The following is a 121210-nucleotide window of genomic DNA, read 5'->3' as shown; positions in this document are numbered from 1 at the left end:
AGTTTTGTTGCTCCATCAGCTCGGCTCCAGGGATCAGTTTAGACTGGGGGGAGGCTGCAGTGCCTGGGGGATGAGGACCCAGAAGGGATGTTGTGTTTGCACAGACACTTGTCCTCTGCACTGCACACAAAGCTCTCCTGAGTTGGCCGGAGCGGGCTGTGTTGGTGACACCAGCCAAAGCTTTGCCTCAACAGCGGTAGCAATCAGCCAAGCCTTCCGCCTTCAAAGCTGTCAGCAGTGTTCAGAGCCACTGAATGGTGTATGTGGAACCAGCAACTAAGCAAGGAGAGCACCACATTTCCCATTTCATAGGTAACTCCTGTATTACATCTCACATCTGGGTCTCCAGAACTGGCATTCAAAACCCTAGAGCTTTTCTGATGAATGCATGGTCTGCAGTAGCTATGAAGCAATGCCCTTTGCTGCTGCATTAGAGACCTGATTGAAACAGCACTGTTGCAATCTTCGCATACAGACCCTTTATTTGGGAGAGCTCTTACAAACGGAGCAGGACTGAAGTGGCAGTATGAAGTCAGGTTTTACATTCCCAGCTTCCCAAAAGAATTAGGGTCATAGCTCTCCAGCAACCACCGTATTAGACCACATGGGTGGAGAATACAAATGAGTAAATGACAGTTTTGGAAGCCTTTACAGTCTCTGCCCTGGTTAATAAACACAGAGCAGATTTTGGGCTTAAACATATTTCTCTGCTATTGCTTTTGGTACTTAAGGTCTTTAGGATTCCTACAACCTGCCCTCACCTCTTCTTGCATTTCAGTTTTTTGTATGCTTGGTCTCTCATATTAAGGTTGTGTTCTGTCTTATCCTCCATTTTCTCTTCCACAAGAACCCGAAGAATGGTCCTTTAGGGTACGCACAATTAGCCTGATTTCTGCCAACCAGGCTACAAGCTCGACCAGCCTGCTGAAGTTATTGGGATTTCATTATACACACCAGATTTAGTTCTTCACAAGCCTCCCACAGTTTCTTAATTACATCTTGTTCTCCACATATTATTATTCCTTAACTGGCCCCAAATTAAACTCAGTTTAAAAAAAAAAAAAATTAATCACATTCCTTTCTTACTTGTGGTTGTCTAGCATCCATATAAAACAAAAGACACCTTATAATAGCCTTGTATATTTGAAGCTTGGAACTGAACATTATCCACAAAGATAATAACAGTCAACCCTGCTGTGTTCCTGGTCTTAATTTAATAGAATAATGGCAATGCAAGCCTGGTAAGGACCTCCTGGGATCACACAGTCCTTTTTTGTCTCTGAAGGATAGGGCTATTATACCTAGACCGTGTCTAATAATTTGTCTACCTTGATCTTAAAACCCTTCCATAAACAGTCCTCCTCTGTGTAGCACATTTAGGCACTGTGCCACAGATAATTCCTAATAGCAAACCCCAGAATATCTCCAATGCAAATTCATTGAGTTCATCAGTCTCTTTTGCAAGGGTCTTTGAGAACAAATTACCACCTTTCTCTTTAACAGGCTTTTGAATACTGGATTATTATTACATCTTACTTCTAGTTTTCTCTTTCCTATACCAAACAAAGCTTCAATCTTTTCTCAAAAGTCACGGCTTTGGCTCTTGTTTTCTGGACATGTTTTCTTTACCTCCTATCTTTTTGATTTCCATCCTCTGGAATTCTCCCAGTTTGGCAACACTTCAGAAAGTGTGGTGCCCAAAACAGTTCAGTGCCAATGTTGGCATCCCAGGGCCAAGCAGGAAAGGATAATTACCTTGCATATGTTACCTACACTTCTGTCAGCACTGCACAGCATGAGATTTGCTTAGTTGTGTAACAGTATCATGACAATTTCATTTGTCATGACTCCATTAGAGCAATCACATCTCCTCGTTCCCTATTTTATAATTTATTTTTTAATTTCCCTTTCTGAAGGATAAGTGTTTGTACCTGAGGACTGAATTTTCCCTTGTTGGTTTTGGGACTTTTGTGATGTTTCTCAATATGGTTCTGAATTTTGATCCTGTATCTCAAAGAGCTTGTAATTCCTCCTAGCCTCATGTTTTTGAAAGCCTACATGTTTCATGATTTGAGTTGTTAATGAAAATCCTGAGTACAAATATAACTTCTGCAGAGCCCTGTTTTTAATGCCTTCCCAGTTTAACATCAAAGCATGTGAGTGTGTGCTCACTGTATAATGACTCTGGGTAGATACACGTTTGTCTTGTTTCTTTAAGAGAATGTTAGGCAGGACCATGTCAAAAGCCTTAGCAGAGTCAAGATGTATCTACCGTTTCTCCTTTATCCATGAGAACAATTATCCTGTCAAAGAAGGAAACAAGGTTAGTTTCACATGAATTATTCTTGACAAATCTACTCCTGCTGTTTTTATTAGCTTATTATTCTCTAGGTACTTTATACATTGATTCTTTAATAATTCAGTCTTGTGTATCTTTCAGGATAACACAGATAGACTTGTTATCTCCCTGAACCTTCCTTTTCCTCTTCTGAAGGATGTGTTCTGTGGGTTTTCTTCTAGTTCCTAGAGAACCTTCTCCTCTTTTGTTACCAGTGAGTGTTAATGGTTCAGATACTGCTTCGGTTTCTTAGATATTCCAGGGTAAATTCCACCAGGCTACTCTAACTTTAAGACACATAACACATGAAATATTTCCTAATCTCTTCTTTCCCTACTCAGACTTGTGCATCTGTGCTCTTGTAAACAACCTAATTGCTTTAGGCATTTGCTCACAATTTATGTCATTCCTGAAGCAAAGATGTCAATGAATATCTTGGCTTGCTCATATTGGTCTATTATTTACAATCCTCCCCTATTAAGGAATGGGACTGAATTTTACTTTGCCTTTTTCTGCTCTTTTAATGTTCATACAATCTTTTCACATAAATTTTTATCAGCCTCAGTAGTAGTAAGTCATTGTGTACTATATCTTTCTAGGCTCAACCACACACTTTTGGTCTACTTTTGTTCTACGCAGCTTTAGCCAGATGTCCTTGTTCCTAATTTGTAAATAAATCATTTTTTAACATTCAAGACTTCAAAGAGCTTCTGCTGCAGCTATTCCCTCTTATGCTGATGTCTTTCTTCTTCATAGCACAATAATTTGCTGTTGTGTCTTAAATACAATTTCTTTCAGTAATTGCTCTCTCTCCTGCACTTCTTTATCCTTAAATTATCTGCCCAAGAGAATCTACTTGCAAACTCCCTGAGTTTATCAACGTCTGCTTTACTGAAGCCCATTATCTCTATTTTGCTTCTCTCATGCTGTCCTTTTCTTAAAACAGTGAACAATGATCAATAGCTTTGCAGCCATTTCATCCCCCGTAGTCCCTGGAATCTATCATTTTTACAGAAATTGGGCCAGTGTGTTAAGAAACCCCTGTGTCTGAAAGCTGCTGTAGTTTCTGGCCAAACAAAAAGAGATGAAAAAGCCTGCAAAGCATGTTATGCTTGAGCCTGGATACAACAGTAGTTGTACTACTTGATAAGGGTCACCATTACTCCAGAAATTTGCAGAGGTGATCCGCTTAATTCTGACATGTTGTGGCAGCCAAGTTGCAACACACACATGGAGAAGTAATGTTAATCCATTTTGTTACTTAGGGAAGTCTAAACCAGTCAATGCAGTTACTCCAGCAGAGTTTAGCTTTTCTAAGGTGTTAGCAGTCACCACTCACATTATTCAAGCATACAAACTTCTGTACTGTATGACTTCTTCTTAGCTTCTTCATAACTGCAGAGAGATATTCATATTGGTATCTTTCAGCCTTATGGTGAACTGCATCCAGTCCAACAGTTATGGAGGGACTATACAATAATTAAGTCATTCCTCTATTTGGTGACCCAAAATGCTCCTCAAAGCTAGAATATCTGAGGAAAAAAGGGGAGCACTCCCTGCATAAATTCCTTACCTGTTCAGGTTAGAAAAAAATCTAAATATGTCACTATTAGTAGTCTCTTTTATGTCAGACTGACAGATTTTAAATGGCTTCCAGAAGGGCACCACTTTAATATTTCATCTATCTTCTCATTATTGTTAAACATGGAAGCTCAGTGCTGGATGACAGAAATATTTGTACAGTTAAACACCAAGAGAGAGCTACAGAAATAAAAACACATGTCAGGAAACTGTCTGAATGGGGAATTCACTTCAGATAGAAATCTCCCTTCAAGCCATAAAATGGAAAGCTGCCTAGATCCATTCTTTTCTAACTTTACTCTCTCTTATCTGTCAGCCCAGTGATTTGGCTTGTCATTCCCCTGGCAGAATTTTAAGCAGGTTTAGACGTCTGCTCTCCATCCCTACATAAACACCACATGTGCAGAACTGTTAATGACAATTAGACTTTAAAAGCCTGCTGTAGGAAATCTCACCCAGAAGCTCAGTGAATGTGACAACCATCTCACTTGCCAATATATCTCCCTTAACAGGAAGTTTATGAAGATGAAAAAAATCTATGCTCTCTTAATCATTGGCTACTAGAAGCCATCAATGAATAAGGAGAAGCTCTTTCACGTCCCCTGAGACCACTGTACTTCCCAGAGGCATAGACCTACGAGTATCTTTGTTTACTGGCTCCCAACTACATCATAGCGCTTTTTTTTTTTTTTTTTTTTTTTTTTAAGATGTTTATTGAGGTCTTTCTGAAAAGCCTCACTGAAAGGCTGCTTCAAAACCCTCCTCCTCTGATAGTTAAACATTTTGTTCAGTTGCAAGTATGGTCTTTAATCATTCTGTCTCCTCCCTAGTATAGACACAGATCTATACTTAGATCTCTCTCATACTTGTGAACAGCAGCTATACACCATTTCAGCCTTCATTCTGCTAAAAAAGCCAGAGTGATCTAGGCTTTCCTCATAAAATAGACTCTCCGTTCCCATTCTATGCCTCTGCTCCAATTTTAACAGGCCTTTTTTGAGCATGACTGACCAGTTCTACTGCAGACAGACTTATGACCTTGGACTGTGGTCAATACACCCTTAGCCCTATTGAAACTACCAACCCCACATTCACGGCTGCCCACTTCTATCACTTAAGTCTTCTACTACAACATTCTAATTATTCTCTGCATTTTTTTTTCTTATTTTCTGTACAGACATTGTTAATACAAATGTTTATTAGGCTCAGTCCCAAATCCACTCCTTTATTTACCTTACCATCAACTCTATTACCTTTCCTCTAGCCCCATGCATCCCCTTTGACAACAGCACATTGTTGCCTCCACTTTTGCTAGATCCTTGCTTACTGTATAATAATTGTATTAACCTACTCTTGGGCTACATGGGAAATTACCCGTTATGCTACTGCAGCTGTACAAATGAGTGACAGCTCCTTTACATCCTCTAGCTACAGACGTGCTTTTCTCATCAAAGAACAATAGTGAGTTTCTCCATGGTGAGCAATGTGTTACAAACCCATGTTGTATTTTTTCCCATTTCCATTTATCTTCAACTCCCCTATTAATCTTTTCTTCAATATTTGTTTTAAATCTTTGCATCCTACTGAAGGTCATACTAATGGTCAGTAATGGAGTGCTTCATTATTTCTCTATTTGTTAAACAGGTCCTATATGTGCTGTTCTCCAACCACGCAGTATTGCCTAATTTGATAACTGCACAGATAAGTATCACTAACAGAACTGCAGTTTCATTTGCCAACTTTTATGATCCCACTTAAACTGGGTATTAAATAATTAAAGTTTTGCTCCAACCCAAACCCAGAATGTGGTAATTTGTTCTTCACTTGTTTCCATTACCCTGTTTCAGCACCACATTCTGTAACTACTACGTCACTTAAATCTGAGCCAAAATATTAATTTTTATTTTCACTAGACCTAGATTATGCTTAATCTCCTGAATACTTTTTGATCTTCTCTTTACCTGATTAAAAAAAACAAAACAACAAAAACCAAAAAGCAACCAAATATTTTTTCTTTGCTCTTTGTTACTTATGTAGCTAAAGGGATTTTACCTTTGTTACAATAGTAGTTGATTTCTTCTGCAAGATCCTAGTCACCTTAATTTTAGGAACTCTGACTTTATTCCTCATGCTTTCTGACAAAACAGGGCTTTTTATAGACAGGCAAGTTACAAGAAGAATTGGAAAGCTAAGGTCCTTCAGGCACATTGGCAGAACGGATTTTTGGTTAGCATGGATCTGACACATTTCAGTTACTCATAGAAAAAATGAAGCTGTCTCTTTTTCTGTCTCTCTCTTCCCATCCTCAAGATGCAGATACCCTGGGAAGAGAGAGGCTAATGGTGCAAATTGTACACCCCGCAGGGGCAGATGAAGCCCTGCACTGACTGGGAAGAGCTGGAAGGGTTGAGCTGCACAACCCTGTACTGGTGACTCCATCTTGCAACATGTGAGCAAGATTGCACTAGGCAATGGTAATCAGGGGACTGTGACTCCCTTAGCCATCACTGCTCTTCTGTAAAAACACACCAGCTCCCCATGCTGTTCCCCACAAGATAAGAGAGGGATGTGTTACACCTAAATCGAGAGACTGCTATCCACATGGAGGGTCTTCCTGTATGAGGGCTGTGTTAGGAACTATTCCATGAGTGTGGCTCTCCTTTGGCCTGTCAGGTAAAGAGGGAAAAATGCTTATCCTTCTGTTGACCCCTATCTATCTCCTTACACTGCGATTTCAGTTTAGGCTTGGACCTAAAGCACCAGATCAGACAGTTTCTGCTTCTATGACCAAGGTTGGGGCATGAACCCCACAGCGAGGGATGAAAAGGGCACTGCCTGGTGCTCTCCACAGCATCAGGCAATGTGCAGAATGTTTCTGCCAGCAGAAGTCCATCTAGAAATTTAGTGTTTCTCGTAAAATACGTGAGCAGTATACAAAAGAAGAACAGAATCCTGCTGAGTACTGAATGCTCCAATAACATCTTAGTAAATTGGTTTCTGATCCAGGCTTCTGAAAATTATACGCTCATCAGAAAAGGTTGCCACAGCCTGCAGGAACACATGCATAACATACAGCAGAAAATGAGACTTTCTATGCTTCTACAAATGCTGCAGTCCCAAGGGCTCTCAGAGCCATTAGTGGTAACCAACTGAGATACACAAGCAGGTGTGCCTCTTCTTTCACCTTAGATGCTTTTCTGATACAGGTTTCCAGTTAAATGCATGACCCATCAGCCTTTTTACTGCTGGTGGCCCTTCTGGGAGATAGATGCACATAACAAAGGGAGTTGTAGCATGGTCATCTGGACAAGCCAATAGCTATTAAATGCGTAGCAACCAAGGGATACAAAATCCCATGCTACAAAGGTGGGGGGCATGGGGGAAAGAGCAGGGTGTTGTTCAGACATTGGGCCCATTTCACTCCTTGCACCGTGACCCACAAACCCACACTGTATTGAGGTAGTTGTACCTGTGCTAGTTCTGATTTATTAGCAAGGCTGCAGAGGCATGAAGCACAGTGTAAACCCTTCTCCACATGGTCTGAAACTGCAGCAAAGGGCTTCCAGGTTGGACACAGGGAATAATTTGCTCATGGGAACAACAGCAGAGACGGCTGCCTGCAGAGGCGACTCTTCTTGGTGGTGGTTTTTAAAATGTGGTCAGGAACAGCCCTGACCTCTTGCAGCCAGAAGGTGGGTGACAAGTTTGTTTGTCCTCCCTCTTGGCGCTGTGTTGCTGTTTCTGAAGACTGGTGACTACCCACAGCAACAGGTGGTGGATGGTGCAGCTTGTGTTAGAGACTGTCTTGCCATTTCACTACTATCATTATCCAGGTTGTACTATCTTGAGCAATATTTTTCTGTATTTCACTTTCAGTGTTAGGGTAGAGATAAGTTAGCTGCCTCATTTAAAGTCAGTGAAATCCTTCTCTATTTCCTTTAGTAGGAGCAGCGCCATACTTCACTAGTCCTTGATGATTTTATCTTTGTCTTCCTCACATTCCCTTGTGTCCCCTTGTTTCTCTTCTCCCTTCTTGTGCTGTTGTAGTTCGTTCTTATACTGCAGAAGTTATAAAGCTACTTTGCTTGAAGGTGCTTGTGTTTTGCTTGTTTAGTCCCCCCCCAAAACCATTATGCCACTCTGTCCTGATGCTGGAAAAACCACTGAAGATAGAACCCAAACCTGTGGACTTGTGAGCACATTTTGAAGAACACAAACCTCTCTAATCAAACCCTCAACAACCAGGACTGAGATCATTCAGTGCACTGCAGCACCATGCCCATTACTTCTGGTGAATCCTGGGCCTGGATCTTTCACCTATCCTTAGCTCAAGGTAGTGACTAGGGCTGCTTTTAAGCCACAATGGATTTGTGTTATTCAACAGATATCAGAAGAAATAAGAAAATAAGATGTGGCAGGGTTAAAGTCAAATTTGAACATCCAGCCTGCAACAGCTTACAGGCATCTTTGCATGATTTCATTATTAGTTGTATTCCTCAGGATGTCCAAATCAAAAACCACTGGGATTAAGTGGATAAGGAATAGAAATGTTTGATTATAACAAAATCCGTTCTGTAAAAACAGGCTGAAGTGCAACAACTGCTGCTCAGACTTATCATCTATTAGCATGCACTCATCAAAACAGAAGTGCAACAGACTCGATGACACTGCTTTTTCTGCTACAAGACCAAAGATAAAACAGAAAATAAAAAGAGAACTATATTAGATTAAGTTATTTTTAAAACATTTATTTGGTGGTTGAGTAGCAAAAGTGTCTTCTCAGATTCAGAGAAATCTCTGAGATCTTAAACAGCAAGATTATTTTATAATAGAGATGTTATTTACGGCAGCCAGAGAAATTTGTTGCTACTGAAAAGCAATATGATAGTAACATATCACACAATCCATTTGTTGTTATATTGCGTTATACTCCACCTGAAGCTGAACTGAAACACAGGACTGAATTTGGTCTAAAGCCTCTGAGTCTTTTGCAATTAAAATGCAAAACCTGATCCTGCAGATTTTATGTCATAATATCATGTTTATTACAAGAAGCAGCCCCCCACAGTTTATTAGACCTAAACAGTTTTAAATCATTTAGCTGCAGAATATAATATTAGACAGTGGTGGAGAAAAAAAAGAAATTAGGAAGTACAGCTAAGGGGAGGGGATAGTAATGGCGAAGAGGTAATTAGGAAGTCCTTATAGGCTATTACAGGCCTATGGGAGTGCTAGAGGAGAAAAAGGCTTGCTGCAGAGCACAAAGGATGCAGCATAGACAAATGCAGCCTGAAGAGGAGAGGACCAGAGAGAGAAAAAGCAAAATTCAGTATGAAAGACTTAATTTATGTTGAAGAAAGATATGATCCTTGATTTGCAGCAGGTATAAACTGCCCCATCTCCACTGACCTGCTACCCTAACAAACACTAGCTGAGAAATTGCTATACTTTGTTTTTCCACAGGTAAATACTGAAGAAAGCAGTGTACAGCCTTGTTCTCCATTATGTATCACATTACCAGGGGCCATTCCTGAAGCTCTCATTTCTCTCAATTAATTTCAGCTGAATCTCATAGATCTATATTTAGAAATAAAAATGAGATTAATGCCAGCTGCTACACTGGTTTCCCAGAATTTACAAGGCACTTTACTACGGGTGCTAAAGTCACATACTCATCATCCTGTCTCCACGGAACAAAGCATGGACGGGGCTGTTGCTTGCGCGTATCTGGAGCCATTGCACATGAAAACAAATGAGTTCTATTATACTGTAATAAGAATGAACACAGCTGCTGAAGGAACCATTAAATATGTCACAGCTAGAGCTTCAGAGATTCCTGATGGTTGCTCACACTCATTCTGAAGCCGCATTACATTGCAATATGATGTAGCTCTCATGGGGTATATATAGTGTGAAGGGCAGCTGTGTACTAGCCCTGGGAGGGTCGGCTCTGTGATACACAATGCTCTTTCCCTCCTCGTTAGTTACGATAATTTACTATGCATACTGGGAATCAAACAGCAAAATACATAGGAAAGCACAGTATCATTAATGGTTTATGCATGGATTGTGATTCTTTAGTCCTGGCCCAAAAACTAACAGATACTTTATTTTACTATTTAAAAAACTGGCACTAGTCCCATCAGGAGCACAGTACCAGATGTTGCAGGATGTAAAGAGGATTAGAGGGAAGGAAAGGCCAGAGAAGTAAAAGAGCGGGGTTTATGAATTCCTCCTGCATAAAGATTGATTAGCCCAATGATACGTTAAGCAAAAATGTTCACAATTTACACAAAGAAACTGATATCTAAGTAGGAATCAGGCCGTGGTGAAACATTCATTGCAGTTTCACCTACATCAGAGAAAGGAAAAGGACAGCTTTCAGTTAGATCAGCTTGCTGCAGGGCTGCACGTCTGCCAACGCTGCAGAAGGCAGGTTACAGGAGTGCATAGCTGGAGTGGGAAGAAAGGACGAGGGCTCACTGCTTTCAGTAGCATTTAGATGTATTCTGGATGAAAGCGCCCATGAAATCATGATTTCAGTAGGTGAGGCCTCCTGCTCTGTACTGCTAATGATGAGCGATGTGAATTGATTCTTGCTTAAAACTTACGTTAAGGTTGTCACCTCACTCAGCCCAGCCTTTTTCCTCCTCCTTTACCCACGATTCCCATTCAGGCTGCGGGAGCTCTGTGTGTATCAAAGGTAAAGGAGCAAAAGGAAAGCCTGAAAATCTTTTGAAATACATCCTACCTGCTAAGAACAAGAGACTAATGTCTGTATGTTAAAGACTGTATGCTTGAGACTAAAACATACCACTTTGCAACAAATGTGAGGAACAGTGAGCATGGAGAGAAACGCCTCAGAAATCTCAGGTCCACAGGTCCAACAGTGTTAAACACAGCAGTGTGCAGATAACCGAACAGCACAACGAGGCGATGGGCAAGAGATGCAAACCCACCACTCCCCAACCCACCACTCCAGAGGAAGAGAAGAACCTGTTCTTGCAAGGTGCCAGGGACCACCTTCACTCCTCACCTGTAGGCCTTGAGCATGTACCAGTTGGTATGATCTTGCTTTTAGATTCGCACCATTTTGACTGCAGAGAGTCGAAGGTGTAAGAAAACAGAAGCCACACGCATTTGTATTAAAGGCTTAATTCTGATCTTCATTATGGGCATGTAGTTACTTGCACTGCTGCAGCTGGTCTTCACCGAGGGAAGGAAACCATCTGAGATGAAAATACGTTCTTCACATAGCAGAATGTCTACACAGAGACAGGAGATTTTTTTAAAAAGGTTCTGTGTTTGTCCTTTTCAGGCACCACAACACAGCACAAAAGTCTTCCCCATTAAAGAGGAAATAATGTATGAAGTGATTTTTTAAAAATTATTACAGAACAGGGTATTTTATCGATGATTGTGTTATTTTTGAGCGGATGGTTATTTTCTCTGCCAGAGCAAATACAAGGTACCTCTTGTCAGACAAGCTGTTTGGAATTTTTGCTTTGTCATCAGTTCAATTGCTAAAAATAAATAAAATTAAGAAAGTATTGCCTAAAATTTATATTCTGCCATAAGCTAATGGACACATCCCACTTATTCACATGAGTATTGCTACAAACAACCATAAACTGAAGCCAACGCTGGGAGAGGCATCCCCTATATTTAATCTTACATACTTAATATGTATTTTGATAGCAATAATATTACTCAGTACATAAAACTAAAGATCAATAAGTCTGCACCATGTCCAGATCTTGAATTAATAGTTTATGGTCTGGCTGACTTACAATTACTAGCAAAAAGTGATGGCATAGTTGGGAGTAAATATTTAATGGGATAGCGAGGTCTCCCGTGTCCGTATTTTTACACAATACCGTGTGCTGTGTTTGGCTGGATCGCAGGCTGTTTGCAGCCTGTTTCTGCACAGGGCTGTTTCAGTATGCAGTATGAATTCCTGAAGGCTATGACAATACCGACAGCATCTACCATTTCTTTGTGAACAGAAAAGATTTGTCCTTGATTATTGTACAGTGCCCCTCCACCTGGAGCTCTTCTCCTAGCTTTGTGGATGGAGGCATCCATAACACGGCGGGCTAAATTTATGTTGACACGGTGCCCTGGCATTCAGCACCCCCCACACCCACCCCGGACCTGTTCCCACACACGAACGCTTGATCCACACGCGATCGAGCCACGGCTCCCCCCCTCACACCCAGCCGCCGGCCACCGCTGGGGGCCTGCCCCGCCCGGCCCCACGCGTGGAGCGGGGACTCAGGCTGGGGACGACGACCTGCCGCCGGCAGCCCCCGCTAGTGCTCAAGGGGTTTTGGGTTTTGGTGGTTTTTTTGGTTTGGTTGGGTTTTTTTTGCTTTTCTTAACATGCTTTGCCTTTGGGGAGGCGGTTCCCCGTAGGCAGAGCGGTGGCTGGGCCACAATAAGCCGCCCGGCCAACACCGAGGGCGGGACGAGGGAGGGAGGGAGGCAGGCAGGCCCCCCCTCCCCTTCTCCCCGGGGAGCTGCCTCCCCTCGCCGGCTGAGGCGGCCGCCGCCCGCCTCCACCCTTCCCGCCGGGCGGCAGCCGCGGGCTGCCTCCTTCCCCTCAGGGCGGGCGGTGGGGCCGCGGCCGCCGCCTCCCTCCTGCCGGGGCTGGCCGAGGGTCGGCGCGCAGGACCCGGGGGCTGCCGGCGGATGAGCGCGGCCCGGCGGAGGCTGCGGATGACCCGGGCGAAGGCGGTGGTGGCATACTGCCTGCTCCTGGGGCTGTCCTTCCCCCTCCTGCTGCTGCTGCCGCTCCTCTGAGATGCGCCGGGCGACGGCTCGTCCCCGCCGCGGGGGGACGGGCGGGAGGAGCCGGCGGGAGCTCCGCTTCGCCACCCGGCGTGCGGCCGGCGGCAGCGGCAGCAGCAGCAGCAGCAGCCCGCGGGACTGACGCCCCGGCGGGGGACGATGAAGCGCTCGGGCGGGCTTTGCAGCGGTGCCACCCAGCCTGCGCGGGCGGGCGGGCTGCCTCTCCCCGCGGGGGGGCCCGGCCGCGGCCCCGGCCGCGTTCTGCCCCTGCGGGTGTGATGCCGCCGCCGCCGCCGCCGCCGCGCTCGCCGCTCCCCCTTCCCGGCTGACGGGGACGCCAGGCAGAGCCCCTTTCGCCTTCCCAAGTCGGGCTTCGGCGGCTCGGGGCCGGGGCCGGCGGCGCCTCTCTCCTGAGGCGGCCCAGATGGGCCAGCGGCCGCGGGCACTGCCACCGCAGCCCCCTCAGCGCGGGGCCGGCGGGCCGCGCCTCGCCGCCCTCCTTGCCCCGGCCCCGGCCCCTGCCCCAGCGCCGCGGGGCCGCCGCGGGCCCCTCGCCTCCGCGCCCGCCGGGCGGCAGCCGTAGCCGGAGGCAGGCGCCGGCCGCGGCGCTCGCGTTGCTGCAAATCCGCCGCTCCGCGGGGCGGAGTGTGTCCCCGCCGGCTTGCCGTGCGGGGAGGCGGGCCGGGGGCCGGCTGAGATGGGAGAGAGCATGTCCAAGAGGCTGAAGCTGCAGCTGGGCGGCGAGGCGGAGATGGAGGAGCGGGCTTTCGCCAACCCCTACCCCGACTACCAGCCCCAGGCGGCCGGAGCCGCGGCCGCCCCCAGCGCGGCGGACGCCCAGCGGGACAGGGCGCCGCTCCCGCCGGAGGAGGAGTCCCTCCCCTTCGGCGCCGATGGGAAGGTGAGTCCCGGGCGGCGGGCGGGCGGGCGCCGCGTCCTGGCCCGCCGGGCCCTGCCTCGCTCGCGGGGCGCTCCTCCCCGCAGGGGCTGCCCCGGGGCGGCCTCCGGCGGGGGGCCCTGGGCCCGGCCGCGGCCTCCGGCGGCCCGGGGCGGGGGCCCGGGCAGGCGGCCCGCGGCCTGTCCGCGCCGCTGCGGAGCGCTGTGCCGCCCCCTGCCCGCCGGCTGTGCCGCGGGCGGCGTGGGCAGAGGCGGCGGCCTCCAGGGCTCCGGAGAGGAGAGGCGGGCGGGGTGAGCCGAGGGAAGGAGCGGGAGCTCAGCCCGGCCGCACGGCTTGGAGCCGGTGGAAGTGACTGCCGTCAGCTGTTTGTTTGGCCGCTGAGGGCGAGTGAACGCGGTGCCGGGCCAGGAGGTAGTGCTGCCCGTGCTGCAGTTACCCCGGCGGTTCTGCCACGCCGCTGACAAGTCGCCTGAGTTTCACCAAGGAAAGCACACAGGGAAGGGAAGAGGAGAGATGAGTGCGCGTCTTATAAAGATGCGTTTCTCCTCAGGCGATGGCAACACTAGGGCTTTAGGTGATGCTGGACTGTTCTCTCCAAGGCATGTGTTTACACATCTATAGATTCGGGTGCACCATGATAGGCACCTGGCAGTCGGTTCGGGTCTGTCTGGCGGTGCTGGTCGCACGAGGTTCACAGTCTTCCTGCTCTGCTTATCTCCTTGACACCACACGCTGCTGGCCGGGGAGCTATGTGCGTTTTAGGCATTAAGCACAGAAGCTGCTCTGGCTTGTTACCACACAGTCTGGCTTAAGCTGCAGAAGGAATACCAGAATATGGACCTTCTGTCACTTTAGTCCCTGAGCAGCCTCATCTTTCAGTACTGTGCTGCTTCGTCATCTTTTGGGTGAAAACCACTGCGTGGTGACATTGCTAGAAGCACAGATGCACTGGGTGGGAAGTTTAACTTTCCAAACTCACTCGACTGTATGCTGGGATGAATAAAGGAGAGCCTTTAACCTCAGCTCTATACTTCTCTGTTTGTGGCAATAAAGAATAACCTTGACTTGCTGACAGGGTGGGGCGAGGATGGTGATGCCCGGCGGTGAGAGCAGCATTCTTCCTGAGCATCGTTAAGAATGAGCAGGACAGCATCAGCTCACCGTCAGTCCGAGGTGATGAAAGGTTTCACTAGGTTGTTGCAACTGAGGTTTGTGAAGTTGTGTGTGGCTGAGCAGAACACACGAAAGAGAATAGTTGGGAGACTGGTGTCTTACTGCTACAGCTAAGTGCAGCTGTCAGAAGCAGAACTTGGCACTTGAAAAGGGTTAAAAGGCAAGGGTAAGTTTGGAAGTGAAATCTGCTTTTTAAAAAAATTCCTGGTAGTATACTCCATGCTGGTAAAACTAAAGAGAACTGTGATTTCTTTGTTCTTTTGTATCTGGCTCAGTATATAAAAAACATCCAAGTATGATGAGTTAAGTATGAAGGCAGAGAGGAGATGGCAGAACAGCTATAGCTATATGTTGTTGTTAAATTGGTAAAAAATGTACCAAGAACTTTCTTCTAAGGCCTTCTGTAGGCCAGTCGTCCTTCTTATGTACCTGCTTTAGATCCCACGCTTCGTGTTCATTTTTTTAAAGAGAAAATAAGCCTTCTTTTACTGCTGTCCTAGGTTGACTACAGCTTTGCGAAGTGAAAACTGATACTGGAGGAAGGTGAACTTCCTTAAAAATCTTGTTTTTTAGAGAATATTAGCTGTATTGCAGAATAGTTCAACTCCAGTTTACATCAGATTTAATTCTTGAATGAATACAAATTCAGAGACATTGTTCTGTGGCGGACCTGAAATGAGTTAGTCAAGAATTTCTAGCCCTATATTCACAGTGGGAATGTTTGTTCTGCTGTGTTGTAGATGAGTATGCTATTTTACAGTGGGTAGAAATGATTTTTCCCAGGATCAATGGTGGATGACATTCCTTGTTACCCTGTGGCAGTTGGCAGCTATTTGTGCAGCTTTGTTCAGAAAATATCTTTGAGCACCTAAGTAGCTGTGTATCTGATAAAAGGTGGTGTCTGGGCTTTGTTACCTACAAAAGTATGAAGCTCCTCTGGAAAAAAATAATCTTCTGTACCGCATTAAAGTGATGTAACTACAGCAACTTTCAGTGGTCTTTGAATTGTTTCAACTCTGTGCTTTTCATAGGAGAAGGCAGATGTGAGTGTACATTTTCTTTTGTTTCTGCATCTGCAAAATATGAGGAATTGCCCTGTATATTTCTGGGCTAGAACATAGCTAAGAGTATATTCATGTGTATTTATATTCTTTGCAGCATTTGCGTATTGTCAATCCTAGTACTATCCTGACTTTTAGGAGACTTCGTAGTGAGTATTTTGGGGTGCTTTTGTTGTTGTTTGTGGTTTGGGTTTTGGGTTTTTTTGCATTTAACAGACTCTAGTCCTGTCAGAGAAATGTCTTTGCCTACCTAAAGCCCCAGTGAAGACAAAAGGACTTTACATAGGTTAGGAAGTCTGTTCTGTAAACCACTGTACGCTATAGCACAAGTTTCCTAAAAATGAGAGCAGCTTTCAGAAGCCCTCAGTGCACTACATAATTTCTTCCTCCCATCTGCTGTTGTGTGGAGCGGTGAGCACTGAGTGACTCATGTCATGACAGCTAGAGGTGTGGAGGGCTCTGCCGTTGTCATGGAAGGTAATGCATTATTAATCCCTCCATTTGATTTCATAAGCTGCCATGATTGCCATCTAATATTCATCTGGCTGATAAAAGGACAAGAAACTCTTCAAGTCATTGCCTGAAATGTGAAACAATTGGGACAAAGTGCTGCATATGGAAGCGTGTGTTTATATGCATAAGGTACAGTTCAGGAAGCTAGAAGGTATGGGAACAGGAGAAGAGAAAACAAGATTTTTGGACTGCTGATTGCCTTCTTAAAAACAGTCACAGTAAATACTACAGTTATCTAGGTGGGCTCTGCTCATGTAGTTGAAATTCACTTTTTCTTAACTAGATTTCTTCACCTTCAAAATATCTTGGACTTGAATTGCTTCTGTAACTTGTTTGAGAAAGCTGAATGTAATAATCCATTGGACAGTATTAATTCTAGGTCAATAAGAAAAAAAATTTTAAATTTAAGTCTTTGTTTAAAAAATTGCAAATCTTTCAATTAAATATGTATCACTATGGACCCCATAGCAATACCTTAGCCTGAAAAAGTACCTACAGATGTTATCTCAGAGTGGTCCAAAATTTTTCAAAATGGAAATGTAGATGGTCAAAGGGACAGAGAAATTAATAGACAGCTATAGACTCAGAACAAAGCATATTCCCTAGTTCATGGGAAAACCAGATTGTCTGTTAAGTTTCATTTAATTTTTAATTCACTGTAGTTGTTTATTGGGGAAAGTATTAATATTTGAAAAGCAGATGTTCTTTCGATAGTTTCCCCTGCATTGTAGGCAACTCTAGTTATAAACTCATCTATTCTTAAATGTGGCAATATCAGGCTATGGGCCCGTGCAGGCTGGGAACCAAAGACTAACTTGTCTGAGCAGTATTGTGCTTTGCTTTCCCACTTGAACTGTAGCTGAGGCAACCTATAGCTGCAGTTAATGTCAAGACTCATTGACATTGTGTTGCCCATTATCTGTAGGTGGGGGACTGAGAATGGGGAGGTCTGCACAGGCTTGCATAAAGTGGGGGCAGCCAGTTGACCTGGCTCAGAAACTGTTCATCAAAACCTTCGTGTGGTAGAGAGCTACGAAGCTGTAATGGATTTTCTGGGAAGGGGAAGGGTGAGGTGAGCTTGCTGGTAAAGGGTGGTGATGGCTTGTTCAAGGACCTGCCTCCGTGGGTGACCCACCAATATCAACCTCAGATTGCTCACCATCCTTGGAGCCACCACAGCTCTGTGGCTACATCCATAGCATAGTCAGGTGTGATTTGGGAGCCACTTTCACACTTGTCTGTGGGACAGTGACTTGGGAACCAAAGGCAGGCTGACATTACCTGCTTATCCAGGGAAAGGTGGAAGCAAGCCTGTTCCTAGACAACCTGCTGTGGATTTTGTGTGTGTGCAAGAAAAGCATCCTTGGCTTTCAGACATTAGCACATCCAAGCCCTCAGTTTAAGATTGTCTGGATTTGTTGTGGAATCACAGGGTAGTCTTTGACAGCACCAAAACTGGATTCAGACTTTATGGATAGGTCACTAGGATACCCAAACAGTAACTTATTTTTAGGCCAGTTCTTTCTTGATTAAGTTTTTTCTGACTTGCCATAATGTTTTAAAAATATTAGTAAAAGGTGGTATATTCTGACAAGTGTACACCATGTACTTAATTAGGCTGTGCAGGGGGCTCCTTAGAGGGAACCTGTTTTAAAGCTAATGATGCTTATTTGCAGAGATATCACTTAATGGGGATACAGAATATTTACTTAGATTGTCTTTTGGGTGGTTTAGTGGTGTTTAGTTTCCTGGTGCTTTCTCAATCTCCTGTTAGTTCTGATAATTCCTTTATGTGGCTTTTCAGTCTTTGTCTTCCTTTAAAATATATCTAAAAAATTATAGCTGAAGTTGTTTGTTATTGCCTCACTCTTCATTCCCTTCCCTGTGGTAATTTTTATATTTGTTGGGTTGTCTCACTGGGCATTTTACTTGTCTTGCCGAGAGCAGCAAGTACTTTCTGTTCTGAGACTGATTCTGCAACCACTTACACTAGTGTGAATCATACCACTCATTGCACTGGAGACAAAATTGAACCTCCAGAGCCAGTAAATATTTTTTCCCACTTTTTTTTGCCAGAGATGTGGGATGGGGTAGCTGCATTTCTTGAGATTACCGCTTTTTTGACCATTTCCTGGCACCCCATCTCAGGTGTGTGCTATTTTAGTAGAGCATTCTGAGTACTGCAAATCATGTTTCTGTTGAAGGGAAGTTTATTTTGGGTTTTGTGAGTTTTGGTCAAAATCGAGTGTGAGAATCAGTTTATTGTACTTCATTGTTCATTAGTAACTCATGGCAGTTAGTGTACACAGCCTGAGATAAAGAACTGCTACTTCTTTCCTGCAGCGCACATCAGCATCAAATGCTGCTTAGCACTTTTCTGATGCTTTTATATTGAAAGCCTTTCCTGTTATTTAGGACAACACTTTAACCACATGGTTAAGCCTATTTGGTTTTAGTCAACCATTTCTGAGTGAAGATACTTTTTATAAATCAAAACCCAAGTTCTGATCAAATTCTCTCACATCCATCCACTCTTTGCTCGTTTCTAATGATATCTTGCAGACCTGTGAGTTAATGAGTTGTTACTCTGGCTAGTTGAATGGGCAAGTGCAATAACAGGTACTCATTTTCTGGTGAAAATAAATTACATTTGGGTTCTAACTGCACAACACTGATATGCTGTCAAGTTCAATATGTGGAATATACCTGCTGTCTGTGCATCAAAATAATCTAGACAGTATTAGCAGAGGCTTTAGGTTTTTTACAACTGGTAGACCACCTTGAAATGTCTCAGCTATGGTGGAGACCTCTGTGTAGCAAGTGACTTTAAATCGTAGTCACAACAGACTTGTGTTTTCTTTGTTTTCAAGAAGTAGCATGCTGGTATTAGGCTACCTGGAGGACCAGTGATTTTCAGTACTGCTCTTTTGTTTTATCAGCCTCCATTTCTGAAAACATAGGATGATGTTCCTCGGTGTCTGTTAATCATGTTTAATTTTGTAACCAATAATCTGAAGCTTTTTGATGACTCTTTATGATGATCTAAATCTTTAGGCCTTGTTTTTTTGCAACCTAATCACCAATGAGACAAGTAGCTCGTTTTACACACAAATGCATTAGAGGCACAGTCTCATTATTTCTTACATGCTTTACACAATTCTTTCTGTAACTTGAATGGATTGCCTTTTAATGCTGTTTTTCATGCCCTTATCTCCTCTGAAGTAGGGTGATGCCTGCATTTAAAGCCTATTCCTAAGTTGGCATTTGTAGCAGTAGCAGTGTAATAGTTTGCCTACAGCTATAGATTTTTCTCTCTCTCTTTCCTTTCCTTCCCTTCCCCCTTTTTTCTTTTCTTAATTTTTTTTTATTTTTTCCCCCCACTATCACATGTATGGCACTAGGTGCCAGATCACTGAAAAACAGAGCAATGTGTTCTACAGACAGCAGTGTTTCAGATAATTTATTAAGCATGTGGTTTTGCAGAACTGGCATTCGTTTCTGGAAGGACCTAACTGAGTATTAGCAGAGAGCCATGTTTAACTGTTTGGCAGGCTGGGTGATGAGGTGGTTTCTTAGTATCTGGTATTTTCAGAGAAGAAAAAAAAGCTGCTCTTGGAGCTGTAACAGTCTTTTGATTTAGGTAAAAACAAAGTAGAACTTGTTTTTCTGTACAAAAAGGGAGGTCACTTCCCAGCTGACCTTGCTAGATTCTGCGTCTGGGATCCTACTGCCATTCCTTCTGTCTGCTCTTGCAGGAGCTCTGGGGAGGTGAGCGTGAGACCTCATCCTGCTTCAATAAACCCGTGCTCCAGTGCATGGGTGTGAAACCTGGCTCCCTTACAGTCGGTGGCAGAGTTCCCAATGATTTCAGTATGGCCAGGATTTCTCGTTTCAGTAGAGCTGTGAGTCATCCCCCACCCCATTCTCCCTTACCAGTGTCTGTCATGTCCCTCCTGCAGTCTTCTATGCAAGTTTGGTTTTTGAATGAGTCCTTGTTGCAGTGCCAGCTTGAGCTGTATTTTCTTCTCTGTGAGATGCACTTTGGCTGAAAGGAAACCCAGCACCATGTTACGTCTCCTGTTCTGCACATCACCAACAATAAAGTCACTTTTCTTTGATGTATCTGTCTCTTCTTAACCTGATTTGAACTGAGATGAGATGAAATAAGTATATTTTGCTTGTTCATTAGGTAGCACTGTGTGTATAGGCCATCTCCTTGCTGCTTCTGCAGAATCAATCACTTCCTTCTTCAGTCTAATTTTGTGCATAGCATCAGTCCCCTAAGAGCTGATGAAGTAAAATAGGGTTATTAGCAAATTAGGTTTAATGGCAAGATGGTTGTTTTGGGAGCTGGTGGTGGCAAGAAAGACTGGTATGTTGGCAACTTGTGAAGAAGTTGAGCTCAGGTCTCCATTGTCCGGCCATGAGTCCGCACAAGTTACTTGGCGTAGATGTGTTGTGATACAAATAAAAACTGAGAGGTGTTTTTGAAAAACACATTGGTATCTAAATGTCTTTGGCAAAAGGCAAATGAGATAACTCACCTTGTGTCTGTCAAACCAGAGTATTGCTTCTAACCAGAAAAGGAGTGCCATGAGGTCTCATGGTTGCATTGTCAGACTTATGTAAGCACTGTGATATCTGGTCCAAATGTGCATGCAAGACTTAAGTTACAGGCTTCTCTTACCTACCAGAAATGATGATATAAAACACATAAATAGCAGCTGCTTATTGCCTTACCTGCTCTTGGTGCTGGTTTGTTTTAGAGCCACGGCTGTAAAGCTGGATATGGCTGTAATGGAGAGGTAGGTCAATAAGAATTGGTATGTTATTGTAATATCAACTGCAAGTGAAATGTGCATTTCTTTTAGGAGATTTTTATTTGCATCATGGTGTATTTTTTGTAACATGGGTCTAGTTTTAGTGCTGGGTTTACAAAAGAAGATGATTTAAGTTCTTTTTAGGAACCCCACAAACGAAAGAAAGCAGATAGGGGAAACAGGTATTGCTGACAAGGCCAGCGTAACTTGGATACCATGTCATTAGTGCCAAAGGTGAGTGATGTTACATGTACGCTCACATTCCTTACATTTTCATTGGCTTTAAAAGGCTTTGGATTGGGATGTAGCTTTGCATACCACCTCACTGCAATGGAAAAAGTGATATGGTTCAAATAAATCACAAAACAATTAATTTGCAAAACAAACATATTTGTATTTTTCTGCACTACTTTTGTTTCATGCTGATAATGAGCCTTTCTTGTTATCATAATCAATATGATGCAGGGTTCTGTTGGGTATAATGGGGAATGAGCTCTCATTTTTTGTCTTTTGCCAATGTAAAACTTGAGCAGTGGTTGGGATGATAGTGGTGGTTCTTCCTGCAGCAGCAGAGGAGTAATGCAGCAGTTGAATTCCTGGAGAGAGCCTTTTCTAGTTAAAAATATCTTCAGCTCCTGTTACTACCCAGCCCATTGTGAACCAGGAGCAAGCGTGACACTGGGTATCAGAGGTCAGGCTTCCTGTTTTTTGTTTGTCCCTACAGGAATAACAAGAGTCACCTGCAGAAAAAGCTGAATGCCAGCTGGAATCATCCTCATGAAATGAATATGCTTCTCATGAAAATCAATCCATGCTCAACATGAATTAGTGTGCTTTATGCTTAGCTGTAATGCCACCATAAGATTCCTTGAAGAACATTTATAAATCTTCTAAAGCCACCTTTCAACATTCATTTCTCTATGTGATTAATTTATTCTAGTGCATGTAAGCATCTGTTATAAGCTTATAGTGGAATTCTATCAAAGGAACAGTGACAGTGCTAGGTTGTTAAAGCTTCAGAGTAACCAAAAAAAAAAAAAAAAACCAACACAAAGAGGCAGTGGTGGAGGAGTAGGTAGCTGGGGAAAACTTTCTTGCCACAGAACCTGTTCACACTGACATAAGCTTGGGATTAGCTTTGTTTGGGCTGATTAATAATAATGATGATGATGTAATAAAATAATTTCATGTGTGCTTTTCCAAGCACTGAATCAAGATAGGTAAGTTACAGTTGCCATTGTAGTGAGGGATATGCCAACCTGAGCTAAATTGTATGGGACTGAGGTTTAAAGCAGAACCCAAGTGTCCTGATGTCCTACTACTCTCCTGCCTCTAAGTAATTTGATCTGATGTTTGATAAAAAATACCCTGATTTGGTAACAGCAGGTGTATTGTCAGAACAAAAAGATAACCAGTCTGCTTGTGGTGTGCAGTAGGTAAATAAACCGGGAGTCTGAAACCTTAGTTCACTCTTGTCAGATAAGCTCAGCACTATGCCTGGATGCATCCATGTGGATATCTTCACGCTGTTTCGCCATATGCCTTAGCATTGGCATAGCTGTCTTTTGAAGGAGAGAAGCCTTGCCCTTGGGAAGGGTTTTGCTTTGTGTTGAGACTTCACTGAACTAGGCAAAAGGGTGAGGGGGATATTGTGTGTGTGTGGTACAGTTTCCTAAAAAACCCATGCCATATTAAGGCCAAAGAGTAATAGACATCAGATGCTTACTGTGTTGGTTGGTATTTCTAGTTACTGGAGAGGTTAAGGGGGCTCTAGCTCTTTCCTAGAGTGGTATGTATGCAACATGAGATATAATGGCAAAATTTCCTTTTTCCTTCCTCCTACCATCATAAGATGGACTTGAACTGTTGATTCTGGAGACTTTTGGTGTGTCAGAGGACTTGTGTAATTCCTATTATCTTTCTGATTTTTGAATCTGTTGAATAGATGTTCAAGTTCACTGATTTTTATTTGAAGTTCTGCTCTGAATAATAGTCCAAAATGTGTATTTTGAGTAATCAGTTGCATGGTGGCAACCAGGACCTGTCATTTATCTGAACCCTTCTCTTCTGAGATGTGTTGTAATCAAACAGGATCTTACCTTCCTAATGAGCTAATTTCTCCTTCTCCAATTAAAAAAAAAAAAATCATAAATGTAGACGTATTTAACATCAAACTAAACCTTCTCTGGTCTGATTTATACCAGCTGCTATCTGGGAGCAGGCTGGGGAAGCAAGAGGTGGAAGGAGGTCGAGCACTGTTCAGAAAACAGTAGCTTATTCTCAGTGTAAGCTGACAAGTAGCCAAATTGTGTAATGCCATTTTTCTGATGACCACTGCATTGTGGCTCTTGGCTTGGGATGGGGAAGCTCTGCTGGCTTCCATGTTCCTAGAGAGTTTCTCTTCTGGCTGTTCCTGGGTAACTAAGATCTGGGTGGCAAGTGATGTATGTCTGGGGCTTTTTGTAGGTGATGGGAAACACATTCAGGAAATATTTTGGGGTGGCATAGGCTTTGTGTACATCACTGTTTTGTCAGAATGATGCAATTATAATGATAAAGCCTTTCCTGTGTTAATAGAAAAAGCTGATCAGTAAGTGATGCTGTTTAATAAAAAAAAATAATCATTTTTGATTCTTGTTCCTCATAGTCTCACTCAAATGTAGAATCATCCTGTGAAGGGACTTCATGAATACTCTTCCCATGGGAGTTAATAGGGCAATAAATTCCAGTTAATTGACTGTTTCCACGTTCCATAGGCTTAAAGGAGTAATCAGTAGCGTATCTTCCCATACAGTATACTGAATGAGAGAGAAATGTTGGCAAGCATCCTCTGCTATATTTCATATATAGCATCTATGTAAACTTCTCTTGGTCAAAAGTAAAAGCAAGCAATATGTAAAATTAAAGATTTGTTTCTTCACCTTCATGCATGAGCTGAAGCTGTTGAGCTACTTTTACTTGCCCTCTTTGTGTCTAGCTCTTTCTTTCAGGTAGTTGTTCTTTAATACATCACTGCGTTTAACAACATCCTTTCTTGATAAAGCATGTAAATCCTAATATTGTTTTGGGGAGAGGAGAGAGCAAGAAGCAGGAGGAAGGGCATTTAGGCAACTTGCCTTCCATGCGGTGATCACAAACTGGGACATCGAAAGAAGTCTTGGGTTTAAGAAGAAAATGTGAATACATCATGGATGATGTGATTGAGCACATCATTAAAGATGATGTCTTGGCTTTGACTTGATTGTCTCAAATATGAGCGTTTATTTTCCTTTAGCTATTTCTGCCTCCATAGTGCCACAAAGGATGTGCAGGGACCTTGTGATGAGAGCAAGCACCTGTAACATGGGGCTTGCGGGTTCACTGTGCTGTCTTCGTCTATAACGTCATCTTGGTACCAGGACCCTGAATGGAGTGCTAGCCCATGGAGTGGCAGCAGGTGGTTGTCTTCTCTTTGCTTCTGTTCACCTTTTACTCAGCTCAGAGAAGCTTTGCTTACTGTATTAAGAGCCTGCTATAAGAGGCAGCATATGATTACGTAGTGTCAGTGTCCATAGCTGTTCTTCATGTGACTTTAAAGCATCGCCAGATAATTTTTGCCTTAATGTAGATACTAGTAACTTACTCTAATATGTTATCAGGTTGCATTACATGGGACACACTTAGGATGAACCACCTTGGCACTGTGGGTTGCTGTATGTAGTATTTATTCCCTAGTTATTTTTTGGTTGGTTGGTTTTTGGCTTTGTTTTCCTTTTTTTTCCAAACAAGAAAGTGGAGCAGACAGTTTGCATTCTTTGATTCTTTCCTTTTCTGATTCACTCCCTTTCTCCTGCCTCCTGTTTTCAGGTCAGTGCTCAGTTCTCAAAAAGGATCCAGGCGAAAATCAAGGACCTTCTGCAGCAAATGGAGGAAGGGCTGAAGACAGCAGATCCACATGACTGCTCTGCCTATACTGGCTGGACTGGTGAGAAAGCTAGAATTTGAATGAAGTGTGTTTGTAAAATAATGTAATTGGGTTTATTCACAGGAGGAGGTTCTGATGTTCTCACATGAGCGGCAGAAATATTCTGATACAGGCATTTGTGTGAGTTGGTTTCTTTTAACTTTGGACCCTTGGTCACTACTGTCTGGAATGACTTCCATTGACTTCAGCAGACAAAGTTACAGAGAGATAATTGGCTTTTGTATATGGTGAGATTTGTCTTGCAAAAGGAGTGGATTTTCTAAGGCTGTTCTTTCTTTCAGATTACCTCTTGTTTCTTTAAGATTTTCTTAAAATGAGTTATTTTCACCTTTTTCTGTTCAACTGACTATTAGTTAGCAGTTGTCTAATGGTATAACAACATCTTCTAATCATTGTGGGTGGGAGGTGTTCTGTGCCCAGGAGCTTGGAGCCTTAAAATCTGGAGTATGGATAGCTTGGCTGTGCTTGTTCTGTCTGTACAAAAATGGTAAAATGCACTTGTAAGGAGGGAGAGTACGGAGATGGGGTTGCAAGATTGTGAAGTCCATGAAGATAAACAGTCATGTGCAAGTGCTGGTTATTGCTATGCACCATCGTTCATTTGACATTGCATCACTGATGCTATCCAAATGTGAATGAGCCCTTCTGATCCTTTAGGCAGAGCCTGCAGTTGTCAAGCCTGATGCAGCCACTGCTTTTCAAGCTGCCAAAACGCTTTCCATCTAGGCCTCTTAAGTGCCACTTTGCTATTACAATGGCATATTCTATTCCTGCTCTGTTTAGCTCACCCTTCAGGCATACTTATGCTTTTAGCACAGCATGTTTGAAATGTGCCCTGAGGTGATCTGTTCTTTTATCTTTGTGTTGTGAGGGGGAGCAGCTTGGAAAATCTCTCCAGGCTTTGCCTGCGCTCAGGCTTAATTCTGGCAATGAAAGGGTAAAATTTCTTCTTGATGTTTTGGTACAGATGGTGCTGTGGGTGGACGGGTGGGGAAGTTTTAGACAACTCAGACTTAAATGGTAGATGTGTTTCAAGGTCTGAAAGTGAGTGGCTGCTAAGTGAGTGCAGAAGATCTCCAGTGGTGGGCTTTCTCACATTGACATTACAAAATGGTTCCCGGGGAGCCGTGTTCTGACACCATGACTGACAACTGAAGTTATGGTTGATAAACCAGAGCATGCTGAAAATGAGTCATAAGCTAAAAGTAACACAGCCATCATCAGCTGAAAGAAGACAGATGAACAAGTAATGCAGTCTAATGAGAGTGGGGTTTTTCCATCCTGTAGAAGGATCGCCAACTACGTCTATTCCAAGTTGTAAACTTCTTTCAAGGCTCCTGTGGAAATGATTCTGAATAAAAATACTTAAATGATCTGGCTTTTAAAATTCTTAGTGCAAATACTTTCTCCCCAAACTTGCGCTTTGCAGCATTTTGCTAGTGTGCAAATCAGAAGGTAAAAGCAATACTGAAAACAACTGCCCTGCTTGTCATGTACCAAGGCTAGACAAATTTTATTGGCAGTGCAGTCCTGAGCATTGGCTTGTACTTTGTGAAGTATCTTTAAAATCTTGGAGCATATACTGTTGGCATGTAACAATCATAGGACTCATGTTAGAGTCCTTCTTGTAATACAGGTACTCTTTGTATGTGCCAGACCTCTTGGAGGAGCCATTTTAAGGGTGTTGGACAAGGGAGGATTGGATGAACTGGGCATCATGGCTACTTTTCTGATCATCCTTTGACCAAGCCCAGGTATCTACACGTTTGTTGCAACATAAGAGGGTTACAGAAATCCCAGTAAATAGCCCACAATTTCCTGTGCCACTGAATTGGGCTAACGAAGCTCTGCAGCTGTCCTCTTGGACTCCTCTAGAAAGGCCTGTTCAAAGCCAGTCCAGAGAACATCTGAGGATGTATCAGTACTCTTGTGGTGCTATTCTTGTACTCCTCGGGTGGTCTCTCTGTGGATCTAAGTGGGCCTTGTGTGTACTCAGCTTTGGTTGTAGCTCAGGAGAGCGTTCTCCCTGTTCAGAAATGAGTTTGAGATGCAGTAAGATCTGGAGGTAAATATTTTGCTTCTGCACATGTATGCTTGCAGTTGGCCAATAAACATCCACTTAGATGGATTTGTTTCACTTTCTTCAGTCTACATCGTTGGAATTTTTAAGGTTTGGTTTGGTTTTAATGGAAGACTATGAGTTTAATGGAGTTAAGCTTGATACACCTTCCAGCATTCTCTGAGGACTTGTTTGCTTTCTGGCTTTTCCAAACCAGCTTAACTCGTAGAAGCTCACAGTCTTGTTGTGAAGTACATTTAAGGGTTATAAAGAACTTGGCAAGTTGAATCCAAAACCTCATCAAAAGATCCTTTTACAAATCAAATGGAAAATACATCACTTCTTGGACGTAATAGATTAGTATTGTACAGTCAATGTACTTGGTCATACACATGCTTGTTAACCCAATTTTTTGAGTCTTCAGTAATTTCTTCACCCAGCATTGGTGCCTGTGTCATGAATTTTCTTTATTCTCTGCAAATTGTGAGTCTACTGTAGGGCTTCAGTCCGATTATTTTTTTTTAACTTTTTGTCACAATCCAAATTGAAACATAATCCAAATAGATGGCCTGATGCCTTCCCATTGCATAAGCTAGGACACTTGACTGACATGTTTTTATTGCCCAAATACCTGTTTGTATTTGAGTTACTGGTTCAGATGCACTAAAGAGGGGAATATGATGTACTTAGAAGGAAGAGTAAATGAAACTATCTCTTTTTCATGTGGTTGTTCCAGGTATTGCCCTCTTATATCTGCAACTGTACCGTGTCACAAAAAACCAGAGCCATTTGCAGCGATCTCTTGATTATGTGAAGAGAATCCTTCGCAATCTGAATGGCAGAAGAGTTACTTTCCTCTGTGGTGATGCTGGGCCACTGGCAGTGGGTGCAGTGGTTTATCACAAGCTGAAAAACGACAGTGAATCTAAAGAATGTGTGGCCAAGTAAGTGATTGATGGTGCAAAAAGCCATGCCCTTAATTTGTAGAGAGCATTGGTTCAGTAACACTAGCAAGTGGAGTTTTGGAGGACAGGATTAAAAAATTGAGACACTTTCTCCCCTGATACATTTTCAGTAGAAGAATACAAAATAGGCTTTATCTTTATTAAAGCTGGATTACACTTGATTCATGTTTAGCGTGTTGTCTTGAGTCCTCTATCGCTGTAAGGACAGGATGTCCTGGGCATATCTGTAGTGCATGCATGTTTTGATTTTGTCACATTGAGGTGACATCTAACAAAAGCCACACACTTGTCATCAGCGATATGTAGTGCTTGTGCAGTATGTGATACTTCCTGTAAAGAGTGGGTCTTAATTGTAGATTTGTTACAAAACATGTACACTGCAGGGATCTGGAAACATCCAGACAGAAACATGGTACATCGGATTGGTATGAAACAAAGATTTAACAAAACAAAGAGGACATATTTGCTGAACTGTCAAAGGCAAGGGCTTTAATTAGGTCAGAGCATATGAAGGTAGCCTGAAAAAAAATCCAGCCCCTTTTTCAAAGTAATCTAAATGTAATAAATGTCTTGAGAAATCCCATTCAGATGTAGAGCTTCCTTGGAGAACTGACTGCCCCTTTTCTGGTACGGAGCTAATTGCTGTCCTGGTGTGGGCTGGAAGCAGTGGAGCCTTGTGGCGTTTGCATTCAGCACCAGCAATCCACCTGCTCGTGGTCCAGCAACATACCTTAAGCTGCCAGAATTTGGAGACTAGCCTTGTGTCCTCATCTCCATTCTGGTTTATATTTGGAAATAAAATTGGTCTCTTACTAATCCAGAATTCTAGAGTGATTAATCGCTGCTGCTGCTGTTCCTGAGTGAATATTTCAGTTTTAAAATGGGTGGAAGGTTTGGGGTTTTTTTTGCTTTTAGAACTGACAGTAAACTTGGGCATGGCATTCTGGATGCAGCTAGGAAGGCAGTGTTGCTATAAGGCATGAAGCATGAGTATAGCAAAATGAGATTAGCAATAAATCTTTTAGTCTCACCTCTCCTTGGAAAGTCATTTCTAGGAGGAGGACTGAAAAGGAGGTTAGTTTGAGTATTTGTTTCTTTTCTTCCTTTTTTTTTTTTTTTTACAAATATATTCATGACACCAGCTGAGTGTACATTATAGATGTCAAAATGTAATCTATGATTGCACTTTTAACTTTTTACCTTGTAGCTGTCCAATTTTATGATTTGAATAATAAAACTTAACAGTAGACAGTTTAAAAGAAAATAATTTAATTCTAAGTCCAGAGCATAGTTCCAAGAAGGGAATGATAATATAAAACTTTTTTTTGTGAGTGACTTTTGCCTGGTATTAAGCAGTGACAGCATAAACAAGCCATTGGGGTCAGTGTTTTTGCTCCAGCATGACGTTAATGCTAACATTTCTGCCAAGTAGTAGCGGCTGGGGGGATCTGGGAATTGAATTTGGTCTTAATCCAGATTGTCTTGCTCCCTCCCCCAATTTAAAATGTGATCATCTCCATGGTTTCATCTAATTGCCAATTTAATCACAAAAGATAGGAAGAGACAGGGGGGAGTGGGCAGGAAAACAGACCTCTGCTCCATCTCAATTCTAATGCAGACTGGTAGAGTAATAGCAGGGAGTTTCTTTGGAGGAAATGAGAGTTGCAGTGGCCAGCCCAAACTGTTTTTTCCAGTGCTAAAGGCAAGCAAAACACTTGTGTGTAATAGCAGTGCTCTTTTAAAAATTGAGCTGCTAAACATTTGAGACAACATGTTGTCTAAGGAGGGGGAGTGCTGAATGGTGGTATTGGGTGTTTTGGGGTTTGTTTTTTTCTTCTTAAACATCTACAATTAAGGGTCCTCAAATAGCTGAAATTCCCAGAGGCTCCAGGAGGTTTCCCTGTTTGTTGGAATAGCTCTCCAGCCTCCTCCAACCCCCACCCTGCACCCATACATTTGTTTCTGTCTGCACAAAAACCTGATAGTTGGACTAATACTCACCTGGCTCTGAGTTGCCTGTCAGTTAGGGATGGCAGGCACGCAGAGATCCTGTGCGTAAACTTGGCAGCCAGCTGAACTGGGGATAACTGAAGGAAAGTAGCGGGGCTTTGGCACTCATTCTGCTTCTGGTTTGATTGATGGCTTGTACAATACATAGTCTAGTATGTTCTCTAGAGAAGATGCTTTCTCTCCCTACCTTCTTTGTCTGATGCAGGTTGTTGCAGCTCCAAAGGACAGTCGTAAGCACAGATGCTGAACTTCCAGATGAGCTGCTTTATGGCAGAGCAGGTTACCTATATGCCTTGCTGTACCTGAATACTGAAATTGGTCCAGACACTGTCTCACAGTCAGTTATCAAAGAGGTAAGTAAGATACTCTTCTCCCTCCAGTGCCACAGCATCAGTGAGGTTGAACTGGAATCACTTGTTCACAAAATTCAAGGGAGAGGGTTGCTGGAGAGGAGAGGGACCTAGAACTGGGAACTCAGTCTCATCTGTCCCTCCAATCTCTTCTCCCTTTTCCTGCTGCCCAGCTGGGACTGACACAGGCCAGTGTGGGTGGGTCCATGGCCAGCCGTGGAAATGCATCTAGAAAGTAACTAGTTTTGGAGGATTTGAGGATGAGAAATTGTTACACAAAACCTTAAGACAGAAGTGTGGGACTATGTAAGTGGAAAGGGGAATTCAGTGTAGAGAAGATGCACAACTGTTCTACAGATACTGGAACCAGAGAAGGTGTCGTGGTTTAACCCCAGCCAGCAACTAAGCACCACGCAGCCGCTCACTCACTCCCCCCCATCCAGTGGGATGGGGGAGAAAATCGGGAAAAGAAGTAAAACTTCTGGGTTGAGATAAGAACGGTTTAATAGAACAGAAAAGAAGAAACTAATAATGATAATGATAACACTAATAAAATGACAACAGCAATAATGAAAGGATTGGAATGTACAAATGATGCGCAGGGCAATAGCTCACCACCTGCCGACCGACACCCTGCCAGTCCCCGTGTGGCGATTTCCCCCCCCCCCCCCCCCCCCTTCCTGGTTCCTATACTAGATGGGACGTCCCATGGTATGGAATACACCGTTGGCCAGTTTGGGTCAGGTGCCCTGGTTGTGTCCTGTGCCAACTTCTTGTGCCTCTCCAGCTTTCTCGCTGGCTGGGCATGAAAAGCTGAAAAAATCCTTGACTATAGTCTAAACACTACTGAGCAACAACTGAAAACATCAGTGTGTTATCAACATTCTTCTCATACTGAACTCAAAACATAGCACTGTACCAGCTACTAGGAAGACAGTTAACTCTATCCCAGCTGAAACCAGGACAGAAGGCAAGCCTGGAAAAAAAGTGATTAGAAATATTTCCACTCTTAGAAATATAAGTGATTCCATCATTTAGGAAAAATTCCGTTTGTACCTCAACAGCCAAGTCCAAATGAATTGAATATTGTTGTTCTATCACTGTTTATTGTGGCTTATTCTTTACTGCGGTTTTAGTCATGACAAAGCAAAACCCTCTGAATCAAAGCAAGCGAGACAGATGGAAGAGGCATGTTCTCTTTCTTAGGTAATAGATGCTATTATTGAATCGGGGAAAAACTTCTCAAAGGAGGAGCGGAAAACAGACCGTTGTCCTCTGTTGTACCAGTGGCACAGGAAGCAATACGTTGGAGCAGCCCATGGAGTGGCTGGGATCTATTACATGCTCATGCAGGTAAGAGTTTCTTCTGTGGGCTGGGGTGAAACACCAGTGATTTCTTGTTTTGCATCAGAGGATCTTATCTTCAGCTTTCATGCACGTGCAGTGTTGTGCTGAGTCAGGGTCTCAGAATTTGGAGTTAGACTCTGCAGCACAGAACTGTGCAGAGGAGCTAGCTCAGGCCCTGGTAGCAGAAGAAAAGTGTGACTTGGGCATCCTCGCATGAGAGTGAATTAACCCTTGAGTTGTGGTTCAGAACACCAGCGTTCCAGGAGCTCAGGTTTCCTATCCTCAACAGAGATAGTGAGGTGCCTTCCCTCATCTTCATACTTCTGGTGCCTGCAGTTAGACTAACTAAATACTCACTTACCATCCATCACTCCTCAGTATTTTTGTGACAAGTGCACCACTGGTGCCTCCTGTCCTCCATTCCCTTCCTCTCTTCTCTGGTGACTCCCCCCTACCCCCCCCCCCCCCCGCCCCTGCCCACTGCCTTGAAGCTTTTGGAAGACTACCCTTAATCACACATTAGTCTTCAGTATGCTTTTATTCTTTATATGTTCTCCCTCTTCCTTATCCCTCCCCCCAAAATCTGATGTTTCTTAGTGCATTTATGACCCCTGCTCTCCTCTTTCTGTTGTCCTAAGATTCCTCTCTTCTGTATACCTCCTGTTTCCCACACTTAAATCCATTCCCCCTGTCCTGACATTCTCCAATAGGATTACGATGTTTTTCAAAACACACCTGTATATCTTATTTCTGTTGTACAATCTGGAAAAAGAGCCTTAAGATGCATTATAGAAGATGGCCATAGAGCTGCACGATTTGTATTGTACCTGTTTCTGGTTTTTAAAGGTGCTGCCAGTCTGTGCATCTTTGTAAATGTTAATTTTCTTACCAGTTCATGCAGAATGACTTTCCTTAAAGCAACTGGAAGGATTGTACGTCCTCACAGCCCAAAGCTGCACACAAATATTCACTGCAGAAGTGACTGAGCTGGTATTTGGTGTTGCCACTGCTCAGCTGTTCCTCATTTGCAAAAGGTGCTGTGACTTCTCCCCATCTGTTTCGGATTAGCTCGCACCACTCACTTCCACCAGTAGCTCAGGCTAAAGTGGCTGACTTTGTTGTGGAAGTGGCTACTGCTCTGCTTCCTGGGGGCAAGTCTTAACCTCACTACAGCCATTTTCTGCAGCGACCATCCCACTGGGGCCTCAGGCTGGTCTGATTTACTGTGCCCTTATCTTCACTTCCTGCATTCTTCAACAAGGTGGTCTGCCCCCTTTTGGCTCCCTCATTTTCCTGGCTTCCATTTTTCCTTCTCTGGCTCTGTTAGATTTTCTGAGAAGCCTCTTTAAAGGCTCCATCCTTCATTTACTATTCAAGGCTGATAGCAGAAATAATTGCACAGTGCTTTTTGGTTTAAGCAGAAGCTACTCTGTCTACATGTTAAAATCGTAACTCTTTTCCTTTACATATAATTGCTGCTTTTAAGAATTACCACAAAGCCATTGTTTATGCAGCATTAGATTACTGTCTTTTCACTGTACATTAAATATTATGAGTCATGCAGAGTTGAGTCATTCACTGCAGAAGAAGATGGCATATCGGAGTCTGTCCTTTCCCCACCCCTCCCAACCCAAATGAGGAGAATTTTTCTGTATTTTCAGCAAAGAATTCAGGAGATGGTTTGTTGAGTCATTGTTTGATAACAGAAAAAGGATATCCAATGTAGCACCTGAGATGTGAAGGTCACCGATCATAATTTCTGTACAACACCTTTATGAGGAAACGTGTATTGCTGGATTTATATACAGAAGACTAGTAGAAGAATAAGAGCTCAGCAGTGTTAAATAACTCATCCAGGAGGTAGAGGGGAAATTCTGAAGTGCTGGCTAGGGAATTTCTAATCCTAGCCCCTTTCATTAACCTTGAAGCAAAAATGTCTGTTTGTGTATCATTGCTCTTGGCCGGAGAGTCAGGACACATACCTGTAGGTTACCTTTTTGCTGTTGGAAGTAGGTGCTGGGAACCTTGGCAGGTTGGGCAAAGAACTCGTACTCAGATCTTCTCAGCAGCACAAGGTGAGAATGAGGTTTGTAAAGAGCTCTGCTCTTCTTGGATTTACCTCCCAAGGACAGATGTGTTGGGCTGGGTTGGGTTTGCCTTGCACAGCTCAAAACTGAAAGCATTTATTGCTGGTGCCCACCTGCTTTGCCTTCTGCTGCAGGGGTGCAGCGTGAAATCAGAGCCGCGAAACAAAGCTTCCCCCAGAGCCTCCCTACCCCACAGGTCAGCATCTGAGTGAGGGCTGATCAGCTCTGGGGTGTTCTTCATAATAAGCTGATCTGTATTCAGGTGTACTTCTGATTACCAGCAGGAAGGTTTCTCTTCCACTCAGAAAAGTGCACAAGTGGAGTTTGCTTGAGGGACCTTGTAGGTAGAAGTCTGGCAAAGCTTTCCTGGCTGAGGTGAAATACAGGCTTCTGGTTTTTTCAGCTTACTGAAAATACAGCTGATGAAAGTCTTCATATGGCTGTAAGACTCAGTTGTAGCAGTGTGCTCGCCTGTTGAATGTGAATGTGCTGGAGCTGGTGGGAAACAGTGAAATTGTATGACATTGAGTCAGCAATAAAGACAAGTTACTTAAAAAAATAAGCTCAGTTATTAGGCTTCTGTAGGCTCTAATTTCTGCAGTTGTTCCCACAGCTTGCAGGAATTCCAGAAATCATGTAGGCTGTATAAAAATAGAGAGCTCTGTTATGAAAATACTGTAAAATGGGCTGGTAGAGGAGGGAATGCCAACAAAGAACAACTATAGACCCAACAGATACTTGGCTTCTAAACCTTTACTTATAAGGAGCAGGCAGGTTGATGGATATATTCTCCTTTTGGCACGTATGTAAACTAAAATAGAAGAAATGAAAAAGAAAATTCAGAAGAGCAATCTAAGAATGAGTTCGTAGTACAAAGATGTTTAGCTACCTGGGGAAGTAGCTGTTGCTTCTGAAATTGGAAACACAGACTTACAGCCCATAGCTTCAGGGAGTTTTGTTTATGATGGAAAACTTTAACCTTCATAAACCTTTGCCAGGTATGCCACTACATACACTTTTCTTCATTTATTGGGAAATAGGACGGGTTTATCTGCATTACTTATTTTTAAAAGAAAATGTGTAACCCATTGTGTTTTAAGTGTGTATTATGAGCAATGAAGCTAGAAAAAACATCTTTCTCCTGTAAGTGTTCTCTCTGTTTTGTGTCTGGGATTCAATTCAATTCAAGAGGTCTGGGAGTCTTGAAATCCATATTCTGTTCTCAGTTCTTCCATAGTCTTTCTGTGTCACCTCCAGTAAGACAGATAACAACTTGGTGCCCCGCTTTCTTTGTCTCTACAGTAGCTGTAAAAATGCTCTTCCCAAGGGCGTTGTAAGCAGACATTAATTAAATCTGTATGAAGTGATTCAAGGTATTTGGATCAAGGGCACCTATGTGAGATAATTGAAAATAGATCATAGAATTAAGTGTTGATACACAATTTGTTACTACTTCTGTTTATGGTTTTGGTGGTGGTTTTTTAATGTTTTCTTTAGCCAATTGCAAATGTGGACCAGGAGACCCTAGCAGAGCTGGTGAAGCCAAGCATTGACTATGTGCGTCATAAAAAGTTCAGATCTGGGAATTACCCGTCGTCACTGAGCAATGAGACTGACAGACTGGTTCACTGGTGCCATGGTGCTCCCGGAGTCATCCACATGCTCATGCAAGCTTATAAGGTGAATCATTCTGTGTTTGTACTAGACCTCTATTTTTAGAGAGACCTGTATGCAGCCCTGTTAGATTGTAAGGTTTGCATTTTACATCTTTCTAGATCTAGACTTTCAAACCAGAACCCTAGGCTAGGCACCTAAGAATCTCACAATACTTACATAGGTATGTTTGTAAAGAGGAAATAAGTGGGTAAAATTGCTTCTCTGGGTGCTAGTAGTTACTAGACTTCAGGCTTTCTTGGAAAAGGGCCACGTATTTAAACAATTCGATATTGGAGTTCTGGGTGTGAGAACACTGACCTAAATTCTTTGAATCTTCATCCCGAGAGTTTTAAGAATTATGTTGGTTTTCAAAAGCGTAGGTTCATGTGTCTTGCCAAAGAATGTCTTACATAAATTACTTCATTATTAAGATACAGCTCTTGAGAACTTAACATCAGAGCAAAGATCCCAGGCCCCTTCTAGGGCATAAATATAACCGCTCAGCTACCACAAGCCTACTGTTTGCTCTTTTCCATCCTTAACGAGGTTTGCTATCTCTGGTGTTGTGCACTTCTGATTTGCATGACATTTGAAAGTATGCCATTTAATTACATTTATGCAAATTGATTCTTGCTTTTGACAGCCCTTCTTGGCAGATTCCCTGGTCAGCCTCTGGGTGGGCTGATGAAAAGCAGGCTTGGTTTATGGAATAATTACTCATGCTGCTACCTGAAATGTGAACTGTAAATCTCTTACAGCATTGCTGAATGTAGCAGCAGTCACACTTGCTTTTTCTTTGGACTGTGGTAGGAGGTTGACTTAACACTGCAGACTTCTTTCCCCCCATCCCCACCCCTTCTTTGTCAATGCAATGCTTTACCCAGCACAAAATGTTTTGCAGGAGATGAGAGAGTAGGACCAAATTCTGTTTAGCAGTCTCCTTTCTGGCCTCTTTTACGTTTAAGGTGATGGGGCACATGAGGCTTTTTTTTTAGTCTTTATATTCTGCTTTTTGAAGAAGTGGTAAGAAAAATTGGAGTATATTTTTCTGGCTATGCTTTCATACCAAGCACAGGGACTTGCAATAATAGACAGCAGCATTTGTCCTGAAAATCAAATGCTGTTGCCAGGCCTTAATTCAAAATGTTACAGCTAAGTAGCTGACAAACCCTGTTCAGAGGGAAGGACTTTCTTTATAAAGCTTGTGGATTTAAGAATCTTGCATATTAATTGATTCTATTACCTTATTAAATAGGCTGGCGGGGATTTAATCTCTAAAGGACTAAGTCTACAGTAGTGCATCAGTTACTTTTTTTTTCTTCTTTGTCTTGTTGATCTGTAGAGTGACTTAGGCAAAGGGGAGCAAGAAGGTAGCCTTACAAAGGTGGAAGTCTGGTGGTGTTCAGCTAAATTACTTGGGTTTGTTTTCTGCTCTCTTGATGGGCTCTCTATATCCAAAATGCACTTCAGTTGCAATAACATTGCAAAATTGGTCCTTTGCCAAAACTGGCTAGTGCTTCTGAGTATTTCCAATACAAATACTAATCAAGATAATGGAGCGTTCCTACTTGTACTTGTGACAGAGAAAAGAGCCCTGTGCTATGCAAAGAGATATTCTTGTGCATTTTTGACATGGAATTGAAGGCAGACACTGAGTAACCAAGAAGAATTACTCAGGGAGACCAGGAGTTAGCACTTTAGGACCAAATTTGATGGCCAGTATTCCGTGTTACGTTTCTTGGACACAAGAATTACATTTCCATATTTCAAATCAAATGACGTTGTGGTTTGGGAATGGAGGGGAGAAACAAAAAAGGACCATGTACCCTTTAAATAGATTATAGGTTGTAGAACCCAGGGCCTTGAACTTGAGTTTTTCCTTTGGGGTCCTGATTTCAGAAACAAAAACTTAAGTTCTTTCTTTTTCGATGCAGGGAAAGGAGAAACAACTTAGTAAGAAAAGAAAAGCAAGTTTATGATTAATAGATTATTAAAATTCAAAATAAGTTGTATATGGAAAAAACCCACACCAAGCGAAACATCTCTCAGGTCCAGCTTCCTTTTGTTTTCATTAGGACTTCAATTTATGTGTGTTTATTCTCTGTTTTTATTCCACAGACTTTTAAAGAGGATAAATACTTGAAAGATGCTATGGATTGTAGCGATGTCATCTGGCAGAGAGGTTTATTGAGAAAAGGATATGGGATCTGTCATGGTACTGCTGGCAATGGCTACTCCTTCTTGTCTCTCTATAACCTAACTCAGGACAAAAAGTACCTCTACCGAGCTTGCAAGGTGAGCTTTACAGCATTCCAGCAAAATTGCTGTTCCTTTTCATGTCATAACACCCATGCAAGAGTAAACTGTGATCGAAGTAGGCTGTTGTGTGCTAGAGCTGGAGCTGGCTGGCTGTGCGTCCGGGTGGGACAAAAGGGTCCTGTCACTTGCTCCCCTTTACTGACGCTTTGACTGGACAGCTTCAGCCATGTACATGGGGCACGTACCATCTTAATACGCAGAGTGAGACGCACAACTGTTCTGTAAGGGTGGAGGAACTAAACACGTGTTCAGAAGAAAATAGAGTCTGAAATCAGCCTGCCTGAACAATAACAGACTAATGTTATATGGTGCTAATTATTCCATTGAGACATCCACTGTCATCCTCAGCTCCTCAAGCGATACTGTTTGTAGTCTTTTGTAATTATTTGTTTTCTGACTAGTGTCTGTTTGGGGCTTTTAGAGCTCTGAATTGCAGTTATTAAATTACTCGCGTAGATTTTTTTCATTAATACAAATTGCAGAGAAAGACACTCAGAATTTTTCCACTGGAATTGTCCAGGTTCTGCTATCAGCTCTGGCTATGCTAGCAGTTACCAAAGGAGAAGGCTCTGTCTGCCTCTGTTTCCTAATTTCATAAGACTTTTGGTTTGATTTGGTTTGGTTGTTTGGGGTTTTTTTTCAGCTTAATTCACTGATACTAGGTTTCATATTGCATACATAGTTATTTAGCTGAGGCCTTTTTAAAAGTATTGCAATGGGAAATTTGATGAGTTGCTGCTTAGGTGCTTTTAGATGAGCACTGGCCCTATGTAAAGCTATTGTATTCATCTCCACTGTCAGCCTGTCCTCCGTCAGCAGAGCTTTAAAAAGTTGCTGCTTGTCTCACATTTACCAAAGCATCGTTTCATGGGGACACCTGTAGGCATATCTGCATCCTAGAGAATGTAATAAACCCCGAGCACTCCCACAGCAAATGCGTGTCTTAGTCACATGTGGACTCATCCACTGCTGACGTGTGAGCCACAGCACCAAGCAGACATTGCTGTCGGCACAGCTATTGGGTTCTCCCTGTCATCCTTCATCCTAGTACAACTTCTGTGGCTCTGTGCGGTATTGGCAAGTCCTGTTAGCGCTGCATTTCTGGCTTACGAGGGCCTTGACATTCTTCCATACCAAGCTAGAGAAAAGCAAGCATATCTATTTCAAAGCCAAAAAAGGAAGAGGCTTGATTACATACCTGAAATCCATTTGAGAAGGACGGTGTGGCACAGTGGACAAAGACTGTTTGCTGGAGGTGCCCAGCCGTAGTCAGGTCTGGCAGCGTATTTGCAGCCATTCTGCATTTTAGCATCTCCAGCATTCAGTCAGGCCCTTTGGGCTCTTGCAGGGGAAATCTTGAAACAGGCAAAGGAATTTGCTTGTCTGGCATTCTTGAAATCTTTTTATTTTTGAGCCAGAGCATGCAGGGAAGCAAGCATGCAGTTATGTTGGTACCTAAAGGCATGTAACTGAGAGAACTTAGATGGCTCCCTTCCCAGGGGTGTTTGCTCACACCAAAAACTTGAGGCCCAGGGGAAGGAGTCTGGCCAGGAATCCCTGGTTACCTCTCAGGAGCCATGAAACTGTTTCACAAATGAACCAGAAGAGCTTGAAAGGCCATGGCTCCTGGTTTGTGCTTCTCATTTTTGGCTTCGCAGCTTTTCTCCAGCATTATCAGACAGGCTCCCAGAAGGCTGAGCTGCTCCTAGGTGGCCTGCCTGTGAGAGGAGAGAGGGGCTGCGGCATCCTAGGCTCCAGGCAACAGAGAGCATCCGAGCCTTGTGCTGCTCAGCGTTGTGATTAAACCACTGCTGATAGCAAGCATGCCCAGTCTATGTGACAAGTAATGGCAGATGTCTTCCTGCTAGAAGATATTTCTTTTTCTTTTTCCCCCTTGGTTTAACAAAGATATTAGTGTGGCTTACTGGATCTGTGAGTTGTGCTGAAGCTATGAACTTCTAAATGATGGTTGTGTTTCAGTAGCCTGGGGTGCATTTTTTTAATTTCTGTTGCAGTTCCCAGGCTGGCAGTAATAATAAAGGCTAGTGTGCAATAAGATGTGGATGTTGCAAGAATTGATTGTAGTTTAGCAACATGCCATAAACATGTTCAGTCCCCACATATAAGACAAGATTACATGGAGGATTAAACCTTGGTTTGAAGACTTATATCTTTGGGGGGCCCAAAAATGTTTCATCAGTTCTCAGTAACAGTGTAGACCACAATGTTTGTGTTTGTGGTTTTTTTGCTGGGTTTCCTCAAGACATTCACATACATGCACACACCCCTACCAAGAGAAGAAAAATCCATCCCTCAGTAAACTTTTAAACAGAACAGAATGGGGGGAAGAAGGGAGGAGATGCCAGTTTATCCTCCTGTTGAACAGACTGATGGCTCTGGGGGCATGCTCACACTCCGTATAGCTCCAACTCTAGAGCCAGGGCACTCTCTAGTTAGTAGAATGATCTGTTTGCTAGCAGGTTGCCCAAATTGCAGGGAGAGCGGGGAAAGACCTCTCGGTTCTTTAATTTGCAGGAATCCTCACACTGTATTTTGAGTAAGCAGTGGTTTTTTTCCAAGCACAGAAATGCCAGGCGAACTTGTGGCCCCCTGTATGCTCTGTGGAGCCATAAAGAAGAGATAGATGGTTGCTATTAAATTGATCCAGATTCATAAGTCATGTATGTCTAATGTAGCTACTGCAGCAGTGTTGATCAAACACAAGACAGTGTTAACTCTTCTTAATGGTATTCCGTCTTCTGCAGCAAAACATGGATGACCATAATAGTCTAACTGATTTAGAACGATTTTTCATAAGGCTTGGGGAGAGCAAATAAATAAAACTAAGTAATGGCAACTGGAGATTTAATACTCTAAATTGGTGCAGAGAAGTGAAAGAAAACCAAAATGCAGTTAACGACCCTGAGTCCTGAGCACGTGGATAATTTAAACACCAAGACAGATAAGAAACTGATACAGTATTGGAAAAATGTTGCCCTTTGAAACTGAATATATCTGTTCTCGCAGCATTTTTCATTGACATGTAGCAAGGTTGATTTACAGAAAACAGAAGTTAAGTACAGCCCACCTAATTACACCGTTACGAAACTGAGACTCGTGCTGTGGAAATACATATCCTAAAACCTAATTGCAGCCTTGTCACCGTTGAAGTGGGATAAATTGATCTTGGACAGTGATTTCTGTGTTGTGTTTCTGCTTACACAATTTTACATTTAATACCTATTAAAGATATGCAGATACTCAAGCTTGCATTTAACAGTCTTAAATAAAAAATGTTAAAACAAAACAAAACCTTTTTGTTTTGTTTTCCCCAGTTTGCTGAATGGTGTTTGGACTATGGTGCACATGGATGTCGTATTCCTGACCGACCTTATTCTCTCTTTGAAGGTAAAGTGGTGGTGTTGTAAATGGTATTGTATTATACAGGAAGGGCGGGCAACCTTGGAGTTTTGGCACACGCTTAGGAGTTGAGAAATCTTTGGTGGGTTCCTCTACTATTAAACATAGACTCGGCCCCTACCAACCACTTCTGCCTACAAGAAGGTGGGTGGGAGGGAGAAAGACAAAAGAAAATCATTCACTCTCATAACTCTCACTTTTGGTTGCATTTTAGTAGTTTCCAATGTAAAGCCAGTGCTACTGTTATTCTTGGAAAAAATTCTGCTGTGCCGATGGCTCTTGGCTTAAAGCAAACAGAAGTCCAGGCAACAGTTTTGTTGTGGGTGTTGTTGCAGAGGGACTGGGCAAAGGAGCAGCTGTGGGTAGGGGATCTCTAGTAGAAGCTGCTGGTTTGTCAGAACTAGACCTTCTCTGCTGCAATACTAAAGCAAGGAAAAGCTAGTTTTAATACGAACCAAAATCACTTGAACAGAAAAGAAATGCGGAGTTCTTAGGGGGGTTTTCTGTAAGGTCAGAGATGTTCCTAAATACTTTCCTAGAGCTTTGTAATTTTTTATTTGTAGTTTATTTTCTATTCCCTATCTCGTCCTTATGTTTTAGAAAGACTGTAGCAAGGAATCAAAGACCTAAGCAGGATTTAAAGTAGCACTACTTCATGAACAGTGAGCCTAGTATGCCACCTATCACAAATATGTGAAATTACAGCAGACCGAATAGGATTATTTTACAAATAAACCAATCCAAGGTGTGAACACAAGAGAGCAGTAGTTATATGCATCCCTTCTAAATAAAGAGTTATTGTCTTACTGTTTAAGGAAGAAAAGTAGAAGTATTCTTATTCTTGAGAGCTCCCTTGCATGCACTTGTAGAGGGGAAAAAGCAAGCATACAAATCTGTTGTATAAGAGCTTTGAAATTTGTTGAGAAGTTGAAGTAGTGCCAACAATAGGATGATTTGTGCTTTAATGCTGACATATAGCTTTTATTTTAGTTTTTTAATGTTGGGGGGGGGGTGTTAGAAAAAACTAGAAATCTCAATTTTGAGACAAAAAAGTCTTAATTTGGGGGTAGCCAAATTTTTGTAGCCAAAAATTGTGTATGAAGTTGTCCAATTCCGCATGTATGTGCATACTTTCAGTGGAAGTTGTATGTGCATCTTAGGGGTTGTCCTAATTGTTTCATTTGCCTCAGATGCTGTATTTCAGGAAGGTTCCTTTGTATGTGCTTAGCTGTTGATAAAATAGGATTTCACCTCAATCATAAAACTGAGCTTGTATTTGTATGCTCTCCTGCTGTAGGGCACCTCTGTTGTCTGTCACACTAAGAGTTTTATTCGGTGGTGCTGGTGTTAGTGCTTCAGGCTCTGGATGATCTTTTTATGAATAATGAACAAATGAATCTGTACATCACAAGTATAATAAAGTTTTGCCTTTGTTTCTTAACCAATGAAATGATGAGCAAGAGTTGCTCAAATTCTGAGGGACAGTCCAAATTGGGATTTACTTTTTCTTAATTGACGTAGCATTGAGGTTGTGCACCTGAAAAGATGGTAGCAGAGAGATCTTGGTTTTTGCCTTTGATCTTTTCAAGTGATACTTCGTTTCCTAGGCAAAGTACAGATGAACTTGCCTTTCCATAGGCCCTCAGTTCCCCTGTTCAAAAAAAGATCTAGTGAGGCAGTGTTCGAACAGGTGCTGTTGCCTTTGCTGTCAACTGTGCTATTTTAATGTCAAAGATGCACAAAGATCTCTTTCTCGTTATGTTTTAGGCATGGCTGGAGCTATTCACTTCCTCTCAGATATTTCAGTACCGGAGACTTCCCAGTTTCCAGCGTTTGAACTTGGACCTCAAAGGAGGGAAAACAAAGTGGAACAGGACAGCTAAAAGATCATTTTGAAGGGAAACTGATGCCAAAAGAGATGAGACTGTTTAGTGCCTCTGATACTGAACCAACTCAACCCTGAATCGACGGATGGATAAACCCATTTTCTTGCCCCCCCTGCCCCAAAGGACCATGAAGTCATTAGAGCATGAACGGGAGAAGCCACATTTAAGTTCTGTTAAAGTGACACCTTCAGACGTAGGACAAGAAAAGTCAAGTTTTGAACTTTCTCTCTTCCATTGTACTTGTCTTTTTCAGGTCTTTGACATGCTCTGCATGTTTATTGGTGTTGTGTGTTGATTCAAGTCTTTTGTTGTTAGCAAAAAGCTGGTCTTTGTGTGAATCTCTGTCCTGTACCTTTGTGCATGACTCACAACAGCAGTGTTGCTTTCTGCAGCGTGGTTACCCAGAGAGTTCCACCTTATGCCAGAGAGTTAGCTGCAGGACAGTGCCCAGCTTCACTGGTGAGCTGGTAACTTTAAACAGAGATGAAAAACGTTTTTATGTTCGTATTTTTCTGCATTTTTCTCCACAGTCCCTAGAAGCTAAGATGATGGAGATCAGCCTTTTTTGATGAAGAGGTATGAGGCCATCTCTATTTTCAGAAACTTAGCAGGTTGGAAGGGACCTGGTTTATATTTTGCTGCTGTTGTGGGAGGTTTTTTTTGAAAGCCTGAGAGAGGCTCCCTTTGGTACCTGCACCTGGTTAATGTGTTAGGCACTTGCAGCAGGGTGGAGATGTTTGTCCCCACCTCTGCAAAGCCCCATCCCATGGCATGAGCTTAAACTGCAGGTGGAGTCACCTGTACTAACCTCCCGCTGCCACCAACAGCAGAGCAGGGACAGCGTAACTGTGCTTCTCCTCTCCTGTGTGTGGATTTGTAATAAGCCTGTCCTGCAGCATCCTAGTATACAAATGAGTAAGGGAAGGCATCAGGGCAGTTTCTCATGCTGGTAACTCAGGATGACTGTTGCTTCCAAACCAAGGTGGTGATTTGTTCTGGGCCCTTCCCTCCCTCTCCCAGCCTCGCCACATTTAGCCCATGTAGTATGACAGGAGCGATAAATACCAGCTGCTTGTGGAGACTGCAGAAGATTAATAAGCAATATGAAACTGTTGCTCGAGGCTGTAATTGAAGTTTATTTCATCTTAAAATACAAACAGAAAAAGCCCTTTGCCCTTAGTTTTAACTGTGCTGCTAGTGCTTTGCTTCCCCTTGTAGTGTGGTGGGGTTGTGAAATACTAGACCTGCCTCCAGGTGCTCCTGAGTATCAGGCTCTCGGTTTGGGAGAACTGGGACATACGCTGAGTACGCTTACAGCAGGCTTATGTGTTCCAGATAGTAAGTATGCTTACTGCTTGAAAAAGGTAAGTAGGTGTAGCACACTCTAACTCATTCAAGCTCTGTTGTCATCCTTCCCTCAGGTCTCCCTGTGCTCTGTCATTCCAGGTGCTTATTTTAGTTGGTATCTTCTGTCAGGTGCGAGTGTGACAGATGGCAGCAAGTTTGACCTTTCAGGCATGCGTCGGGATATACATGACCTGTGGGCCATCTGCTGAGCACCAGTGTTTGCGGTCAGGCTTGGAGGTGCAGCGTTGCTCCTGCATAAATATCTGAATGGTAGCAGGTGACTTCCTTGAACTTCACAGTGTCTGTTGCCGTATCCATTGGGATGTTAATAATCTCCACATTTGGTTCTGGTGGCCAATAGCAGCAGTGACAGTGCAGGGACAGCTTTAATGTCTCAGTGTAGCTCCTCTGCTGGATTGTCAGGTATGACTAAAACACAGGAGCAGGAGGAGAGACTTTTCCACCCCTCTGGCAAAGGGCAGAAGCGGGGGGGGGGGGGGGGGGGGGGGGGGGGGGGGGGGCGGGTGGAGGGCATCGAACCCAGATGCATCTGTACAGCCAGGGATGAAGGAAAATGCTGAAAGTCAGTGGGAGTGAGGGATGCTGTATGGCAAGCAGCTGGGGTGAAGCAAACCAGAGCAGGGCAGCAGAAAGCGGAGGGATCAGTGAGGAACAGGGAGAGCTGATTACGGGAGGCAATGCACAGAGTGCACCAGTAGAGGCCATCTCAAATGAGATGTTCCTCCGTGGCAACCATTCTAAGGTCTAACTTTGTTTTTCTTTCTTCGGCCTGCAGATCACTGATCCTGCCCATAGATAAGTCAGGGAGGAAACTTGCCCAGGGTGAAGTCTCACAGAAGTTCTAAGGAGTTAGATGGCAGGTCTGATCCTGTTTCACATCACCCTACCCCTTTTTTTCCTTCCCCTTGGCAGTGACTGCAGAGCATGTGGGGTGGGTTAAGCGGGAAGAGGCTTGCCAGGTTTGCAGGAACTGCCTGCAAACACACAACAGAAGCCACCGGCCTTCCTGGCAAATCCCAAGCATGTGTTGTACTGACTGCTTAACTAGGGGGTCAACAGGCAGGTTTTTTCATTCAGTGATTATATACATATATGCTGCCTTCGCTGCTGAGCTTGGACTGGCACATGTGGGAGGTGATTTGGCTGGCTGGAGCCCAAGGGTAATTAAAGCTTCCTGGTTTAAAAAATATATAGGTATATACACATTTAGAACAGACTAATACTGAGCAGATCTCCAAGATGCTTGAGTGCACCCATCGAAATAATGAGCAAGTCAGCTACCAGCTCTTTCTGTACTGTAGCCAGCCTTCTGCTGCGGTGGGGCTTGGCCCTGTCTTTCTCTGCAGAGTCCTCTTGGAATTGAGCAAGACTGGAAATGTATTGAGTCGGGAAGCGTCCGACAGTGCGTCTGCCTTGTCTTCCTGATGTGACTTTCCCCGTGGCTCCTCCTTTCTGTTTGTCACAGCATTGTGATATCTAGGTGGCCCATTAAGAAAGGATATTGTGTGAAGGTGAAAAAAATGTATTTCACCAAGGCATTGTTTTCAGAAATCACATCAAACTAAAAATGTGGAAAAAGTCTCAATATTCCCTTGTTTGCTTTGTCCGTGTGTAATTGTCCATCTGTTGCAAAAAGCAGTAGTGTTAAAAATGGAGATGCTCTTTGGGCAGAAAAAGAGGAAAAAAATGCTGATATTTTGTTCTTTGGCTTTATTAGTAAAGATCAAGCTATGTGGTGGTAATTTGTGTGATTCTTTTTTTTTTTCCTCCTTCCTTGTACTCCTTCCTTCCCTCCAGCGCTGTGGCAATAGCTGTCCCACTGATCTTACTGCGGAACTGCTTCCCAATCTTACAGTCCTGCAGGATGAAACACATGCCAGAGAGTGGGCAAATTGCTGCCTTTTTTTTTTTTTTAACCTTCACCTTTTACTAGCATTGCAGGCCTCTTTACTGCTGCTTCTCCCAGGTGCTTTTAATGTGGATTGCTTAGTGCAAAGTGTTGCTTTCCTCTCTGGTCACATAGGTCCTGTTAAACAGTTTGCAGCTACAGCCTGACTCGTGACTAGCTGGTTTTTAAGAACACATGTATGAAATCTCTCTGTCCAGCTAACATCTGTTTTCCAGCTTTGAGAACACTTGATGTTTTTCTCTATCTCGGCTTTAACAGAAGGAAACTTCAACTATGCTGCAAGCATTTCTGTTTCACAAAGCCCCATGTGCCACTTGTGGCCTCTTTACCACAGAGAGCAACTGCTGCTTTTTTGAATTAATAGCATTATTTCTGGTCTGTAAGTAGGGACTTGAAGATAATCTCTACAAATTCAGCTGTAGCTAGATAAATGCATTAGGGCTTTTTTTAGCACAACAGTTGTGTCTCCTGTCAAAATAGGGTAGCATAGAGGGCTAGGAAGAAGCATGTGTGCTGCATGTCAGGTAATAGCTAGGTAGCAGGGTGCTGCCTGAGCCCTGTCTCGTCAGGGTGTTTTGATGCAACAGTCTTTTCTCCTGGTGAAGTTGTTCACTTTTCCCCCCTTCGTTTTCATTGGTTTCACGTTGACGCAGAGGAGTCTCTGCACGGCAGAGCAGCTGTGATTTGCATGCAGGAAGCAGTAGTGACCTGTCTTCAGCCACTGCTTCTCTTCAACAGATACAAGTGGGCTGCTGTAAATCCAGCTGTAGCTATTAGATAAGCTAGAGTTAGGCAGCATGCGATAAATATAGAGACATAGACACATATACCTATCCTTGTGACTTTCTCACTGCATAAAGCCAAAATAACACATGCAGCTAAGGAGCTACCTCCATCTCTAGCCCCTAGGGTCAGAGGGGTGCTTAACTTGTCACTGTTCCCTCTGCTTTACCTGCTGTCCCCTTGACGTTGCAGGACCTGGCAGCTTGGGACAGTGGCTGCCAGCTGCACCTCTCCTCTTTAACAGCATCATTATCTAGCAGTTGCTTTGTAGAAACTGCCTTATGCCAGATCTTCCCCTGCATGGTGTGGCTGTAGTAGTTTCCCTATCAAAGAGTACAAACAACTGTAAAATCAGTTTGAGCTGTAAGACAGCTCGAAGCCCCAGTGCCAGGGCAGCAGAGGGGAGGGCTTCCAAAGCCACAGGGCCTGCAAATAGATCCTGGCCCATTTCTCTCTCCCACTGAATTAGCAGCAATGTATTAGATAGACCAGAAGAAAAAAAAAAAAGTAAGTCTCCACTATCTGACAAGGTGTTTTATCTTCTTGGGCTGACCTGTGTGCCAAAAAAGTGCTGCCTTGGGTATATACATATAAAACTAACCCATCTGGGGTTTTGTGTTTTGTTTTAAGTAGGGAATAAAGAGCAATACCTCCTTTGTGCTTTTGTGTACCACACAGTCTGAAGAGCTTGTTGGAAAAATGTAGTCCCAGCTGTTTGTTTTCAAAGCACTGTAAGCTGTCACAGAGCTCAGAATAAAAGGAAAAAACCCCACCCACAAAACAAAAAAGCTTGTTGCTGCATTATCTTTTCCCAAAGTGATAATGAAACACAGGAGCAGCTGCAAGGCAGCCCCAAACAGAAATGGCAGGGCTGGTACCCTCCTTGTCAGGCCAGGTCCTATTTGCAGCACAACCGATGAGTCAGCCTGCTAATTACAGAGAGGCATGGAAGGTGGTGGAGGATATTGCAGGTGACATTTGCCCCTCTCCTATGAGCCATGGGGCACCTGGTCACATCAGGGAGAAGGAGGTGGGGGGGGAGAATCAATAACAAATCAATACTTCAGCAGCTTCAGCCCAACAGCACTGCCTTGACAGGCTCTCTTGCCTACACCTTGGCAGAGGTGTTTCAGCTGCCCTGGCCTGACAGCGAGGGCTGCGTATTTGCTGGAAGGCTGAAGAAGCAGCAGCAGCAAAACTTTATAAACCCTCAGACTGCCATGAGCTTAATAATTCACCCATTAGTACGGACTCTTCCCTCAATAGGACCCAAGGCAGCAAAGCGCTTTATGGGAAGAAAATTTACTTTCCTCAGGAAAAAAAAAAAAGCATCTCCTGAGCCCAGGAGATGCTCTGGCAACAGCCAGCCCTTGTCTTCAGTGTGAGCCTAAGGAACTTAGAGCTGTGTCACCAGTGACTGAAGGGTGAGCTTTGGCCTGACTGCTCAAAGAGGCTTTACAGCCCTGCTGAAGGACAGAAAGCAATCCCCATTGCTGCTTTTCTTCTAATCATCTTGAATAAGATCTCATGCTCCTGCTGCAGGGCTGAAAGGAGATATGTGGAGCATGTAAGGCGGAGGAGGGAGGAACCAAAAGCTGAAGGAAAGTAATTCCCAAAATCTCCTGCCATAGGCAGGACACAGCATCTGCGAGGCTGGTCCCATGATCACGGAGTGACTTTGCACCCCTGCTTACTCCTGACAGTAGCTAGTTAGAAGAAGATGGTATTACAGGCATATTCTTCATCTCCTCCCCTCTCAAACCACAGCAACCTACCAACAAACCCAGGCTGATAACCAAAGTCTGCATAACCCCCTGGAGCTGCCCACAGACAGAAAGCATCATGCAGGATGCCAACCAGCAAGTTTTCAGGCTGTGCCACTTCATGCCTTTTTACTGATGGAAGCTGCATCATTTCTGTCCTTGTGTTGGTGCTGGGTCACACCCACCCATCTGCCACCCACCAGGTCACTCACATCCCACCCCCCCCAACCAAAAATCTCCCCCGAGCAGCACCTACCCCAGACCACCAGCAGTCTCTGCACCAGCAGCCCTGCCAGCCCTCCACTGCTGCCACGCAAGACAGGTCTGCAGGAGTTGAGGACAGCCGTTCAGGGGCTGGGATTGATTTTCTGCCAAAACCCATCAAGTTGAGCATTTATGCACCTCCCAGTCCGCAATGCCTTTGACCAGCAGCTCATGACCAGCTGCCTGACACTGCCTGCATCTATCCCCTGCTGCTGGGGTTTCGTAGCTGCAGCCAGTGGCAGAGTGGTTCATGTGCATGCCAGAGGCAAGGGGAGGCAGGCAGTACCTGCCCACCCTCCTCCCCCTCGTCTTGCCCCTAAACCAAGATTTAAGAAGGTCTGCTCCACCAAAGAAGTGCATTTCTAAGGTCTGGAGGAGTCAAGATACATCTGTCCCAAGCATTTACCCTTAGCACTCATCAGGCAGCCAATCGATTTAACATAATCCAAAACAAATCTCAAGGTGTTCTGGTATCTGTAGCCAAGTAATGACTTGAAAAACACTCGAGAAATAAACTATTCCCTCCACCCGGAAAGCAGAGTGCACACCCTGCACCACTCTGGCCTGGGAGACACAGGGCTGGTGGGACAGAGGTAGGGCACTGCTAGCTGAAGAGCTCATCAGGAGGCAGGGTGGATGGTGTGTTGGTCACACACAGCTACCTACAGGTGAGAAACCCCTGCCATCTGATAGGAGGGGAAGTAAATGGGGCTCTTCTGTCTCACCAGCGATGGTGGAAGAACTAGCAGCTAGAACCTGCTCAGAAACATGGCCGGGTCCATGGCCCTGAAAACACCCGAGGTCAGGAAGGTTTGCTTCATGAGGAGCTGGCCGACTCCCTGTTGAGAGCTACAGAGTCTCAGGAATACCACCTTCATAGCCCTTCAGAGACAAGTTTCATGACAGCGTACCTGGAGGCACACGCTGCACACAAGGATCACAGGGTCCTTACAAGCCTATAGAGACCTCTGCTCATTCCCTCCCTGCATGATCCCCAAGGAGGAAAGAGAGCCAAGCCCATCCAGTCATCCATAACCTTTGCTGTTCTTCATTGAGACAGTGAAACCTCCGGCTGAAAGCCAACTGCCCAGCCACAGAAAGGGCAGGTTCCCTCCCCATCCCACAGCGCAGCCTAGGTTTGTTGCAGAAGCCTTGGACCTACGAAGGACTGGCCATACCAGAGCTATGGGCAAGGTGTACCGAGAGTCCCTGGTAGTACCTTTTCTCTCAAAGCGCTATAGTTGGAGTTTTCACTGTGGCAGAAAGGGACTGACCCCCCTCCTGCTCCCATTTCTGCCAGGGTCACAGCAGCGGAGACCTCAAGGGTTTCCTTACCCACCTGCGCATGTTCCCCCCAATCACTGCCTCCTCACAGGAACATCAGGCATGTTCTGGGGACACACAACTGAAGAAAGGACTTCAAGGGGGTATCATTTATGTTGCTGGCTTGGCTTAAGCATCTCCATTTTGCCCAAGCCCTGTTCAAGGCATTTAGACCCCCATATCAAACACCTTTGCAAGAACCAGAAGACTGATCCCCACAACACATTAAATCGCCATCAAATGTAGATAGTGAGATCTCAAAGGCAGGTGGGGAGTCAGCCCTGTACCCTGGTCTGGTGCCCCAGGGAAGGGGCAGGGGAGTGCCCCACACATCCCCAGGGATCCCAGCCACCAGCACCAACCTTATTTTGCAGTCAAACACCACCCTGCCTCACCAGTGAGGCACCAAAATCTGTTGTGTTAGAGAGAGGACACAGTAGCAGCACCCAGAGGATCCAGCACAGGAATCCCAACAGATAAAGAATCAACACACCACGAGGAAGTCGACATTAGCACAGCTGCAGCAGCTGGCAACTCCTAGGGCATCACTACTGCTCAGTAAAATCCTGTTGGAAGATGATGGTTTCCTTCATCTGTGGGACTGCACCCCCAACCTGTCATCACTGCCCACTGGTGAGAAGTAATCCTGTCCTTTCCAATGGTGCGCCTGTAGCCTGTGTTTCACATCTGGCTTGCTAAAGCAGTTGTCAAGTACAAATCTCAGTGGCATTAGCCCTGCCTTCTTTCCTCCTCTGCACACAAGAGGTCACACTCTTAACTCTACTTGGTAACCTACAGAACTTGAACCATACAGCTCAGGAAAGAACAACGAAGAGGGCTAGAGGTACAGCAACATACAATCTTACTTTAATAAAATGCATTTCAAAAGAAAGCCTGCACAAGTTTTATGAGCAGTAGAAGCCCCTGAGACTGTAAAAAGACCTACTTCTGCTCCACCCATCCTCCAACCCACTAACCCAGCCTTGCAAAGCGTGCAATGTACACTCCCTTCTTTTTCCCCCACTTCCTTTCCTTAAACTAAGAGGGGAAAAAAGGGAAAAAAATAAAAGAAAACCTAAAAACTTCCAAAAGCAAGGCAACGAGAGGAAAGGCATGTAAACAGTCTGCAAGTAATTCATATGGATGCCCACACAGGTGCTATGTTTGTTTTCAAGAGAATACCAAGCAAGTTTGCTAGCAGAGGAGTGTATGTGTTGTAAGAGGTAGTGTGATCCATCAACACCAACAAATAAACCAGCCAGACTTCAGGAAAACTTCACCAGAAGTTGCATTTCAATGTACAGCATAAGAATTCACTATAGAAGGCTTCTAGTCAATGTGTCCAAGAAAAAGACAGCTGTCACAGGCACATTTCATAATATAAAAGGACTTAACATCTATCTACTGACATGAGGTCTGTTGTCGTATCTATTGACAGAAAAAGAAAGGTTGGATCTGCTTTTAAAAAAATCTGTCGTGTATACACAAACCATATTCAGTGACATATGCAGCTTTACACTTCAAGTGCACACTAATTTAGAAAATATATACAGTTGTGGTGTGCAGATGGACCTAGTAATCATACACAAACCATACTTTTTTGTCATCTTAAGTGTCCACCACACACACAGAATTACTTTGCTTTGTCCCTTATTATGATGCACAGTAAGGGAAAGCCTTAGTTACAATTTCACCCAAGTCAGATCTGCAGGAATGAGCTCCTCAAAAGCTAGCTGTGCTCCAGATGACTACTAACTGCACCAGCAGCTTTTAGAACCAGTGACCCTTAGTGGTTTTTCTGTTAAGAGACTCATGTTCATAATAAAAGGGATGGTCTTTTCTGACAGTTCTGCAAATCCAGCTTGCTGCCTAGGAACAAGTTCCACAAGCCACCGGCATGCATTAACTGCACAATAAAGCTTTGGCTCCCTGTGCACCACAGGTCTTCAGATTACTCCAAACCACCTCGGTGACCTCTGTGTCCTGGCTGGAGTGACACGGGAGCAGTCGGTGTACTGGCAGTGAGTAAGCATTCACCTGGTACCCAAAGGACCATATCGGACTCCTAACCCTCAGCTATGCTGTTTCTGCAGGTCCTTCAGGAGTAGAAGGCAATAGCATCTTCTTTTTGTCACTTGCTAGTGACACAGCTCTGAATATGCACAAAGGGAGAAGGTCCCATTAATACATAGTCATGTCTCAGAGTAGCTTCACATTTTTGCTAGACATACATGGGTGTGAGGGCCCTCAGAGGTAAAGGGGCTCTGTGTTTATTTGAAGGTGTTGACAGTGGTCACTCAGAGAGTCAGACACAAGCATGAGATGGTAAACCGGGAATCCTGGGGCTGCTCACAGCAAAACACATGAAGAGCTAAGAGTCACTGAAAGCCAAACCACCTGCGCATCAGGTCAAGGAACTGCTCTTAAACACCAGTCCCAAAAAGCTATTTATTTGCCTGACCTAGAGAGGAGAGCAGTTTTACAGATCTGTCACATGGAGATGACAGCCCTAGTTGGTACTCTTTGTGGCAGCAGTAAGACCATAATAAATGCTACTATTTCTCAGGGACAAAACTCCCATCAATGTCAAGGGGAGCAAGCCTGGAAACATGCTCCCATTCCTTCTTACTGTAATTATTTTCCAATTTAGGGAAGAAAACTCACCTACATATTTCAGTGTTTCTAACCATTCTGTCATGAGGCACAAGCACAAGCAGCTCTGAAGTTATAACACCTCCCTTTCACTAACAACATTTAGGTCATCGGCTGTTTCATACAATCGTACTGCTGGCAAAACAAGGGGGGCCAGGATGCCGATCACACAGGCAGAGCCCAGGTGCTGGCCAAGAAATACTCAAATCCTGGTCCTTCAGCTTTTAGATGCATAATTTGAAGTAATGACTCCCTCTTTTCTAGGGCGCTTGGCAAAGCCCTTGCCATGACTCGACCAATGCTGGTGCTCCAGTCACAGAGACTTCTATCACGGCATCTTTCTGTTGTGCATCAGAACCAAATTGTACAAGAAAATTGTAAAAGAAAAAGATGGCGATCTCCATTTCTGGTAAAAGCATTGCCCTGCCTCTTCTACTTCTACCCTCTTTCTCTGTTGTTTCCCATAGATGAGGGCATTTCTGCTATGGGGTCTTAGGAGAGTGCACATCGCTCTGGCGTTGCATAAAGAACCGCTATCAGTAGCCTGCCACAACACAATTAGACCCATGATTGAAACAAACAATAAATAAAGAGAAAGACATACAGGTTTTAAATATAGGTTTCCATTAAAAGCATTACAAAGACAACTTCTCTCATTATGAAGACAAAGAAAAAAATCCACTTCTACTAAAAAAAAAAAAAAAGAAAAATTTTTAAAAATTACCCCTTTGCAAGTAACTTTAATGAGGAAAGGCGCAGGGAAGGGAGGGAGAGAGGACTTGGAGAACTAGCAAGTGTTCAAAAGGGCGGATGCCCTCCATCTCGGTCATTTTGCAATGGCACCTTCTTCTCACACAGTCAGCTCAGAAAGCCAGAGAGTCCTCACGTGGAGGATTTCACCACCTGCTCATAAGGGGGAGGTGGTGTGTTGCAGTAGGAGGGTGGGGGTGGGTAAACTGGGTTTCCTTGCGGGGAATTGGGCTGGACGTGGAAAGCCATAGCCATGGGATTCATCACAGGTCCACCTGGATCGGTGTAATACGGCACTCCAGATTGTTGTGACCCTGAAAGAAAGAAAAGGACAGAAAAGACATCAACAACGGCAGCAGCATCAGGTCATGCTCTTCCAGGGCCTGCGCTCTGCACACTCAGACAAGTTTCTCAAAGTGTTCATCACAGCAAAGACAAGGAGCCACCTTTCTCCCATCCCAGCGAAAACACAGGCTTGCAGGACTACATTCACTTCTTGAGATTTCACCAAAAAATTTCCACTTTGCATGCAATGGAACTAATTTAGTGAAACAAAGGGCACCACTGCCCCAAGCGACTACCATTTGAAAGGGAAAACAGCAAGCCCTGCTCAGTTCCCTGGACAGAAAAGCTGCTGTGCCTGCAGAGAGGAGTGGCACGGGATCCCAGATGGACAAAGGGGTTTCCACTGCAGCCCTGACTCAGGTGTCAAGCCTTACGAAAGGACTTCACATTATTTTGTGGTGTACTGGATCTGCCTGTAAGCCAGAGTGCATCTCAAATAGATAATTTCCCTTCTAGGCATAATACAGCTAAGGAGTAAACATGTATGAAGCAAAAACCCAAGTTGAAGCCAATTATGGCTGGCTAACACAATGGGACAAGATTGCTTTGCACAGATTAAATTTAGGAAATTATGTTGGAGCCTGCAGGGACAAAGAAAGGAAATGTATGATCAAATGCAAAATTCCTTAGCTGTGACACATGAGGACTAACAGAGACTGCTGCCAGGAGGAATAACAAAGGTGGCATGTAACCCTCCTCAGATACACAGCAGGTGGTGGAAGACAACTTAATGCAGTTCCAGCAATTAAAGTCACAGACTATCTTTATCTCAAGATGTAAATTAGTTTTCTTCTCTTTCTCTCTGTCTATTTAAATAAAGCTGGACTGAAAAAAAAATAAATAATAATCATGGCTGAGCAACAGGTTTTCTTGTTTTGGTGCTAGTCTGTTTTTCCTCTAATGACACAGGCACAGTGTTTTTCCCCTCAATCATTCCTTCTGTGACTTGGTGACACTAGGACTCGGTATTGCCACAGAAGGAATACAGGCTTCTTGAAAGCTTTAAGCATCCTTTAGTACTTCAAGCATTCAGGAAGCAGCTACATACTGAACCCAAAAACATGTCCCTACAGCATTAAATCAGATGGGCCGAGCCAAAAGGCAGGGGGATGCAAACTGTCCCAGAGCCTGGGGTGTCTGCCTGGGGAGCTTTGTTTGAACACTCGGGAGCAAAAAGGATGGAAAGCAGATGGGGAACGCAGCTATTTCCTTCTTAACACAATTTTTAACACACCACCACAGTAATTTTTCCTTTTGCCTGTCTGAGCAAAGACGCAGCCTCTCTTCCTCTCTTCCTTTGGCGACAAGAAGCCCTTGTTCTGCTTCCATCTATAGCATCAGCACACGGCTGCAGGAGAGCCAGGCTGGGAACAGGAGCCGAGTCCCACCTCTCCAACGTTTGGGCTAATACCTTTCTCTGCAGCCTTTTTTCTTAAGCATTTTTGTTTTAAAGTTAAAACCTGCCCAGCTCTGTGTTTCTGCAGTTTCCAACTGCATGGGGACATGGGAGAGGTTGAGGTAGCTCACTGCAGCTTGCTCTTTAGGAAAATAACTGTTTTCATTAAAACTTCTGTGTACTATTATTGAATTGGGGGGGGGAAGTGTGGACACCAATCTTTTGTGATATTTTTTCAGTTCACTGAACCCAGCAGAAAACAACAACTGAATGTCAACCTCCTTGTCAGATCAGCTCAGTATTTGTTAAGGGTCTGCAAAGGGACCCGACCTTTTCCAGCACCTGAACTGCCAGTTTGGGGCTATGTAGGCCAGGGCTGAAGTGAAAGATACCACCAGGCCTGCAAACTGCTGCTTGTAGGTGAGGTGTTCAATCCGTCTTCCAAGTCAGACCCACAGAAAGAGCACTCCCACTTCAGGATGCTGCTGGGATGGCAGAATATGCTGCTGTTATCTCTGCAGGGAAGGAGGGAGATGGGCGTGTTTCAAGGGATCCACCTCAACAGTGAACCGGCTACTGCTACCAAATCTGGAAGAGGAGCTAGCATAAAATGAGAACTTGGTTGACTACTAATTCCCATTGCTTTTGCTGTTGAGTATTCCTAGAATAGTATAAAAAGTAAAAAAAAAAATAATTAAAGAATTGGTGGGGTTAGCTCAGACCCCAAAGCTTTTAAGTAACAGTAATAACAGTCTGGAAGCAGGTGGCATAAGCGTGTCGTCAAGGGGCTTGTGCTTATTTTGTATTTACCCACAACTTGCGTTCCATGAAGTGTCATGAAAAAATAAAACCGTGCTCTAAAATTAAATCTGGTATTTACCAATCCAGCCAAAGACGCTCCCTGTTCACATAATCTTGAGGTTATTTTTCAGGCTTAAAAATATCAGTTTAGTTAGTTTGGCTCCCCCCCAACCATCCACTGTTGAAAAATAAATACTCTCAGTGGAAATGCTTGTTCAGTCAAGCAGAAAAACAGATGCAGAATAGAAGCCCTAAAAAAACCCTCTTAGGATTTAAACAAAAAGACGGTGAATAAAGTGTCAGTTTGTGTCTGTAACATCTTTTTATCCATTTAGACCTGTGAGAGATGGGGGGGGGGGGTGGGGGGGGTGTGTGTGCAGGGAGACATATCTATGAGTACATGCTTAAGGATGCAAGGAAGAGCATTTCCAAAGTCTGCACAAGGTACGTGGGTGTGCAATAGCCAGCATGACAGCAGGGAGAGCCCAAATGCTGCATCTCTGCACAATGCTCGTAGTCACAGCTAGCGAGAAGGAGTTTAGGACACTTTTCTGAGGAGGCTGTCTTGATGCAGCCACAGTATTACACAGAGATGTAATGGTTCAGAAGACAATTTTTGATAGAGAGGTTCGAGGCACCACATTTTCAGAGATCCTCCTTCTCATTACAAATATTCTGTTGTATTTCCACTTCCAAGCCAGTATGAAACAAAACCAAATAGCCAATTCCAAAAAAAGTTGTCAGAAAAGATAATTATCCTCCAGCTTCAGCTCTCTCTTATACAACATACAATAAAATGACAGCCCGGGAGGAAAAGTGCCAGTGTACCAAGCATGCCTGCATGTGTGTGTACTTTCACTGGCACAAATGACCACTGGCTTATGCAATCTGGACAGTGGTTAAAAATGTCTCAGTTTGGCCTTGCTGAGGCAGGGAGAAAGCAAGCACCAGAGTGTGCACTCAGATAAAAATCTCAGCACTGTAGAAGGTCTTCCAGCTAGAGACAGCTGCATTCAAAATGGTCCCATAAGGCACTGCTTACAGGTGAGCGTTATTTTGCAGGATTCTCCCAACTGGGACTATCTAACAGCCAGAGAGGAAGAAATAACAAACTTAGAAAGCAGAATTGCCACAGGAGCCATCACTAGGTAGATCCTCCTGATGCTCAGAGCCATTACCAACCAGAGAGACAGCAAGCAGACTAACAAGGGGAGAAGGACCACTTTGCTGCAGAAAAACTGCAGCACAGAGCATGGAAGGCAAATCAAAAAGAGAAGACTGGCAAGATAGCCAGATTGTGGAAGAAAAATGTTAGGCTTTCCTTCACTTCTGCCAGACGTTACCAACTGTATTTAAAACTCTTTCTTCATGTCACTGTTCATTTTGGATACCTATCATTTTGTCTACGCTGCAAAGCGAGAACTTGCTAGCCTCCTTCCGTCATGGACACACAGCTGTAAAGGTATGAGGAACGACAACAGAAGGGAACTGAAAGTCCTGTCATCCTGGGTTTCAAAACCACTTCTGTACACTGCAGCTGAATTATGCTGTTTGAAAGGCAGAAGATTTCACTCATCACAGGAGGCGGCTGCATGGTTTAGTGCAGTGCAATCCCTTGTCCAAATCCCACAGTTTCCAAAAACCAAATAAACAAAACCCCCAACCCCACCCTTTTTAAATGCCTTGGCAAACACCAGAAATGAGTGAAACTTGTTTAATGAGCAGTCTCTGACCTGATGCAGTGTTGACTGGTTGTCTGGTGTAAGACACGTTAAAAGTAGGTTCTTCTACTAGTGGAGGAGGGTACATTCGCCTTCGGATAAAGAAACCAGCTCCGCAACAGAACAAAACTCCCATCATCAAAAGGAACCTAGGCAAAGAGAAGAGGGAAGTCAAAACCCACCCGCATTCAGGCAGCTCTCAAACCCAGCCTGTTTGTTGAGAGAAACAAGTATCATCTAGCAATCATCAGCCTACGACTTTTTACCAGTGTTTCTTAAATAGGTTGTCTCTTGAAAGCAGGTCTATGTCATTTGAGATAGCACTCATGGGGCACTTACAAATATATTACGGACATCTTTAGCCATTAGTACTATTGTCCGATGTTTTCTGGCATGTAAAATACAAATCTGAAACTAAAACGCCCTTGAACTTTTGGAAAGTTCAGGTTCATACCTGACCTTTGCCTCCAGGATGCTGAACTGAAATTCCAGGTCGGTATGGTTTCAAGCTGCATATCTTGGACACAAGCCTTACACTTACAGCATTGAGGCTGGCCAGGAGGTTTGTGGGGGACAAAGAGGAATACTATTCTGCAGTTGCCCTTAAAAGAAGATTCTTAGATGTTCTTAAGTTACTCAGCACTGTAATTTTGTTTCTCATGGGAAATATGGTAGCTGGCATTTAAGCTTAAGCCAGAAGACTGAAGCATTCAGCACTGAAGATGACAACCTTTGCTTTGTGCTCCCTAGACAGGATATACATTCTCAAGGAAAAGGACATCATTTTGCTTCAGTTGTTCTCCTCTCTGCTCCTTTTCTGACCTGACTAAACTGTCCTCATCATTCCCTTGTCTTGGTGCTGTGGAAACAGGCACGTGCAGCAAGGCCACATGAGAAGATTTTTTTTCTTCAGACAGTGGCTTTCACTGTGTTTCCTTGATTAGTTATCAGACATGCTAGTGACTAATGCAAGCTCCCATAAACTCAAATGGTTCTTTCGCCTGTAGCCACCTCATTTCAGGGCCCTTTACTGGAAGACAATGACAACTGTGCTCTTTCTTCTGGAAGGGAGGGAAGTTGGCCAGAGGCAAGCCTACACACCATGCTTATCTCCTCTGGAACATTCCCAGGTGCCCGAGAGGGAGAATGTGACACTGCACGGCAGTGAGAGGTATTTCATGCACAGGGTCAAGTTCTGTTCTTGTTTCTACAGTGGAAATAAGAGCAGAAGGAGGTCCTGTTTCCCTGACCCAATATGAATACATTCCCTTTTGGCAGTGCTCCTGCAAAGGATTTGTTCTGAACAGAAAAACAGAGATTTACGACGTCACCCCAGGGACTGAGCTGCAGAGCTCTTCAGTTATATCAGTAAGGATTGTACACTAAAATCCCACAGTCAGCTTCGGGAAATCTCTGTATTATAGTACATATCAGGCTTCTGGTTTTCACTGTTTGTTTCACTTTTGAAGCCTTTTTTTTAAGTAGTCTTCAAATTCCACATAAAAATGTCTGAAATAATTTTTTAGGAGAGCTTTTACTTTCTCTCTACTGTAATGAGAAAGTTTTATTCAGGTGCTTTCTTAAATTCCTCTCCAAAATGAATTTACCTTATTTTTTCATTATGCACATAACAGTGATTAGTTTAAGCTTTATCCAGATTACTGAGCTGCTGGTTTCACAAGCTCAAATCTTTCTGCCTGCTTTTCCCTTGCTGTCATCTCCAGTGAAATCCTCATAAACGTACTTCTCTTCCTTTTTAATTGAAGCCTCAATTCAGCTGGCAAGAATATCTTAAACCCTGCCTAAATGCACAATCCTCCTTATACAATCCTCTTTTAAAACTGAGTGCCCAACAAAAATGGACAAATGCTGCTGCTTGGTAGTAGCTGGGACAGGCGTAAGGAATGCAGCAATTTTGGATAAAAGCGGGACCGCTGCCTGTACAGACCAGCAGGATGCAGAAGCAGGAAAGATCAACCTGACACGAGTAACCTCCTTTTTCAGTGTTTTCTCACTACATTGGGAGAATTTTAGAAGCAAAAACCCAAAGTCCTTGCATTTACATGTACACATATACATTACCGCACACTTGTACCTACTTTACTTTAAAATACTAGGGCTGGCAATACCCTGATTTAAGTCCTACAAACAAGACAAGAACAGGGCAAACAAAATTCCCAAATGCCCTGACCTACCAAAAATACCATAGTCGCTGGATAGAGAGAGCTCTTACACAGCATCTTGAACCACAGCAATCCTCATAGGAGCGACATCTGCAGAGAAATAAAAAGGCGTTAGGGGAGTGGTTGTCACTCAGATTAAAACGGGATCCCCAACCCTGATGCCATTCACACTCCTGCCCGAGGCATTACTTTTGACATTGCCATGAGTCTGGGAGGCAAAGCCGCCTGGCAGTGTTGAAGGTCAGGTTGGACAGGGCTTCGAGCAATCTGGTCTGGTGAAAGATGTCCCTGCCCATGGCAGGGGAGTTGAACTAGATGATCTTTAAAGGTCCCTTCCAACCCAAACCATTCTGTGGGTCTATGAACAAGAACAGACTACCCTTGGCCGGATAAAGTTGTCGATCACATGTACACATCCATGGCACGGCTCTATCACTATTCAGGAATTTTTTGCATGTTATTGAGACTACCTTCCTATATACTTCTTTTAAAGCCACCTCAGAAAGACTGAATGCAGTGTTTAATTCTATATAAAAGGACACATTATAAAAGAAAAGCAGTATTACTGTGTTTTCTTTCACAGTAAATGAACACTGCAGACCTCAAACATGAGCCATGTGGGGTTTTATTCACTGCAACAGACAAGAATTGCAAGGTCAAAACTGCCAGATCACTCATTCTTTGCAAATAAGCAGCTTCCAAACAGAAACCACTGAGTGGAGAGAAAACTTCAAGTGTACTGTTATTTGCAAATTTAATGGCGTTTTTTGCTTCTCAGAAGTTGCTCTGGACTGCAACTGCCAACAACTCCAATTATTTAAGTAGGCTTTCCTCTAAAAAAACCCACATTTCAAATTGATATTTCATATGGAATAGAACCATTTTAAAGGTATTATAGCACCAATCACTGTAAGCACAAGGTACCACTTCACTAAAAAAGTCAGCACATACATTAACTGCAACCTCTGAACAATTTCTACAGTAACTGCTATTTCTCAGACCAATGAAACGTATTTAGTATGAAAAAAGACAGGAGTAACACAGAAACCATGGTACGTGACAGACTCGGATGAAAACATTCAGATTAGCATATCCACATACCAAAAGAAAAGAGGAGATTACCACAACTGGATCAATCTTTTTAAGGGTGTTCACATTTGTATGCTCAAGGCACATATTTAATTAAGCATCTGGTTCTGGAAAATTTGCCCAACTGCACGACTGTGCTCCCATATTTGTATGCAAAGCTAAAAAAAAAAATCAATTGGATAATTGTACAGACAATTACACATTTACACGCTCAGTTAACAAGCCTTCGCTCACAAAATACATCAAGTCACACAGGCTTCAGCCTCTAATTGGTGCCAGAGTAGGATGCTCTATGGATACACAATCAGTTGTTTTGCAAGTGAAAAAGAGTTACATGCTCTTCTGATGACAGGTAGGCAAGATTTATTTAAGCAAGCTGGAGGATCTGACATGATCAGCCCAGCAAGGTCCATTAATATACTCAGGCACCCAGTTTGAGACTCAAGCAGAGTTAAGTCGCTCATGCCAAAAGAAAAAACACCCACTTTGCTGTCCCTGAACCTCAAGGTGACCCATCTCCAACCTTTCTTCTTTAAAGCTTGCCAGGACCCTAACAACTGCTCATCCTCAAAGTTGCCAGACCTCACAAAACTATTAACAAGACTTAGCAAGTCAGCATTAACTTCAGTCCCATCAGGACCAAGAAATTAAGTATTCCTCCATGTTCCCCAAGTGGATCAACCCAACAGGAGCTTTCAAGACATATGTCAAATACATAGGCAGGATCGGGCCCCTTATGAAATGGGGTGGCAGCTGCGGAGTTCTGTTAAACCAGTGGTCATGGCACCCCTTTTGCTCTTCAACACACTTTTGGTTGGACCCCCTCATCCACATTGATGGGCACTTGCCCTTTTTGCTGATGCAGCACAGCAAGGACTTGGCTGGGCCAGAAAAGCAGAGAAGAAATGGAGCCCATAAATCTAGAAGCCCTTCTTGAGGCAATTAAGGCAAAAAAAAAAAAAAAAAAATAAAAAAAAAAAAAAAAAAAAAGGAGGATTTTAGGCATGTGAGCAGTCTTTATTTCTGCTTCCACACACTGGCTCTGTCAGCCCAGACACCTACACCTGACCACAAGCAGGATGGGGAGCGGATGCACCAGGCCAGCCTCTGGCCCCAAAGTAATTTCCAAGATCAAGCCCCAAGACCTTAACTTGTATTAAAAGTTAAATTAAAACAGAGAGCCCAGGGAGGCTGCACGTATGCCGCCCCTATGCCCAACCCCTGCCTCGCTTATTTTGCATCTGTTTTTTCCAGAGCCAGAAGAGATGAGAAAAAGCTATTTTAAAGTATATAATTATGGTCGTTCAAACACCAAAATTAAACCAGCATCTGTATGAGGAGTATGGTATCTGAATTTACTTTTTATTTTTAATCTCTAAATTGTCTAGACTACATTGTCCAGGCACCATTTTTAAAGTCTAAGTGGCTTAGCTTTTCTTCTTGTGAAAGAGGGCTAAAGTAGCAGCTGGAAGACAGAACGGCTCAACAGCGGATTGTTTATGATGCTCCTGAGACCACTGAATGGCAAACAAACAGGCCATCAAAGAGAAGTTTCATCTCCTACACAGATGACTGCACTTTCAAATGGCTAAAAATGATAATGCAAAGGATGGAGGAGTCTCTCATTACAGCTGTGTTTAGAGAAGCTCCATTTTCTAATAGCCAGTAAGCTTTCTGAGGCAACTCATCCAAAGCTAAGCACTGCATTTGCTGGGTAGATCTGCGAAGCTAAACCAGTATCACGACTTGGAGGAAAATGCCTTTGAGATCTAACACTAGTAATCCTTTTACTTTTTACCCATAGAACCAAAGAGGCGCTTTATTTTGCATGCCTGCGAGTATGGACACAGGTACCCGTATGTAGGAGCCTAGAACCAAGGATGATGCCATGGTAACAACCTGCTGTTTGCATTCCCCACCACTTGATAGCAGTGCCAAAAAAGACTGGAAGAACAAACGGCCCATTTGCTGACACTGCTGTCAGGGTACCGCAGAAGCTCTGCTGATCTCTTGTTCTTGATTCAATGTGCTACGAAAAAACAACACAACTTCTGACAACATTGATCCCAATTACAAGAAAACTAACTTACTTACAAAAGCCATATTTATTAGCAGACAAAAGATGACAATAAAATCAGCTTATTAATGCAGTAACATACAAGCTTAAGTATAATCAGTCTTTGATGTACTATCTCTTACTGCCTGACAGCAAATCCCAGCAGAATTAAGACCCCGGTTCATAAAAAAAAAAAAAACAATTAAGCACACAGACATATATTTATTGAATTGGTATGCATATTCTTTAAATTACATTCATGCTTTGGCTTTTCTTTATGGAGAAGGACTGATTATGCCCAATGCCAGTTGAACAAGAATGAGCCTTACTGTCAATCTAAACTGGACCAAGCCCATCTCCTACAGAAGACTTTTCTAATGCCAGTTTTCCCTCTTTCACACATAAAGATGATCCCAAGAACTGCATTTCCCTAGGGCAATGCTTGTTTCATTGATCACAATTTAACCCATTACATCGGATAAGACGTGATCCATTAGTTGCTTTGCTAATCTGCAACTTCACCAAGCATACGGTCTCTCTTTTGAAAACTGTCTGCAATGTGATTTATGATTTAGAAGGTACATCTTTTCATTCATAATTCAGGAGAGTGAAATTAATGCATCTGCATGTCCAATGACGTGCACTGCTAGCACACCAAGGAACTGACGTGTCAGAGATCAAAGTCACACTGCGTGTCAGATCACAGCGACAAGCTTTTTGTATGGGTTTGCACTTAAATCACGACACTGAACTTCTTTCCTTAATGGACAAGCAAAGCACAAAGTTTTACAGAAGGGTATACAGTATGACCCAAACCCCACAAACAAAACCTGTACTTGCACGTGTTCTGCAGATAACAACTGCTGAATGAAATGGTCCAGAAGCTCTTTTCCATTTATACCTGCACCTACACAGCTGATCAAGTCCCTTCTTAGCAGAGCTGTCGCAGCAAAGAACATTATCTAAATATAATTCCCCGATTAGCACTTGCTGAAAAGTGGAGAAATTAAAGAGGTAAAGCAAGGATTGCAGTCTTCAGTAGACTGTATGGCCATAGTGGTCTGACAATGTTCCCTGTCCTCACTCAACATGGGTATTTCCCCATCAACGCCATCCCTTTGAAATGCAGGCTGTAGCATTCTTCGGTTTCCTCTCTAGACTGTTTGCATATTATGTGCCAAAACTTTAACATTTAAGATGTTTTATTAGCAACATCCTTTGGAAGAGTGAAGCAAAACAAATTGTTAATCCGCAAGTAGTGGCAGAAACCCTACTGTAGACACAGAGGATGGGAGGGCAAAAGAAAGCCACAAAACCCCCACAACAACCAAGCAAACTGGGATTCATTGGAATACAAGAAACACTGGCAGTTTTTGAAGTGTGTGTGTGTGGCAACCAAAGGGAGACAGAAGTTAAGTAAAGGAAGATATAGCGATAGACCAAAACTAAGAACAGAAAAGAAAGATTTTGGGGGAAATGGCTAATAGCATCAGATGAAGCTACAGAAGTCCCAGCTGCGGTCCTAATACTGGCATGGACAAAAGACCAGAAGGAGAACCACAAGGGCTCACAAGAACTGTAAGAGATGGACTGCTGAGACCGGGTCACCTCCAGGCAGGCTCAGTGCTGAGCCCTCAAAGCCAGAAGGCTCAGGTCTGCTACCATTGAACAGATGAAGGCAGACAGCTGAAGTATGTGAATGTATTTACTTGTTCTAGGACAAAAAAAAATAAAAAAATAATTAATCTGCTTGGAACTCAGCTGCCAGGATACAGTGATGCTGAACAGAGAAAAATCAAATGAGCCATGTAACAAAAAGAAAAACAAAGCACACAACCACCACAAATTGACTAGCAGAAACAATTCTGATGAAGGTCAGTCTTGGCTGTGCTATTAATGAGCAATGCCACTGAGCTCAACAGGACTACACTGCCACAAGACTCAGAATTACACCTGAAGGATGATGAATGAGGAAGAGGATCAATAGAAGGCGTACCATGGAACTGAGAGGGAGGTATTTTTCTACCAAGTTTATTTCACCATTTATTAATTCATTTCAGACCATTCTGTATGTGCATTTCCAACTTTCAATAAAAAGTGGTTTTCAGAGAAAAGCCATTGCCTGTACTGCTACATAAGAAAAGACCCAGGTTATTGACTGCATATGTGGTGAAGACCACCAGACACGTGCAGGAGCTTAATGCTACAAGCACAGTGGAGAGGTTATCCCAAGGAACCCATTTTGCTGCAGCAGCCCACTGAACATGGAAATCGAAACAGAGTCCCACTGGGCAGTCAGGAGTCCCACCTAAGTAACTATTTCTGAATCCCAAAGCCGTTTAATCTCTCTCCAGAAAGACACTGCAACACAAAGGCCACATCTCTCCACTCGCATTCACTTAAAATACTTGAGGAGCAGTAACACAGGCAAGGTCTTTGGCTGGTGGAGTAGAGTGACAGGCAACATCTGCTTTCCAGCCTTGGTCTTAGACCTGGTTGTGTCTCCTTGGCATGTCTGCGTACATTGCCTAATTTTCAGCAGGGACACAACTCCACCACAGTTACCTGCAGTCACAGGTTCTCAGCACCCAAAACCATTTCTCTTCTTACACATAGCAAAGATGATCTCTCAGTGCATGCAAGAACAGTGCCTTGTAAAACGTAGGTCTGATTTTGACAAATATGTAACTATATATATAACAAATATAACTGCTTCATAGATGAACGCAGCCGTCACCTCAGTGGAACATCTATACTTGAGAGTAAAACGCTGCCGCTGGTACCCCGGAGAGCACTAGAGACACAGTTACCCAGGTACTTGATAAATCACCCAGCCCTTAACTACATAAGAAAATGTAAGGCAAAAAGGAGGAAAGGGGCTGTCAGGTCATTTTTTCTACACAGCAGAAACAACAGAGACAGAAACAATATTTGCTCCGATTAGATTCCTGTCTGCTTTGACACAACTAAAATCTCCTACGAGACAAGATATTTGGCTCCTGTCCTTCACACGGACATGAAAAACAAGTGCAGGCAACAACTGAAAAAGGGATTATTTCTCAATTATTCTTTAGGGGAAGAGCCTATAAACACCATCTCTGTGCAAGAACTCAGCAGAATATGGTAAATACTCCCCCACTTTGGGTGGGATGAAAAGTATTTGCTCAGCTGCTCCTGCCAAACTGACCCTTCTACAAGCCTTCTGCTACCCAACTGCTTGCTGTAACACCAACCCTCTCTTCTCAGACCCCAAGAGGAAAACCACACTACAGAGGGACTCTCCTGGTCATCTGTAAAGGCAGCAAGTCTCACCACACGGCTTTCTGGCCAGCACACAACCATCTAGAAGTTTTCTCAGCTCCTCCTGTGGCAGAACCTAGCAAGAACTGCTGCGGTTTGGGCTTCGTCCAGTGGCAGTATACGGTACCCTAAATAGCCATTTTTCAACATAGGCTGCAGCCCTTTCTTTCACAGAACAAAGCAGAGAAACAGCACAGCTTAAGGCTCTGGCAAAAGTAAGCCATAGATAATCTGTATGACGAATTTTAATTTTCTGGAGGTGGAATCATAAATTTCTCATACCAACAGGAACGAGAGCTTCTAGTTAATCATCAGGGCCCTTATTAAAGGGACAATTAGTTCTTCATATCTCAAGCTGCTCCCAGTGAGCAAGCAGTCCTACTGCATCTAATTGCTGCTTTGGGAGACTATAAGCAGTCTGCTGGCAGGGGGCGATGGGTCTCCATGAATTTTCTATCTGCCTGAATTTAACACACTAACGCATAGTAAATCTTTATCTTCCTTCACCAAGCCACCGCATGATCAAACGCAGAGAAGGACACAGGTACTAATGGCCAACAGTTAAGTGCCACCAAGTCTTTAAAAATTTTAACTCAGGGTTCTCCCTATCCAGAAAGGGTTAGAAGCTTCAAGATGACTTTGGGGTCAAGTGCTCCTTGATGCTGCGCACAAGAGCTCAAACTAGGCACAAGCCTTCCTATCCCACAAACAGGAAGCCAGAAGAAATTGATTCTCAGCCTCGCATCAGGGCTCTTGCCTGGGACATGGGAGAGTTAATGCTGTGATGAGTATTCCAAGTCAAGCAGCCTCAACAGGAAAAACTGAGGCTCCCTCATGATAAGACACAACTATGGTTTTTGCATCCTCTGGAAATGAGAGGGTGGTGGGACTGGGTTCCCTGTTCCACCTCAGCCAGAGGAGAGTCTGGTTTCAGAGTACTCCTCCACTAGAAGACAGAGACTGCCCTCTTTTCCTCAACTTTCTCAGAGTAAGCCGCCTACACCTGGTCAGCCTCCAACTCCGAAATCATTCAGAGCTTCAAGTACCAAATTAAGTCAGTCACCTGCTTGATCGTCTGTGAAGGCAGAGTTACTAAATCCCTCTCCCTTCCTCAGGACTCCCTCATAGCAAGCTAAGTGGATTGTTAATTTGATAGCCTAATTCTCCTCAGCTTGTGCATCAGACAACTGCTCCATCAAAACAAACTCAAGGACAAGGCAAGGCATCTAGTTGCTGGGTGATTACAGCAGTTGGGACTACAACCTCAACAGATCCACCAACTTCAAGGGAATCTAGTCCCGTATTTGAAGCAAGGAATACACCACCTTAAGGGCACAGACTGTTGAAGCTAGTTGTGATGTTTTGTACCCTTATTGTTTAAGGCCACACAGGACGGAGCAATGGTGGCAGGTTTTTGTTGCCTTTATATGCAGATGGTCTGGTAATTACTGCCGTCTTCGTTCACGATACAAACTGTGCGCTTACGTTCTTGCGTTGAACTACATATGCAAACAGGCCCTTCCTGTGGCTGCTTGCTGCTAAATTGGTGGCCCTGGCCTGAATCCAGGTCTTCGTTTCTGTACAGTGCCAGCTATTCAAGGAGCCTGGAAGCGTGCTGCCTCCCCTCTCCCTCCTCCATGCTGGCTTCAAATCAAATGGAAGAATAAATCAACAGCTAGATTACTGCCCTAAGCACACACCTGCTGACACTTCATGCAGCTGTAATTGCAATGGGAAAGCTAAGTGTATCATCAGGAAAGCCAACTTAATTAAAAGCAGTAAACATAACAGGATGTGGAGCACAGAAAGTAGCTCCCATCATGCAATATGCCCTGTGTCTAGACTGGGGGGGGTTTCCTAGCCTCTTGTACACAGATTGATGGAAGAAGTGCTCTCTAAGCTATCTGAATAACAGCAAGAGAAAACCATGTTTTTATTGTTTTCAACTGGAACATTTTGCAGGTTCTTGATAATGCACAAAATTATTACTATAGACTGACCACCAAGCACATAAGGGCTTACATTCAAAACCCAGATGAACACAACTGTGTGATAAATAAAACAAAATTTAATCTGCAAAGGAAGAGGAGTGTGTTGAAATGCACAAGAAATTTATTTCAAAACCCATGAAAAACCACAAACAGAATACAATCAGCATTCTCCTCCACAATAAGAAAAAGAATTGACTGTTCCCACATAGGACAGGAACATGTTTTAAACATGAATGGTATTATTAAACAACTTTTTTAGGTTTATATTAATGTTCTTATGCTAATTCTAAATGAAAAATTAAACAGATTTAATCAACATAAATGTGTACACATGCAGCTATCTGCTGTATGCAGTAAACTACTTTCTACAGCAGAAACATATTAGCCTAAAAATACACCACCTCCATCCATACATGCTTTTAACATTAATTCAGATCCTGCTTTGGATAAGCATGAGAAGAGGTTACAAGATGGCACTCCCCTATGTTTATTCTTTTCTTCATATATTTATTAGGAGCAATGGTTAACATTTCCTTCCAGGGAAAGTTTCTGTGTTTCTTTCTGGAGGTCTTTTACCTAGTAGCACACCAGTGAACAGTGAAAAGGCACTTAGACAAGGAACCCATGGCTGAGCCCCAATGCATAGGGTCAGTATTCAGGAGGTGGAAGGCAGAACAGGCTACTAAGGAGTTTAGAAATCACATACATGAGTAGGTGTGATGTTAGGAAAGCCAAACCTCGCCTACAACTGATAGTTGCAAGGGACATGAAGTGCAGCAAGAGGACCTTCTACCACTACACTGGCAGTGAATGGTATCTGTGGACAAGCCAGAGAGCAGCTGATGTTGTTTACCTCAACTTCAGCAAGGCTTTCTGCACTGTCTCCCACAATATTCTTGTACCCAAGTTCGGACATTACAGTCTGGACAGGCGGACAGCTAGATGGGTTAAAAAAAAACCTGGTTGGATGGTGGGGCTCAGAGGGCAGTGGTCAACAGGTCACAGTCTCCCTAGAGAGTATGAAGTAATCGCTGGTAGTACCACAGAGGTCTGGACCTGTTCCGTTGACAAGCACGTTGCTCAAATTGGTGATAGAGTACTCTCACCAAGTTTGGAGATGGCACCAAACCAGGCATCAGTCAATGAGCTCAAGTGCAGGGTTGCCACTCAAAGATCTAGACTGGTTGGACAAATGGCCTAAACAGGAACCATGTGAAATTGAACAAAACCAAATGCAAAGTCTTGCCTGTGGGAAGGAAGAACATCTTGCTGGCTGTGGAGCAGCTGTGCTGAAAAGGCCCTAGGGGTCACGGTAGACAGCAAGCTGAACATGAGCCAGCAGTGTGCCACAACAGCAACAAAGGCCACCAGCATCCTGGTCTGTGTCAACAGAAGCCCAGCCACTGGATCAAGGGAAGTAACTTTCACCATTCACTGAGCACTTGTTGGACCATATCTAAAATGCCACATTTAGTTTTGGTGTTCCCAATAAAAAGAATGAAATTGATAAACTGGAGCGAGCTCAGCAAAGGGCCACCGAGAAAGTCAGGGGCTGGGGCACCTGCCCTGTGAAGAGAAGTTGAGGGACTTGGGCTTGTTCAGCCTTACAGAAGAGATGGCTTCAGATGGACCCAAGAGCAGCCTGCCAGTACCCAGGAGGAGCTTACTAAGAAGATGGAGCCAGGGTCTTCCCAGTGGTACAGGGTGGGAGGACAACATATGATGGATGTAAACCAAAACAAAAAGAGGTTCTGACTTGTATGTGAAAGAACTTATCCACCACGAGGACAGCCAGCCAGCAGAGCACATTGCCCGGAGAGGTTGTGCCTTCCTGTGCTCTTCCTTGGGGTTTTTCCAGGACCTAACCGGTTAAAGCCCTGAGCAACCTGCTCTGACCTCATGGCTGACCCTGCCCTGAGCAGGAGGTTGGACTGGAAGTCTCCTTAGAACCCTTCCCATCTGAGTTATTCTCCGATTCTCTGATCAGTTACTGTCTTTTCCTCACTACTTCTCTTAGAATATCACATTATTAAAAAATTCAATACACAATAATCCAACAGGATGAGTTGAAATAACGTTAACTCAATATTGGATAGCATCATAACTCTTTTCTCCCTCTAAGTCAGCCACCCCGTTCCCCGTGGGTGACTACTTCACTGACCCAGTGACATCAGCCACAGTATTTCTGCTGCTGTGGACACATACTTAACCACTCATACTCGGAAACATTTGTGCTGCTTTATAAACATGCCATGGAGCCTGGAAAGGAGAGGATTAGAAACATGCAGGTTCTAGCATCTGGAATTTATCACCTCATTAAAAGCTCAGATGTGATGGTAGCTAACAACAGGAGGAAAAATAAACAGAAAAGACCCATGGGATTGGTCAGTCATACCAGGGAACATACTTCGCACTGCAGTGATGGGGACATTCACATTCATTCTAACCAAACTACTCCTCATCAGCAAAATGTAAGGCAGCTTTCCCTCTACTATTCATTCCCAATTCAGAAGTAGAAAAAACAACTGGAGTATCTTAAGTGCTGCTGGCACCTGCATACAGAGGAGATAGTTTCGCAATCTAATGCATTCACTATGTCATTATTCACATCATTGCCAAGTAAGGGAAGTATCTTGACTGTCTCTTCTGCCAACCATCAGCACTTCAGCTACATCTAGAATAAGACTGAGCTGGCTTATTTAAGTGAGAGTAGGATGAGGATCCTTGTAGAGGATCAGAGTCAAGTCTGTTAAGACAGCTTTAATTCTGAATTGCTTTCTGTGCATCCACACAAAGAGACATATGATCTAGTTCTTCAAGCAAAGTCAAGGATAACTTGGCTCCCTGCTTTTCCAAAGGATAAGAATTAGACTCCAATGACTAATTTCTTTATCTGCTTTGTATTTGTTTACTTATTTTTCCACATAAATATATGTTTTGCTGAAGCAGGAGAAAAGTGCCTAACTGACAATATCATGTTTTGCTGAAGCAGGAGAAAAGTGCCTAACTGACAATATCTTGTGACTCAGGCAGCTAGGACATGGAGAAATGGTTGATTTGGTTAGGAAGTAAGTTAAGAGCAGTCTTGGAAATTCTCTGTATCAACAGCAGCAGACCAATGTATGTCTCTCAAATTCCTGGCAACCTTTCCATGACGGCTTCTGGTCTGAAATAAGCTTATTCACACAGTAGAAGTAGAAAAGTTTGGAAAATGATCAATTCCTCAGTCTAGCCTTAAGAAATGGAATTATGTTTGGAAGAAACATGCTTGAATTGAACTAAAGCTTACTGCCGATCTATGAAGGCTAGAACAATTACATCCACTGGAAAAATAATTTTAAAAGGTACTAATACCATTAACTATTTGGACAAAGAGATGTATCATTAGTTCTGTAACAGACACCTCCAACTTTTGTCCTAGCTATTAATACAGAACACATAACCAACAAGTTTTAAGAAAGCTTTGAGCAACAGCTCCAACAGCTTTTTCTTTTTTAAATAATGACACTGGAAGACAGATTGAATCAGAAACTAAAAAAAACTTAAGCTCCAAAAGAAGAACAGTCATATCACTGCAAGTTTTACCCCCCCATCTTGCTGTATTTCCAGTACACTTATTTTGGCACACTGATTTCTTATCCCATGTTCCTCTTGCTCAGCAGACGCAGTCTTATCTCTGTCTTTGGATGGCTGAAGTAGAGCCTTTACAGGAAAGATTAACTCAGCTATCTTGCCTTTAAACTTCTGATAAAAGCAAACAACCATTTTATGTGACAGTCCACCTTGGATTTCTGTTACTCTGGGGAATTTAAACAGAAGCAGGCACCTTCTAGGAGGACGTGCCTACCCAGAAGTGATAAGGCATATGGACATGCCAGTCCAGGGATGCCATGGTCTGAGCATGTCACACTAGATCTGTGAATAGACGTGGGACTTGGTATTTCTGAGCTGACAAGCCAACCTTTTCATTATAATACAAAGTGTCTCCAAGAGAGATGTGACAAACTGCCAGCATGGGACCAAAATCACAGGGAAATCATTAAAAAGGAGTGCATTGCTGGTTTTCGTAAGTCTCCAAAGATAGTCTCAAGACCAAAGGAAAGACTACATATCTTAACTGGATGGAAAAAACTTCTGTCAGAAAACCAGCAATAGAAAGGAATGGAATCTATTGCAAACTTATTTGACTAAATGTATCTGTTTCTTATGGACTGTTGCTCCAGAAACTGTAAGATAAAATAAAACCTGTTTCACTGCAGCACATCCCAGATCTAGTTTTGCACAGAGGAGACACTCTCAGGATAAAGTTACATATTATGCCCTTAGATGATTTAACATCTAACCATATGCTAATGGAGAAGATCCTACTCATGTCTGCTCCCCCACAATATGCAGAGTACTCCCTTCCTCCCATTTCACCAGTGTTCGCCAAAAACTATACCAAGCTGATTCAACACCGACTTGAATGTGCTAAAATGAACAACTTCTGTGGGATTAGCAAGTTGCATTAACTCAGTGAAAGGTCAAACAAGCGCCAAAGCAAGGGTACTTCACCCTAAGATATTGAGATTGGTGTTGTGCCTCTCCTCCACCATACAGGTGTGAAAAGACAGTGCAGGTAGGAAGCAGCTAAGGATCCTAGACAACAAACTGAAATCGCAGAAGTAACAAAGTAGGAAACCCCAGGCACGACAGACGTCAATGACCTTCCTATCATTTTGATGCATGCCCCCCTTAAAGCTACTGGGCTTCTACACACTCAAATAGCCTCTCTCCCCTCCCTTCCACATTTCTTCACTTGTCACACTTTATCTATCCTCTGAGCTTTACCATCCACAAATCCTTATTGTCTTTCCTTAGTGTTTCTTCTTCCCCACTTAAACTCATAATCACAATAACAACACTAGCGTTAACGTGACACTCATCACCATCGCAACAATCACTGAGCACACACATCCCACCCCTTTCCCTTTCCTTTTTCCATTTACATACACTATCCAGGAGACTGGCAATCACAAGAAGTTTATGCAATGACTCAGATAACACAGTGCTGAAGTAACTACCACAAACACACACAACTGCTAGTAACAGTCTTCTGATTGACCTGACATAGTCAATATACAACAGTTTTCCCTCCACATTAAAAGATCTCTCAAACCAACCAACAACCCACCAACACCATAGCCCCTCGCACAACTTTCTTCCTTCCAATGTTCAAAGCTGTGTGCAATTCCAGTTAACCTCTTTGAAGGACTGGAAAATAAACACACTGCTTTTCTACAAGATACTACATTTCAACACACAAAGAAAACAGTAAACTAGTTACTAAAAGGAAACCGATTAGAAAGCAACCTTGCGTACGTCAGATCTGTTGCAGATAGAGAGTCTATCTGTTGCAGGGCTCGGTATGTATTTACCTGTGGCATGAAGAGTCTGAGCTAACACCCAGTATCCAAGTAGCTACCAAGGGAGACAAACATTGGCTGCAAAAGCATGTGGGCAGAAACGTAAGCAGAACACTGAGGTGATGTGAATAATGCACTCCTGAATGTCAGGGTACAGTGGGATTTTCACAATTTCATAACATCCCTGCTTCTTTCCCACACTGCAGCAAAACAAAATAAAATGTAGGTGGAACCAAAGTCCTGTTGTTATTAGCATGCAAAGAAAATGAACTTCTTTAAATTCACCCATCTGTTCTGGCCAACCATTTATGAGTAATTCTCAACATTTCAGTCACCTGAAAAAAGACAGTGAGTTCTAGGCACTTCCTAAGCAGTTAATATTCAGGATCACAGATGATTAAACCATACAGCATTTCATTCTTTCAGTGAGCTTTGTTTCTCGCCTGGCTTCCGGGCTGCTTTTGGTCTCTAGCATTTCTCTCCCATTTCTGGCAGATGAAGTGGAGGTGGAGAAGAAAAGGGAGGAAAGTTGTTGGGTAGCATAAGGATTACAGTAATTTTTTATCCTTCAGCAAGAAAGAGCTTGCTCAGGAAACAGATGACCTAATGCTGCTACCTACTCCTCCACCACACTTTATTTATTTTTTGTTTTTTAAACTTATGTTTACGGGTGTTTACAATTACAGAGTTATACAATCCAGGGACAAAGTTTAGTACATTTATCTCCTTTCTGCCCCCAAATCCACAGGGAAGACACCTCCCACCCACACATTTCCTCTGCCTTTTTGTTGTTGCTGTGGGCGATTTAAAACAGAAAACTGCAATTCAGAGAGATCCTCAATTGTGCACCTACAGGTCATTGACATTTGGTTCACACCCAAGCCTGATGTGACTGTAGATGCCACTCATCAAAAGGACAGTTATGCCACGGATAACAAATCATCCCAACTCCCTAAATTTAACAACAGTATTAGCACAGGGACAAACTTACTTTCAAAGCATTCTTGGTACTCTGCCTGATTCCCTGCCCTTGCTCAAAACAAACGGAGAACTGTCCTCACGTGGCTCTACTTATGTTTCCTTTCAGCACTCTGAAATAAGAGCCATTTAAGATCTTGTATTTTGTTTTCAACTGGAAAGGTCGCCTGTATTGGATGGTGAAAGGAGACTGTACACTTTTTTGAATAGGGAGAAAAGGGAAAGAAATGGGACATGGGAAAGGAGGAAAAGGAAAGTATTCTATCTTCATCTTTAAATAAGAAGTCTCAGAGAAGTTATGGAAAAAGCATAATTAGTGAAAGAACAACACTCTAAGAGCCTACAGAATCTAATTCTCTCTTGAACACTAGAAAACACAAAAAGGAGAGTGATGACTACTTACATATAATATGTAGGATATAATCCTTCAAAGTACCAGCAATGCTTTTTGGCCTCCGTACACTACAAAGAAAGAAAAATACTGTATTAATATTTATATAGGACAACGTACAATTTAACTCTAGCGTAGAATATTTATAAATACTGTGACTTTGAGCAATCAGGAAAGGTTTATATTACCAAAGATTTCCCAATCCCAATACACACAGCAACTGGGAAGCCAGTTCATCTGAATGGCAGCGTGCCCTGCCAGGGTTCAGATCCCTCACGCAGGGCTTTGTCTGCAAGGCCCTGTAGCTTCCCACGATTCACAAACAAAGTAACTACATTTGGTAGAGGCACAGCATCCAGCTGCATGTGTTCCCTAGCAGAAATGCTGTCTTAAAAGACCACAGAGAACTTAAGAGCCCATTCGTGGTTACAGTCACTTAAGAGACCTCCACGGCATAACCAGTTTGGTGACACTATGCGTATGACTACGCAGCAAATTCAATAATTGCAGGGAATTATTAATCTTTCTGGAAGTCTCCGGTGTGTGGAGCCAGGCTCAGGAAGGAGCAGAACAGAGAACCCATCCATCCCATCCCCTCTTCCTACAGCTTGGAAATTTCTCAAGTGTTCATTAAAGTACCGGGGAAAGGAAACTGCTTTCTGCAGCCCAGGGGTATTGTTCTCTTTTGCAGATTGCCAGCGTATCCTTGTTAAAGGATGGCGACATTTTCTCAGCATGCGTGTGCAGGCAACGTGGGAAGTGCACATTGTTACGGGAACTGCCAGAGTACAGACAGCAGCTCAGAACAATAGCCGTGCTTAAAAAAGAAAGCCAGGCATGATGCCCAAATTCTATATACAATGCACAAAATATTTCTGCGTATCCCACTGACATTGCTAGCATAAAATGCCGTCTTCGTTGCAAACATAGCTCCAGGAGCTCCACCGCAAGCTGCATGATCTGATCACACATGGCCAGGGCAGCGTGGAATACCTTGCTGGAGTTTTAGCAACAATTCCCTCTGCTGCTCACACCTGACACTCAGTGTTGGAGAGCGCTCGGCACACCGGCGGTGCTTGGATCATCCTTCATGTTCACTTGGCAGCTCACCTTTAAATAATAGCCCATATAAGTTTATTAGCCTCCCCAGATCCCAGAATACTAAATGAATCCAGTTAAGACAAAGACAAAGTGTTTTTAGATCCCCGACTCTCACTCCTCAAGAATAAGAAAAGCTGCAAGCTCTTTAATGACCATCTGATGAGCTAAATCACAGACAGATCAATTACAGCCTATGAAGACAAACGGCTATGGATTAAATTGTTCAGAGCGTTACAGGAGATGGGGAGAGGAGGAGACGACACTCCTGATGCGTGCCATCAGGCCTTTCCAGTAATACAACAGGCTCACACCAGTCTTCAAGATGCACAAGCTTTAGCTTCTGTTGAAAGGACTGGAGCTTTTTCCTCAAGATAAACACAGTGGAAGCCTCATTCCCCCCTCAAATCAATGCTGTGCTCCAGGCAGTTTACGCAGGAGGGCTCTGTAGCTGTTGCTGGAGCAAGTGGTGTTCAAAGATCCATCTCCACATTTGCCCTATTCCCTTTTTTTCCCCCCTCCTTCAAAGCTTCCAACTTCTTAACGCTTCCTTCTGAATATTTTCATCAGCTGGCTGTTTCCTCTTACTCTACAATTAGAAATATGCCAAGTTTGTCTCCGTAAGACCCTACAAACATATATGCATTATAAACCCAGCAGGTCTGCTGCTGAGTCAGTGAAAAATACTTGGACTCTTCACCTCTGAAGGCTGCAGATCAGCAGGCCCTGGCTAAAAACCCAGTGCCTGCACATCAACCCCTTGGGAAGCCTCATTTCAGAGTCCAGCTTGGGGTGCATGCCATTGAATGTTTTTCCTTACTGCTTCTCAACCAATATGAGTCACTGTTTACCTCAACAGCCTTAAAGCCTTCGTCAGTCTCAAGCATTTTAATTGATGTTTTCCCAGCAATGTTTCTGACCACGTGGAGCCTGCCTATCCTTTACAAGTGTAAAGGATACATTTATATTCAGCACTCATTCTGTTCACCCCCCTCCCCATATTTTAATCCACTTTACAAGTTCTAAAATGAGTTTGGAAGATTCCTCCTTCCCACATCTCCCAAGTTGTAAGATTTCTGTTTCTGCCTCTTTACAATTCTGTTTCAAGACAGCCAATATGCTTATTGCTGTCACAAGAAAGGCTCCAGCCTGGGAAAGTTTTGCAAGTAACAGTTCCTTCTAGCTTATAGGCCTTAGATACCTGCACTAAAAATCCTTCGGTGCCCAGACTTTGCTTTTATATGGGCCCTGGAACAGCAAGTACCAATCCAGATTCTGCCTTTTTTTAGTATCACAGTGCTATGAATACTGCATGGCAGTTGTTAGGCTCTCCTACATGGGAATCAGCCAAACAAGCAAGTGGACCTCAAATGTGAGCAGGACAGCCGAATCCAATACACACGGCAAGTCAAACAGATTTACGCACACAGAGTGCACCACTGCAGTCCCTGCTTGGTTAAAACTTCTATCGATCTCCACGGCAACTTTACACCAGTAAACCCCAACATAAAGCAGGTGACTACTAACCACTGTCTCTACTGCTGGTTAGCAGACCTTGCAGGAATTCACTGCTAAGAATAAGAGGAGAACATCATTGCCTCCAAGGATTTGAGCCTTTTTAGCACTCAGGTACCAGAGACACGAACAGGATAGTCAGGGCACAGATTAGTTAGTTTTTCCCACCCCGCACACAACCTCTGAAGCAAGCTATGATCAGCATCGCTTGCCGAGATCCAAATTATTCTTCTGAGTGGTACTGGCCTCTTAGTTAAGCTGGTGGAGAGGCATACAAGCATGAGAGAGGATGTATGCCATCAGCATCAGGCTCTCATCCTCACAGAGCCTTTGGAGGATGATGTCCTTGTAGTTGTCTGAGACTATTAATCCCTCAAGAAGCCACAACTGGCAGCAACTCACTGCAGTCCGCAAAACAGACACAAAGGGAAGATTACTCATATTACTGCAATACAAAAGGACCTCAGACATCAGGGTTGGTGCCCACTCCACTAGCTCCTATATGAAGACAGGCTGTATCTCAGAGTTTCTTTAAAAAGCCATTTACCTATTCACTAATAGCATACAAAAAAAAAGTGTGTTTATGGTTTTTAAACTAAGCTTAGGTACAGCCCTGCTGATGCTTTCAACTTTTCTAGGAGAAGGACTCTGCACATTTTCATTCTAAAATTCCCCCTCCTATGTCCTTCAACAATTTGGCACAGCTATAAAATATAACATTAATTTTTTTAAATAAATGACGCAGGTCTAATTGAGTGTGCATATGTAATCTTTAGAGAATTAATGGTACGTGAATTAGCCAGATGCTTGAATACATTCCTTAAGACTGTGTATTTGGAAAGAGAAAAAACCCACAAGACTTGTTTTTTTGTTTGTTTTTAAATAAATCAGCATCTGTCTTGTAGCTGTTTTCTTTGACAGACTGCAGCAACACGAACTGCAAGCTGTCCTTTTCTGTGGCCTCTAAATTCATTCAGATTTCCTTTAAGAAAGGAAACACGCTTCCTGCCCCAGATTGAAATTGCAAATGTTACTGCTGCTAGGCAGAACAATGAGAAAGAAGTTACCAAAACATTAACCAAAGACTGGTTTTGATCACACCATAAAATACAGAACGTGAACACATATGTATGCACATGGTGTGGGGGAAGACAGAGCAGGCAGCCTGCGCACTGAATGTCTGATGGTACTCTACAGATCATTAGTTATGCTTTGCAGGATTTGCAGAAATACTATCTCCAGCAGGAATATCCTCCACATTGCACATCATTACCTTTCAGTCCACAGGACAATAAAAAGAAAACAGATCTGATCAATTAATTACTCTTTGTAATCAAGGGAGCAGTGGATTCATGACCAGTGCTTTTATTGGAGGCTTGGAAATTAATAATAAAAAAGTAAAAACAATTACAGTCCCATCTGCAGATAGTAAATACTTTCCAGTACAAGTACAGTCTAGTTTTGTTACAGGTACCAATGAAAAAAGCAGCCTGCTGTGGACGAGCGTGATTGTGGAGGGCAGGGGGAAGGCAATAGCTATCTGTATGCTGAAGGGACATCCAGAGCGAGTTTGTGACATCTGCTCAAAGCCATATTCTGTAGGAGGCACAGATCTGCTATCAATCACAAAGTCAGTGAAACCCTATCAGTTATCAGCAACTGAGGGTGAGGCCCCTTCTCTTTACCCAGACAAAAAGCTAGATGCTACACACAATTTCCATTACGTATTACAGTTATAAGGATCCAAATAGGTAGATTCAGAAGGAAAAAAGCAGGTATTTAACAGAGTGACCTGCCATACTGATACGACAGGAATGGCTTCTAGTATTCTCAGATGACCCAGTTAGTGGCTGTTACCTCCCATTCAGCTGGGTATATGCTATATATTAGTATAGTGCAAGTTGATCCAAATGCCATTCTTCTGGCTACAGCCCCTGAGGCTCTGCTAGGATTAATTCATAGATGTACAAGAAGAAAGAATTAAAAGTATCTAAGACATGGAACAAGACCTCATCACTTCGGAGCATCACACAATCCTATTTCAACATACACCCAGAACTCTGTCTTCCACACAGGTAGATCAAACTAGTAATCGAGGAAATGGGAAGGACAACACCTTTCTGACCATATGGCTTCACAGCATCTGAGAAACAATTGGCTGTGCCTGCTGCCTCTGTTACAGAAGGCCTCTTGCAAAACTCACCCGCAGAGATCTTGCCCAATTTTATTGGTCACTGCACCTGGCAAGTACTTGATGAAGCCCAGACAAAAGGATGGGACAGTCTACAGTGCAACTCCAGACTAAATAATCAGTTCCAGAAGGCACATTATTGGCTAGGAATAACAACATTTTATGGGATCTGACCTTTAAAATTGTATCCGTTTTCAGAACACTATCCATTTCAGTGCCTAGACAAGAGCTGAAAGCATTATGAGCTGCTCATTAGATATGGTGCGCTGAAATCAGAAGGACTTCTGCATGCTGAAAGTTTGAAAGATTGGATTTGCAGAGACAAGAATATGAGCACACTGCTCTTCCATAGCCAAGAAAAGGGCAAAATATCATCTATTTGAGTAAGAGACAACATATACTGAAACTGAAAAGTGCAGCCTAAGGGTGAAAACCATTTACTAGAGAAAATACATTTTGTTTTATAGCCTTGCCTGAATCCATCAAAATTAATCCCTACTTCTTCCCCAGTGATGCTAACAGCTGAGGGTAAAAGTAGCCCATCTCCAAAGTATTCCAAGAAACTGAGCTCGCAAGCCGTGTTACCAGTGATTTCAACAGATACTCTCGTCACAAAAGACAGAAGCAATTCTTACTAAAACCAGGATGAAGTTAAGGTATTTTTATTTACCAAGGTAATGAGGAAACAGCAGGAAACTCTTGTATAAAAGGATGCCTATCCTTTACCAAGCTTTCCCTCCCGTGTAACAGTAAACAGAACAAATACTATACCAGATATACAGCTGTTTCCTCAAGACCAAGATTACAAAGTCATATAACTTATAGTATAAAGAACGCTTTTCAGAGATTTCGGAAGAAGTTGTTTCTGGCCAGTCTTTTTTGGCTGTTCTCTAAGAAAGAAGGGAATATTTCCCATATAGGATTCTTAAAAGAAGCAACTTCTCCACCTTGAATTAATCAGCCTGTGTTTTGCAACAGCAAAAAATTTCAGCACAAGCAGCTAATTCTTATTAGTTCTCTCTGCTACTCAGAGCACATGCACTAATCATCCTACTTTTATTTAGAATTAATGTGGGTTTAGCATTAGATAGCCTCCCATCACAAAGCATTACTTCGCATTTAGGTCTATTAACCTTTCCCACAAAAGAAATACAAATATCCCTTGCATGCAATTTAATTTCAGGAGCCTGACTTTTTTTTTTTTTTTTTTTTTTTTGCCGTTATGCAGCACATTGCAAATGCCCATCAGTCCTAGAACGATACAATTTCAATTGAGTATAATCGTTTCATCTGTATCCTGGGGGGGGGGGAGAGGAAAAAAAGAGGAAGAGCAAGAGACCCCCATTCTGCAGAGCCCGCGATAAGCGCGGCGCGGGGCTGGCCTCCCTCCGCCCTCCGCGGCGGCCCCGCCGGCTGGGCGCGCCCTCAGCACCGCGGACAGCGCCCGCCCGGCTTCGCCCCCCCTACACCGCCTCGCGCCCGCTGAACAGCTCATCGCACGTGCGAGCACTAACGGGAGGAATGAGCAGCAACGGGCATCGCGGACGATCTCGGGTGGGACGGGACGCATCGGGATCGTCAAGGCCCACTCCCTGCTCCTCACAGGGCTACCTAACACTAAGCCGTATGACTAAGAGCATCGCCCAGGCGGCCCTTGAACCCCGACAGGCTTGGTGCTGTGACCAAGCAGCTCTTCCCTGGGGAGACTGTTCCAGTGACCAACCACCCTCTCAGTGAGGAACCTTTTCCTAATGCCCAGTCTGAACTTCCCCTGACACAGCTTCATTCCATTTCCTCGTGTCCTATCGCTGGTCACCAGGGAGAGGTCAGCACCTCCCCCTCCGCTGCCTCCCTTGAGGAAGGTGTAGACTGCGAGGAGGTCACCCCTCAGCCTTCTCTTCTCCAAGCCAAGTGACCTCAGCTGCTCCTCGTAACTCTTGCCCTCCAGGCCTTTCACCATCTTGGTCGCCCTCCTCTGGACACACCCAAATAGTCTGATGTCCTTCTTACATTGAGGCGCCCAAAACTGCACACACTACTCGAGGTGAGGCCACGCCAATGCAGTGTAGAGTAGAGTAGGACAACCACCTCCCTCAACCAGATCACTATGCTGTGCTCAATGCACCCCAGGACGCGGTTGGCCCTGTTGGCTGCCAGGGCACACTGCCGACTCCTACGCAACTTGCCATCAACCCAAACCCCCGCTGACTGCTTTGGAGGGAACAACTGTACTGAATCTTCTTCAAACTGTTTAGGAAACCATAGTTACAATAGTTATCATACGTATGTGAAACATCCAGCTTGGATCTACACCAGAATGTCAAGCCAGATGCTCCTGAAAGTGCCACAAAATCCTCGGTACCAGAGAAAGTTAGGACTTGCTTTACCTTCTTATTTCTATACCCATGAACTCAGCAACATTTGCACAAACATAAAAGCTGAAGGGGGGGGGGGGGGGGGGTGAGGGGAGGAGCGTTTACACCTTCCTGGTGGAACTGACCTTACACTGAAAGTTCTAATGTCAGATCTGCAAGAAAGCATGAGGCGTGCCACATATTGAAAGCATTTTCACCCAAGAAAAGCAAAAAAGATTCAACATTCCACTGGAGTCTCTGCAGCTTCAAGGGGGTAGTGGTAGTCTTTTTTGTTCCAACTGGAAGGAAACAGATGTAACATTTTCCCAACTCTGCTACAAGGAGTTGATCTATTCCAAATGGTACTGGGCAGGTTCCACAGCTCCAAAATTGAATATAGCTTCTGCAATTACTCTGTTTCCTTTTATATGTGCATGAGAAATGAAAACAAGGTTATTATTTGCATTCTTTAACTACAGAGCAAGTCATAAGTCACCTTATAAAACAACCCATAAAGGAGGGTGCATGGGCGGAAGGGATCATTTGTCAGGAATTGAAAGGAAGACCATGCCAAGAGTGAGGATATTCACTATTTCCACCCTCAGCCTCTTTAAAAACGAAACAAAACAAATACTAGGTTTTACAGACAAAAGGATTTGGTGTACAACGATTTCACTTTTAAGCCTCTAATGAACATAACAGTGATACTTTCAGTGTCACCGTTAAGACCGATATCAAACTTGCTTTCCTTTGACTAGGAACTGGAAGCTTGGTTCATCTCCAGCCCTAACCCTAGGCAGGCACTTACTCCTCGCAGGAACTGATACTATCTAGAGTACTATTAAGAGAAAAGCCTAGATTTGGGGTTCCCCCTTTTTTATCTAAAACCATGCCCGCATTCATTCCCTTCCTTTCATGCTGAACCGGCAAATTTGCCTATTTCCTATGTACATTTCATTCTTCCGCTTTACCATCCCAAGAATGAAAACAGCCTTTAAATCACCTAGTACTTAAATCCTCAGGGGCTGTCTTTCATCTCCCATAATAATAAAACCAAAGCAAAGAAAGACTGAGCAAAGGAAGATGTATTCAGAACTCAATTTTCTCAGTCATTTGCAGCACAGACAAGTAACAGCATTGTGCTGCAGATGCCGGCTGGTTAAGCTATGACAGGCCATCAAAAGCTGCAGGAAAATAGATGTCTTTGATGGTCACCAGGACTCAGGGCAGTTGCTTTGGGAGTTCCCAGGCTTTGTTCTGTTGATGTTATGCATCCCCCATGCGCTCATTTGTTCCGCAGAGAGAAAGCGTGAGCTGACAGGACAGAGCGCAGCTGCATAATCACAGCAACTCTTGCTCCCCTCCCTACTACCTTTATTTTTCATTCTTGACATTTAATCTAGTGATGCACACCTTCCTCAGATCCTTCTTATGAGGAGTCATTGGAAAACAATTTTTTTGTTTGTTTCAACTAAGACTTTTCCCTTTTCAGTCTTCTGAGACATTTATTCCCAAACTGCAAATACTGGATCAAAATCCTTTGTGCTTTGAAGTCCTGAAAACATCTGTAACACTGAAGGCAGCGACTCCTCAGTCTCAAGAAACAAGATGGTCCACGACCAATCACACACCCAGTGCAGGGAACAAAAGAAATCGATAATAATGAAATATCACTAAGTGCTGTTCCCCTGGAAGGTATGCAAAGCCAAGGCAAGTTCTCGCCTTCAAGAGGTTATTCTAGAAACACATCATGTTTAGTGCTAGATTGTTGTTAGGAGCATCTGTTAGTTTTAAATCACATTACATGTCATGTGTGTATTTAATAAGTGAGCATCTGAATTCAGTGGAGATTAAAGAGGTTACCTTGGAAACATTCTGATATTTGAAAACTAGTTTCTAAAAGCCCTGGCAAGTCAGAATCCAGGTACCTCTTTGAGCGGAAGTATCTACTTCAACACTGCTGGGGAAAGCTTTGTTCTTGGTCATCTCCCACCTGCTTAACAATGAATTGTCAGATGCTTACCTACAGATACTTCCATTAACAGCCATCATACTGTGTTGTTCACATCTTCACAAGGCATCTCAATCTCTCGAGGGAAAAGCACAGATGTATAATTTATGGTACAGGTCCAATCTGGTTTAATGACCAAACTGGGATTGGAGAAACAGTTCTAAAGGAAACTTTAATGGAGCTGGACCAAATTAACTAGACTAACTACCTTGAAGTAAATGCTGAAACTCATAGCAACACAGCAAAGGTGAATGTGGTCTGGTCTGCAAGGCTAGCTCATTGAACAGAGCTGCATTACTGTGAATATTAGAATGCCTAAAGATGATCACCTCCATGTTGCAGTCCAGAAAACAGTTTGCTTTGGGACTCAGATCCTGGAACACTGGAAGAGTTTATGGGTTTGGGTTCATCCAGCCTAATAATCAGGTTTGTCTATTCTTGCACGCAGTCTATTAAAGTTCCTACTGATTGGCAGCAAACACATCTCTTTCTCGGGCCAAAGCTCTCCTCAAAGAAAGAAACAGCAGAAGACTTTGACCAAGAGTAATTTGTATTTGTTTAACAAGTCAATTCAAGCTTTCAAGGAGATGGTCTATTGTGGCCTTTGGGCAGACACTCACCAGGTAGACTGAAACATGAATGCCTTTTAAATTAAACTAAGAATCTAAACAGACTCCTACTCAGACAGTCCAATACACTGCCATAGTAATAGCATATGATTATTAAATTCCAGTGAGACAAATCCAACAGCTGTACCTCACAACTACTTATTTGAGCAGTAAGAAATACTAAGCATTTGGCCTTGGAGGACTTCCCAGGAATGGACTAGAATAGCAAATAAATAGTCAACCCTTTCTGGCAAGTAACGATGCCTACTAATGGCGAAGCATTTTCCCAAATGAAGTAACTTCCCACATAGGACCATAACATTTGCTTTTCTTCTATTAGGAGCCTGAATGTACCTACACAATAATCTCCAAAGTCTCAGTTTGCCAAATTTCAACATAATCCACTAAGAGTGTTGACAAATCTCTTCATCTAAATCAAAAGCATACCACCATTTGGCGTTTTTCTAAAAGGATCATTTCCTTGGTTTGAGTGATCAGCTGAGTTTTTCCACATTAAAAAATAGCTCCCTGGAAGGAGAGAGAAGGAGAAAAAAAAAAAAAAAAGAAAGAAAAAGAAAAAAGGGTCTACTGCAGGTTCCAAAGATGACCATCTAGATAGAGATACTGGATACACATAACCAGATAAATTCAAATAGTCTCTTGGCATTGGAGCCATATCTTGGATTATACTGGTTTTCGCCCCTCAAAGCACTCACTTCACAACCTGATGAAGGAGATGCTGGATGCGAGTAGCTTTTTACATGCCTCCTCTCCTCATGCCTCAATCAGTGCATGATCCTTGCTCAAACATCTGTCCATATACATGGATTTTCTTGGGACCCCAGAAAGCTTTCAGCTTCCTCTAATAACAGTTACAATGCAAGTTATCACTGTTGGACCTCTAGTTACCACTCTTGTGGTCTGCGATTCATCTGATATTACTTTCTTCTTTATTCCTGCTTGCGGATGATAGATCATATTTGCATATGGGGAAGTTACTTGACAAAACACAAAAAAACCTGTCGGGATGCTGCAACGAATTCCGCTCTTCCCTTGGACACAGACATCAAAAATCTCTTTACTAAGGTTATTTCATCACACAGAATATCTGAGGTTACCTCAGGGACGTTCTGCAACTGAGAACTGCAAGAGCGAGATGAGGTATAAATGAAACATTCGCTCTCCATTAACACATGGTCTACACTCCAAAAAAGCTCAAGATCCCTGCCTGGAGGTACTGCTATAGATGGATAATAGCATGAGATAAGGCCATAAATGTTTAATTTATAAACCTAGCAGCTAGAAAATTATTCAATAGACTGAAAGTCCTGAGGATTTTAATAGTGTCTGCCCACATTAACAGATGGAAACAGCACCAATAGCTCAGAAATGAGCACAGACACACTCACATATTTGGTCAGCGTTGACAACGTTGCATAAATTGAACTTTCAGAGAAAATTTAATCCCCATGCAAGCAGTGGGCAACTCCAGAGGTATCAAGGGCATTGTGCCCGCTTCCACAGGATGCGGCTTGGCTTGCTGCCCCTCTCTTCACAGGCCTGCCAGCTGCACTTCCAAGTGCTACAGGGTTCATCCCAGAGGGGAAACAGCACGACAGAATGAAGGCACTAAAGCAGCATCACGGTTCCTACATTTTTCCAGGGCAGTTCTGTGCAGGCAAAGGACCCTTTAGACTGTAACCACAAACAAACTTAGATTGGGAGAAAGAAATGGAATAGGAGCAGCAAGGCAGAGAAGCAAGCAAGAGAATGATGTGTCCAAAACAACCAGCAAGATGAGCAGTGGAACAAAATCTGGGGCTAATTCTTCTTTCACCAGGGTGCACGCCAGCTAGAGTTAGCAGGTAGGAAGTAAAGAACCAAACCAGAATCATGCTGAGTCATCTCCTGTGACCCCACAGGTGTAGTTTTCAGGATGTGGATTATCCAGAAGGACATCAGACCTCAGTCATGTCACCTCCCCTTGTCCCTTCTGCTCCTCAGAAACAAAACCATCAGGCAGCAGAAGAGGCTAACTGGAATAAATGGCACTGATTCTGAGCTACAGTCAAGGCTTCTTCCCAGCACTTTTCCAAACAGGCTTCAGAGGTCAGAAACCAACACGGTGGCAGCCAAAGAAATCACAGGGGCAGATTTTGAATGACAGGTCACTGTTTAAGAATGACAGCATTTTGCAAAGGGTATTGGTGAGGGGACAACTCCACTGGCTTTGTCATTTTTATAATGCAGACAGATGGCTGGTACACCTCTCCTCCATGCAAGGCAGCAGTTCCCATCTTTCACCTACAACCGAGTTTGAAACCAGAAGCCCTTTCTGACACAGAAGCACGACACCATGAATTAACTACAGCTCCTCACACCAGCCCAGGGCAGAAATCTTGTTATCATCTTCCCACAGTGCAAGGCAAAAAAATCCCCCAAACAACCAAAAAAATCCCCCCAAAAACCAACACCCCCCCCCCCCCCAAAAAAAAGACACCACCCTTTGTTTCGTAGTGTGCTTAGCCTCTAATGTGGGAAGGGAAAAGCCTGGCACCTCACCATTGAGAGGTTGCTTGCCCTTGGCTCAATGCTTGCCATGACATTGTTCTTTTTCAATGAAAAGATAAAAACTTCTACAAGTTTAAATGCAGTGGTGCAAACTCATGTCAATAAAGCTATGTTTCTCTAAAGCAGCAGAAATCTTTACCCCAGTTTACAGACCCCCAAATCAGACATCAGATACCAAATAATGCCTCGGCCCTTCAAGTATTTCAGTATGACTCCATATACAAAGAGGATCCTGTTTTACTATTCACGGTAGCAAAGTTAAGTGCGTGCACAAGTGTTAGGGGGAAGAGGTTTGGGTTTGCTCTTAAAATTTCAGGTACTGAGTAAGAACAGCAAACCACCTCCCTTATACATTTCCACTCAAATCTAGACATATACCAACACATTTTCAACGTTTTTAAAGGAATGGCTATGAATTCCCACAGTGGTATGCATTTTTCTAAAATTACGTCCAGCCCAGCCTAAGGAATGGATGTCTTGCCATGAGTTGGGTCACATAAAAAGGCAAAAGAATTGGTCTACCTCTCTTTCCACTTAAAGGAAAAAAATGTTTTTGCTAAATTGCTTTTCAAATAAACAAACAATGCATTTATGTCTGGTTCCTACAGTTGCTCAATGGCAAGGCTTGTAAGGAGCATCTTGTACTTTCAGAAAGGGTAATGCTTCAGGATGGGCTTCCTCTCATTTAGTCCTGCATTCTTTAAGTGTTTAGTCAGAATATTAAGAAGTCTACAGATTAAGCAAAAACCTCATTTTTCCCCTCAGTGACCCTTCCAGCTGCTGTTTCTCACTACGTTTCAAGCTTCAGGACAACATCCTAACTCCTTCTGAGGGACATTAATTCCAGGTGCTCAAAAAGCACGACCTACAAACGCTGCGATATCCATTCTCCCCCAGCATCATCTCCCCATCTCCCCTCTGCACCCGCAGAGCAGCCTGGCACTGCGGGGAAGGAGCAGAGCAGGAGCCTGAACACCTTTCGTACCAGGGCAAGATGCCAATTCATGGATCCACACTGAGCTTTCGTTTTAAACCGTGGGCTTTGCCTTGTCATTCCTGACACATGATCGAGCGACTTCTGGGAAGAAATGCGAGTCACTGGGCTACTAAAGGATACTTAAGAAATCCTGTTTTACAATCATCCTCTTAGGCTTTCTTAGCCTGATTTTAGGGCCTCATCCAAAGACCGCTGAATGGAGTGGCTGCTGTAGATTTACGCTTATGTCTCTGGCTAGGAGCATAAAACATAAATAAAACAGAAGGTTGCTTTGCTAACACCAATCTTCACGAAAGGCTAAGACAGATGCTACTAGTAGTAGGACTTTGAAAGGAGAGGGCTGACCGTGGAAAGTGCCAGTTACCTCACCATGTGCCGAGGTGCCACTAAAACCCCCAGAAAGTCATACCACCAACCAGACTGAGGGGCCCACGTAACACTGAACAAACTGCAAGGCTGCCCTCGGTACTATTTGCTTTATGGCTGCTTTTGTTCAGCAGGGCCTTTTTTTAATTAAAAACAAAAAGTCAGCCTCTTGGGGGATCTATTTTCCTTTCCTCTTCTGGACTTCAGCACAAACACACTAGAAAAATTATAGCCACAGTACAAATAAAAATAGCTGAAGAACTTGCAGCTGTTGTTAATTTCCCAAGTATTCAATGTTGCCCATTTAATGATGGAACAATATGCTCCAATTTCAGTCCTGGCACAAGGCTATCTGGGCGGGAGGCAGATATTTTAGCTTGTGCGAATGCCAAAGGCGAGTCAACGACTACAGCAAGCAGAGAAAGGGTAGGAGGACAACATGATGTAGACCACTGGACGTCCACACCAAACATTTTCTCCTGTTTTTTCTTTCTCATTTAAAATTATTAGTTGACTTTAGTAACACATATAGCAGGAAAAAAAATGTGCTTAATAAAAATTCATGAAGTGGAAAACATTTTTTTACAGCTGAAGAGCTGAATTTTCTTTCTATTTTAAGTATTGAGTGTTTCTGATGTGAAATGCATTACACAGGAAGGTTTCACTTGCTTATCTCCCTGAATCATAGAATCATTTAGGTTGGAAAAGACCTTTAAGATCATCAAGTAATATATACTTTAACCAATTTGTCTATAGTCTGGATGAGTGTATTTTCCTAGTTTAGTACAGAACAAAGTAATAAAGTACTTGGTATTTGTAGGGAACAGAAATTAAACAAAACATGCCTCTTAAGCTTGGCAAGGAGAATCAAAAAACTGAAACCACATCTAAATACTAAAAACACTTTTGAAACACTGAATCAGATGCAGCAGAAATGCTTATTTAGTTATATCTGTTGCAGCTCTGTCTTCAGTTGCTGACTTACCCGCTTACAAACTAGGCTGAGCAGAATTAGTAGAGAGCCAATGCTTATTAAACTCATACACAATGTCCACAAGCAGTGATGAAGTACAAAAGAAAGAATAAGGCTTAGGTACGGGAGTAAAATTCAAAGACTCAGAAGTGACAGGGAAACTGAGAAACTGTTGATTATAATTGGAAATACAGAGCTTCTATCTCTGTCGGGCTTCATTTGCCTCATTCACATGCATAAAGGCACAGTTAGAGGCCATACAGCCAAAGCATTCAGCAGGTAATTTAAGTGAAAAAAATTCTGTTCTCCTCTTGTTAAGGGCCCACTGGCAGAGCAAAACTTAAAACGTAAGTAACAGTTTTAAAGAGGGGGTAAAAAGAAGTTTTCTAAAAAGTCAAAGCTTGCAACATTGCCAAGACCCCTCTGTTATGCTCAGATACAGTTTTAACCTACTCCAGGGAAGGGGAAGGCCCAAAACAACCTAGCCTTTGGTGAGACCTCCCTGCCGCTGGCCGAGGCAAGCAGCACTATCCTTCCTTGCAAAAGCAAAGGCTCAATCCAACGCTCAACAGATCAGAGACTCTGGTTCAGATCTCTCCAACATCAAATAAACCGCCTGGCAAACATAATTGAGGTGGGGAAGAAGATGGGTTGGTTGGGTTGAAAACCAGACATAAAGAATACTTTCACACATGGCCCCGTGCCTTCCTGCAGGTGAAGAACGGGATGAGCTTAAGCCAAAGGTGACCGACGGTACAGAGGCAGCGAAGGGCATCGCCGCTGAGCGCCCGAGGGTGGGCAGCGCGGGCAGGAGGCAGCACCAGCAGCACCGTGGCTCCTGCCCTCAGCCCCGGGGCCGAGACGAGCAGCCAGGTGGATCTGGGGTAGTCTTCTGCAACAGGACAAAGCGATGGCGAGAGCCGTGGAGAGCCTGCTGGAGACAGCTCAGTTCCTCAGGCTTTTCGGCTCTCCCTGACTTCATCCTGCTTGTAGAAGGTGTCTTCGGTCCTCCCTGCTCCCTTCCTCCTGCTGTTTAACAGAGCAAAGCCATAACCCTCTGGCGTCTAGAGAGACAGCAGTAATACAGCTGAACTCGTTGTTCATGTTAAATGAATCGTCCTGGCTGTCCACAGCTTGCTCCCTGCATGCATGTCTGTTCTCGTGACAGAAGATGCTTGTGCATATAAGGTCACATCATGGGACAATAAATATATCCAGGTTTACAGGCACTTATCCAGCCAGGTAAAGACCTATAGGCTCTAGTCCCCCGTGCTAAAAGACAGGGCCTTCAGTTTGAAGCAGATGCGGCTGCTACTCAGCACTCTCACAGGGTCCATTCGGTGCATATTTCTCAGAGGAGATACCAGCTTGCTGAACCATTTCATTTTCTCTCCAAAGAAAGAAACTAGACCACAGAAGTGATTTTATTCAGCTTTTAAATTTAGTATTAGAGCTACCAATAATGCAAGCAACTGTCTGTGCCACAGAGCAATTGCACAACTAGGTAAAATGAGACGAACAAGGAAAACAGAGCAAACACCTCCACAGAGAATCACACACTTGGCATCACAGCAACACTCCTGCACACTGCAACATGAAGGTGATGCACGGAAGGGGTGAAACAAGACCCTGGTCATTGCTGAGCTCCAACAATCCACTTAATACAGAGGTTTCAGGAGGAGAACTTAGCTGGTATTACACCAATACGAACAGACCCTACATGTGCGCAAGCAGGCAGTATCTGCATCCATCTGGATTAGCTCATGTGCCATCAGTGGTACTTGTATGACAGTTTGGAAATCTTTACAGTAGAGGATGTTCTTCACACTTCAAGCCTAGTCCAGCCAGAAGCTTTCAGTTAGATGTCAGGACTTGCAACTACACTACCAGGTAAGGGCTATGTTTTCCTTTCAGTAGGAGGAAGGGGGGGGGGTGGGGGGGGGCGTGGGGTGTAAAAACCCCACACCATAAAGCTGTTTTACCACAGTCCCATGTTCACAAAGTATTTTGCAAGGGAAAAAATGAAACAAAACCCTACATCCAGAATGACTACATCTGTGAGATCACTCGATGACTTCTTCCAGGCACATCCACGTGGACCACTCTTGGAACAGCACAACGTTCATTTAAATTAAAAGAAAGGAAAGGAAACATCTTTGGGAGAAACTCTTCACTTTGAAACCAAAATTAGTAGGGCTTTGCAGTGGGATGCTGTTGAAATTCTTTACACGGTATGGTTTTCTGTTGACTTTTTATAACTGTTCAAAGAGAATGAAATGTCAAACTCTTTTTTGTCTGCAACCATCAGGCTACAAAGCTCCCTGTTCATTTGTGAAAGTAATCATAACTCCTTGACTCTAGCAACTGACCTTGGTGGGGGAGAGGAAGATCACCAATGAGAGACTGACAACTAATTGGCAAAGATTACTAAAAATAATAAATCCACAATGCACTGAGAGCCTAAGGATGATAATTTGTAAATTCTTGTCCTATTTCAGAACAGCTCTCCCCAAAAAATGCAAATTTAAAAGTCTAGCTACCATAGTAAAGGCATTCTTAATAGGTTAGAAACATCTCCTTTAAACCAGATTAGACATCAGGAGACTGGAAGCAATAGTCCAAGCATTCTTCAAAGGTTCACAACTACAAAGGTCAGTCAAAAGAAGGAGAGAAGTACATGGGACCAGGACACCAGATCGTGAACACTCAGATTGTTGCCAATGACACTACTGAACACAAATGAATCACAGAGTAAGATGAGTTTTAAAAAATGTATACATGCAACCACATCCACCTAGACAATTGGTGGATGTTCTGCAGGGACAGCGAAGCAAATCTTAACAGAGAAACAAGATCTGGACAAGAGGGAAAGGTGATGATGCTGTTCTGTTCACCCAGTTCTGCAAAAGCAAAGAGATGGAAGGGAAGAGTCCATACGAACTTACTAAATGTTCTTCCAGGTTATAGGGGCACAGAAGGAAGTCTCATTTCTGTTATTTGCACCCAACGCACAGCTACCAGAACATAACATACAGTAGAGGGATATTGTTTTCTCAAGCTCTGATTTAGGATAATTTCACCCTCTCTCCTATCCTCTCACTCACGGTGAGGTCATCTACACCTCTCTTCCAGCATCTGTCTTGTTCTAGCTGATACTGCATTTTTAAATTGCACCAGCTCACCAGATGTTTTTGGGAACGCCCATACTCAGTGAATGTCTTAGGACAGTCTGAAATGCTGGAAGCTTTTCTTGGAAAAGAGTGATCATGACATCTTTAAATTCAGCAAGTGAAATTAAAAAAGGCAGGGTTTTTTTCAGCTTGAAAGAAGGAAAACAAAGGAAGAAACAGGGAAGAAGGGACCAAATCTCTCAGAACCATGTACTGCCTTTGCAGAAGGTTTAGGCAAAACCTAACCACAAACCATCCAAAAAAAGGGTGTCAGCAGAGCTGAAGTCTTCTCACCTGCCCAGCTGGGAGTTCTACCATTCATGAGAAAGTACCAGAGTGCAACCACCCCGACAGGTAGCCATGTCTGAAGCCAGACCATTGGCTGTCCATGCAGGTACGAGAACTTGAGCAGTGCTTTCGCTTCTTAAACTCGGCAAAACACTAGAGGACGATATATAAGCAGATGGTACTAGTTTATATTCGATGAAGTTTAGTAGGTAGTTTTACAGTTTCCGTATACTTAGAAATACACACTATACCAACTCTGTAGGCACCCTTCAAGGCATACTTAACAAACCTTAGGTCAAGAGAGGGCTCCCAGGATTTTTTTGTTGTTGCTCAGTACAGAAGGCTCCATGTGCTGGGTGCCATGAGATGGGCATGCTTCCTCTCCCAACTCCCCACAACCAGCAAGGTAACCAGGGGCCTTGTAGCAGGGACGTCTTGGGGCTCCTTTGGGCCTTATGGAGAGACTCCTGTCCTTCAAAGCCAATACAGTGTACCTGGCATGCGGGTATAATGTTGCAAATACATTAGCTGCATAAGAGGCAGCCAGATGAGCCAGTCTCATGCATAAAATGCAAAACCTGTCAGATCTCCATGCATGCAAGTTAACTGGAAAAGCTCCTCGGGCGACTGGGCCATTGCCAGCATTGCTGGAAACACTGCAAAGGATATTTACAGAAGACAAAGAAAAAGCCAGAATATAAAACAAACTATGAGAAAGTGCCAACTTCTCAACCTCAAACAAAGAGCTTATGGCAGCCAGCACGTGTAAGAGTGGGTCTCTGGATTCACTGGCACTTGGTTGACTTCTTTTCGGAGCAAATTCTTGGATTCGACACTGCTGTTTTTCTTTGTCAAGAGCCAGTAATGTTGTTTTGCTAATGGCTTATGCAGGAGTACTGGAGCCAGCAGCTTGCACACTGGTTGCTTTTATTGGTCTATTAAAATGAAATGAAGCTGGTGCTAAAGCTTTTATAATCATTTAGGTTATTTCATTATGAGTTCAGGGCAGAAAAGCAAGCAACAGCATGTTATACAACTCCACAGGCATACTGCATCTGCCCTTAGGTGTAAGGAGAAATCCATATGGACTGAAGGGAAAATGAACAATGGGAAAGTAACTTCTCCCAGGTTTCTACTGGTAGAAGCAGCTGTTTGCTGTACTTAGCACCACAGAAAGAAATAAAGGGGAAATAAATTCACCAGAAAGAGAGTTTGATAGAAAGTATGTCAGGATGACTATTGTTTTGTATTTATCATTGGTTGCATCTAGAAGCCCTAATTGGGAACCAGGACATGGCTGCACAATCACTACACAAAAAGGGAACAAGGGCTATCAAAGTAAAAAACAAAAGAAGCAACAGGAAGCAAGATCCAAACAGAGAGTAAACGCAAACAATGCAGCAATATTCCTTGTCATGACAGCAAATGGTCTTGATACAGCTGCTCAACTGCTGTCACGTTTTGCATTCATGGCATAGAGTCCATGGTACGATCTGCAGAAATGCAAGGGAGGAAATTGCAGGTATTTATCGAAAGCCTTTCCCAATGGTTAGGGAAGAAGGCAGCATGAAGGAGGCTAACTGGGAACTTCACAGATTTATTTGAAGATTAGGGTGGGTTTAGGAGGAAAGCACTAGGACCAGGACAACAGGATAGGGATGCAAACAGTCTTATTCTGACTACACTATTTATGTTTTTATCCAAGAGCAGCAAAGCAAGAACATCTTGCAGCATCTGGAGCATCAAGGAATCTCACACCAATTTCTTTTCTGAAACTACATCCAAACTAAACACTACTGTTCACCTGTTCATGTCCCTGTGTTTCTGCAAGTCTTCCTTGGAGCATAGTGTCAACAAATACCAAGTACCCACAGTGAGCACATTAGTCTTGCAGGCCTACAAATATTTTTATTCAGGATCTAGTTCTCAACATGTCACCACTATCAGTGTTCTTACAGAAACAGTGATTTTTTTGAATTTTTTTTCCCCCTCTCCAACCCATTTGCATTGACAAGTTTGCTACCCGATTTTCTGGCCCTATGTAAACAAACAGGACTTTATTTTGGCATTAGGCTGTCAATTAATCATTTCCTCCCTCTTTTTTGGGGGTGGTTTTTGGTTTTTTAAGCCCTATCAAGTGACATTGTTGAATTTGTAGAACAGTTTTGAAGAGACCTAGGAACTAAGTAAAGGATTGGTGGTATAGTACTACTTCCAATTCATCACGAAGGAAAAAGAATAAGTGTATCCATGGTCCAAAGTCTCACAAGAATTTAGAGCTGGGATCAAACCAAGACTTCTGCGCTTGAATTTCACATGTCATTCATCCAAGTAGCTCAGGTCTAAAGCACAGTAATAAACCAGTCTTCATTCACATGATACAGAAACCATAGGTCTCCGACTTTAAGTATCAGATGTGCTTAAAACAGCCCTTCTCAAAAAAAAAAATGCTTAGCCACACATCAGCAAAATGTAGGTAAGCTAAAGTCTACAAAGACCCATGTGAAACAGACTGCATGTATTTGAATTTAAAAGAATGGGCAAAGAGGAGAAGCAGCATGTCTCTGAGGAAGCAGCACCCAACTTGTGTTTTACCACAAGGAACATTAAAATCATGGGCATATGATTTATTAAAAAAATCCCTATATTGATAAACAAACTTACAGATACTATAGGTCCACACCTGGAGTTCATCTAAAAAAACCCAACCCACCACATAAGATCCGTAGCAGTTGAACTTTGATGTACAATATTTAATGTCAGATACATTCATAGAAGCATTAGTTGTTAACAGCTCAACTATGTAATCTGTTTGATACAACACAGATCAAAACATATAATCCAGTTCTTTCTCCAGAGGTTCATATCCAGATAACCAAATTAAGACTCAAAAGGATCAATTTTCTTTATTTGAAGCAATATTGAAATGGGTAAAAGTGACATGCACGTGAATGCTAACAATCTGCAGATGATTTTCAGTTCCACCTGCATCTCACCACTGTGACCGCAGCAGTACCACTGTGGTGAGAGGGTTAGACAAAGAAGGCAAAATGGGCAGCAGAATGTTTTTTTGAGGATTTGCCATTCATCTTTGACTCCATACACATCCAAAAGTGGTCAAATTTGTCTGCAGTTTCAAGGGCAGAGCACAGTTAAGAGACCCCAACAGCCTGGAAGTCCCACTTCATCCTGCAGACTATATCTTGGCATGGATGCTTTTGCCATCTCTCAGTTCAAGTACAGCAGTAACAGATGTTTGTGATATACAATCAGTGCCTCAAAATCCAACAGGCACTGAGTATCAAAGTGCATTCCGTCAACAACACAGGCTACAAAAAAAAGAAAAGAAAAAAAGACCAACCTTCCCCACCCTCCAAAAAAAAAAAAACAAAAAAAAAACCCAAACCCACAAACCCAGCACAAGCAAAACAAACAAAAAACCCCCACTTTCTCTCCACTTTTTACAACAAAGTTTCATACAACACAAAACTGAGCTTAAGAAACCTTCCACGGCCTGAGCCTCTTATCTAAAAAAATCATTCAGCTCACTGGAAGATCACCCAGCTGGGTGATCTTGCCCAGCTGACTCTGGGTGAGCAACTTCACCCAACTTGGCACAAGGCTCTCTAGCAGATCATCTTAGCTCATCTTAGAGAAAGCAGGGTGAGACAAGCTTTCCCACTGATAACAGCCAAAATCTAAACTCTATGATCTCTCAAGTCTTACTGAAAGGCAAACAGACAGAAACCTTCACAAACACCACTGCTTTTCTTCCTAAATGCACAATGCATCTCCCCAACTTTGCCTTTTCAAAAAAAAAAAGTGCACAACGATATGTACATTAAAAACCCAACAAACCCAACCAAACCAAGAGCTCCACCGCAAAGCCTTTTCCCTTGAGAGGCACAAACACCATAGGACAGATGTTAGCCACATTGCTTGTTACACCAATGGAAGACGCTGCAGCAGTACAGCCATAAACATGGGACAGCTGTATAAACCAAAACTTATTACTAAACAATAGTGTGAACTAGAAATCACATGATAAAAATTCCATTTATGCAGTACAGCTCTTACGAGTCACTCATGATGATAAGCAGCCTTCCTTCTAATGCTCATGCCACAGAAGGGAGCTGAACATTTTCTGCAGAAGCAGTACGTGTATTCCAACCGTCTTCTGACAGCTGCACTTATCCACAGTCCTTCAGGCTAAAATCTGTCCATCTCTTCCTACAGGCACGCTCAAGCAAGCCTCTGAGCACTGAATTTTGAAAATTATGCTAGACTAGTTTCTCTCTCAGTGTCAGCACAGGAGGTGAACACATACTAATTTACCCTCTGGCCAGCCCTATCAAAAGCAATGAAGCTTTGTGACATGAGTCAATACGTACTTTTCAAGGCAGGTTTTATGGTCTTTAGCTCTCGGTGTTGAAAAGTCCTTTAATCCACTAATAACCCCATGCAGAGTAAGTTACAACTAAAAGTCAGTAACATTACTGGAATCCAACTCAGACCAATGAGTTGTTGTATTACAGTTCCTTAGAAGCTTAGAAATTAAAGTTAGCTTTATTTTAAAGATCAGTTTGAGCTTTCTTTCCCCATATCAGAGGGCAATCCCAAATTTTCAGCAGATACTAGTGACCAGTTTCTCCCTTAGGAATTTAAGTGCACCTCCAAGTCCTTATTTCTGCTCTCCAAGAAATGCTTGCAGCTAGGAGTCAGAAGTACAGAGAAGGGCAACGACAATGAATAACGAGATGGAGCAGCTACCTTTCAAGAAGGGTCTAAAATGTCTGGGAGCCTTCAACTTGGGAAAACAGATGCCTGGGTGATGGGCAAGAGCAAGGTTGAATGCACAGCTGAATGAGGCTGAATACAGAACTATTATTCGCCGAGCCCTGTAACATTAGTTTCAATGAACGCCCCTCGTCCTAGCAGGAAATCAGTTTAAGTACTCCATTACACAGTAGATAGACGAAATCTGAAATCTCTTGCTGCAAGAGTTTGCAGAAGCAGACAGATTCAAAGGGGACTAGACAAATCCATGGAAGACAGATCCGAAACAGTAAAGAGAGCTACACCCTAATATCTCTGATCCAAGGGGTCCATACACTGGAGAAGTATGAAGGGAATGGACCTCTGACAGCAGGCAGGCTCATGGCCTTTCCCGGCACAGCACCTGGCACCATCCGAGACAGAGTACAGGTACAGACGGACACTTGTCTCCTTTCTTCCAGTCTTGCAGTCACATATATTTCTCAATGTGCAATTAGCAAGAACTCAATTAATAAATGGTGTGAACAGAATACAACTTTGGTCTGTATCTGAAGGTGACAAGGCAAAAAGCCTTTATAAAGGTGCCAGAAGCATCCTTATAAAGCGAGGCGACAAAATCCCTTTTAAAAAAGTCCTCAAAAAAATATCTGCATTCTTCCAGCAGAATAAATTTAGGACACTGAACAGATTTTGAATGAGCTAGTCTTAGCAAAGTCTTTTGAAATAAAACCAGCATGGCAGCAATATATTTTATTTCTTATTTCAAACCAAATAAATGAAATATTCATCATTCAGTATATTCACTGTATAATCACCACCTAATTGAGTTTTAACCACTACCACATATCTCAGGGGCAGGGATAAAGTATTAATTACCTAAATACCACAGAACACGTATAAAATATTTCAGACACATGATCTCTGACCCTACAGAGGGTATGAGAAACAAACCAACCAATCCATCAAAACACCTTCCGCAAGTTCATACATGGAAAAGTTATGCAGTATTCAATACACCATTAAATATTCAGACTCTCCCTATATAGCTGCAGTCAAAGAATACAAACCCCATGTTTATGCAGATTTAAAAATCCATAAACAACCACAAATACTATCTTATGCCTGCAAGACACAGACCACCCAATTTAACACAACAGCTCTCCAAGTAGAAGGAGCATCTCCTCTCACCCACGCAAAAGTACCATTGTATTTCATGGCCCGAGAACTATCTAGACAAGGATTTAGAAAGGCGTCTGATTTTGACCAACACCTCCCAAACAGCAACATAACATATGGATGGGTCTGTGTGGTAGCTTATTGAGGGTGCTTTTCATGAAAGCACTGTGATAAAGCCACAGAAAGTATTTTAGGTTTCCAGACAAATCAAAATCTCTGGAATACTTTTCTATTTCTATACTTTTCTAATACCATTTAAAATATTTTCTGACAAACTTGGGCAAGCATCTGGAAAACCATAGGGAACCCATAATTTTGAGATAACATTATGACTGAACTTTGCTTGGAGTTAGAATTCATTTGAAGACAAATCTCAAATCAAAGCTGCATGGATTTAAATAGGAAGACTTTACTTTTTTCTTGCAAAATGATATAACCAAGTTCCAGAATCAAGATACAACAGAAACAGGGTAGTCCTGCTCTGACAAACGATGGAGGAGAGTTTAAGACTACTCAATGGCAATGCTTGGGGCTCCTTAAGGTACAACCCTAACTGTATCACAAGACAAGCACTGCCTAAGGCTTTTCAGGCCAAAAGGAAAGTTGATGTGACCAAGGCCATGAAACAAAGGGAAAAAGAGAACCCCAGAAATGAATCTTTCTCAATAGAGGGAATGAAACGGATATCAAGAGTTTTTAATTTTTTTTTTCCTGAAGTTTCATTAAAAGCCTTTAAGTTCGTTAGCAAAAAAATACAAATTATGAGAGAGGACCTACTGAGAGAAGACCCCCAGCCCACAGTCAGAGTGAGCTTTGCTTGATGTTAGAACCAACAACATAGCAAGTGATAATTCTGTGGTCCTTGGTCCTCCTCCTTAGTACTCAGTAAAAGGATATCAGAAATCCCTCTTGCTCACCTCTGTTAATGGTAGATGTGATCAATTTTATTTAAACCAGCTTTTAATCAAACCAGTTCAGTCAAACTTATCTCTGTCTTTCCTATGGCTTTTAATCCATGGCTTCCAAGACTATCTATGAACAGAAGTTGATATTTCTTAAGAGCTGAAAGAGGAATACGGGACAAAGATCACAAAGAAACATGCCCAGGTCTGGCGGCAGAGCCGACAGCAGAACCCCACTTTCCTAAGTGACATTGCCCTTAACCATGGGGCCATACTTTTATACTGCTCCCTATAAAGTATGATAGATAGATCACATACAAAAACACTGGTTGGAAAAATATCTTCAAATATATGAAGAAATGAATGAGGTAACTGATTATTTCTAACACAAGCCAAGCTCTAAAGAAAGAACATGGGTTTTTTAACTCTCATATCACCATACCGGGCTCTTCTGCACCCAACAAAAAAGCCATCCCTATCATCAGGATTCATTATCAACTTTGCCGACAGCCTCAGCTGAGGGACAGAGCACTGAGGAAGTGGGAAGCTTGGGCTGTGTATCCACCTACAGATTTATTCCCTCCAGGTCAGGTTTGGGGCATATTTGCAAGGCACACATGTAAGCAGCTTGCTTCGACACTGCCTGCACTGTGTCTGCCTGATAGAAGAACAGAGAAGTCTTCAGGGATGTTGTACAAGCTAGCACTATTTATGCACGTAAAATTGTGATCACAAGCTGAAGACTCAGGGTTTCCTCTGAGCCTAAATCCACAGTGTGCAACAAGAAACCTGGAGTGCCAATTCCACACGTTGGTACAAAGAACTTTAGGATTGATGGTGCTGATGTGCATACTTTCATTTGAAAACTGTTTCTCTCTTTTCTTTTAATTTCACTGCATAGAGCCCTTGAGTGGTCTCTCTTGACATTAGAGCTGCCAGTGCTAAATCAATCCTCATTTACCAGCCCTGTCACCAGCCACAGAAACATAATATTGGAAAACTGGACTAGTCCAGAAAAAGTGTAAATCATTGGATTATTTCAAAACATTTAAAAAAAAACCAAAACAGAACAAATAAAACCAATTAGAGCAGCATAGAAGAGACTTACACGGGAATGTATAAACTCACCTCTATGTATTAAACATCCAGTTCCAGGTACATTTCATCAGTTCATATAAATAAAATTTTTAAAAAGTATCTAAAATTGCCTTAAGATTTTCATTAAAGGAAAAGGAGAGCCCCAAAACCAGCCTCAGCATGAATTCCCTACCCCAGTCCCTATCAGACAGGCAGCAACTGGGGAAGGTACTGTGAACTGGCACAGCAATGTCAGCAACACCACAGCCCCACAAAAATCTGGTGCTTAGAAAAGACACTACCAATGCCCTAAGCCCAAATGTTACACAGATCTGTTTTACAACAGTCTTTAAGGTTGGGAAAGGCATAGTAGGTATTGCCTTCTCCACAGCCTTCACTGTACCACTTTTCCCATCTCCCTAGTTATTGCAGAGGAACAGTGATTATTTGAAATAAATCTCTCCAGTGCCACACTCCTTGCCCGGATGTGCGACAACATTCATAACGCTGCTACAAGATGCTCACAATGTAAAAGAAGGAGGGGAGACAGATTTTTTTTATGAGCTATTTATTAAATATAAATATTTCATATCAGCATATAAATTAATTATGTAGCAGCAGGTAAACTCCAGATGGTGCCAGCTTGATCTGAAACTTTAACAGAAATCTTCAGAGAAACCCACTCATATTAGGGAGTTGGGCGCATAACTATTTTGGGGGGTTCTGAAACTAATTGTTTCCTACATTCCTACAACAAATAAATATCTTTGTTTTCTTGGCATCCATTAAGTGTCCCAAAAGACACACTGCACAACAAAGAGGTAAGGGAAAGGAGGCAGTAGCAACTGTCACCCTGCAGCCAAGATCCACCCAAAACAGTTAACGTACTCTGCCAGGATATGGCAAATCTGTGTTGAAGTCTCTCTCCCACCCAGAAGGAACTCGAACCTTTCTCACCCTCTTGGAAATGAATCAACATCAAGCTGCAGGCAATCAGAGGAGACATCATCTCAGATTTTTGTGCTGACAGTGTTTCTACTTGCATGAAATGCATAAATATAGGAGCAAATGCCCATCTACACCAGCATCCCATCTCTACCAGGAGACAGTAACAAAATTTTGGGGACATCATGTAAAAAACAGGAAGGGCAGAACTACCTCCTCCTCAAAAGACCCAAGCAGATTCCCCAAATCCCCCACGTAAGCACTTCCCCAGTCAAGGCCATGCTGTTTAATAGCAACCAAAAGACCTAATGTCTCATCCTTTTTCGTCTTTAATTTCTATGTTCTTCTGTCTCTGAAGGGGTATAATTGGAACAAGTACCACAAACACAGGTCTCCCTCTTTAAAGGGCATCTAAACCACTGAGCTATGGTGTAGCTTTCCACCTAGCATAGTGCATATTTTGTTTGTATTTTACACAGTGGAGAAGAGCGATAATGTCAACAATTGACATAAATCAATTCCAGTATACTCTATCTCCTGCAGGCTAGGAACTATTCCAGAAGAGTGACAAACACTCAAATCATCCTGAGGACATAAAGGAGATAAAACTGGCCTCCCACACCCTGGGTGAACGCCAAGCTTTTCAGAAAAAAGTTCCACTCTCCTCTGACCACATATTGTAAACCTATACTTCCAATTCCTTAGCTTTCAGAAGTATTTAAACAAAACCAGCCTTTGAAAGGGCTGAAACTTTTTCAACGTGCTGTTATTTCTGTTTTGACCAAAAATATGCAGTGGCATTGACCCAATTTTGCAAAACTTTAGACTGTCCTAGGACTGCATATTTCAATGAATGATTAATTAAAAGAAAAAAAATGAAAACAAAAAGCTTCAAACGCAAGTGTCAGCCCCTGCAATATTTCAGTGTGTGTGAACACAGCACTAAAAAGACAATAATAAGTTAAACAGATTTAGTCAGCTATTCAAAGAGGTGGGATGCAGGTGAAGACTTCTGTTAGTTCATATTTCACCCAAATAAATACTGCCATCACAAACAGTCTGAGGTTAATTAGATCAACAGAAAGTCATTAAGTCAAGTATACAATCCAAATACAATTATAGCTCAGTGGTAAATGTCCAAATGCATAAATCAAGAGACTAGGATAAAGATGCCTATACAATAAGAGTCTGGATGTATCTATCGATCTCAGATTCACCACTAACAGGACACACTGAACAAACATTAAGGTGACAATTTGATAGTTCCACAAGGAGAGGAGTCCCAATCCAAGAAATTTTCCTCCAGACCACTCACATGCCTGGATGGATTCATCCCGTCTACAAGATGTCTAGCATGGGACTTCCAAAAAGGCCCATATTTAGAAGTCCATGAAAAGGAAGAGCTTGTTGCAAAGCATGTGCTTACCTAAGCCAAAGCAAGTGTTTACTGTGAAGTCAAAGCAGTTTCCTTATAGTGTACTGGAGCGGGAAACTAGGGAGTCAGAAATATTAAGCTTCTAATTCTGCCACAGACACTGCACATGACACTTTCACTACTTTCTACCCACTTACCCATCTGTACAATGGCTACGCATCTAGCCTGGATGTGACTGGAACATGCTATGGCATATTTAATGTTCTTAAGTACTGCAACATCCTTCCGTGAGAGGTGCCAGACAAGCACACTTCTTGTCATTCCAAATAATTGCAAAATTCTGGGTTTCCCCATAAAAATCTAAGTACTAGCTGTCAAAGACTTCTGAAGCATAACAGTCCGATTTGCTCTTTATTTGATTACTTGTGTTTGAATAAAGCATGAAGAAATACCATAAACGTACAAATAGGTTTAATCTAATTTGGAAGATGGGTATTTGGAGAAGCCATTACCATGAATGCAGCATATATCAAAGTCTAGAACATCATTAAGAAAGAGCTGCTCCTCCAGAACAACGTATAGCACTGAAAAAGAAAAGAATGGTTATTTTTTCTGCAGTTGAAGAGCCAGGTATTAAAGTCAGGTACACGATTTAGTTTTGCCGCCTTCAGTGCACGTTCTAGGAACAGGCATCTGGGCATGAGCACCACCTCTTCCCTGCAGGTCCAGGTAGACCTTGCAGGCAGAAGATGTACACGGCACAGTGGCAGGACACCAGCCGCGCTGGCTGTAACCATCACGCCGGCTCCACAGGCACTTCTGTGACAAGCTGACACGCGTACACCTCCCAGGCACAAAGGTGGCACATCCCTGCCATCAACTGGCTGCAAAAACACCCACCAGGCTGAGGGACGGCCAAGTCCAGACAAATCTGGCAAGCCTGCGTAGACACAGAGGTCAAATGCCTTGGAAGAGTCATGTGTCCATGCGGACGGCTTCACAGTCGCATCTCAGTCCTTCCTCAAGACCCACGTGTTTACAATCCTTATGAGCGAGGCAGTCACCTTCGAGGAGATGTCCAGGGAGTCATTAGCAGTGCTAGAGTAACACTTGCAAATGCTGACAATGAAATTACAAGCGCTATCCCTACCACTGTGAATAAGGCTGCCGAGCTTTCTCTAGGCAATATCAGGAAACCCAGTATTAATTGTCCCTTCATAACCTTGCTTCACATTGTGTGTTAATTTCACATCTCCCTTGAAGGAAAGACTTTTTACAAAGGGTTCCTGTTTCCAAGCCTCTCTAGATCTTTTTCAAAAGCTTGCTGCAGGAACATTTCAAAAGGAAACTTCTTAAAAGTTATTAATTTTGCTCCATCAGGCACTTCCAGACAGTGGGATATCTGCAGACACTGCTCTTTTTTTTTTTTTTTTTCCTCCATCAGACTTGCGTTTGGAAATCTATTTAACTGAATCTATTTAACTGAACTTGAAGCTCTGTAAGAAATTTAGTATCTCTACACTCTATTTTCTTGGAAGCAAGCAGATCACCGATTATGATCAGAGTTAAAACTCTAAAACATGTAACTCGTTATCCTCCTCCCCACCAGTGAGAGTGCTGCCACCAAATCCAGTAAAACCAGTACATTCCAGGGTTTCTGCCACAGGCTAGCAACTTGCATTGTCAACACCTGTGTCTGGAGGTCCCAGAACATAGAATAATGTACGCTCCTAATAAAATTAATGAGATTATATGTGCTGTATGTGACATTGGCAAGGTAGACAAAAGTAAAGCAAAATCTTGTACAGTGTCTCTGCTCCAGTTCTGAAAATTGCCCTCATACCTGTTTATACCATATTTATATACCTTGAGCCCTCTTATCCATCTGAAACTAAGAAATAATCTTTTTCTTTGATCCTAGGCAGGAGTTTACAGACATACCTCTCATTAATGTTGATGAAAATGAGATAATATTTCACTTTCACTGGTTTTAACAAGTTAATATAGTACAATAATTTGGTCTTCCTCCTCTTTTCACTACTTCACACTTGCCTATCAGTCCCATTAGGATTATTCTTAATGTATCTGCACACTTGCAAATTAAACAGTTTTCACGTTACAGAAGCTCCCACAACACCTCTCACGCATCCTTATGTGCTCTTGCACAAAAACTCTCAAATCGCATCTTCTTCCAGATGTGTAGTTTGAGACTAAAAAAATTAAATCCATTAAACACCTGAGAATTTACACAGTATCATAATGATTTTGTATTACCCATGGCCTGTTCCTGCCTGTATTCTCTACAGTTCACAGAAAGCTTACCAGCTGCCCCACAGTCTCATCTGCCTACTTTCCATCTACATTATGCAACAACCATATGTCTATTAAAAACATTCCCCTAACACTCCTTTGCCCTGACAGCAACAGCAGCTTACTCCAGGGTTGATACCCTACTAAAGAGAGGAGGCATAAATACAAAAGGAGAAAGGGTCTGTACACAGGGCAGCCTGCCGTAACGAGGGGTCACCCATGCTGCAAAGGGAATTCTAGAGAGAGCAGCAAGCTGAACCCTCAAATCTCTAGCCTAACATACAAAAAGGAGAAAAGCATGCAAGGAAACAGATATTCAGGCAAAAGGGACAGGATGGAAATCTGTATTTCTTTCAAGTAAAAAGGATTTTTAATTATATTTTTTTTACTCTGTATCCAACACCTAATTGCAACACACGAGAAACTTATTTACAGCGCACTTTTAAGCACAGACAGTACAGCTTTTCCCTCTGCAAATAGGGCAAAGTAAAGCAATGATGAGACAGGCAAAGTCCACGTGGGAAGTGGATGTGCCAGGGCTGAATCATAGATGGGACTGAAGAAAGCCTAGAAAAGAAAGAAGAGGAAAGTACAGAAAAAGTTGAAGAATTTTTAAAAAGATAACTGGGACTCAGCAGCCAAGGAAGCGGAAACCATTGCAAATCATTAAATCAGTAATACGCAAAAGAGAGAAGAAAGCCATCCTAAGCCAAGAAGGGTAGAATGACGGACCAGCAAGGCCGAGGGGAGGAGGAGGAAGCCAGGTCAGAGCTGTGGGTGGAGAGATTATGTGGCAGCTTGAAGATAAGGTTAAACAGCTTGAGCTTCAGGCAGCAAGAGATGAGGAGCCAATAAAGTAATTCAAGGTAGAGAAGATGATGTGGCTGGAGCAATGAGAAAAGGTGGCAACTATACATTCAGGACAGTATATGGGACAGGAAATTAAAAACCCACAAAAGCAAGAATAGGGGAAGCCAAGAAAAAAAAAAAAACACACAACAACTACAAAAAAACAACCCAGCAGCCGCCGAGACTCCAGCAGTTGAGAGTTGAGCTGAGAACTGCAGGAACATTTTCAGAGCCAGGATTGATGTTCCCAGACGAATCACCGGTGCCCAGAGAGCTCCTTTCGCTCACTTCCTCCCCCCCAGCCTCTCGCCCCCTTCCCGCCTTCTTCTGAGCTATCCTTAGCTCACCCTGGCACAACCTTGTCGGGGCTAAGTGACTGCAAGGAACAGCACCCATCTCCTCCCCAGTTTCTCCCTGAAGATTTCAATTACCACTACGGTAGCTCTCACTGGCTTTGGCTGCATCTGATTTTTTTGCGAGTCACCTTCCCCTCTGCAAGCGAGGGATAAACCCACGAGCAGCAACGCAAGTAGGAGCCAGGCTGAAGCACACATGGTCATCTTAGTCATCTCAAAGCAGCCCAGGAATCTCCTTGCTCCTCACCAGGATCCTGGAAACTGTCCAGCCCTGGAAATTGTCCAGTACCCGCCAGACACCTCACGGGGGACTGGCAACTTCAGCATGAAAAAAGATACTCTGGGAAGCAAGAGAAAGCAAAACCAGCCCCAACTGATGGAGCAGCAACACGTGTTCCCTCCTCCATCATCTGCTCTGCCTACGCATTGCACTACATGATAAGGATGCCACCAACAGCTAGCAACAGGTTCATCAAAAGCCAAGACAACTTCCAGTCAGAGCAGTTTTATACGTTCACCATACATGCATAGCACATCAGACCATGCTATAGGGCAAGGGGAACAGGAGCTGATGTGTCTCGCCAAAGCAGCACAGGGGTGACAGAGCTGGGGAGTCTCAGTGCAAACACACACACAGCAGGTGCCAATATTGCACTCCGTGCACCGGCAGTTTCCAGAGCTTAATCACTGTGGATGGCTATCATGGAAATAAATGCATATTTGCAAGCTATTCTTAGGATTCACCGGAGAGGCGATTACCAAATTACCCAGTTACATAATCTCTTTTATATAATCACTATGATGCTCTTCTCCTTACGCAACACGGAGGGTGACCGCAGCCGGCTGAAGTAGCTCCTTCCCCAAGGAGAGCTGCACCAGCAGCACCGTGGGCGGATGTGCTGGCTACCGCAGGTGCACAGACGAGCGACGGTGAGAGCCAACTTGAGGCAACCAAGCTTTTCAGAAGCAGCGGTGTATAAACGCGTGCCTTCGGCCCAGGGAAGACACAAGCATCCCTGCCCACGCTGTTCCAGCAGATGCACAGAGCAGAGATCACCTGCACCTCTAGCTGGTTGAGATGCAGCCAGCGCCCTCCGGGCAGCATGACCCAGCACTCGCTAGAAACAAGTGAGATGTCTTCATTGACTTTTAATGGGCTTTGGATGGGGCCCAGGATTAGGGCTTTAATAAAAATAGGAGGTCAAGATTACTATAGAATTAAAACAAGCTTAATCCAAATGCCCTTGGCTTTGTGCCACAGTCATGCCCATAGTTTCCGTGCATGGGGAAAGCCAGGTGAAGCTGCAACCAGAACGGGTTCCCGCAGGGCACCTTGCGATGGGTGCACACATGGGAAGCTGGCAGCGCGGGTCAGCATAGCCACTCTGGGAAGTTTCACCCGCCAGAAGGTTTCGGGCATACCCCAATGCTCCTACAGCATATTCAGGATCCCATCCAATGCCTTCTAGGAACACTAAAGACATCTACGCAGAGGATTGCCACGTATGGGGTGTAGCGAGATACAATTTACTAATGTTCACCCAGGGCTTTAAGAGGTCAGCATCAAAAGCATTACGTGCAGTAAGCGAGAAGCACAATTTAAGTCCTGGATTTCAGAGAACAAAAGCTCCAGGATCCACAGATCACCTGCAGATCCTGGGACACTTTTCCATTACCACACTGCGAGTTCAACATTAAGCTCAGCTAGCTACGCACTGCTGACATGATGGGAAAACCTCAAACTGTGAAGCCCATCAACAACAAGGTGTGGTGGGTTGACCCTGGCTGGGTGCCAGGTGCCCACCAAAGCTGCTCTGTCACTCCCCTCCTCAGCTGGACAGGGGAGAGAAAATATAAAAAGGGCTCATGGGTCAAGGACAGTTTAATAAAGTGAAAGCAAAGGTCATGCGTGAAAGCAAAGGAAAACAAATGATGTTATTCTCTACTTCCCATCAGCAGGTGATGTCTGGTCACTTCCCGGGAAGCAGGGCTTCAGTAGGAGTAGTGGTTGCTCCGGAAGACAAAAAAAAAACGCCCCCCCTTCCATCTCCCTTTACTTGGCTTTTATGTCTGAGCTGTCATATGGTATGGAATATCTGTTTGGTTAGTTTAGGGCAGCTGTCCTGGCTATGTCCCTGCCAAGATCTTGCCCAGCCCCAGCCTGCTGTTGAGGGGGGCAAAAACGTTGGGGAGACAGCCTTGATGCTGTGGGAGCACTGCTCAGCAGTAGCCAAAACACTGGTGTGTTGTCAACACCTTTCTAGCTACCAATGCAGAGCACAGCACTAGGAGGGCTGCTATGGGGAGAATTAACTCCATCTCAGCCAGACCCAATACACAAGGCATTAAGACTGCTAAAACCCAAAGACCTAGTTCTGTAAATACCAAAGGAACAGAAGACAGAACAAACTAACAACTTCTATCTCAATTCACCTCTTCCAATTGACACTCAAATCCAAAGGCATCTGCCTTAGCTTTTTCTCAAGGTTACACAACTAGTAGTACTTGGGCATTATTTGGCACTTACCGCCACCTCCTCTGCTCCATACTTTCCCTAGAAATACAGGTCATCCCAAGCAATATGCAGGCAAACCCCCAGCCTTAGCATGGCATAATATGCTTTATGCTGGGACACACATGCACGAGTTTGGGAACAGAAACTGCTATCGTTTCAGCTACAGAAAAAAAAAAAAAGTAATGAAGCAGCTTAACGTTATCTTACTCTATCTCAAACTACAGGATGACCCAGTTCTGAAGAGGTTTAACCCAATCCCGTATGCTATTATTACTTCTGTATGACAGCTGGGAGATGTGAGTTGCCTTAGTCAAAAAGCAGATCAGAGCAGAATTGGGGTCCCTCACGCAAAACCCCGCTGAACACGTCAGTGCCCGTTGCAAGAGCACTGCTGATAGCTTGGGACCTGCAGGCATCCTCAGCGCTATTGCTGCTCAAACCATTGAAAATCACGATTCTCATTAGGGTTATTTGTTTGGGATAGACAAGACAGCACTCAGGACAGGAGCAGCTCATGTCAGCCTTAAAAAGAAAAGCGAACCATGCAGAAGTAGATTTAGAGCTTCTCACACACACCTCTTCCCCCCACCCCCGCTTTTTAGGCTAGACAACTGGCTGACCATTTGAAAGCAGCATATTCAGAGAGGAAGGTTTCCTCCTCTGTTTTGGACCAAAATCCTGCCAAACTTAATGGCATTTGAACAAACGAAGGTGGGATTTTACACCCGTTACCCTTCCTGTACTGGGTTGAACCCATGGCTGCAAATGCAGCGAGGAAATAGGGCCCTGAGCTGGGAACTCGCACTGTAAGAGAGCCAGCAGTGAATTCATGGATCTCGCGTACACCAGTATGGAGATAATTACCTGTAGTGATAAGCAATGTTTTTTTCCCCTGAGGAGCAGAAATGAAAGAAAACACTTGCTTGACTCATCCTTGCCCAGTTCTTGCATCAAGAGCTGAAGCACACTTACAGTCACCCGCCACAGCAAGAAGCACCTGTACTGGCTTTCCACATTTACAGAGATAGCATGAGGAAAGCAGAAAAGAATTCACGATGTTAACAGGTTTTCTATCCACTTCAGTGGAGAGATTTTATAAAACTGGGAGAAATGAAACACCAAGTTACACCTGGGCAATTCCCCGGGTAGAGATCCTTACATTGTCTGTTACCATATCATTATGCTTATTTAGGAGTCCCTGTGCAGTACAAGTTTAATATCCATCTGTTGTGTCGACTTTAAAGGGACTGTACTAAAACCAGCACAGTATAAACAACTAAACTTCTCTGGTTAGGCAAGGAGCATCTCCTGTCCAGAAAGGGAGAAATACAGACTCAGGCTAGATCACACAAGAGAATTTCGTTGGCCTATCTACGTCCATCAGGCATGCAGAAAGACACAACTGTGCCAGCAAAAAAACCCCAAGTTTGCAGCAACTGAAAACAAGCCTGTCTTTGCTACTACAGCCATTGGCTTTTTTTTTTTTTTCTTCTCTAGTGTACATTCCCTGATAGAGCTCCTAATTTCTTGAAGACTAAATCTTCTAGATGACAGGCACACTACCAGCTCTTAACCCCATGGTAGCATAAGCCTCTCGCTGCAACTACACTGCCGGCGAGACCGACCTAAGCAGAGTAGGTCTACAAAATCATCACCCTCCCTTGGGTGGCAGTGCCATTGAGCCCCAAGAAGCTGATGAACTTGTGCAACAAAATACTCCTCTCACATCAAGTGTAAGGGTCTTGAAACACATGCTGCCTATGGTTTCGGTATGCCATCAGTGAGACCCCTGCCACACTCCCACATGCTCACACTCCCTTCATATTAATTTCAGGATTCTCCAGTTCTTCCTCCTCTGAGGAAGGATCCAAACAGACTGGAATGTACGTAACTAGAAAAGCATAAAAATACCTTAAATGCATTTGCTTTAACTTAAGTGTATTGGAAAGACAGCTTTGTACAGGTACGGGCTGCATGCTCGAGGTCCGTGATCCTCACCTCTAACTCCACCAGTGCAAGACCTGAGAAGGAAGGATCCACCCTCACAACTATTGCCAGATATTTAGTTGCATGATGCCTATCAACATCAGAGGTGGGACACCAAGCCAACTGGCACACAATCATTCCTACTGCAGCTGGAAAGGACAAGCTGCTTACAGAGGACTCGAATGCAGGCAGGGCTGGAGTGAGGGCACACTCCCACCACCCTGCTTCAGCACCCTCCAAAACCAGCCACTTTCCACCATCATTGAACCTCGAACCTAAGGCCCAGATCACTTCACACTCACTTCCAGTGAAAGGCCAAGTTTTTTTTTCTTTCAGACCTCCAAACGAGAGAGACAGAGCGAAGGGTGCACTGGAGGACTGCTGTGTTTGCAGTTACCCATCGGCTGGACTAGAGGACAATGGTCAATGCACCAGCTGCAGCTGATGGTGGACCTTCCCAAGAGGTACGTTCTCCAGCAATGACCCCCTCCTACCCTACAGACTCGAAAGGCCGGGGAGGTCATTAGCTCCAGGTTGAGCACTTCAGCTCTGATGGACACTTGGCAAACGATGTGGGAAAATGATAGGACACCGTCTGGGAAAGTTAGTCTTATGTAATGGTATCTTTCAGGGGAAAACAAAAACCAGACTCTGTTAGTTTCCTGTTCTAGCAGCACATGCAAAAGGTCTGCAAGATTGCCTTCTACTCCAGTACAAATACAGCATTATCTAGGGACATGATTTAGTAGTGGACTTGGCAGTGTTAGGTTTATGGTTGGACTCAATGATCGTCAAGGTCTTTTCCAACTTAAATGATTCTATGATTCCTATTAGGTGACACCTGAGGTACTGAAACAAGCATGCTACCAAAATGGGTAGTCCTGCTCCAAGCCATACGTTCCCCCTCCTCCCTTGCAGCAAGTTTCATGATGCTACCACTGCACAAACCTCTACTGAGCCAATGGAAAACTATTCCCTCTCACTTTTTTCCCCCCATCCTCTTTTTGGTGGCTTAGTCATCCATAGCATAGTGGGCTGATCTGATCCTTATGCGACTGGCAGAACAAGGTGTTAGGGACCACCCCTGCCAGCAACAACCCACCTCTGCATTGGATGAGACATAGAATAGAAACCACTTCTTGCTAATTGCTTTCCTTCTAAAAATCTACCAGACTGAAAGCTGAGTCATTAAGAAAGAGGAAGAGATTTTTAGTTGAGTTATTTAAAACAGGGGTTTAGTTAACACCTATTTAGCACAAAACTGAAGACACACTTGAGAATAAAGACATTTTTAACTCAGCAGTGAAAACTTTTCCACTTAATATGTGAGAAACCTGTCAAGATACATTGTTCTCAAAAAGAAAAAAAGAAAAAAGAAAAAAAAGAAGAAAGCATTCAACAAACCCAGACTCCCCCCTCATGGCCCCCCCCGCCCCCCCCCCCCCAAAATACCAGGCATGGTATTTCATCTCATGTATTACCTTACTGATGTCAGGAAAGTGATAATATCCACTATTTAAGACCTTATCTTTCCCTTGTCTTGGAAGTGCTATTTAATGCCCGAGATCCCAGGCTGTGTTCCCAGCCAGCCTTCAGACAGACCTAAGATTCGTTGCCCAAAAGGCACTATTTGAGCAAAGAAAAAAAAGATTGTTTTAGAAAGGCTTTGCCTCTTGCTAGTTAGAAGTGAGTTTATATTTGCCATAATAAACCCTAACAGGATTTCAACAAAGCTGCCCGCAAAACACAAAAACTGTGGAAACAGCTGCATTGCTGAGGATACAAAGCAATGCAGCATCTTCAAAAATTAGGCTCAAAAATTAAAAAATGCTAGCTTTCTGTAATTTTTTTATTTATTTATATGTATTTTACTTTTTATCACAACAAATTTGAAGTATACCAGAAGCCACCTTGTCTCAGCAAGAAAAAAGAAATTTTTACTTTATATTCTGTAGCATAAGCTCAAGCATTAATCTGTTCCTGCTTATAAACTCAGCCTACACAGATAAGCAGAGCAAACCTGTATGTGGGCACACTCATTCTAGTTTTCCTAAGCCTCTTCCTAGTGGAGTAAACCAAAATAAATTTGCATGAAACCAAACAGTTTCTATCGAGCATTTTTTCACTGATTTTTGCTAAATCCATTTTCAAAGAGCAACCGAAGTTTAAAGGCTTGCTTTGGTCAAGTTTACCATATCCTTCCAGACACCTGCATTAGCTGAGTGGGAAGTACCAAGATAAAAGAGAGTCAGAGGACTTCCCTTTTATAGAGAAAGCATAATGGAAGGTGCTAAAAATTTTTGCCTGCTGTAAAAAATACAAACAGGTTTTATAGATGCTGTTTCTGATGAAGAAAGAACCACAAGCCCCAAAAAACCCACGACACAGCTATTCACACCTCCCCTGAGAGGATGCAAATGGCACTCAGCCACCGTTCCCTTCCCGCAGCGAACACGAATCCATCTCCTCAGCAGGAGCAAAGTGAGAAAAGTGTGCAAGCTCAGTCCTCCTGCCTGGAAATCACAGCCCATCTCACTGCTGTCAAGAGGCAGGGAAGACTTGCCAGCACCAGTTGGATCCCCAAACTATAAATCATAAGTAAGCTTTTTCTTGCCTTCACTCAGCAATGCAATAGCCGCTTTCCAACCAGCTGCAAGAGGGTAAGAAAAAAAAAAAACACCACCAAAAATTGTTTAAGCTGCTAAGCCCCTACATAACTAAAACTAACAAGCAGGAGAGGTTAGTGGACACACCTACACTAACAACTCCCTTGCAGAATTTTTGGAGATAAGACTTTTCCCCATGGGTTTGGACAGGATTATTCCTCTCACCACCCACTGATGCAACACCCACAAGAGTTAAAACATCAATAGGACAGTATCAGTGGGCTTCCACAGAGAGGGGCACCACAGAGACAACAACCCTGGTATGCACGCACATTCACACGTTCAAGGGTACATACATTCCTATAATACATATATAAAGGAAAACCTGATAACTAACAGATAGAAGAAAATGCCAGAAACTGGGGCCAGGGTCCCCATAATCTTCACAACTTCTTGAACTCTACCTGTGCCTACTATAATCAAAATGTGGGGTTTTTTTCTTCAAGACCGGTCGTCTTCCCATCTTAACGTGTTCAGTCCTACAACGATTTAAAAAAAAACATAAAAAATAAACCAAACAAACCTCTTCAAGGAGGACAAGATTTTAGGTTTCTCTTAGTTGCTAAAATCTGTCCTGTTGAAGTCCACTTACAAAAATAATACTAAAAATCTCCGCACAGCAGTTACCCAACTGAGATGCACTAGCCAACTTTGCTTTTATTTAAACAAATCTTGTATGACAGACTGTCGGGAGTGTTTGAATGTTATTTCAAGATAACACATTTTGCTGTTCCTATGACACGTCCATTCTTTCATTCTTTTAAAAAAAGGCACTTCACTCTTTTGTAGTATCTTTCATCTGAAAAATTGAACAAGAGGACTACACTGATTGCTTTTTTCCAACCATCCAATTATCAGTATTTCTATCAGCATCCACATTATAATTCTTAGTAATGAGAAACTGAGCATGTAGAAATATCAATGCTAGTATTTCCAAAAGTGATGTTCTAAATTTTGTATAGCCATGAGGAAACCTTCGTGATGCGATTCTCACCCACATCTCTCACCACCTACAGCAACTACCACAGGCCTCAGCTTACCTTAATACAGAGCACTAAAAAACTTGACTTAAATATTAGTATTAGCTCCTATGTTCCTCTAGACACACCATATGGGCCAACCAGAAGCTTAGGCACCTAGAATTATTTGACAGTTTTGAAAGCTGAGGCTACCCAGCAAGCTACTCAGCAGCAATAACAATAAAACACCTTCTTTATTACCACTGCAGCACAAGCAGGGTCCTCTACCGGGCTTAAACAGCTGAGTTGAGCCTCCCCATCCTTGAGTTGAGCTTCAGCCACCCAGCTCTTCTTCAGCTTGCAGGAGAGAAAGCAAGCACTCAGTCTGAGAAGTAAACCACACGGAGATACTCTGGTGCCCTCATTCAGGTTGAAAATAAGCTTGCTTAATCATCAAGGGGGCGAGAGGCTGCTTGTTTAGTTTTATTTTTTTCCCCATCCCAAAGACATCGCTATTCATTAAGGTCACATTTAAGGTCAGATGGCCAAAGCCCTTGGGATGCCTAATGAAATAAAAGCAAAAAATCTTGATACATATCCCAAACAGACATCATTTTAAGGACATCTTCAAAGCCTTCCATAAAACCGAGAGCCATCTACTCATACAAAACTGAGACAAAACACAGTCCTGTCAGTGGAACCACGAGCCACGCTAGCGAGCGAGACCACTGGCTATTCATAAATGTTGAAATCATATACCCCAGTACTACGACTCTAGCAGACATCCAGGCTCCTGGTAAAAAAGGGTGTTTCAGGCAACTGCGGTTAACAACACACTGCTACCTCCAAGTAGCCAAATTAATCTTAAAGAGACAGATGGATGAAGATTCAACAGTGTTCATTTCTTTCTGCATGAACCAAAATTACCTGTCAAGTTATCCACCTTAAAAGTTCCTCATTTTAGCTTACATGTTAAACTGTTCAACTGGGACTAAGTTGTGAGCAAAACTCAGGGCATCTTTGTCTCTTCTCCTCTAACAACCAGGTCGTCTCAGAGCAGAGTTTCCTGGGTCCTTGGGGTTGAAGATTTTTCTCCCACCATGGGAAGTCTTTGTGGTTATGGTGGAAAATCCTCGTCAAACAAGAAAATTCAGAATTAATCCCCCCTTCCTACCACCACAGTGCTCTGGGCGCTTCTGTAATTAGTATATCTCAAGCTCTCGTAGAGAAAAGACTGGCATCCTAGCATCGAGAGCCAGCAATTTCTTACGTGTAAATCCTGCTTCAACAGCAATGCTTTCAGTCGCCTTCGTGAAACCACCCATCAGTGGATGCAAGTGCCTTTCCCAGCCCCTCAGTCCCTCTTTTGCATCTTCTGCCTTCACATCAGGAACAGTAAACCATCCCTTCCTCGCGGAAGCACGGCACAGTTACTGACTGGCTTCAACCCGAAAGCCACAAAGAAACACTCCCCACACCCGAACCGACACCCACCATGAATCTGATGTATGTTTACTTATGAGGGAGTTTATTCCTTTCATCAATATAACCAGAAATAGTGTTTTTGAATGCACTCAGACAGAAAATACATTAACATCTTGCAACAAGTATTTTGGGTAGTTTAACCAAGAAAAACTTTAAACATCAGTAAACTACTGCAAATTGCTCTGAAGGACTAAATGACTTTTTTCCCTCCCCATTATTCGGATAAGTCAAAGCCTTTTGCAAAATGCTGAATGAAAAATATATTCCTCAGCTCACACTCTGTTAAATACTAAGATCATGCTGAAGCTGCAAATACATTTAAAATAATTGTAACAATGCTATTTCAGATAATAGCCAGTATGGAAGTTAGTGCAGAAGACAGCAAAAGTTTCAAATACCAAAAACCTTCTAAATGACCAGATGTCTCCAATTCAGTTATTTAAACCCCCAGCTTTCTGTTTCTGGGCCTTTTTTCCCCCCCTGTAGGGTACAACTTAAAGCAATTTGTAATGCTTCTTATTTACATGGCATCTCATTTAAAAAGGTATCCTCAGCACTTTCAAAAACAAACAAAAAAAATAATCCACAAAAGCAGATGGCAAAACAAACATTCTAGACTAAAAGAAAAAGGAAAAAAAACCCCACAATTAAAAACAGTGTAAAAGCTTAATAACAGTAACATTGGCTACATCCAAAGAGGATTTATGCAGATTACTTTTTTCAGGCTCGCAGGATCTTTTTCAGCAGAACACGCGTTAAGAGAGCAGAGACATCTAATCAGACAGATCCTGGAGGGGCGAAACCCTTCACACTCTCAGATGAACAAATTCCCTCTGGGAAATGCTGGTGCCCGTTTCATTTAATCGACATTGTGCTTTCTCAGGAGCTTCTGCAGAGTCAAGGAGCAATCGCGGGCCAGGCTCTGGGCCAGGTTTACAGCTGGGGAAACGAGATGCAGCCCAATTAACTTGAAAAGAGTTACATTCATTTACATTAAATGGTGATTTTGATCCGAGTGTCTTAATGGGATGATGCTGGATGACATAGCGGGCAACATACCAGAAATCGTTCATCTACGTAGGTGGCATGAACATGTAGTAAACACCATTTTCATGAATTATACCCATTACTGAAAACAATAATTACACAGCCAGCACTCTGGTTTCCACGTATGGGTTTAGTGGTACGCTGGTTTTTAAAAAAACTAATTCATTTTCTGTCTAATCTGCTCCGTCACAGAGGCAACACAGCCCTCCACTCCTCCGCCAGCTTCAGCTAGACTGCCTCTGGGCTTTATAAACATAAAGACGTACGGAAGACAAGCCCACGGGCGTTTCCGAAATCACTCCAGCACGCTGCCACCGCATGTGCCCTGGCGATGACTCGAGCGTGCTGGCAAACCTGCTGCCAGGAGCTGCCCACGGCGGCGTGCCCGCCGTCAACCTGTCCCAGGGTGGCCACCGATGCCCCCCAGCCTGCCCCAACGCCAAGGTTAAACCAAAGACCAAGAGCCAGCTCGCCACCAGAAAACGGCTATGGGTCTGCTGGCTAAAACAGGAGCTGGTTTTCCAGCCCCATGACATAACTGCGTGGCACAGTTCCCCCCTCCAGTTAACGTAACCTGCTAATTTTGTTTGCTCGTTTGTTGTACCTACAAAAACTGCGCTACCGAGGCTTTCAGAGAAGTTTAACCACGCTGCTCGGTGCCGCCACGGCTCCTCCTGAGCTGATGCCACCGCACCGCTACCTCGCAATTGACGTTTTCTCCACGAAAGTGCACTTAAAATAAAAATAAAAGGCGCGCCTTCCATTTAACCCTTACGGAAAGGCGCACGCTTCGCGTCCCTTGGAGAGCCAGCCGGCCCCTTAGGAAGGGACAGCTTCCAACGGCTTGTGCCCCTGCCTACAGGTCCCGCCGTGCTCCGCTCCAGCACACCACAGGTCAATCTTCTTCCCCTCCCGCAATAAAGCGCTGGAAGCCAAGCAAGCCCGGTCGCTGCCAGCCGCCGTAACTCCTGCCCCCCGCCAGCCTCCCGCGGCACCAGAGCCCCGCGCCGCCGCTCCCACGCGCTCCTGACCGCGCGCCGCCCGGCAGCTGGCGGAGCCCAGCCCGTTCCGGCAAGGACGTGAACCCCCAAACAAATCCAGTGACACCGCTTCCCACACGCCGCCGCCGCCACCCCCCCACCCCCACCCCACCCCCCCCGCGGCTGGGTACGGGCTGCCGGCTTGCCCTCCGCCGGCCGCGCAGCTCCGGCTCGCGAGTGCTGGCGGATGCCCCCGCCGCCCGCCCGGGCTGAACCGGCCGCCGCGGGGCTGCCGGAGGCGCCTCAGGCGGGCAGAGCAGCGCTCCCCCCGCCCCCGGCCCACCTCACCTCCCACAGCAGCGAGAGCAGCAGCGCGACCCCGGGCTGGAAGCGGTTCATCTCTCTTCTTCCTCCTCCTCCTCCTCCCGCGGCGGCGGCGGGCTCGCCCCTACCGGCTCAGGCGCGGACGGGCGCTGTCAGCGGCGCCATCCTCGGCGGCGGGGGAGCTCCGGGGGCGGCGGGGGGACGGGGACGGGGACACGGAGGAGCAGCGAGCAGGGCGGGCTGACAGACAACCCGGGGGAAGGGGCGGCGAGAAGCCCGCGCCAGGGGCAGAGGGACGAGGCGGGGTAAAGCGGCGGGGACGCCTCACAGCAGGGCGAGGGCGGGCTGACCCGCCGATTCCCTCGGCGGCGGCGGCCGGAGCCGGACGGGCGGGCGGGCAGCGCCGCGGCGAGGCGAGGCGAGACGGAGGGCAGCGCGGTGGTCGGGCACAAAGAGGCCGGGCGCCGCCGCGGCCGAGGGCGGGGAGAGGAGTCTGCCCGCCCCGGCACCGCCCCGCGCCGCTGCCCGGCCGGGCGGGGGCGGTGGCAAGGGGCGGGGGGAGCGGGCTAACCGGCCCCGGCCCCGGCGCCCGGCCCCGGCCCCTGCCCCGGGGGGCGGGGAGCGGGCTCCGCGGCGGGGCGACCGCGACGGCCATCGCTCTCCGCGGGAGGGCCGTGCCCGCCGGCCGCGCTGACCTGCCCTGGCCCCGCAGACCGGCGGCCTGCCCCGGGAGGGGTGGTGCGGGGACCCCGGGGGAAGTGACCAGCCGGTCGGGGTGTCTCGGGTGCCGGCCCCGAGGAGGAGGAGGAGGAGGAGGAGGAGGAGGAGGAGGAGGAGCAGGCCCGCGTGAGCCTGGTGAAGTCCAACGCGGCCAAGTGCAGGTGGAGGGAGATGATCCTCCCCTCTGCTCCACTTGCGAGACCCCACCCGAGTCCTGCACCCAGCTGTGGGGGCCCCGGCAGGAGAGAGACACGGGCCTGTTAGAGCAGCTCCAGCGGAGGGCCACGAAAATGATCGGAGGGATGGAACACTGCTTCTGTCAGGACAGGCTGAGAGAGTTGGGGTTGTTCAGCCCGGAGAAGAGAAGGCTCCGGGGAGACCTTATTGCGGCCTTCCAGTACCTAAAGGGGGCTTATAAGAAAGAGGGAGAGAGACTTTTTACCTGTAGTGACAGGACAAGGGGCAATGATTTTAAACTTAAAAGAGGGTAGATTTAGAGTGGACATAAGGGGGAAACCTTTTGCAGTGAGGGTGGTGAGGCACTGGACCAGGTTGCCCAGAGAGGCTGCGGATGCCCCGTCCCTGGAAGTGTTCAAGGCCAGGCTGGATGGGGCTTGGAGCAACCTGGTCTAGTGGAAGGTGTCCCTGCCCATGGCAGGGGGGTTGGAACTGGATAATCTTTGAAGGTCCCTTCCAACCCAAACCATTCTGTGATTCTATGAGGACGATGCCTCCCTCAGGCTCGTGGGTGGGAACGGGAGCTGCGTGGGTGGGCTTAGCTCCCCCCCACCACCACCTGCAGGTTGCACCTTTGGCCCTTGAGAGAAGAGGCTGCGCTCCCAGCCTGGTCCTTCATTTCCTCAGCCTGCTTAGTAGTAGCCCTGCATCATCTTCTTACAAAGGTCTCAGGACCAG

At 43.8% G+C, this 121210-nt stretch overlaps 2 protein-coding genes across 2 annotated transcripts; one reads left to right on the top strand and one right to left on the bottom strand.

Annotated features, from left to right (window-relative positions):
- Positions 1-13151: 13151 nt before the first annotated feature.
- On the top strand, positions 13152-45086 carry LANCL2 (LanC like glutathione S-transferase 2). Its single transcript, XM_049816931.1, has 9 exons — positions 13152-13610; positions 25021-25138; positions 27934-28141; positions 30378-30525; positions 31729-31875; positions 35454-35636; positions 37731-37907; positions 41267-41339; positions 43119-45086. Exons 1-9 carry the CDS (start codon positions 13407-13409, stop codon positions 43232-43234), a joined length of 1374 nt encoding a protein of 457 aa, XP_049672888.1. The 5' UTR covers positions 13152-13406; the 3' UTR covers positions 43235-45086.
- Positions 45087-53906: 8820 nt separating this feature from the next.
- On the bottom strand, positions 53907-119775 carry VOPP1 (VOPP1 WW domain binding protein). Its single transcript, XM_049817123.1, has 5 exons — positions 119600-119775; positions 75718-75776; positions 60508-60585; positions 58325-58461; positions 53907-54363 (listed from the first exon to the last, which is right to left on the bottom strand). The coding sequence occupies exons 1-5, from the start codon at positions 119648-119650 to the stop codon at positions 54182-54184; spliced, it is 507 nt and encodes a 168-aa protein (XP_049673080.1). The 5' UTR covers positions 119651-119775; the 3' UTR covers positions 53907-54181.
- Between the last annotated feature and the right edge of the window lie 1435 nt (positions 119776-121210).

This window comes from Accipiter gentilis, chromosome 14 (assembly GCF_929443795.1).
Source record: "Accipiter gentilis chromosome 14, bAccGen1.1, whole genome shotgun sequence".
NCBI classification, from domain to species: domain Eukaryota; kingdom Metazoa; phylum Chordata; class Aves; order Accipitriformes; family Accipitridae; genus Astur; species Astur gentilis.
Note: the sequence above shows the minus strand (reverse complement) of the source record. Positions and strands in the feature narration are given on the sequence as shown.

Coding starts and splice junctions, on each gene's coding strand:
- LANCL2 (XM_049816931.1), top strand. CDS start 13,407: ATGGGAGAGAGCATGTCCAAGAGGCTGAAGCTGCAGCTGGGCGGCGAG. Junction 31,876..35,453: donor TCTATTACATGCTCATGCAG/GTAAGAGTTTCT, acceptor TGTTTTCTTTAG/CCAATTGCAAATGTGGACCA. Junction 37,908..41,266: donor ACCTCTACCGAGCTTGCAAG/GTGAGCTTTACA, acceptor TGTTTTCCCCAG/TTTGCTGAATGGTGTTTGGA.
- VOPP1 (XM_049817123.1), bottom strand. CDS start 119,650: ATGAACCGCTTCCAGCCCGGGGTCGCGCTGCTGCTCTCGCTGCTGTGG. Junction 60,586..75,717: donor TTATATCCTACATATTATAT/GTAAGTAGTCAT, acceptor ATTTCTCTGCAG/ATGTCGCTCCTATGAGGATT. Junction 54,364..58,324: donor ACCAGTCAACACTGCATCAG/GTCAGAGACTGC, acceptor TCTTTCTTTCAG/GGTCACAACAATCTGGAGTG.